The sequence below is a fragment of the Lepidochelys kempii genome, chromosome 14 (assembly GCF_965140285.1).
Source record: "Lepidochelys kempii isolate rLepKem1 chromosome 14, rLepKem1.hap1, whole genome shotgun sequence".
Classification (NCBI taxonomy): Eukaryota; Metazoa; Chordata; order Testudines; family Cheloniidae; genus Lepidochelys; species Lepidochelys kempii.
Window position 1 is genome coordinate 20,805,435 of NC_136393.1, and position 144,179 is coordinate 20,949,613.

The 144,179-nt window shown below is 46.1% G+C and overlaps 1 protein-coding gene across 1 annotated transcript; it reads right to left on the reverse strand.

Moving 5' to 3' along the window:
* Positions 1 to 16,166: 16,166 nt before the first annotated feature.
* LOC140897657 (heparan sulfate glucosamine 3-O-sulfotransferase 3A1) lies at positions 16,167 to 98,851 on the reverse strand. Its single transcript, XM_073310555.2, has 2 exons — positions 97,864 to 98,851; positions 16,167 to 17,162 (listed from the first exon to the last, which is right to left on the reverse strand). Exons 1-2 carry the CDS (start codon positions 98,388 to 98,390, stop codon positions 16,544 to 16,546), a joined length of 1,146 nt encoding a protein of 381 aa, XP_073166656.1. The 5' UTR covers positions 98,391 to 98,851; the 3' UTR covers positions 16,167 to 16,543.
* Positions 98,852 to 144,179: the final 45,328 nt, after the last annotated feature.

The following is a 144,179-nucleotide window of genomic DNA, read 5'->3' on the forward strand; positions in this document are numbered from 1 at the left end:
AAAATCCAGACCCACATGTATTTTCATGAATAAAAATTCTGCAAATACTTTAATTGAAAAAACGTGAACAACTGCCGAGAACGTGAGTGAATCCCTGAAGGCGGATGAATTCTAGCATCGACATTTATTCATCTGAAAGTCCACATTGGAGAATACATTATTCGCTTCTTACTTTACTTCTGTTTAAAAGGTGCTGGGGACCAGAAGCAATACCATGTGACTTGGCTGACCAGTCGCTACCGATAATGCATTGTTGGAATGAATAGTTCCCAAACAACACATACACTGCAAATGGTTTGTCCAAACTTTTTGGCATGTAGCAGCAGATGGTGTAGGCATTTGCAGGAGTCAGGATTAGTTCAGGAGCAAATTGCAAATGGAAACCAAGGCTAATGTCAGTGCTTAAAACAGGTTGGTCTCCATACCTTTGAATGAAAACATGAGAGGTAAAAAAACCCGAGTGCATAGCCACTGCAGAAATGTAAAGACAGGTGTTTTTTCAATGCGGGGGGTGGCCCTGGATCGCTGCTAGTGAACTCTGAGAAGCAGAGGAAATGAAGGGACTTGTTTTCCACTGTGGCTGGTTCCTAGGCATCCGTTTTGGTAACTACCGTGGGGGGGGGGGCGTGCCAGAGATGAACATTTGAGTGCCCGCTGCCAATCAAAGGAGGAGACTGGAGAGGCGAGGTTCGGCTTGTGACAAACAACGGCTACGAGCAGGTCAGCGCTTAGAAGAGTAGAGCTGTGCAGTAGCTCAGCTCAGGAGCTGACGGTTTCTTTTTGGGTGTGTCTACATTTGCAGTCTGGGATGTGATGGCAGCTTGGGCAGAAATACCCGTGGTGCCTTTACTCGCACCAGCATGGCTAAAAACACCGGTGTCCGTGAGGTGGCGTGGCCATCAGCACAAGCTAGCAAGGTGAGTAGGCACCCAGAATCCCTGAAGTACTCACACTGCGGTTTTTGAGCACAGGTACATCTACCCACGTTGCAATCACACCTCTGACTTTTATTAGAGCTGGGCAAAAAATGTGAGCCAAAAGCAGGACCAATCCCACTGAGCAATTGTTCTGGTTGAACACTGGGGGAGGTGTCATAACCTCTTTGGTAGCATTACTCACCAGGGATCAAATAAATGCAATTTAAAATAGCAGTATCAGTCCAGCGTTCGCCTTATCAGCTTTCAGTGTCAACAAGTACTGAGAATGTGCTGTCTTAGAGGGGGTTAGGATGCTGAAGTGTGAAACGTGTGCTGTGGGTAGATATTCACATGCTTCTTCTGGCCTGTAGCTAAAACGAGACATTGCTTCAGTTAAATAGCTAACGCTCTCTCGGTCAGGGGATTGGAGGGGTGCAATCGCTCTCTGACTGCTGTGCGCCTACCCACAGGGCTTGCCCTTGTGCCTTTCTGGTGGCATTGCCGCATTGGGTTCTTATTGCTGGAGAGCTCCGTGGCGCTGTATACCAGCCAGGCTAACAAGCCCCTCACACTCTTCCCTCAAAGGATGAAAGGTAGGCAGAGCCATAACCTGTGACCCTGGTCAGATAGTAAACTGGGTTATAGATACGTCACTCGGGCGGACCAATCACATTAATGCCATAGCAACAGAGATAGCTCCTTTAAGTGGCTTTTGCTCCAGAGTGACGCCTCCAAACAGTTACAGAAGAACTGGTGACAGGCTCTGCAGAAAATCTCGGACTAGCGCAATCCCACAGGGTGTTATCAAGGAATCTCTCATCTGGCCAGTGGTTTCGTCCAGTGGGGACTATTCTATTACCCACCTCCCGGCTCACTTGTGATGCCCTCAGTGCATGGATAACTCATAGCACTAGGTCCTTTTCACTAAGAACCCAGGCCATGCAGTGTCTTTGCTTTCCCAGTGCCTGCCCAGACTGGGGCTTGGGTAAAGGCAAACCGGCTGAAGCTCAATCCAAACAAAGCAGAGCGGGGCTGGTAAACTCTAACAGAAATCTGGGACGGCCGGGGGGCAGCGCCCTGTAGCCCACTGATTGGCTCATGCTGGCCTATAAACCAGGGAACCATCATGGGGAACTGTGAATAATGACACAGGCCGCCTCTTTGCTTCCGCTCCAGACTCTGCTGTGCTGTGGCCCTTGGACTCCAGCTTCTGATTCATCCCTGACTCCGCTACTTGTCTCCCACCTGCACCTTAGTGCCTGACCCTGACTTCCTGATCCAGCTCAACACAGACCGCTCCGCCTCCTCTCCTGACCGCAGCTTGGTAACAGATCGGTGCACATGGGCATGCCCATAGCCTGGCCCTGACACCATGTGTCCACCTACACAGGATGATCATACAGGACAGTCCCTTTTTTAAGCTCTGTCCTGGACATCCCAACTTTTTTGGCAAAACTGGGCATTTGTTCCGTTTGCTCTTGCCAACTGATCATCAACTGGTGAGCCAGCCCCAGCCCTGTGCGTGGCTGGGGGAGAGGGAGTGGAAGGGGAGGGGAAGGCGGGCGGATGGGCGCTTAGACTGTCAGCCCTGTACGCGCGGGGCGGGGGGCGGTGCAGCCCTGCTTGCGGGGGGAGGGGTGGCCAAGTTTCACTTTGGGAAATATCGTCACCCTACAGCTACATCTTGTGAAGGTCTGTGGACCAGGCTACTGTTACCTGTGGCTCCGTGACCTCCAGGTTGTTGACCACCATGGGCGCTGCATGGAAGCCATTCAGGAGCTGTAGCCAGGCCAGGATGCAGTGCCCACCTGCTCGGTGAGGTGCGCGACAGGGAGCATATTACACGTCTCCCAGCGTGCAACGACCCCTTTTCTTGTGCTTCCAGGTAAAATTCAAGACTTTGATTCTGGGCTGCAAAGCCGCAGGTGGTTTCAGTGCTGGCTCCTGGAGGGACCGTCTAGCTCTCTCTCTCTCTCTCTCTCTCTCCATGGCAGCTAGTATTAGCTGGGGTGCTTGAGATAGCAGTGTGGATTTCAGTGGCAGGAGGCCAAAGCATTCTCAATGGAGAACCCTCAGTGCTGGAACCCAGTTCCCCGTTGGATGACCGAAGTCAGTGTCTGAGCTATGGCTTTGTCAGACCTTCGCCTGCGGGAGCACTGCATACACAAATGGTTGAGGAGAGCTGTCCACTGCTGATGCTGGTTGAGTAACCTGCAGGTTTTTTCAGTATTGTTCAGTGGTCAGAGATTACATGATTGGTCCTTTTTTCCGTCAACAAATGAAGCAATCAGTGCTGTGCACCTTAGCCGGGAGGATGATGTCTGTGATAATGGCTTGAGGATGAAAAGGGGAAAAAAGCTAGATCCTCCTGGGGAAACAAACATAGCACTAATAATTACATCTGACATTTATAGAGTGCCTCTCCTGCCAAAGGAGCCCAAAGCAATTTACAAACTTTACCCACCTCAGAAATGCAGCCACCTCTGGGGAGGAAGACAGCAGCTGTTTAACATTGCAGTGGAGTTTATGGAGGTCAGATGTCGTCATCGTCGTCTTTTTTCTTGTCACTTCCCTGTTCGGGGTCAACAACTTTTATAGCCTTCTTCCAGAATGTACAGATGTAATTAGCTCAATTAAAATCTGGCCAGGAGACAAAGGAATTACAGCCTTGCTCCTGCAAAAATGCTGCAGGGTCTCTAAAGACTCACTAGAGATTAGGGTGTTGCCGTGAAGTCTCTTTCCAAAGTTGGTATCTTCATAGCACAATGGTACGAGCATCGTGCTGGGGCATCTAGTCATCACTGACTAGGAGGAGAATGGCAATAAACCAGTGTTTTCATTTTAGGTCTCCATTATTAGTGCTAAACAAGCCTTGTCTTGCTTAGCGTGTGAAATCGAGCAGAACAGCACGCGTGGTAGGCCTACACCTACCAAAACTAATGATACATCTGCATATCCTATGCAGTATTTCCTATACTATCCATATTAAATGTGACTGTCTTTTCACCCTCTGTTTTTACAGTACCTAGCACAATGGGGTCCTGGTCCATCACTAGGACTTCTAGGCACTATAGTGGTCAGGGCCGGATTAACCTTTTGTGTGCCCCCATGGAGGCAATGGAGCATGGCGTGGGGAGCAAGGGGTCAGCCAGGGGCAACGGGGCATGGCATGGCAGGGGCGGCCCCCCACTCCGCCTAGCCCAGTACGAGGGCACTATTTACAAACCGGCAGTCGCCAGACACACAGTGGCCCACTCGGCCTTGTGCTGCCAGCATACCCCTTCCCCTTTGGGGGGCAGGCCCATGCTGCACCAAACAGCCCCGCCACGCAACATCCTCCCAACTCCCTATGGCCAGAGCGCCCCCCCCGACCCATTGTGCCCAGCGCCCCCCAGCCCCTCCACACAAATGCATAGTGACCTGCTCAACACCACCCCTGCCCAGCGCCCCCCCCGCCCACAACCCCACCACAACCCCCCCAGCACCCCACCACAGAACCCCCACTCTCTAGTGCCCCAACACATACATCTTCACTGCCACCTCACAGCCCAGCGCCCCCTCCCCCATGCCCTGCCTCCCGGCTGCACTCACAGGCTGGGAGGTGACTGTGTCTGCCAGGCTGAGCGGCCAGTGCAGCCAGAGCTGGTCCCGGGGCGGGGAATCGCTCCGGTCCCTTGGGAGTGGTGTGATCAGTCAGGCCAGGACCTGCCCCAACCAGGCTCCCTCAAGACGCACGTCCCCTGGAGGGGCCCAGCCAAGCTCCCTGCCCTCTGCCCCCTCAACCCTGGCTGAGACTGGCCAGGCTTCTGCACCACTCCAAGGCAGCTCAACTCTGGGGAGACAGGTAGGGCCCCACAGGTGGGAAGCAGAGACTGCCCGGAGCCAGAGGTGCACTGGGGTCCGGGCAGGGGGCAGAGAGGAGCAGGGGGCGTGGGGCGAAGGAGGCAGCAGGCGGGCAGGCCAAGAGGAGCAAGTGGTGGGCAGGGGGAGCCAGAGGGGTCTCAGGGTGCAGTGCAAGCGGAGCAGGCTGGGGCCCCTTGTGTGCATGGGCCCGGCTCCATGGAGCCACTGGCGCCATTGTAAACCCGCGACTGATGGTAGTGCAAATAACTCAATAAACCCTCCCTATTAGGAGAAAAAAACAGAAGCCAGCTGTAGTGTGCAGAATGGTTAGTAATTAGATTAGTGACTTATTTTGCACATCCTTCTTATGAGACTATTTTTCCCCATTGCCTTCAATTATGCACCCCACTCGAGGGGATGGCTAGCAATGAGCAGTATGGGATGTCTGTTGATTTTATTCCATAAGCCCTGAATGAGAGGAGATAATATTTCCCAGCCAGTACCTTTCAGTCATTTCCTTTGGCTGTTGCTTGCATTCCCCAACCCATAGGCCTTGGTGAGAGAACAAAAGAAATTATCTGGAGAAAATACAGGAAACTGAGCCAGCTCCCCAACTGGTGTAAATCAGCATCGCCCCACTGAACTTACTGGCGCTACGCTGATTTACGCCAGCAGGCACTCCGGCCTACTATGTGTCTGTCAAAGGACTTCTAGATGTCAGGCCTGATTCCGATTGCATGTCAATTTCACATCTGTAGACAAGGGCAAATATTGCAACTAATGTTTAAAAAAAAAAGTAGAAAAAAAAAGATAATGGTTTCTTCATGCATGTTTCCTTTGCAGGTTGTCTTTATGACAGGGGAGAGCCCCTTAGAAAGTAGTCATGCGGCAGTCCTATGACGCACTCTGTAAGTCTCAGATAATTTGTTTCCTTCTCTCAACAAGGCCCATGAGTTGGGGCCCACAAACATCCAGGGGAAGCAGTTGAAAGGTTGTGGCTAGGGAATACTTACAAAGATCATTGTTATTCATAGACAGGCTGCATTTAAAGAACACTAATGTCCAGTGTTACCAATCCCAAGTGTTCAAAAATCCTGAGTCAGGCCAGTGAAAATCATGAAATTGGCTCGATAATCGTGAGATTTTTAAAAATAATAAATTTTGGGCTCTGTTTGCCTTCTGGTTTTTTGAGCCTTTTGGGTACCTTGAGTCAAGATTTCAAGCATTTCTCCACAACCATGAGGACTAGAAACTTGCTTTTTAAAATTGAAAGTTGAGATTCTTATGTATTCACATGACTCCAGAAGCTGAAGTCAGGAGAATCACAATAAAATCCTAAGCGTTGGTCACATGGAAAAGCTTTGGGGAATATTTTAGTTAGACAGCTGGTTTGATGTCATGTCAGTAAAGTGGGTTGAAAATTTTCTTCAAAAAAAGCTTTGACAGAAAATTGGATTCTTGATTAAATGAAAATGTTCATGGAAAGTATCTGATTTAATAAAAACAAATGCATATTTTTTTACCAAAAATAAAAACCTCAAAACCCTCAAATTTTTCAGTGCGTGGCTGAAAATATTTTGTTTTTGTTTTGGGGGGTGGGGTTTGCCATTTTCTGACCAGTGCTAAGTGTTACAAAGATTTCCTAAAGTTAGGCTCCTAAGACCATATTTAGGTAACAAAAGCCTAGATTCACAAAGGTATTTAGGCTCCTAAGACCTGGTCTACACTAAAAAGTTAGGTCGACCCAGCTACGTCACTCAGGGGTGTGAAAAATCCACACCCTTGAGCGACATAGTTAAGCCAACTTCACTCCTGATGCAGGCAGCGCTATGTCAGCGGAAGAATTTGTCTGTTGACCTAGCTACTGCCTCTCTGGCAGGTGGATTACCTATGCTGCCCAGAGAACCCCTCCAGAGAGCCCACAGTTAGTGTCTACTTTGAAACACTACAGTGGCACAGCTGAAGCACTGTAGCATTTCAAGTATAGCAGCAAGTGGCTTGATTTTTCAAATGTGACGAGCACCCAGCGGCTCTCGTTGCTTTCACAGGACTTTAGATCAGATCCTTGGAAATTTGAGTGCTCAGCACGTGAAAAATCAGGCCCAAAATAAGTAAGGAAGTCCCGAGTCTTGGATCCATGTCCCTTGCACTAACCGTGAGATGGCATCACCTCTCATTTGCAGTGTCTCACACACACATTAATAACTGCTATGAAGTCAAATCTGTCTGCATGCAAATAGCTTGGCTAATAAAACATATAAAGCGAGGTAGGCTGATTATTACTTCATGTCTTAGCAGAACTATGTCTTTATATTGTGCTTGCCATGCGGCACCAGAGCCTTCCAAACCCCACACAATTATTTCTTTATTTAAACTAAACTCCCCAGTTACAATCTGGGTAGTCTTTTTTGGGTGGAGTGCAGAACCCACATTGTTAACTCCGGATAACAATAATTAAAAGAAAATAAAATCAAAGCAGCTCAGGAAATAAACGGAACATTTTTCTATGAAAGCCAAATGATTCTATTAAACGTCTGTGGTTTAATAAACTATTATGAAGTTTGGGAGCATATTTTTCCTGGGACTTAATCTGTTTACATATCTAAAAAAGTAAATAGAATATCACTTTACTTGACCACACAGAGAACCTGATACATCATGGCAGTGCTGCCACATATGTTTCTTGGTTAAATGTTTCCACCTTGGATTTCACTTAATGGAAATGTTAAACTTCTTATGCCGTGTGTGAAATCCTGGCTCCACTGAAGTGGACTTCAACAGGGCCAGCATTCCACCCTTTGTGTCTTCAGTGGTGCTGCACTGATTTACACCCACTAGGCCCTGACCTCAGGCAGGTCTCTACATCTCTGTGTGCTGCAGTTCCCTCACTTCTAGGACTTCCTGAAATCACAGAAGTCTGGGGTGGACCAATTAATAGTTGTAAGGCATTCAGAGCCAGATTTTTTTCAAGGCATTTAGTTGCCTAAGGAGGTAAGTGGGTGCCTATTGCCAGAGCTGGGTGAAATTTTTCGTTTGAGTTGACTGAAACAATTTGTGAATTGGGGTCGGTTTGGGCGAATTGTTTTGGCTGTAAAAGAGCTATAGTTTTAGCGGAGATGTCTAATCGGTTCATTTCAGAACATCCAAAACAAAGCGTTTTCACTTTTTGATTTGGAAAGACATTTTGTTTCAGAATTGCCTCTGTTTTATTTTTTTTTTAAAAAACCCAACAACCTCAAAATCACAACAAAAGATTTTATTTCAGACCGACCAATGCATTTTGGTCGCCTTTGCTCATCATTTAATTTTGCCAAAATTGTTTGTTTCGGGATGAGCTGAAACAATCCCCATCCGCGCCCACCTCCCATGCCATCCCCAAGTCTTTTGTTTTGGCCACCAAATTAATCATGCAGCTCTACGTAGTGGGATTGATTTCAATGGGATTTAGGCATCCAGACACTTTTCAAAACCCAGTTTAGGTGCCTCTCTGCCTCTTTCAGTGCCTAAATGCCTTAAAAAATCTGGCCAACAGATAATGAGGGCCACAGTAATGCCTGTTTGGTAAATAGGAGGTACACCAAATTTACGCCAGCGTGCGAGAAGAATTCGCCCCTTGTTTCAAACCATTTTATACATCTGCACGTACATGTGATCATTGCTCCTAAAAGGATTATTTTAAAGTGAAGAAAACACATACAATGAATATTTTTCCATTTTAGTATGTATCATATACCTTCCCCCTCCTTTGCATCTAAGCCATCAGCAAAAAGACAGCAGAGCCTCTCAATACCCGTAAACTTTATTAAATGTGTGCTTCTTCAGTCTTAAATTAAATTAATCTGGGCCATACAGAAATAGCACCAAAGGGAGGAAATGAGAAGATCACAAAGCAAAGGAAAACCAGAAAACATTATGTACAAACAAGAGGGGTTTTTTTTTCTATGTTTAAAAATACATGGACAAGTCCCCTGCCCTGGAGATCTAACTGAATATATGCTAAGTTATGTGGGGCACAAAAAAGGAGGCTGAATATCAGTTATTTAAAATAAATAAATTAAATTCAGGATATAAATTTCCATATACCAAGCACATCATTGCTTGAAATATAACTTAAGGTTATAGCCCTCCCCCCTGGAATAGCAGTGGCATTAAATACAGGAGCCTCATTCCTTGGAATCCCACGACATATTGGTGTTTAGGTTCATTTCTAGTGTTTGAAATATTTGGATAAGACAATTCCTTGTGAGGTTATTATATACCTGATGGCACAGAATGTTCATACAGCCACTTTTTCCCTGGGACTCACAACAAGAAAAATCCTTTTAACACATCAGTGGAAAGGTCACAAGCTACCCTGCAAAGTAAGCCCGGTTAGTCTGATCTTTTCAGATCCAGGCAGCTAGATCTCAGTTCAATAGTCTACCCTGATTCAGCAAAGCATGTGCTTAAATTTAAGCATGTGCCTAGGGCCCGCTTCTCAAAGGTATTTCGGTGCTTAATTCTCTTAGAAATCAATGGGAACTAGGTGCCTAAATGCCTTTGAGAATCTGGGCTTAAATGCTTTGCTGAACTGGGGCTTCTGAGTCTGATCCAAAACCTACTGAAGTCAATGGAAAGATGCCTGTTGACTTTGCATCTGACCATTAGAGTGTCTAGAGAAGGAAAATGCACTGGTTGGTTTTGTACCATTTCACCAAAAGCCAGGCCTGATTTTGAACCGTGAGAGCACCTGTGTATCGCACTGAAGCCAGTTGAAGGGAGTTACAAGTGCGCGTGCGTCTGATGACAAGGCTGTCAGTTATTTAAAATCACGGGGGGGTGAGGGGGGGGGTCCAATTGTGTACTCATGCTGTGCAATTTCTCTCTGGCCTGATTCCAACATCACACCCATTTTACACCAGTGTATCGTTATTATGATTCATAATACAATAACGCCTTGGAGCCTGTCATGAGCCTGGACCCCTTTGTGTAAGGCATGTACAGACATAAAGCAATGTCAGCTGAGACTGATTTACAGTGGTGTAAATGCGATCAGATGGAGGCTAAGTGGGAGATGCCGCTGTGGAACTGAGAGAAGGCTATGACCCTCCATACAGATACAGCGCTTTAAAGAAACACTGTGGAAGTCTAAAAGTTGCATATGACACAAAACCAACCCTTATCTGGGCCCAAGACCACCTTAGCTTATTAAAAACGGAAAGATTTTTAAACATCTTATTTGCTTTTCATCACCAATCCCCTTCCTCCCCTTCCCGCCCCCTCCCCCAGCCCACTTTACTCCATTGGGAAAAATCAAACTCTTTAAGTCAATTTCACTTTCCATGTTCTGCTATACTTGCTCAGTAATATTGAGCTGAGGGTTTCCCTACACAGGGGACTAGTTAAATCCATCCCACACCCTTGTTTAGGATTTTCAAATCAGACTAAGGGCTTAGGTAATTTGGTCCCAGATCCTCAAAGGTATTTTTTTTTGAATTCACTTAAATACCTTTTAGGATCTGAGGCTTAAATCATATTAGATTTCAATGGGATTTGCGGGCCTAACTTTTCTTAGGCTACTAGGAAAACGGCAAGCTTTATTCAGTCAGTAGGATTTTCAAAAACACCTAAGTGATTTAGGAGCTTTGAAAGTCAATGGGCAGGAAAGCATTTCAATGGTACAGATGACAGGTGCTAAGGGTTTGTCTATACACCAAAGCTGCACCACAATTGGTATAGTTAAAGCAGTATAACCCGCATAATGCGGACACAGTTATATTAGTATAGAGATGCTTTATAGCAGTATAGCTATTCCTGTACGGGAAGGGGACTAATCTATATTGGGATCAGCCACTGTTATACCAGTCTCCATCCACATGAGCTGTACTGCTCTAAAATTATTGGTTAAAAAAACCCCACACCCCTAACCAACACTTATACTGGTACAAAACCTGTGTATAGAGCAGGCCTACCTTTTACCTACTGAAAAACAATGGGCGTTAGGTGCCTATAGGTCATTGTGCCTGTGAAACTTGCTCCCTGTTGTGCCTAAGGCATTTAGATGCTTTTACAAATCCTACCTCTTAGTTTTGTGAAACTTTTTTGTTTTGTAACAAAGCCTACATTTTGGCCCTAAACTCAACTGTGTCCCTTTTAAATGATGCCAGTCGCTCAGTAACTAAGCAGGTGGTCTAGTTCCCCCAACTGGTGTCATAAGGCCATTTGATTTTGACGCCCATTTGCTTTCACAAGGGTTAGGGGGAGAACCTTGCACCGAGATTAATGATACATCCTTGTACCTCTATCTTTGCAAGACAATTTGTTCCAAAGGCATCCCACGACATGCTTTTGTTGCAGAGCCAGTCATACTCAATCTGACAGCAGCAGACAGTGATTACAGGCAATGAACACTTTATGAAACATACTGGTCCTTAAAGACTAACAGATTTATTTGGGCATACGCTTTTGTGGTAAAACAACAGTTCTTCAGCTGTTTTTTTACCCACGAAAGCTTATGCCCAATAAATCTGTTAGTTGTTAAGATGCCACCAGACTCCTCGCTGTTTTTGTGGATACAGACTAACACGGCTACCACCGATACTTGATACTGGTCCTTGACTCTGTTAACAAATGATTCAAGATGGGATTGTCAATGTCCGCAAATGGAGATGATGGCTTATAAGAGATCCAAGCCATTGAGTCTGGGAAGCGATTGGAAGGTCATGACTGATTTCTTCACAGTGCAGGGGGGAATTGCAGCGAGGCTGCTTCACTGGAGCTCTTAGGAAGTCACAATGCCTGGTCCAATGGCCACTACAGGGTGACACGGTACAAGCACATGGGCTAAATTCAGCAGTGGATATAAGTTTAGAAGGACTTTTAGTGAACTTTATACCTCCTTCTGAACCCCCACGCTGTCACCCTGCAGGACTGTTAGACTCTCTCCGGGTATGTCTACACTGCCATCAGAGGTCTGAATGCAGCACGTGTAGTGAGACCTGAACTAGCTTTAATCTAGCTAACCTGAGTGCTAAGAGCAGGGAATCCACAGCAGCACGTGGACTGTCCAAAACGGGCAGCTAGCTCGTGTGGTCACGGCTTCATTGTGGTTGGTACCTGAGCTAGCCAGAATCAAGCTAGCTTGTGTATAGCGGCATGTGGAGCAGGCTCACCTCCACTGCAGTGCAGACGTACCTCAGACGTTGCCAAGTGGGGCTGAGAAAATTTAAATGAGATTTCAGAGCCACCTCGGTGGTTTAGAAGCACAAACCCTATTGGCTTTCAAAGCAACTTGTCTTCCTGTGTCACTAGGTATGTCTCAAAATCCCATGCGGGAAGGCTAAATTAGCCTATAGGAGAGTAATTTACACTTCCATACAAATCACGTCTGGCACTGGTTGCATGTATAAGCCAGGCTGAAAAAATGACACCGAGGTTTATCTGCAGCCCAGGGGATTCTTGCCATAGGAATCACAAATATTGAATACAATGTTCAGCCATTATAAATATTTTAAAATGAGTCTATATTCCACCGCCAGGAAGTTCAAAGTTCAATAGATTCCCTGTTGCAGAGTAATGCAGCTTTGGGGGAGGGGAAAGTATTATGTCATATAAATATACGAGTGAGCGTCTTACATGAGTCAGAGCTGTCTGGAAACACGATCTAATAGGCCACATTTCACAGAGAGGGCTTTCATTTCCCTTCAATGTGTCCTGTGTGTGTTGGGAATGCATAAGGACCATAAATACTGTAGCCCTCTCTTAAAAACAAGGGGAATTGTCAGCAGACCTCAAGAGCGCCTTTTCAAAGTGCTAGGTATGGGGAGTGGGATTTTCAGATGCTGGGTTCCAATTCATGTGAATGGATGTGGTATGGCCAAAACCAAAAAGCCACATCTTGAAAACTTCCACGGATGGTTTGGATGAAACACATTGGGCCTTTTTAGTTATTTTCATCTAGGGTTCTGATCTGAGGCCCACTGAAATCAATAGGAACCTTTCCACTGACTGCAGTGGCTTTTGGATCAGATTTTAAACACTTGACTGGGGCCAGCTCTTCACCCACAAGCTGAAAGAAGCTTTGGGTAACAGAATCAGGTCACTCAGACAGCTTCAGCCTTTGGTGAACTTCAAAATGCATTGGTCCCTCAACCCTCCAAGGAACCAGCCACTGCCTTGCTGTTAGGCTTAACCATTTGGTACCTAAGGAGGCAATATCATTGCTCAACAACAGCTGAGTTTTGGAACTAGAGGTGTAAAATGGCACGCTCACACGGGAAGCAGAATATATGGAGATGCCTGTTCAAAGAGCAATGCCAGCAGGACAGCTGTAACCAAGCCATAGATTCAATTTTCAGGTGAAGCGATGATAGCAAAACAAGTAAAGAAGGGCCAGGTTTGATGGTTCTCCCATCACCCCCACCAGCTGAGCATGATCATCAGAAACTATAGCGCTGGTCAAAGCATTTTACATTCTGAAATTTCATTGAAATAGTCTAGTAAACTGTCAAATTTCAGGGGAAAGGAAACACACTTTGTCATTGATTTTTGCTAAAAACATTTACCAATCTGCTCTGATTTTGGCACTTGGGGCTAGAAAATGGAAGTCCAGAGGAGGTGGATAGGGAAATATAACAAGGGGGGAAAGTTAACAGCTTTACTGCTGCCCCAAAAGAAATCTTCTGGTTTGAGTTTTGGATGAAAGTTCAGGGTGGCGATGAAAATTCTTGCACTGTCCAAATTCATCTGCAAGTTCTGTTTTACTCAGCTGAGAAAGTCTGACTGTTGCCACAGCCCATTTGGCTGTTGTGACCACAGCTGGCCAGGATCTTAACAACAGGTGAGCACTGTAGCCGCCCATGACTCCACCCTTCGACAGACCTCTCCGAGGATTAAGACACAAAGGGAGGCACTATGTGCTCGAGCGAGGGCTGTGGCTTTGCTTTGTTCTGGGTTGCATTTGGCTGATCTGATCGCTACTTTTTGTTCTTTGTTTGGTTAAGACGATTATAAAATGTTTACCCAGATGTTTTGTGCCACGGGATGCTGCCAAAAAAAGGGCTTAAAGCTGGAGCCGGAACATTCTGAATCAAGAACTGAGACAGAGGATGACCATATTGGCTGAAGGTAGTGGGGTTGCTGTGGCCTCTTGTGCTGAGGATGGGAGGGTGTACTGCAGAGAAAATGACTTACCAGTTTTCTAGCACCCTACTGTTAGCTTGCCAGCCAGCTGTTACTGGACTCTGGGTAAGGAAAACTGAGCTCATATAAGGCTTTATGGGGGCAACAAGTGGGAGACAGTCTTGGGGCCAAGGCCTTCAGAAAGCCCTGCCAACATTAACACAAAGTGATTTTAAATAGATCGGGAAGTGGGTCCTGTTTGTGAATCCACCCAGGTTTGGTTCTGCAGCAGTGAGGGGGAAATTACTTTCTGAGCCCCTATAGCCTCAGCAATGTGCAGGATCATATCTTAAGCTGGTTAGGAGAAAAGCTGGGAAGTGGATTCAGGAGAGCCAGGAGTGGGTGGAAGGCCCGGCTCTATCCTCTTTCTCTTTACACGAATGTGATATTGGTGGCAGATGGTGCCCTGAAAGCCCTGGACCCTGACCTGCTTTCTTTACCTTTGGAACAGGTAGGCAGGAACTGGAGGGACCACCTGCAGAGCTAGAGGGTAATTTCACACACATCATCTTGACCTCTTCGATTATCGACTCATTTTCCTCCTGAACTCTCTTCTCTGCTTTGATGCCTAAAAAAAATCCTGACAACGGTTATGCAGCCGGTATGCTGGAACCACTGCTTTTCACGCTGACCAGTATTGTCTCATTGTTACCTAGTGCTCCCCGGGCTGTCTCCATCTTGTCCTAGACCGTAAGCTCCTCATGGCACGGACTGTCTTTTGGTTCTGTTCAATGGAATCCTGATCCATGAAGTGCCTAAGCACTACTGTAATACACCTAATAAACAGCAATCGTAATGCACAGAACCTAGCACAATGGGGTCCTGGTTCATGACTGAGGCTTCCAGGCGCTAATATAAATAATAATCATCTAATGAAACTATGGACAAAAGGGCCAAATTGTGTGATTTGGGCACCTGCCTAATTAATGGATAGCTACCACCAACTCACTTTATAGAAGCCACAAAACAGCTGTCAAGAATCAGGGCAAAGAATTGAGATCTCCAGGTATCGTAACAGGGAGGATTATTTTAACGAACATATTGAAGAAACCCGACAAACCCAATCTGCTCTTTCCTGTTTTCTCCCCGATGTTCCTCAGAAGAGTGCTGCCATTTTGTTCTCAGCAGGGCAGCCATTAGGTTCTCACCACACTCTTGTGAACAACTGGCTGGTTTTTTGGTTTTTTTTTCAAATGAACCTTTGCTCCAACATTTTCTCTTCTAAGATTTTTCTGAAGCCTAGAGGGCCTTGTCCAACATATTTCTGAACGTGGCTTAGCAGGATACCTCACATGCCACCTCTCCCACAACGCTGGCTCTTACCCTGTTATTCCGTATTCAAGAATATAAGGACATGGAGTCCCCCCACACCCCACAATGACTCCCCTCTTAGTATGAAACCCCATGAGGGCCACACCCTCAAACTCTATGGATGACATCCAATGGGACGCATGTTGGCTTGGTGAAGTTTCTGAATGGGAATCTTGAAAGAGGTGGGTGAGCTCTGAAATAGCGACCCGGAGAGAGTACAAGTGATGGGGGAAGCTGCTTGTGAGCTGGTGGGCTGGAAAACAGCCTTTTGACTACACTGAGATTTTCATGTCAAAAGATCACTTTTTGTCAAAACCTATTTCCTCCCCTCCCCCGCTTTCTACAACCAAAACCCAAATTATTTCAATTTTATATGTAAAAAACCCTCCCGTTTTTCACCAGTTGCTGAAAAAAAGCTTGGTTTTTGGTTGCAGAATTTTTTTTCCACTTTTTGGATCAAACTCCCCAAAATTTCAAAGAAAAATTGATAAAAAAGTGAAAAAAAATTGATAAAAAATTTTCCACAGGAAAAAGAATGTCCTGACCAGCTTTGGGATCTTCAAAAGTGAATTAGGTATTTAGGACCCTAAGTCCTATTTTCAAAAGTGACTAAGGGATACATTTTTAAAGGCATTTGGACACCTCCCATGGGAGTTAGGCACCTAACTAGATTTAAAAATCCAGCCATTAGTCATCAAGGCCCAGATCTGTAAAGGTATTTAGATGTTGCTGCGCTCATTGTTGCAATATCTAACTGATTTAGGAGCCTAAGTCCCATTTTCAAAAGTGATTTATGCATTTAGGAGCCTCAATCTTCATGATGAGATTTAGGTGCCTAAATCTATTAGGCATTGCAAGGCTGAGCACAGCAACGCCTAAATACCTTTTAAAATCTGGGCCTTAGAAGACTAAATCATTGACTTTCAATGACAGTTGGGCTTCTCTAAGTGCCTATGTCGCTTTTGAAAATGGAACTTAGGTAAATTTGAAAATGATGCTCCCAGACTTTTCTGTAGACACAGTGTCAAATCCTGAAACCACTGACATAAATGGCCAGAGCCCTGTTGACTTCAACAGCACCAAGCTTTGGCCCACAGCCACCTTGCCTTATCCGTGGAAGGAGACACCAACCCGCTGCTAATAGAAGAAAGGAAACAAACCAAGCAGTGACATTGTGCCAAAAAGAACAAACAGAACGGAGAGTGTTTTCAGCACAACGCTTACATTTTTGTTTTTCCCTCTCTACTGATATGTAAAAAAAATATATATTATATTATATTTTTTCTTTTCTTAAATTATTCTTTTTTTCAGCCTCAGTCCCAGCCGAAGTCGTGCCCAGTCATCTGGTAGAACTTCATGTTGAAAGGCCTGTAGAACTCCCGCAGCCTCTGCAGCACCTCTCGGTCTATATTGGGGTGGGTCCTGCCTTTCGTTTTCCCCAGGCAGTGGGGTTTGCTGCTGCCTTCAGCCTTCTTCAGGCAAGGGAAGCCCTTGGTTTTGTTGAAGTAGAAGTGTTTGTCCGTAATGATCCTCTTAAGGCCCAGAAAGTCCTGGACCCTGCCCAGCTCCCCGGCGGGGTCACTGATCAGCCTCTCCCCGCTGACAAAGAGGATCTGCCCAATGGGGAAGTAGAGGAGCCAGTTCTCCAGGTGCTTGGCGTAAATGCCGATCTGGATGGCGCTCCACGAGGTGTCGATCAGGCCTGTAGTCCTGTTTTTGAAAGTCAGGCTCTCAAAGGTGGGGATATCGGGCTTCTTTGAGAGAGTCTGTGTGTAATCGGAGATGGCTCGGGTCACAGGGTCCCGCACCACCACGATGAGCTTGGTGCCCTTCGACATGGCAGAGATTCGAGCAGGTGCTTCCTTGGTGACGAAGTAGCTGGGAGTTTTCTCCATGGTGATCTGCCCATCCAGGGTTCTGGGCATCAGGTCCCTAACCGGAAGAGAGAGAGAAAACACATTAATGCAGAACATCATTGGGACTGGGGCACGCGAGTCCAGGGCACAGCATGGCCCAGACGATGATCACCTGGGAGTGAGCATCAGGGTGCAAGGACACTATCTGTGTCCTGGTGACCAAGGGGTTAACTCCATCTTCTCCTGCACAGGTGGTGAAGGGGAAGAGCTGTGATGCCCTGGTACTTAAGTACTTAAGCACAGGCCAAATTTCAAGCCCATGAGTGGCCCCATTGACTGCACTGGGACTGAACGTTTTTTCAAGTGAGGCACGTCCTGAGAACTTTGCTGAATTGTGGCCTATGGGTGGCTCTTCGGGAAACAGAAGGGAAAGCTTGGCTCCACACCAAGGGTCATGGGATAGGGCTGAAACCCAAGTAAGGGAGTTTCCCATTTCCTTTCTATTGCTTAACTTGATTGGTTGCTGTGACCTTACTGACTGTAGCTGCATTCCTCCACCTGCATGTTCTTCCCTATTCCTTAATTGGATATGTCCATTAACAAACAGTTCCACCTTTGCATGGTACCTCTGAGTTGTGTCAATAACAGAAATGCGGTGGGCATATGGATTGCCCCTCTCCAGCCAGACACATTTGAGTGTTTCAATGGCTCAGAGAAGGGCAGTACTACAGAAAGCATGATGCTACTCAGGGAGCTAGGGCGGAGAGACTGTCAATGTGGAAAAATAACAGACAAGAACGCAATATCATACATATTGAAGTTAATGCAACAGGAAAGGTAACAATACCTGATGATCCCTTTCCACTGGAGTCACCACAAATACCCCCATGGACTTTGGTGGGAGCTGGATCAGGCTCTTGGGGCTTGTCTACACAGAAAAAGCCTGGAATAGCTATTCCGTACTAGCTCCCCATGTGGACACTTTTAGCTTAATCTGTTTTGGAACTGGATTGAGCTAATCCACCCAAATACGCTCTCAGTGCAGAAAGCGGACTGAAAACTGATCAACAGCACTGATGTGAAGAGTGGGTTAATAAGGATGTCAATTATGATACTGCCCATTTATGTTCAATGAGACTAAATGGTAAAAAAACAAGGTCCAGGAGTTACTGGGGTTCTGGTTTCTGTGAGGACACTATAGTGCCCCAGTGCCTCCAGGATCACTTGCAATAACTTCTTATAATAACATTGTACAAGCAACACGCTTGGTTGATCATAGGATGACTATTAGCTGCCAATGTGATATGGCTGTGAAAAAATCTAATGCGGTCTTGGGATGCATCAGGAGAGGTATTTCCAGTAGGGATAAGGAGGTTTTAGTACAGTTATACAAGGCACCGGTGAGACCTCACCTGGAATACTGTGTGCAGTTCTGGTCTCCCATGTTTAAGAAGGATGAATTCAAACTGGAACAGGTACAGAGAAGGGCTACTAGGATGATCCGAGGAATGGAAAACTTGTCTTATGAAAGGAGACTCAAGGAGCTTGGCTTGTTTAGCCTAACTAAAAGAAGGTTGAGGGGAGATATGATTGCTCTCTATAAATATATCAGAGGGATAAATACCGGAGAGGGAGAGGAATTATTTAAGCTCAGTACCAATGTGGACACAAGAACAAATGGATATAAACTGGGCATTCGGAAGTTTAATCTTGAAATTAGATGAAGGTTTCTAACCATCAGAGGAATGAAGTTTTGGAATAGCCTTCCAAGGGAGGCAGTGGGGGCAAAAAATCTATCTGGCTTTAAGATTAAACTCGATAAGTTTATGGAGGAGATGGTATGATGGGATAACCTGATTTTGGTAATTAATTGATCTTTAAATATTCATGGTAAATAGGCCTAATGGCCTGTGATGGGATGTTAGATGGGGTGGGATCTGAGTTACCTAGGAAAGAATTTTCTGTAGTATCTGGCTGGTGAATCTTGCCCATATGCTCAGGGTTTAGCTGATTGCCATATTTGGGGTCGGGAAGGAATTTTCCTCCAGGGCAGATTGGAAGAGGCCCTGGAGGTTTTTCGCTTTCCTCTGTAGCATGGGGCACGGGTCACTTGCTGGAGGATTCTCTGCTCCTTGAAGTCTTTAAACCATGATTTGAGGACTTCAATAGCTCAGACATAGGTGAGGTTTCTCACAGGAGTGGGTGGGTGAGATTCTGTGGCCTGCGTTGTGCAGGAGGTCAGACTAGATGATCATAATGGTTCCTTCTGACCTTAGTATCTATGAATCTATCAAGGCAATTACTGTACAGAGCAGTTTCATACTCTCTAATTACGTAGAGAGTATGTCTTCACTGCAAAAAAAAGGTATGTTCTTAACTCGGATTAATAAAGCAGCGTGACAAGGAACTCAGGTTTTAACTCAGCTTAGCAGCTCAAGTTAAATTCTGTAGGGGAACGTGGGCTGAACTCGAATTGCTAACCTGAGTTAAAAGCTGAGTTGCCTTTTCTTTTAACCTGAGTTAGCTAACCCGAGTGAAGAACACACCCTTCATGTGCAGTGGACACATACCCTTAGGGAGATGTGGCAATGCACTTGATGGGCCTGTCTCACAATAACTGATTTTTACACTGGTATCAGCATGTACAGCGGAGGATGGAGCAGGATCTGAGTCAGGAGGAGATGGTATAAAAACATAACAGGGAACTTCCAGAAAAAACTCAAACCATTGCTTGCAACTGCACAGTAAGAACCAATTTAATCTATAAATTATCAGAGTCCTGTCCCTTTAAATTCCTGCTTGCCCACATTGGGATTTCCTGCCTCCTGGCTTGAATTTCATTCAATAACACTGAGTTCCTGTAAGAAAGACACTCCCTTCCTGTAGGGTATGAGGAATTTTAAAGGGCCAGGACTGTCAGTCACAATCTTTTGGGGTTATCCAGGAGACAGCACAATGGTTTCACCTAAAAATGTGCAGTACTCGCCCCCTGCCCTCAATGCTTTCCTCCTTCCCCTCAGCCCCAAGGAATTCTGCACTCCACATTTCCGTCCTGTCCATTCGTGAAACTCCCATCGTCTTCGGTGTGAAGTGGTGAGGAAAAGCAAAGGCAGCCTTTGCCTCTAAGAATTCAATGCAATGCGCAAAAGGCCTGGGAATTCAGGGTTACGATTACCCACCCTCATAGGTGCAATGCACTTTGCTGGGCCTAAACTCTGTGAGGTCCAAAAACAAATTACATATGCTGGGTTTCTTATGCAGGCCAAGCTTCCACTGATGCTAGTGTGCGTTTTGCCTGAGAAAAGACTGCAGGAGCTGGTCCTATGTTCGCTGCAGTGCTTAGACAAAGAGGAACGAACTCACGGTGCCACCCTGAACTATGAGCTCCTTTGCATGAATCTGGTTAAGACAGACACATACAAGTTGAGGCAGAGCAAGGATGGGGCTTTGGGGGAAGGGGCGGAGTGGGGGAAGGGGCTTCGGGGCTGAGCTGGGTTGGAGCACCCCCGGGGAAAGCTGAAAGTTAGCGCCTGTAGCATAGGAAGAATAAGTGACCCACCCAGGGTCACACCGAGCATCTGTGGCCTAACAGGGAATTGAATCAAAAGCCTCCTGAGTCCCAGTCTAGTATATTGATCACAAACTCATTCTTCCTGCTGTCACTGAAGTTGAGAGGCCACAGGGCACCATGTTCGATCCCCTTAGGCTCATGCCAGCTTTCAGGACACCTCTGAATGAGCCCAACGGCTGCAAAATGCCAGTCATTCAAATGAAGCTGTCCTGGGCCAAGTGAGAAGCCACCTCAGATCTACTGTTTGTTGATTCTCACTGCAAACAGCTGCTATCTGCTGTAAATGAGCCTGTTCTTCCCAGAGGACACTGAAAATAAGCAGGACGCCAGCTGCTGCACTGGTAGCAGGTTTCCCCTCAGCGCAAAGAAGGGCTCTCAAAGAAACCACACCCTTTGCCCCTGAAAAACAGGGCCTGTAATCAAATCAGCAACTGACCCCTAGCCTTTGACCTCCCCTTGGCACGACAACCAGAGTGCCATGATGAACTGCCCCTGGCCCATATTGCAGTTACCGTCTGGCAGTGGCAACATCTGGATTGGAAACCTGTGCAAAACACCAGCAAAATTAAAGCCATCGATCAAAAAGGCCCCAACAAAAACCTAGGCTGAGTTGTTAGGTTACAAATGAGATAGAAACGACTGATTGTTTCTAGAGGAATGCTTTTTATTGCGTGCCATGTGTCACAGATGCTTGTGCAAAGAGCAGGCCCTTCACAAGTCTGAGGATTAGCTGTCGCCGGCTGGACAAGGCAGTTTTTGTGAATAGCTTTCCTTGCACAGCAGCACCAGTTGCAACAATGCCCATTTTGCAGGTACTCTCTTGTCTCCCTTCCATTTGGAAGCTTTGAACTGTAAGTCGGGAAGCATTCAACTTCTTTAAGGGGAATGAGACGTGTTAAGGTAGCTGGAGCGCATGCATGCGATCTTGGGAGAGTAGGTGTGCTGCCATCTAATGGCACTCTCTCCCTTCTGGGGCTCATGTTGCAGTTAGGGTCTGCAGGTAGAGTTGCTACCTGACCAGGTTTTCCCAGGATCCTCCCTTTTTTGAGGTAGCAGTCCTGAGAAACCGGTAAGGACATTCAGTATATGATGCCAGCTGTCCAGTTTTATGGGCTCAGTATCATCCTGGCTGTTCTGAGTTTTTGTATCTCAGAGGTGGCAACCCTATCTCTGCAGGTGGGAACCTAAACGTACAGTGCAACAGAGAACAACGGGAGCTTGCAATTTAGTGGTTACAACTTATTATTAGCATGTATTATTTGCATTGCCGTAACTCCTAGGAGCCCCAGTCGTGGAACAAGACCCTGTTGTGCTTGGCACTGTGCAAACACAAAGCAGAGACAGCCCCTGTCCCAAAGACCTTAGGACCTAGAACTGTGCTACACGAAAGAAACAGCCCAGTTCACTTTCAAACCACGAGCCGTTCATTCCAGCCTCATGATGTACTGTCATTAACACGCGGTAAGAAAGTGTGAGAGTAGGTGCAGACAACTGAAAAAGCAGCATGACTGGCTGCTGCTAGCAAGATCTTGATAATACTTAGCTGCTTGTAGGCAGCAGAGAAGAGAGTGGAGTTTTGAGAATCATTTCAATAGAGACATGAAATCAGTGAGACAGAGTGAGTTCCACCATTCTTCCAAGGTCCTTATACTATTACAAGGACTTACATGGTAACATTACCAGAGTATCTGTAAGGCAGAGAAGTACTGTTATCCCCTTTGTATAGATGGGGACCTGGAGCCCAGAGAGACTAAGGGTAACATTTTCAAATTCACCTGAATTAGGAGCCTTAATCCCATTTTCAAAAGTGACTCGGGCACTTAGAGACAGATTGACAAAGGTATTTAGGCACCTAACAGTGCAGATAGGTGGTTGGTGGGATGTGCAAAAGCACTTAAGCAGGCTATGCAACTAACTCCCATTGGTTTCAAGTGCCTAGAGTCCAAGGATTATGTGAGGATCTCAGCTTGCTTTCTTCTTTTGATTAAGATAGAGGGTGTTTCTAGCCCCCCACTATTATAGAGAGAAGCCTGAAGACTTCACCTGGCTGCTACCTGAATGGGTAAAAAAACAGAAGGAAAAAAAAATCTGACATTTATCACTTTTACAAAAAATCTCATAATTTTCTGGGGCCTGGTTCATGATTTTTGAGCGCTGGGGTTGGCAATACTGCAAGCTGCCTGTCTCCTGCTACCCAAAAAGGAACAAGACTGACTGACAGGTTACACACTCTTTGGCATTTCTAGGACTTTGTCTTGAATACACTACAACACAGGAATTGCCAGAGGGGCTAAAAGCAGTGGTCCACCCAGTCCAGTACCTTGCCTCTGACAGGGGCCTGTTTGAAGCATTTCAGAGGAAAGTGCAATAAACCCTACAGTAGGGGGTTATAACCAAGCCCATGGGGGAAGCTCCTTCCTGACCCTCATCAACCGGACGCGACTTGATGCCCTGAAGCATGGAGGTTTGCTCTGAGGCAGGGGGAGCCGAGTTACATGGGTTTGTCACCCACCCCATACCACAAAACTGATTTAAATGAGATTCCCAACTGAATGCTGCAGAGGGTGCTGAGACTTTGTGGCAGAGGCTTTCAGCCTGAAACACAAGTTTTATGACCAAAGCAAACTATAAACTTCTAGAGGGTGTGAGTGGGATGGAGGAGATGGGGGTTGATAATGGAAATGCTGATTCACCCCGAGCTGTGAAGATGCAGAGGGCCCAGGTCTAACAAAGTAAAGTGAGAGTTCCCACCAAAGCAGCTGTGATAATTACCAGCATTTGCTAATACTTTAATTAGCCTGATAGTTACAGTGTTCCCAGGGGATTCTAGGGGAGCACACATTTACGCCTACGTTCATAAGTTTCATATAAGTCTGGATAATGAATATATCCATAGGTTTCAGAGTAGCAGCCATGTTAGTCTGTATCCGCAAAAAGAAAAGGAGGACTTGTGGCACCTCAGAGATTAACAAATTTATTTGAGCGTGAGCTTTTGTGAGCTACAGCTCACTTCATCGGATGAAGTGAGCTGTAGCTCACGAAAGCTTACGCTCAAATAAATTTGTTAGTCTCTAAGGTACCACAAGTCCTCCTTTTCTTTTTGAGAACATATCCATGTGCATACGCATGACAAAACACCACTGAGTGCTGTTCACGGTGCAGGGGTGGAAGGTAGCCCCTACACGCAGCTCCAGTACCCCATGCTAATGCAAACCCTTTGTCACATCCTTAGAGGGAGAGAGAACTTCTGAAGGCAGCTTAGCTCCCTGTCACAACAGCCTGACCTGCCTCTCGCTACCAGCTAGGCCCAGCCCTTCAGGGTCGCCCAGCTCCATGGTGAGGCGGACAGCCCCTCGTAGGGCCAGGGGGAGAGAGCAGGAGGACTCACAGAACATTTTAAACCCTGAGTGTAACCCCACTAAAGTCAATAGCTTCACTCAGGCCAATTGATTCCACTGGGACAGGACATAGCACAGCCAGTCAGTAAATCAACAGGACTATCTGTGATCAGCAAAGGAAGGGGCTCTGGAAATGGCAGCCCAGCCAGGCAAATTAAAAGCTTGCTTACTTCTGTTTGTGTTTTGATAACTCCTGCAATCCCAGCTGCCTCTTCCCAGTTAGGAGCTTAACCCTTTTGGTGAGCTCCTTCCAGCACAAAGGCTTTCTTCAGCGCTCAGAAATGAATACGTTCCTTTTCTGCCGGGGTCGGCAAAAAGAAACGAGCTGGGAACCACTGGGAATGCATCACCACAGCATTGGGGAGATTAATTAATTACAAAGGGCATCTTTCATGGACATCACCAGTTGCCTGGAGGGCTCTGCGGACCGATGGCATCTGGATTTTATTGCAAAGGAGCCACTTGAAAAGACCAGCACCACAAAAATGTTTTGGCAAAGGTGCTCACAAATGGTCGCTGCCAGAATAAATGGATTTTGTTATTTTAATTTTAGTGGGGCTCTGGGTCCTATTTAATTGCTTAAGAGAAGAGGAAGATTTCCCTGAAAGGGAGCCTTTGGGATGTTTGTACTTATTCAGCCTTTTGCAGTTCACCAGCTCCTTCCGCCCATCTCTGCCTGCCGGGTCCTGTTCCAAGCTTGAGCCTAGGAACTCTTCAAGAATGCACTGGCTGAAGGAATCCCTCTGTTGTGCTTACTCTACTGAGGCCAGGAGAGTGCCCCAAGCCCAAGGCTGAGCCTGCTGCCTACAGACAAGGAAGGTCTCCATTTGGGCAATCGAAGAGGAACACAGCCACTGTGGCAAATCAATCCCTGGTGCAACTCCATGGACTTTGACAGACTTACCCCAAAGATGAATTTGGCTCAGGCAGGGCATGGGTTCTCAACCTGGAGATTGCAGCCTAGCAGGGCCAGGTGGAGGAGGTGTGTCACAACACTCTCCCAAACCTTTTCCTGCTGCACCAGGGAGGTCACAGCATGGAAAAAGCAAGAACCACGGGCTTAGAGAGTCCAGCTATCGGACTGGGGACTTCTAACCGGCTACGCCTGTTATAGTGTCCAGTCAATACAGAGCTAGCAGTCATTATATGCCCTAATGTTGTGGAAATGAGATGCAGCAAAGACATCAGAGCAGAGGTACAGTGCTTGTCTCCCAGATGCATGGCATGAACATATGAAGACAGGCCTCCTTTGCCTGGCAGACAGCAGGTGATCAATAATGCCAAGCAGCGCCCTTTTCCCATCCCATCCCAATCCGAAGGGGTGTCAGTTACCCAAAGAGACAGAAGAGGTTTCAGTGCAGCTGTTGACCAATAGAAGCAAAGCCTTTGTTTGACTGCATCTCTCCTCCCCAGCCCAGATTCGCAAAGTTAAGGCATTTATTCATTCCGCTGGTGAGCCAGACCAACTACACAGCCAGGCACTTGATGACACAAGGCACACCTGGAATGAGCACAGTGCAGAGGAGCAAGAGAAGAGAAAGCCTGGGGTACAGCAAAACTTAAAGAAGTGTAACATCCTCTCTCCTCTATCATACTAACACAGGCTGCCCTTGTCCTACATGCATCACTGAAGCGTCTGTAGGCTTGCAGCACAGAGTCCACTCATTCTTCTTCCAAAACTCACCGGCTACATTACAAGGCTTCTGAAGGGCGCAGAGCTCCCCCACGGTGAAGCGCCAGGCTCAGCTGTTACAAAGACAGACTCCTTAGGGAACTCAGGAGTTAATAGCCAGGGATGTGGTGAGCTCAGAGACTGGGGCTGTTAGGATAGGTACAGCATGTGCATTTTTGTATTCCAATGCTTTGTATTTCTTCAGCTGCTGGTCTCTGAGCATCTCAAAGCAATTTACAAACATGCACTTTCAAGCCCCTCGGGCAAGCGGACAAAGAGAGGTTAAAGCCCAAAAGTGTTCCACTGATTTTGAGTGTCCAACTTGAGACGAGGGCCTGATTTTCATAAGGACTTAGGGCCACATTTTTAAAGGCTTTGAGGCCCCTAAAGATGTAGACAGGCACCTAGTGAGAATTTTCAGAAGTGCCTAGATGCCTGACTCCTACTGAGTCCAATAAGAGTGAGGTGCCTAGATGCTTTTGATAATCTCACTAGGTGCCTCCCTACATCTTTAGATGTCTTTAAAAATTTGTCCCTAAAACCTTCTAGGTCTTCCCAGCCAAGCTGTAAATAAGCTCAACCCCCGCTCGATCTGATGAGACCACAGTCTGAGATGGCACAGCTCCTCCTTTCTATCGTTATTATTTGTCGAAGTCTCATGTGAGATCACTTTTGTGGTCACAAACAAAGCTAGAATACTGGGCCAGATATTCAAAATTGCTCAGCACCTACATGTTGCCACTGAGAACAATGCAAGCTGCTGGGTGCTGAGGACTTCTGGAAATCTAGGTGCTAACATGGGAGCAGCTGGGTGCCGAGCACTTTTGAAACTGGGACTCACTGTATTTTTCAATGGGGCCGTAGGCAAGAATTCGCACGTGTGTGTCTTCAGCCCTTTCCGCTGTATTCATTTTAGCATGTACCGATGTATGTTTTACACAGTTTCAGAACCAGTCATTTACAGCAGAAGGTAAATTTCCTCCCTCCCCAGCAAGCGTCTGCCATCAAATCCCGGCACTGCAACTGTCTCCGCATTGTCAGGGCTGGAAGGCGGGATGAAAACAGCTGCTATCGCCTCCAGTTTGTTTGTGTCCTTTTACTCTAAGCGTGAAAAGCGGGGAGTGATTAGCAATAAAACCAACAGCAGCAGCGCTGTCCTGGAGACCAGCTCCCGTATGGCGGTGGCTCATTTCTGGTGTCTGTGAGTCTCTCACAGATGTGACAGCCAGTACCTGCTGCCTGTCTGGGAAAATGAAGGAGAATTTCCTTCCATGATCAGCCACTTTTCTCTCAATTGCAGCACTCAACTTCCTGCCTCAAGACCTTCTTGGGCTCCTTTAGAGCTTGGGAAGGATTTAATGCATCAGTGGATAGGGTGCAGTGAGTGGTCATGGTCCCAATCTAAATTTATCCAGGCCCGCAGTGCCTTGGGAAAGCTGAAGTGGATCCTGTTGCAAATCAGGCAGCTCCACTCCAGGCTCAGCGCCTTAAGCATTGAGAATTCAAACGCAGGCAGCAGGGACAAACAAAGCTGTTTAACCACAGCCATCGGAGTCAATGGACACTGATCCCTACTGGGATCCACGCTCATCAGGGATCTGGGTCTGGCGAATAAAACCCAGACTTTTCCTAGAACGCCTAGTGGCACCTGTTTGTCCCAGCTGGCCTAGGCCAGGCTCAGTGTTCAGGTGTCTGTGCTGGATCTACGCTGGAACAGTCACTTATGACAACGCTGCATTGTCGGGCTGTCCTATGACATGATGGCGCCAACGCTGTGTTGTTGGGGCGCAGTGGAATGATCCCAACTGACCATGTGATAATCTATGAATCACAGTGAACTGCCTCTGTGTGTGGCGTTCCTTCGAGAGGATTAGCTAAAGGCCAAGACTATAACAGGGTTCAAAAAAGAACTAGATAAGTTCATGGAGGATAGGTCCATCAATGGCTACTAGCCAGGATGGGCAGGGATGGTGTCCCTAGCCTCTGTGTGCCAGAAGCTGGGAATGAGCGACAGGGGATGGGTCACTTGATGATTACCTGTTCTGTTCATTCCCTCTGGGGCACCTGGCATTGGCCACTCTTGGAAGACAGGATACTGGGCTATATGGACCTTTGGTCTGACCCAGTGCGACCGTTCTTATGTTCTTATAGAACTGGACCCCAAAGGACTAACTAACTCTCCTTTATCTGAATGCAGTTATTAGAATCATTTCTGCTACACTGCTCACTCACTGTGCTGCCTCACCTTAGAACCCCTGAACAGTTCCCAGTCACATGCTGCCTAGTGTCCATCTGAGGAATTGCAACTTATTCAAGAACATAAAGGATGGCTCAAAGAACTGGTTTCAGCCCAGATACACAGCTTACATTTCTATATGTTATTCGAGTCTAGCTCCGGCGGGTAAGACTGAAAGTCAGCACCTTCCATGATCTATATGCAGTGAAGTGACTGTGACATAAATTGGCAGTTTCGTCACAGTTCCAAATGGACAAAAAGAAAAAAAAAACATCATAACTGGCACCATTGCTGGAAGTCATCTTCTTCATACGGCTGATGTAAGTGTAGAGCAACAACTAGAATTTTACATCCAGATGGTTAAGCCAGATAATTGCATCTGGAGTAGCAGAGTGTATTGCTGTGAATCCTCCTTCGTATCTGTGAATCGTTCAGAGTTGTTATATGGTCCATAGTCTGTTCTGCGTGACCACAGGTGCACACTGCAGGGTCTTTAATTTTCCATTTGTGCAGCAAGTATCTTCATCTGCCATGGTTTGTGCAGATGCGCTTTAGGATTGCCCATGAGCTTTGTGGGAGATCGAAGCCAGGGATCTTCTGCATCGTGTCTTTCACGAGGTGTTTATTTGTGGCTTTTGGGAACTCCATTCGGCTTTCCAAGCCTCAACAGGATTGAAGTTGCATTGATGAAGGTTAAACGCATGGGTCCAAAAGGGCTTACGCGACTTCACGTGGTGGTGAGGGACATTGTTAAGGTCCTGGTGGATGGGAAGACATTTCTTTTCGATGATCCTCTGGAATTCCCGAAAACTCTTTGGGCATTGCTGGAAGTGATAGGGATTAACTGGGTCATGAGAACTAAGCTACCCTCTCAGGCCTAGATGTGAACTATGGAAGTACACTGGTGTATGAACTCTAGCTAGCACAATAGGGCCCAGGTCATATGCACCAAGGTATTTACATGGCCTCTATTTCCATGTAGTTGACTGCTTTACAGTATTTCATGTAATTACCCACAACACTCTATGAGATAGGGTAGCACCACAATCCCATTTTACAGACAGGGAATTGAGGCTGACCTGCCCAAGGTCACACAGGAAGTCTGTGGTGGAGGAAGGACCTGAACCCAGGTCTCCCAAGTCCACTGGACCACTGGACCATCCAGCCTCACTACCAGAACACTAAAACTAGAAAGGGACAGAAAGCTACCCAGTTTTGATGTGCGTCACAACTCTTCCAGGACATGGTGGATGGCAGCTGTATCCACAGCTGCAGACAAGAGAGCTGCCCTCCACATTCTAATCCTCTCTTTGCAACGTCCCGGTTGGTTGCTGCAAGGGCTGATTGTGCTATCAGGTGCAGAGGCCTGGGATGCCAAGGGAGGAGGAATCAACAGGGCAAGATGAGCTCCTAAGCAGTGAGGATCCTATTTCCACACAGATGCCCTTGGGCGCTGTGAACAAAGGACAACATAGGCCAGAGGCCACAAAACTTATCGGCAGCTTGACGGCTCGGCAGAACACAGTGTCATGCACTGAAGCTGATGTTTATGCTTATAGTTGGCTTTGTTCCCGCTGACTTGGCCATGGCCCCTAAAGGGCACACAGGCCATTAAGTATCTGCCAGAAAAACGATGGGAATGAAACGGAAGCGGATGCCGAAGCTCCATGACAAATTGTTTACACAAAGCTAGGTTTTCTAGAAGGCACAAAGTCATTAAGAGACAAGGGATTTAAAGTGCTGCGGTCCCAGGACCGTATGGCCTGGAGAGTCTTATTGATGTTATGACATGGTGCTTATAGCGAAATATAAAGGCAGCGTTCAGCCTCCCTCCCTCTTGGCTCTACAACACATTCACTGGGCAGCACAGGCCTAGATGGGACTTCACTGACAACCAGTGGGAATGCACCACTCCCATCCAGCCTGCAGACACCATTGCAGGCTATGCAACAGGAATATTCAGCCCAGCAGCTGGGCCAGGCACTAGGGATTCGTGCAAGGGGAAAGAGGGGAAAGGAAAGCTCCCTGCCCAGGGAGCAGAGCAGCTGGGGAGCCACCACAGGCCACTGCTGCAGGCCTGAGGTTTCAGCACCCCCCACAGCCCTGAAGCATCCCTCTGCAGAGGAGGACTGGGCAAGGGGATCCATGTATGAGCTTCTCCCTGTGTCCCATCTCTGCACTAGTATGCAGGGGAGCCAGCACAGAGCTGAGTCCCTGCTGCAGAAGGGGGACACTGACACCTCCAAACCCTGCCAATTGTTGCACAGTGTAGCCATACCATGGGGGATTTGTCTGGCCCCTGGGACAAGATTGGCCCCCTAGAGAAGAGGCAGGTTCTTATTTACTGAAACTGATGATAAATCGCTTACAGTGACACTCAGAGAAGATGCAGGAACATTTTTGCTACAGGGCAAGGTTTTTCATTACAGTGGTGAAACCTGGTCCTTCCTCCCCCTAACCTCTCATCTTATAAACAATGCCCAACATTGCTGAAATGTAGACACCTCTGGGGTGGAACCTGGTAGCTGTTTAACAACTGCACAGCATGGCATTGTTAAACAGGAAGTGGAAGTGAAGCAACAAATACCTTCCACACTTGAAACACTTCCACTTATATCCAAACTGCCAATTCAGAAATTAGCGGTTAGACTTTCAGTCCCTCACTTGAGTAAATAGTCCCAGTGAAGGAAACAGGGCTACTCACTTGAGTAAGACCAACTCACAGGAGTAGAGGTGAGCATGATCAGCCTGTTTGTTTGATTAGTGCATATCTCCTGTACTCCTATGCTACCAACGCACCATTCAGGCCCATTCTCTGAGAGTAGGGGTGAGGCTGGTGAGTTGGTGTCTGTCCAAAGATGGAATCTATTTGTCACACAAGCAGGAGAAGCCCTCCTGTAACCTAAGGATTCTGCAAGATCATAACACCAGAAGGGATGATCCTTACCTGTGTTTACACACATACAGGACTCACCTACTCACTCGCTAACACGCACATTGAGCCTGTGGTTGTACTGGTTTTAGGGCATATTGTATGTGTGTATACACATGTGAGCTGTTCAAGGAGCCAACTGTGACCAAGTGGGATGCTGCCCCTTTAAGATAATAGTCTGAATCTGTTTTGCAGCAACCTTGGCCACTGAAGGACATACCCTGAGTCCTTCATCAGTTTTCACTGCTCAGGCGTCTTCCATTCAAATTAATAATAATCAGTAGTATACCTAGTACTTTTCAACCATAGAAAGCACTTTACAAAGGAGGTCAATAGCATTACCCCCATTTTACACATGGGAAACTGAGGCACACAGCAATGAAGTGACTTGCCCAAGGGGACTAAGCAAACATGTAGAAGAGCCAGGACTAGAACCCAGGTTGCTAGAGTTCCAGTCCAGTGAGTTTTGGGTGAGTAAAGGCTTGAGCCCTGGGTGCATTTAGAATTCAGAAAATTCAGGAAATAGAGATTTCTTATACCTAGATGAACTCAACCAATAAAAAGTTGTTCCCCTTGTAGGATAAGGCTCCCCATACCTAACTCTTTGTGTGTGGAGAACTGGCTGATGCGGTCCTATACTGTGAAAGAATGACTCCCAGGAATAAAGGTGGTTTTTTTTCAAGGGGCGGGAACTGGCTATTCGTGTTGCGTGGTTCATTCCTCTAGGCTTCAGGAAGGTGGATAGTAACTTTACTGGCTCCCAAACCCACAGTGGCTTTTTTTTTCCTTATTAAAGAAAAATCCCATCAAATATGACAATTCCCAATGGAATTCCCAACTCTGATCCCAAAGGGATAACACAAGGCAAGCCTCTGATTGCCAGGTGCTGGGACTGGACAACAGGGGATGGATCACTTGGTAATTGCTCTGTTCTGTTCACTCCCTTTGAAACAGCTGACACAGACTACTGGCAGAAGACAGGATACGGGGCTAGATAGACCATTGGTCTGACCTAGTATGGCCGCTTTTATGTTCTTCAGTGTTTGTACAACATGGGATGGGACTGAATGCCCAACAGCATCAAACCACATGTGCCAATTTGATTTCTCCGTGCTATCAGCAGGGAAATGCATGGTGCATATATCCTCTGTTGAGAGCACATCTCTGTCAGTGACATCAGTGTTACAAATGATTTAATCAGGTGCTACTTCTGTGGGAGCAGCAGTGATGTGTCGTTGCTCTGCTGGGTGACAGCATGGTTAAAAATGAAGCCTGCTTGTTAATGCAGAATTATCAGGGCTTTGCATATGTGGCAGGAGGAGATAAAATAAAACATATTTCCTCTGGTGCTGAGAGTCAACAACATACACGGCTTTAAAAAAAAACAAAACAGCCCAATAACCTAACCAGTATTCGAGATGAAGTAATTGCATTCTGAGATCCTTTGTCCCTGTTTCACAGTTTTTTCTGCCTTGGTTTCTTGTTTGCTGTTTTTCTATCAACATTTCAAATATTACCCAGCTGGGTAAATATGTTAGTGGTCTATTTATGGGAGAGATCCGAGTGGGAAAATCAGACATCTTTCACCCAAAAGCATAGCAATGCTGCTATCTCCAAAAAGCCAGGTGATTTCCCTGTTCCTCATGGGTGGAGGTGAGTACACAGCTGGGCAGAAATTTTGCGAGACTATGGTTTTTGGTCAGAAAATGCCAATTCATTGAAATGAAAACTTTTCATGTGACAGGGTCAGTTTCAACAAAACTTTCTTCTGAAAGGTTCCTCATGTCCAGGATGGAATTAGAGCCCTAATCACTGGGTGATGGAGTCTCTCTCTCTCTCTGTCCCAATGAATATTTAATTATTTATACACAATAGAACAGCTCCAACATGAAAGACTAAGCAGGACCGACCCCAGAAGAGCCTGCTGATTGGAACACTCAGCTGGGATATGGGAGAGTCTTTCCTCTGTCTAATTTGGAGTAGAGGCTTGAACCTGTCTCTCCCAGCTGAGTGCTCTAAGCACCAGGCACTGGCTGTCCTAGGGTTTGGATCTCTCTCTCTTGTTTAAAAAAGTATATTGAAAGATCTCAGTTCTCCCCCTCTCACACACACACATTTTTCACAAAAAAACATCAGAAGATCTCACTTTCGTCCCAGTACAGAACAGGACATTTTTTGAAATCTCAATTTTTCCCCCCAGAATGGGACAAACGTTCACTGGCCAGATCTAAGTGGGAAAAAACAACTAAGTTTCCAGCCACGTGTGGTCTTCACTGAGAACAAGGCACTTTAGACAACATTAGGATGGTCTAGCCTTTGGGGTGCTTCTCTGAACAGAATTTCTAAATCAGTGATGGTTACAGATCCTAGAGAGATCAGTGTCCACAGAAGAACTTAGGTAGATAGATAGATGTGCCCACCATTACTTCTCTCGTTCCCAAAACTATCTTCTCCAATCACTCAGTTTGGCCAGAAGATTTAAATCTCCCTGCATCCATCCCCCAGATGCAGCTTGTCTTCAGTGCAAGCTGAGGTGGCAGCACTGTGAAGCAGTGTGGAAATATGGAACCTTCCCCAGAGAGAATGGAACAAATGGGCCATAGACACTTAGGCTGCCTTCTTAGCATGCCTTCCAGGTCAGGGCTGGTGGGAAGAACTGGCAGGGCGTCTGTCCAGAGAGATGACTTGGACTTCCAAGTCATTTCTCCCTATCACATCACTAAGTTCTCTTTCAGGAAAAAAAACAGTTGATCCTCCTCTTCTTTCAAACAGTTTTTAAGAGATGACCTTTCAGTGCTACTTCCTTAAAAACAAAACCCACTATCACCAGAGATTTGCTTTCCTCCACAGCTCCCAAAAGCTGGACTAAAATTTGCGCAAGATCAGACAACGAAAGGGAAGCTGTTCTCTTGTGACCGATAACTTATCATGCCTGTGTGGTTTGCGTACGTACACAAACTAAAGCCAAAGTCTGCCCAAAGGTATTAACCTGTCCCTATCATTAGGCTGGTATGGGTAATATTTCCAATCAGCTTCTCTCTCTTGGCCTGAACCATCCAGCCAGGCTATAAATTTTCTTTGATTAACTACTAGGGCACATCTGACTGACTTGAACCTACTTCTTTCCCTTCCCTTGGAAGTCAGATGAAATCAATCAATAGAAAGAGGCAGTCTAGCTTCTAAGAAAGAGTCTGTGGGAATGAAAAAGCCCAAATGATTGTGGGAAACGTTCAGAGAAATCTAGAAGGAAAAAAGAATGAGATGTTTTATGCATTAAAAGGAGTTAAGAACCAATCCAACTCCCATTAATGTCAACAGAGAGTCTGTCCATTGGTTTTAATTGAAGTTGGATTGGGCCACAAATGAAGGTCTTGGGCATACATCTGTGTAGAGGGAGAGGAAGAGAATGCAAGTGAGATAGAGAGACAGGTAGAGTGGGTAGCTAGGAGCTTAATCCAAGGTGGCAGAATCTGTCTTTTTGTTCTGTGTTTGTAGAGAACCTACCACAATGGTCCATGGTCCATGACAGGCTCCTAAGTTGAGGCAAGACATCCGGTCTGATGGATTTGACAGATTGGTGATACTAAAGAGACAACTGCTACTGGTGCTAGGATTTTCTGTTCAATTTCAATACAGAAACATCCATTGGAGCGAGAAGTTATATTTCAGACAATCAGTTACAGAAGTGAAGCAGAACCTTCCATGATATCAGGACAAAAGTGCAGTACTATTGGCTTATAGGAATAACTGATATTAGGGCTTCCCTCTGCACAGGGGGAAGGGTGTCTTCTAGGAGTGACTCATTAGACATTTTAAGCATCTTATGAGGCAGGAGGTCAAGGAAGCATGCACAGAATTTGGCAAGGAGGCCATCCGGCCTGGGGGCTTTCCCCACTTCCATATTCTTAATCACCTCAATTGACTCATCCTCAGTTAGGAGCACCTCACGATTTCTATGTTGGGCTGCAGTAATTTGAGGTAATTTAATATTTTTTGAAAATTGATCCAAAGATCTGTGGCAGGGTTTGTGTCCAATTTGTACAGATTTTTATGGAAATTATAGAACTCTTTATTAATATATTTAGGTGATGCACATAATTTACCACATTCATCATGGATGGCCATGATTCTACATGACTTTTATCTTAGGTGGTCTGCCAGCAATTTGTCATTTTCTTCACCCCATTCCCAGAAGTCCTGCCCGAATCAAGAGAGAGTGAATTCTGCCTGTGCTTAGTGCATCTGATTGAGTTCATATCTACAGTTCATCAGGGATTATAGCAAATCTGGATATGGGATGGTGGCAGAAGACAAGTCAAACTCTTCTACCTTTTTCTAAAGGCCTATCATACTTTCTCCATCTTCCCTCTTATTGAAAGATGTAAAACTTATAATTCTACCCCTCAAACAGGGCTTGAGCGATTCCCCCAATAGCCTGCTAGAAGATGTTGAGGGTTCATTTGTCCCCAGGAACAGGCCAATTTCTTTTTCCAATTTTTTTTAAAGTGGGGAATCCAATAAAAGTGAAGAATAAAATCTCCCTCTACATGGCTGTTTCTCACCCAGCACTGCTGCTATTTGAAGAGTTACAGGGGCATGATCAGAGACAGCATGCGTATTAATGGAGGAGTGAATTACAAAATTAATCAAGTCACTGGAGATCAAAAAGACATCTATTCGGGAATTGGACCCATGCGCCAGAGAAAATATGAATAGTTCCTACCCACTGGATGTATTAGCCACCAGACAGTTCCAGATTTTTAATGTGAAACTCCAGACCCATTCTAGTTTTGGTTGTCTTATGACCCTGAGGCCAAGCTTTGCCCACAAAAGGTTCAAGCACCTCATTAAAATCCCCAGCAATCAGAGTTGGGAGATGGGGTTCTCTATATAGTTCAGTGGAAGGTTACAGTTTCATCAAAGTTAGGCCCCTACATACTAGCAATGATTAGTTCAGATTCATTTATGGTGAATTTAAAGATCAAAAATCTGCACTGCGTGTCTGAAATTGACTCAGTGACTGTTACATTATGGAACAGGATGGCTACCTCTCTCAATTTGGTTGAGAAGCAAAAAGACACCGCTTTTCCTACCCAGTCATGATCTCAGCCATGGTCAAGTGTTTGTCCTGAAAAAGCATTACATCTGCCTTTGCTTTCGTTAACAATGACGACACTCTTGGAGTGTTGACCCGCTTTACATTCCAGGAAATACAATTAAGATTCAGGGCCATTTGGCTGTGTTAAGAATGATTTTTTGGATGTCTAGTCTTACAAATGAAGGTAATGGAATGTTTGTATTACTTGTGCTATTATATTCCATCCTGCTCCAATACAGAAATCCTTGGGAGGTAGAAAGTCTATAGATGACATGACAGACACTTATTGCACCAATTTTGGATTACCTTGCCACTTGCCAGGGAACAGGGAAGAGAGAGCTCTGGAATGGGAGAGGGAAGAACACAAAAAAACCCAAGTGCAAGCAAAACCGTACAAACACATAACATATATGTAACTATCTAACTTATTACCAAGCATAGCAGATCACAATGAAAAGGCAACAATTATCAAACACATAAACACTGCAAATAAAACTAAACCAATCATAAGTTGTGGAGGGGGCAGGCTGGAGAGACACACCAGTCAGGCCAGGCGCTCCACCACTATCCATTTAATATGATTAATTAATTAATTAATTAATTACCAGGCACCCTATTTTTCTCATACTCGACATTGTAAGGAGATAGAAAGGGAGCACACACTCCACAAACGTAATATTTATTAACCTGGTATATCAAGGATACACCTGCGTATGATCCCCTATTTGGCATCAGTTTGCCAAACCAAACACCAGAATATTGGCAATTCAGCTTGGTGCACTGAGAGAGACATACGTTGTGCAGATTACTTTCCCAGGGCCACTTGCCACCTCCCACTTCTAGTTCACAACCAAACATCCGGTTTCCCTTCTCTGTATTAAATAAACATATGTCAAACAGGGGAGAAATCTGACTGCTCCCTCCAATCATCAGTTACTATGCTGAAGAACAGAACAAACAATTCAACTGGATGATTAACGATTCTTCATTACTTCATGCTCATGTTCTCGGGGTTTGAGCTTATACAGTGGTAGGGTGGGGAAAGGGGGTTGAAGAAGTTGGAAGGGGGGTTCAGGGTGAGGGGGATGGGGCAACAAGGGGAAAGGGACTGGGGAAGTAAGGGGGAAAAGGGAAGGGGCACACAGGATCAGGGTGAGAGGGAGCAAGTATGAGGTGAAAGGGAGGGTAGAAATCACTGTGCATGTAGCTCAGCATTGATCCTCTCCACTGGTCCACAGGGTTTACAACTACATTGCTCAGCTCCTGTGCGGCTTTCCATGACATCTCTTGCACTTCCAGCACATGGACTGTCAAGCTGCTAGGTTTTGAGGACCCCAGCAGTCAGGCATGGAGACACAGCAAGGTCTCCCACTGGCACCAATTTTAAAAAGAGGAGCTGGAGCCCTCAAATTTCTACAGAACAACAGGGGTGCTGCACCACCCACCGGTGATCAATTTGGTGTCCATTAGTGCCAAGCTGCCGCACAGGCCTGGTATATTCACAAACAAATGGTTCGTGTTGATTACGGTTGTTGTCAACTGTTTCATTAGTTCCACAGCACAACCACAGGAGCAGAGGCACTTACTATTGCTAGCTCCCAATTTAAACAAATCCTTTCTGTTGATTTTCGCCCATGAGATCAATTTGGGATGAGTTGTTCCCTTACATCCCCTATGGGGTACTTCACATTCAGCCATTTGATGAGAATTGATAGTCATGTTCCAAAAGTTAATAAAGTATCAGCTTGGGGCAGAAGAAACACCCCAAATCAGTAAGTAAGTTCGTCACAGTAACTGGATAAACTCATAAGTGCAGGCAGAACAGACATAACAATTGGGAAGCAAACTTAGTATAAAACAGAACAGCTACTCAATTCATTACGGGCTATTTTTAAGAAAGGTTCTGCTTCTGGTGGCTTTTGGAATAGATACAGTTCCTCACCAACCTTGACATGAAACTGAGCTGGAAACTTTATAAAATATTTGAGCCCTCGCTGCCTGGCAAGTTCTCTTGCTCAACTATCTCTGTTCAACCACATCTTTTGAAAAATCACAAAAAATCTGTCTTTTTTGGAATCCCCCAAGATAGTTCTTTCTTTCCATGAGCTAGCTGCATTATTTCTCCTTTTACAGTAAATCTGACAATCAGTGCACGAGGTTTGGCATTTGAGGCTAGCTTAGGAGCCAGACACATAAGTGCTCTTTCTAAATCAAATTTAAAATCATCAGGCAGACTAAGCACTTCAGAAAGGAGCCAGGGAACAAATTCTAGGGGGTTTCCTTCCTCTGTTCCTTCAGGTACTCCTGTAATTCTCAAAGTAAAGCAGTGAGACTTTCACTTGAGGTCTGCAACGTTAGGTTTAAGAGAAGACAAGTCTGTGAGGCATCTCAGCACCTGGGCAGAGAGCTCCTGATCTTCCACTGATGATATTCTTCCTTCTACTTTGTTCAGCTGTCGTCAGCCCTTATAGAGAGGAGTTAATTGAGATAACTGTCAGTTGCAAATCTGTGGCCTTGATACATATTCTGTCCACAGCAACTTTCTCCAGCATGGCTATCATAAACCCAGTGACCTCAGCAGCCGCATCATGTTCAGGGGACGCGGGGCCTCTGTTCTCCTTATCTTGGGGTTACTTGTAGAGCTCCTGGTAGACAGTTGCCTGCTGACATTCCAGAGATTTTGGGTTACTTTTGTTCCTTTATGGGAGGAGTTGGTCAGGGGCCTGGACTCTGGATGGAAATGGGTATTAGTAGATGGCTCTAGAGCTCAAGGGGTCTGCTCATCCAGCGCCCCCTGGAGTCCCTCAGTGTTTACTTTCCTTCTATATTTTCACTAACATGGTGGTGTGTGTTCAAAGACATCTAGCATGTGAGCTGTCATCTTACAAAAGAAGACAGGGCGATCCAATAGAAAGATCGGCAGACTGGGAGTCAGGAGTTCTATTCTTGACTCTGCTGTTGGTGTGTCCACTGAGTACTTACCATCCTTCACGAAGCTCTGAGATGCATGGATGAAAAGTGCAGAGTATATTTATCTCTTTTCAGGATTTCTGTGGCATCTCTCAACTTAGCTGAAGATGACACTACATTCCTACCATATCAATGGGGCTGTTTCAGCTCTATATACACCGCAAGATCTCCATTTCACTCACTCACTCACTCACTCACAGGGATTGTCTTTAGAGCCCACTGCCAGATCAGTACAGGCATTAGAGCAGGGATCGGCAACCTCTGGCACACGGCATGCCAGGGTAAGCCCCCTGGCGGGCTGGGCCGGTTTGTTTACCTGCCGCGTCCGTAGGTTCGGCCGATCGCAGCTCCCACTGGCTGCGGTTTGCTGCTCCAGGCCAATGGGGGCTGTGGGAAGCGGCGCGGGCCTAGGGATGTGCTGGCTGCAGCTTCCCGCAGCCCCCATCGGCCTGGAGCGGCGAACCGCAGCCAGTGGGAGCCGCGATCAGCCGAACCTGCGGATGCGGCAGGTAAACAAACCGTCCCAGCCAGCCAAGGGGCTTACCCTGACAGGCCGCATGCCAAAGGTTGCCAGTCCCTGTATTAGAGCCACATCAATGATAATTTTCCCCACAATTTTTTTTAAATACCTCCAAAAATCAGGAAGAAATTTAAAAACAAAAAATATTTACAGACCAGTTCAGATTTACCGTAACTTGACAAAACAGTAAATAAACGTAGAAAAGCTATTGTGTTCTACCCATGTCTTGTGCTCAAGACATAATTGCATTTTCGCTACTGAATGTTTTAAAATGTGTCTATTGTCAAAGAAAACCTCTACATAAAAGTGACACCTTATTCCATTTATCTGCTCCCCATGTGTTTTTGAGTCAGATCAGACTTTTCCTCCACTGACGCAAAACAAAGCTTTTGATCCCATCAGCACTACTGACTCAGTGCAGCTAGGGAAGAGCAAACTAGATTCTATCCTGCATCATCAATCAATCAACTAACACCATCAGCTAAATTCCAACTGCAGAATCTTTCTCCCTGATCCTGTGGGGTGCTGAGCATCCTACACGCTATCTATCTAAGGGGAGGAGGGATAGCTCAGTGGTTTGCGCACTGGCCTGCTAACTCCAGGGTTGTGAGCTCAATCCTTGAGGGAGCCATTTAGGGCTCTGGGGCAAAGATTGGGGATTGGTTCTGCTTTGAGCAGGGGGTTGGACTAGATGACCTCCTGAGGTCCAGTCCAACCCTGATATTCTATGATTTCAAGGTACTATTATTACCGTAGTATCTGAACACCTCGCAACCTTTCATGTATTTATCCTGATAATACTCCTCTGAGGTAGAGAAGTGTTACTATCCCCATTGTATAATTGAGAAACTGAGCCAGAAAGCAACTAAGGGTCAGATTTTTAAAGGGATTAAGGCAGCTAAAATGCAGATAGGCATCTAGTTGGATTTTCAAAAGTGCCTAATTACCAAAATCCCACTAGGTGCCTATTTGCATCTTTAGGTTCCTAAATTCTTTTATAAATTTGATCCTAAGTGATTTACCTAAGGTCACTCTGTGATGGATCAGGGACTGGAATCCTAGTCTCCCAAGTCCCAGGCTAACCCTCTAACCACTGGATAATCCTGCCTCTCTAGATTGGTAGAGCCCTGGCTGAGTCTGAGGTGCTGGCAGTTAGAAAAACCACCTTTGACTCTTACATGGAGCAAAGCAGATCCAGAAATCACTGAGCGGGAATAAGTATGGGATCCCATGCTTTCATTTTTAAAGAGTCAATTTGCCTGATTCCTCTCACGCTTCAGAAAGCAATATATGCTGTGTAAATCTGCCTTGCTGCTGATTACTATTCACTTTCAGAGTAAGGCCCTTCCTTCTCTTTCCCCCTCTGAAATTAAACTGATCTGTGGGCCGGTGCTGAAACACACAGGTACTGATGTCAGGCGCTCCCAGAGACATCTTTATGGAGGATGATGCCTTCATTTATTCAAGCAAGCCTCGGTATTTATGTATCTCATTACATCGGCAGCCTGTAGCATCTGTTTCCACGCTATATCTGTCAAGCAACATCTTATCAGTGGAGCTCCTTCTATTCACTCTGCTCCCTCCTCTCCTTTCACCTCACTGATAAGTAACCCGATGCTTATTCTAACCTCTTTTTAAATAACAGAAGGGAGACAGGACTAAGCAGACAGCCTGAAAGAGAGCAATGCAAGGGCTTGGTGTACTCTGCACATATCAGAGCAGCAGTGCTCGACAGATGCTGGGGGTGAAGTCAGCCCCATATCTAGTTAAATTATGACAATAGTAACACAGCTGTCTTATACTGACATAGTTCCTTTCATGTATAAGGATCTCAAAGGCCTTTACAAGCTTAGCAGACATACACAGTATATACAATGGATCCCACATACAGGGATACACGTTCCTGCGCTCAGTTATACCAATGGAAAACTGGAGAAACCCCACGGACTTCAGTGGAGCTACTCAAGTTCTTACAAAGAATCTCTAGTCCAATGCACTGGCCCTAGGAACCCCTGTGAGGGAGGGTTACTAAGCCCATGTCGTTGCTAGTCTGCTCTTGATCATTTTCCACATGAGAGGAAGAAGCGTGATCTAATGGTCTTAGTATAAAACAGGGAGCCTGGAACTCCTGCGTTCTGACCCTCATTCTCTCAACTACTTTTTTATTCAAGTCACTTAACCGTCTTTGTTCTAGTTTTCTAATCTGTAAACTGCAAATAGTACCTACGGGGCTTCACTGGCGAGGATTGAGTAGTCATACAGTATTTTGAAATTGAAGAGCACTCTGTAAGTGCAATGTATTAGAATTCTCCCAACACTGAAATGCAGCCACCTCTTATAGACACAGACTCTAAGGCCAGAAGGGACCATCAGGATCATCTAGTCTGACCTCCTGCACATCGCAGGCCACAGAACATCACCCACCCACTCCTGTAACAGACCCCTAGTGCCTGGCTGAGTTACTGAAATCCTCAAATCATGGTTTGAAAGACTGCAAGTTACAGAAAATCCAGCATTTACACTAGTTTAAACCAGCAAGTGACCCTTGCTCCCTGCTGCAGAGGAAGGCAAAAAACTCCCAGAGTCTCTGTGTGGAACATGGCAGCAACACACCATAGATTAGGAAGCATACCAGGTGGTGCAAATAAAATCCCCCCTAAAGTTTTCAAATGGAAGACTTTGAATCCCCAAAGTGAAATCTGGCTAGACCTTTGTGGTATAAACACCCCTACTCCTACATCCAGTGCCATGACATCTGCAGAGAGCACAAGTGGTCAGAAACTTGGCTATACATCCAAGCTGAAACCCTTGGCAGTAGGCCACCCCCTACCAACTTACTAGGGTGCTGGTTCAATAATCACTGAGGAAAGAAGGCCACCAATGCCACTCTTTTAGCATCTGCATTTCTATTGAAGGTCTGAGAGAACACAGCAATGACGGGCACAGACAGATCGACTGCACAGACTGAGTGATAGACCTTCTGCCACTCTACGATCAGTGGTTGTTGGAGGGTCCCTGTGATGAGAGTGATATGCTGATTGGCAGGTGACTACCTGGGAAGTGATTTCATTGGCAGCGTGGTTATTAGAGAAGTCAAAATCCTTTCACTTCCTTGTTAAGCTGTAGCACTGCAGTGGGAGGTGAATGTTTCCTTTCCATTTAATGAACAGCCGTTTTGGGGCTGTTTGTCTGTTTGTTTCCCTTTGTATCCCAGGCAATGGCAGCTGTTGTGACCCTGCGTCTGTGTTTGTGCAGTGGGAGCCAAGACACTTCCAGAGACTAAACAGTCCCAAACTACACAAAATATAAACCTCCACGACCCTTCGTTTCTGAGTAAAAGGTTCTGTCCTCAATGCCAGTGTAGGAGAGATGATGGTTCTCAAAGCACAGAGGCAGACAGGACCTGACAATGGATCCAAGCCGTCAGGCTGGAACCTCCTGGACCAGGCTCCAAACTGATACAACCCCTCTTAGACACTGAGGAGATGTGAATCCCGATCCTCACCCAATGGAAGCAGGGATGGACAAAACATTTGGTGGCCCTGCCCATCTCGGCAGATTGGGAGAGAACGGTTTGGTCTCTGTGACTCTTCAGTCCTTAGTCTCATTACAGACCCTGCCAACCAGGATGCCAATTGTATCATGGACACCGGCCTGCTCGAATCTGCTCTGAGACCAACAACTCATTCAACAAAGGCCACCAAGATGGCGGGAGATGGAAACATTTTGATGGCTCCTGATCCGGGTTGGCTCTGAAATGGTGACTGAGCTCCTCTGTAGCTTGTAACTAATCCCATCAGCGATCAAGGTAACAATTTCCTTAGGCCTTTGAGCTAGAGAAATAACCGGGCTGCTTCCTCCACCACAGTGCTGTTCGCCAGCTAACCAGAGGTGCATTAAGGCAGACTCGCTTTAAGAATTCCAGTGTTCTAGACATTGATTGGCAGAATAGGAGCCTTATTCCAGGGTGGGAAGAACACTCCTTTTATTCCTAGCTTTCCCCCATGCCATTAAACAATGAAACGGCCTTTCTTCTCTTCCAGGCCTCGTCATCAGTGCACCCCTTAACACGGCTGAGTAAATAGCCACATATTAAAAGAAAACATTCCCCTAGCTGTCTTACTAATGACATGAGCTCGATGCAGTTAAAAGACTTGACCTGGTACAGCCTGATCCAAAGTCTGTTGAAGCCCATTGACTTCAGCAGGCTTTAGCTCAGGCCCTTCGTTTCTCAGGTCTTGTGGTTAAGACACAGCAGTGGGAGCCAGGAGACTGGGGCTTTGCTTTCTCTCTGACCCTGCACAGGTTGCTTAAAGCTAGATGGCAGCACTCGGCCAGTGCCTGCAATGGAGGTCGCTCCACCATACTAGGAGGACCAGGTGGTGCTGTGCACCAGGGAGGGGTGTGCCTCCCAGAGTTCAAGGGGAATAGGACTGCTACGCCACCTAAAAGAGGGAGTAGCATGTGCTTTCCTCCATGGCTGCCCAAGTCTGGATCTGCAAATGATACTGGTCCCTGAAAGGGGCAGAGGGGAGGTTACAAAGGGGGCAGGTCCTTTGCCCGTCCGTGATAGGGACAAGCAAACCCTGGCTCCAACTCTCTCTGTTTCCCCAGCTGTCAAATCTTACCTCCCTTACAGGGGGTTGTAAGGCTAAGTTAGAACGGTGAGGGACTCTGGCCTAGTGGCTAGCAATTGGACTAGGACTCAGGACTGCTGGGTTCTATTCCTAGCTCTGCTGCTGGATGACCCTGAGCATGTCACTTCCCCCCTCTCTGTGCCTCAATTTCTCAAACAGTAAAATGGGGACAATAGTACTTAACTCCCTTTGCAAAGCACTTTGATTTCTGCTGATGAAAAGTGCAAGATGAGAGCTAGGTATTACCATTTTCAGGTTAAAGGTACAATGCACCTCCCAACGAATTAGTATTTGGCCAAGATTTTTAAAAACAGGTGCCTAAAGTTAGGTATGGATTTAAGAGCTCAGATGCCTATGGAAGTGGCTGGATTTTGGAAGTGCTGAGCACCCATAAGTCCCTGTTGCTTTCAGTGGGAGCTGTTGAGATCTCATAACTTTTGAAAAATCACTTTTGGAATTTTTCCCCCAATTATTTTACTTAAAAAATTCAAACTTCAAAATTCAGAAATTCTGGACCAGATCTAGACTTGGTCAAAAAACAGGACAGGGCAGATAGATTGAGTGTGTGTGTGGGGTGGGGGGAGAGAATATAATTTTGACCAGCTCTACAAATAATGTCAGTCTTGGCTAAGAACTAACCATGAGAGAATGTGGGAAAAGATGAGAAACATCTGAAGGATATAAATCGTATGGAGTGAGAGGAATCATGTAGCGTGGCATATTGGAGTATAACTGGGGGTGAGGGGAGGGAACCAAAACAAGCAAAGGACCTAGGGGTGACAGTGGACGAGAAGCTGGATATGAGTCAGCAGTGTGCCCTTGTTGCCAAGAAGGCCAATGGCATTTTGGGATGTATAAGTAGGGGCATAGCGAGCAGATCGAGGGACGTGATCGTTCCCCTCTATTCGACATTGGTGAGGCCTCATCTGGAGTACTGTGTCCAGTTTTGGGCCCCACACTACAAGAAGGATGTGGATAAATTGGAGAGAGCCCAGCAAAGGGCAACAAAAATGATTAGGGGTCTGGAACACATGACTTATGAGGAGAGGCTGAGGGAGCTGGGATTGTTTAGCCTGCAGAAGAGAAGAATGAGGGGGGATTTGATAGCTGCTTTCAACTACCTGAAAGGGGGTTCCAAAGAGGATGGCTCTAGACTGTTCTCAATGGTAGCAGATGACAGAACGAGGAGTAATGGTCTCAAGTTGCAGTGGGGGAGGTTTAGATTGGATATTAGGAAAAACTTTTTCACTAAGAGGGTGGTGAAACACTGGAATGCGTTACCTAGGGAGGTGGTAGAATCTCCTTCCTTAGAGGTTTTTAAGGTCAGGCTTGACAAAGCCCTGGCTGGGATGATTTAACTGGGAATTGGTCCTGCTTCGAGCAGGGGGTTGGACTAGATGACCTTCTGGGGTCCCTTCCAACCCTGATATTCTATGATTCTATAAGCAGCATTTAGTCTACCAGGAAAAGTTTCCTTATAGTGAGCTCAGTGAGGCCATGGAAGGAATCCCAGTGTTGCCAACCACAAGTGTTCAAAATACATGAGTCAGGCCCCCCAAAAATCTTGTGACTGGCTTAAAAATCCTGAGTTTCTTTTACAACAATATTGCTGGGTTCTGTTTATTTTTCTTGTTGAATTTTTAAAAGTGGTCCCTTTTCAAGTTTTTCTCTGCTACGCCAAGGGCTAGAAACTTCCTCAAAAAAGTGGGGGGGAAAGAGAGGAAAAAAAGGCTAAGATTCTCATGTAATCAAGTGACTTCAGGAGCTGAGTCCTTAAGAAAAACACCAACTATCACAAGACTCCTGCTAAAATCACAAGAATTAGCAACATGGTGAGAAGCGCTGGAAGTCCCATTGACTAAAGCACAAGGGAATCTCCTGGAACGATCAATCCTGTATTGGCCAGGAAACAGTCTGGATGATCTAATAGAGCTTTCCCATCCCAGGTTCCCACAATGCTCTGATTAATCAGATATGTGGTTTTCAGTCGCTTCCCCCCACACCTCCCCCCTCCCCTCCCCACAGCCAGCTCCATGGATTGTGCAATCTCTCCCAGGCTCATGCTCTCAGACGTTTTGCTAACAACAAGATCCTTTCACTAGCCTAAAGCAGCTTTATCCTGCTCCCCCTCCCAGTACCCCAACAGGCAGAACATTCAGCTCTAGAACATGTGGTGTCCCCTCCTCCCCAAGAGCAAAAACAAAACACTCACAGGCTTGGGCTTGGGAAAAGCGGTAATTAGTTTGACGGGAAATAAACTGCTGCTTCAGCACTTTGCTCACCACTGGTCCAACAACAATGACAACACCTCCGCCCAGGAGAAAGGAACTCGGCCTCAATGCACCGAGGCGCTCGCAGGGCTCACTGCTGGCATGCAGGGCTCATTAGTTCACACCAGTGTGATAATCCCGAGCCCTGGACAAGCCGCGAATGTTTAAAGGGGCCTTGTCCAATGGGTCAGCCTCAAAATGTGCTTCGGTCTTAAAACTACTATAATCCCACATACCGACGAGTGGGGAGGCGGTGTTAAAGGAAGAAAAGTGTCAGCCCTTTGTCACAGGGGATTTAGAATTGGAAGTAATGGTGGCTCTTGTGGAAACTCCCCGCGCCTTGCACGTTTGTGTGAGTGCAACCCACTGGCGAGTGTGTTACAGATACCTTCTCTGCCCGATCCACAGAGAAGATGAGCTCCAGCCCTACTTAAAAAGCTGTGGCTCAGGCTGTTGCAGATCATGCTTTTAGCTCTCCAGGTCCCCAGTTCAATGCCTACTGTGTCAGGATCCAAGATACTGGCCATCACACAATGGAAACCAGAATCCTCATATTAGTGCTCTGTAAACTGGGGAGGTGGAAAGCTAACTGTGATGCCAACCCCTTCTGCACCAGCTATCAGACCAGGCATTGCATGCCGCATGCACTGAAAGAACATCTCTGCTGACGATCCTTCACAGGTTCCCCTGACAGCACGCATCTCTCCCCTGCAGGCAGAATGCCTCCAGAGACAGCCAGCCACTGGTATGGAACTTATCGATATTCCCCACAGCAGCAACAGGCCCTGGGGTTGTATAACATCATCCTGTTCCGTGCTTGGACAGCACCTAGCACAATGGGCTCCTGGCCCATGACTAGGCACCTAGACTCTATAGTTATACAATAGTCACGTACTGTGCGCTTCCACAGCTTCTTTTATGGAGGATCACAAAGCATTTGACAAACACTGATTGACTAATTAAGCCTCATGGCATATACAGTCCCCTCCCCTCATATAGGTAACTATTATTACAACTGTTTTACCAAGGGGGAAACTGAGGCACACAGAGGGTAAGTGACTTGCTTAAGATCACAGAGCAGGTCAGTGGTAGAGTTGGAAACAGACCCCAGAGCCCCACTGTCTCTTCCAGAGTTATCAGATTCACTTCCTTTAAATGCCTTCTCTAAGGAGACATTTTTCTCCATTCAACCCATCTCCCTGCAGCATGGCGGGGCTAGTTTCGTTATCATGATAGCATCCCAGCAGCTGGGACCCAAGCCCAGCAGTTACCTCTGTTTATTGTGCTCCTGGTGGCTTTAAACACCCTCACAATTAAGACAATAACCCTGAGAGATTTTGCATCAACCCCAGTTTTTAAAATAGGGATATGAACACAGACCTTTAGCCACTGAGATGCCCAGGAGTATTAACCCATTGAGCCCCAGCTTCTGAGCTAACAGACAGGAAGGGTTGCTTTTTATTTCCTAATGATATGTGAAATGGATCAGCGGTTTGTACAGGTGAATTGTCAGAAGAACACAGAGAATATAAGTGCTTATCTACAGAGCTCTTCCTGAATAACTCCATGTGCAGACAAAGCCCTATGGTCAGTTGCACTTTGCTGTGAATCCAGGGCTCAGAGAGGCAGAAATGATCAGAGGTGTGATACTATATTTGTATGCTTCTCAAGATGAGAGGTTTACTCTGATGACCGATAGCTAAGCATTAGGTGTATGACTAATCACAGTGAGGGCTTCTGGGCCAGACCCTTCGCTGGTGTAAATCAGCACAGGCAACAGAGCTAGACCAATTTACACGAGCTGGGGATCTGGCTTTCTGTCTGCATGTGGCCTTGGGAGCCTTATGTTAAAAACATCCCTCCCCCCCATGTTCTGAAGGGTAAAGGCAATACCTGAATGTATAGTGGGGCTGTACTGTACTGTCTCCCTACTATGTTTTCAATATTATAATTAACTGGATTGTTAAACAGAAATATCCTTTGCCTGAGTCTCTCAAGCGGTCTTCCTTCCCTCCACACTCGCCACTATTTTGGTCGCTCCCAGGGACACCAGTATAAAGCACTCACTTTTCTTAATGATTCAATCAGGCCCAACATCTTACATTCCCAAGGGGCTCCAGGCACTTTAAAAACTTTGGGCCCAATTCCAAGAGGCAACGAGCAGCCTGAAATCCCCTCCACTTCCATGGAAGTTGAGAGCATTCAATGCCTGGCAGGAAAGACTCCTTAGTCTCTACATGTTTCACCAACACCATTTGCTGCAGCACCTGGCTGTTCCTTAGAGCTCTCCTCTCTAGCTACAGATCAAGTTGACCCAGTGTGGCTTTTGAGGCCTTATGAGAAGCACAGGGCAGGGCAGCACAGCTGTTTCTTACTATTTCTTTATTATTGGACCTGATACATCAGTGAATCATTGCTGACTGGCATGCCAAAGATGGGAACAGAACCCTAAGGGGCTAGGCAGGGGGAAGGAGGAAGGCACCAAGGAGGAGGGTGGGGAGGGAAAACAGCACTGATCACAGCTAATTACAGATTACAATCCCCTCCCTAATTGCTATGGTTAATTATTGATGAGCAACGCTTTTCCTTTCAGGTTGTCAGGTAACTCGAGAGCCCCATGCTCTGAGCAGGCTCACAACAGTCTTTTTTCTCCTAAGGAAGGTAGCAGTGGCCACGGGAGGAAAAGCCGGGGTCCCGCCGTCCTCTGATTGGCCTGGAAAACAGAAACATACCAAGAAGATCCCAAAAGGAGGTTATTTCAGGAAGTGCATCTGTGCATCTCCCAGAGACTGTCAGCTCCTAAGTGCTATTGACAAGCAGAAACCCTTTGATGCCATTAGCTGGGCAGGCCATTGATTTTCTTTTCTTTAACAAGAAAATCATTTGAGTTTATACAATCTGAACACTCGATGCAGTCTCTTTCATCTTCCTGACTGGCTGGTTTTTTGCAGTTGTTTTTCTGTGTCCTCGTTTGCAAAAGCAAACAATTAAAATCGCCCTGGTATTTTTTATTGTTTGCTGAAGCAGCTGGGTCCTGCCTGGGTACTCTGCTGGCAATTTCCCTGTCCTGTTTGGGAGCTGTCCACTTACAAAGCCTGGACTAATGCAAGACAGGACCCTTGGAAATCCCATACATGGAGGGCTTCCCACAGCTCTGCCTCTTGCACCACAGTTCCCTCTCTGCTTGGGGTGGGTGATGGTGGCAGTAGGAATCATTCACACAAGTGCCATCCACTGGGCTGATGAGGGACTCACCACCGCTTCTCTTTGGGCAAGCTGGTGTCCCCATCACCAGCATACTACCAGCAGGGTGATCAATAGATTGGAGCGGCCCCATGTGATCCTGGAGTTCAAGGCCTTAGAACATACTGGGTCAGACCAAAGGTTCATCTAGCCCAGTATCCTGTCTTCCAACAGTGACCAATGCCAGGTGCTTCAGAGGAAACGAACAGAACAGGTCATCATCAAGTGATCCATCCCCTGTTGCCCAGAGGGTTAATCTGTTGATTACGCCATCCCCGCCACCTACACTATATACTAAATAAGCAATATGTGGGCTCTGCTCAGGCTGCTCTCCCCACCATTGGTTTGCTGACCTGCTGATCTATCTTTCCCTTCCCCAAGGGGATATGGGAAACGAGGAAATGGTCTGTCTTTGAAAGAATGCCCCTCTTCCCCAAGACCTGACATTCCTGACAAAAACACAGGTCCATCAACTATCCTGCCTCTGGCAGTGGCCAACAATTAACAACATTCTAACAGTAACAATTCTTTGCACTTTTTGTCAGCTGACCTTAAAGCCCTTTAAAATGTGGGTGAACGCTGTCCTCCCAGTGCTCGAAGGGGGGACTCTGCAACAGAGTGAGCTTAAGGCACATATTTCCATCAGTGGCCATTCAAGTTTTGGGGACTTAATGTCAGAATCTTCCATTCAGGTGCCAGGCATGCACCTTTGAACATTTTAGCTTGTTTTTACTGACCATGCTGCCAACAGCCACAGGAAGGGGAAGGGACCTTGCCTCCCCACCCTTAAGCCCTGTACCAGGCTCGGCACTGGAGCAGGGATGAATCGGAGCCACTTTCTCCCACATCAGACCCCAATCCCACAACAGTTCAATGGCCCAGGCAGGCCCTAGGACATCAGTCATTTGATAAATCTTTAGAGCAATAGCTAATTCTAACAATCAAAGCAAATCAGCCCTGCTACAATCTCCTAACGTCACCAATGCAGCTCCCAAATTAGAAGTGATTTCTCATTTCCCCGACAGACCCGCCTGGATACATTCAAGTTGTGGGTTGGTTTTGTTGTTTGCTTCTTAATAAAAACTGATGCCAGGACAGCGTTCTTATACAGACGCCTGCGTCATTCCCTGACCTGCTTATCCCCCTTGTGCTTTATTGCATTAAAGGAAGGGTGCCCCATAGTTTCTCTCATTGCCTCGTAACCTCATGGGGGGTGCAAAGTGAAAGCTTTGTGATACCAAATTAGGACGGAAGCGTTTTACACTCATTCTGCACAGGTGTAAATGACGACTCAAGATACAAGAAGCTGGGAAATCAGGCTTTTCTTTTTTAAAACAAATCTTTTTTTTTTAAATTCCTCTGAATGTAGTGCTGGTTAAAGAGACCAGACTGGCAGCTTTGGAGATGTGAACACAGAACTCTGGGATCCTCTGCTTAGCCACTGAATGGTGGCTAAATGGGACAGAATATTGTGAGCTTCTGCCAGGGTGGGCTGGTTGGCAAGGGAGAAGGTCACAATCAGATTTTTGGGCCTGAACTAATCCCCTAGGTCTGAACCCTGCCTAAATCTCGTGGGGGTGTCTGATTTCCTGTCTGGGACTGGAATTTTGCAGCTGGCCCATCTCTTTATTGAAGTAGTCTGTGGAGGCACCAGCTAAAATCGAAACTCAACTGTGGTGTACATAAAAGCAGCAAGAGACAATGGCCACCCTGAAGACCTTGCAATCTACATAAATGACAGACACATCATGGGAGGAAGGAATGATTACTATCCCCACTTTTCAGATGAGAAACTGAGGCACACAGCAATGAAGGCCCAGGTTTTTAAAGGTGTGTAGGCATTGCTGTGCTCAGTGTGTCAATGCCTAAGTGTTTTAGGCACCTAAATCTCTTTTTCCCAAAAGAGATTTAGGCACTCAGGAGACTAAATGGGACTTGGTCTTCTATGTGCCTAAATCCCTTTTGGAAATGAAAATCAGGCTCCTAAATTAGTTAGGTATTGCACTGCTGATCACACTGATGTCTACATATCTTTATAAATCTGGGCTTAAGTGAGTTACCCAAGGTCATAGTGGGAGTCTATGGCAGGGCTTAGATCAGACCCTAGGTCTCCTGAGTGCCACGGGAATGCCTTAACCTCAAGACCATCCTTCCTCTCGGAAGGGCAAAATTTCCAGATCAAAACTCACCCAAACTTTAGGGCATCAGAAATCCCGATCCAAATTTTGTCGTTTGAGTTCATCTCAGTTTGTGTGGACCAGGTCCTAGCTCTGCCCTCTAAACAAGGCAGAAATAACTCCTTGGGGGAGACCGTCCACTAGAGCTGGTCCCGCTGGATACTATGGCAGATGGACTGGAACTTTATACTTGGGAAATATTCCTTTTCACCCCCACATGGGGGAAAACGAGAAACACAACAAAAATAAAATCCCACTGTGCCTTGATTTGGGAAGCTTAAAAAAGGGGGGGGGGAGGGTACGTCCAAGCCCTGACTAAGCAAGTCACCTTAAAAAGGAAGGTTGAAGAACTGTTTATTATTTGAATGTCTCTCTCTAGGCCTCATTTTTTGATAAATTAGCTTCAGCTTCATTACTTCATGATATATCTCCCCTGACATTTAATTATACTTACCCTAAACACATTAAGCCAATCAGTCTGAACAGCTTCTTATTAATATGCAAATTTCTCCTTTGAAAACCCATGAATCTGTGAAAAATCTCTTTAGGCTTCAATTAGGTCCACTCAGGAAGTTGTGTACCTCACACAGACACTCATTCCATTCATTCAATCGATGAGTCAGCATTCACTAATTGTTTGAGCTAACTACTCTGGCAGCGGCTTGTGGCCGAGGGAGGCGGAGATGTGGGGTAAGGGGCAGGGAAGTGGGAAAGGACCGAATGGAACACAGATGCCGAAATACTTAAAACATGAATGATCATACAGCGGGGCTGCTATTAGCAACTGATAATTGGGAATCACAGGCTTTTCTGAAAGCACGACTGTCATGTGTGTCTGAACGGCCCATGGCGAGCACACTGTAGACAAATGGCTTTCTTTGGTTTGACAATTTTGGAAGAAAAAATTTCAATTTTTCATTTCAAAATGACACTTCGAAACAAAAATCACTGTTGTATATACCAGTGGTTCTCAAAGCCAGTCCGCCGCTTGTTCAGGGAAAGCCCCTGGCAGGCCGGGCTGGTTTGTTTACCTGCCGCGTCCGCAGGTTCGGCCGATCGCAGCTCTCACTGGCTGCGGTTCGCCGCTCCAGGCCAATGGGGGCTGCGGGAAGCGGCGCAGGCCGAGGGACATGTTTTTTAATATATATATATACACACACACACACACACACAACTGGTATATATAACAAATTTTAAATGTTTTAAAAGGTCAAAATTTGAACAAAATGTTTTGATTTTATTGAAACAGAACATTGCTATTAACCCAAAACCATTTTTTTGTAAATTTTGTTTTACTGGAAATTTCAATTTTTTTGATGTTTTTGTTCCATTTTGTAAATTTTCTTTGAACTAAACAGAATTTCCTGCAAAATAAAAAAAAATCTGATTCTTGCCTAGCTCTATTCATGACCCAACAGGTCTAGCCACTAGAGGGGGACAAAGAGCCATATTGTGTTAGCGGGGGCTTCACCTGGACACTCTGATTGCTGACAAAAGTCAACTGAGGTCATCAGGAACTGAATTGAAATCATCATACTCATTTCACGCAGGCCACTGAACTGATAAGACAGCAAGAACTAGTCACTAATGGATGCACTGAAATTAGCAATCTAGTTAAAGAAGGTGCAGTATTACATTACCAGTCCCCTCACAATTCAAATTATCTTGGAGATGGTTTTTCCAATGCTTTTATCCAAGCTAATTCTACTGGAACTACAGTGGGACCACAAGCTCCTGTGTGTAAATAAATATTACCATGCATAAGGCCTCAAACTTGAGCCCACTTCCCATCAGAGTTCAGGGCCTCCTGTGCTGGTCCTCCCACTAGATGTGTGAGAGAGAGAGAAAGAAAGAGAGACAGGCAAAGAGAATATGAAGGCAAGAGAGCTTTGAGGCAAAGATTTCTGTCCCTTCAGTCCTGCTGCAGAGGGAAGGGGACCAGAAAGAATGAATGATGGGCTGAGGTAGAATGGCCAGATAGCAAGTGTGAAAAATTGGGACAGGGAGTGTGGGGTAATAGGCGCCTGTATAAGACAAATCCCCAAATACTGGGACAGTACCTATACAATTGGGCCAACTGGTCACCGTAGGCTGAGGTGACAGAGCTGGCTAATAAATTGCAGAGCTCGGCTGAACTAAAAAGCCCTGAGCAACTGCCTACTTTCTCTCCACTTGGGCCTAAAGCCTACATTCAATTAGGCCTGACCAGTGGCTGAGCGCTACACAGTTGGAAGAGACAGCCATCCTGAGACCTGCATGCTGCCTCTCCAAGGTGGCATGGCCCAAGAGCGCTGCAGGGGAGCCCACCTGCTCAGCCCATGGCAGGGCCGGAAGCACCCTCCATCTTGAATCAGCGGGGACTATGCCAATTTGTTACAGAGAAACAGCAGAGGTGTGACAAGCAAAACTCGAAAGGTGCCCTCCAGATAAGCAGCAGACTGGGCAGAAGATCTCATCAGAAGAGGCTTTGCTGCTGGGTTTCAGAGACTTCCAGCCAAGCCAAAAAAGCCACAAGAACAATTTTGCCCATGGTATTGGGGGATGTATACATCTAGTCCCAGCTGCTGCCCACAAGTGCAGAGACGTATAGCGTGGGGTGAAAAACATTGGAGGAAGAGCTGCTTGTAAAATGAGTCAAACCTGTAGTGAAAATTGTCCTTTTTTCCCATCAAAATTTGAACTTTCAACCGAAATAATATTAGATAATACTAATAATCAGAATTCTGGATTTTTCCAACCAGCTTTAATCAAAAGTATCTTTGAACATTTTTCATTGAGAGCTGTGACTTAATATTTGAAGATAGGATTTTTCTTTTATCTAACCAGTTCATTAGTCCTTCAATCCATCCCTACCAGCGTTTCCAAATGCCAACTGCGCTGCCATATCTAGGCACTGCGCATGCATTGTAGCGACACATCACTCCACCCAAATAATAATTCCCCCGGGTCTCACTGCGGGGGGTGATTATTTAACTCAGTATATGAGTGAAATGACCCTTCCAAAAATACCAGAGTGCTTTTCTCTAGGCTGGAGATGGTGCTCTCAGTAGCGGCTCTCTGTGGGGCAGGCCTGCAAGCAGAAAGAGGCCAGCTGTGCCTGTGTTAGCAAAATTTCTCCGCAAAACGCAGGGCTGTTAAGCAAGAAAAGGCAAGAGTTTGTCTGCCACACTGTCTGAAGGTGACAGCCACACATTTATTCACTCCCAAGGCCATGAGCCAGACAGAAATGCCATCCTTCAAATCTCCCAGTCCGCAGAGCACAGCTGTGGTGTGTTTATTAAACTCCTCTGCCTCCTGACTGTTCCAAGTTACACTTTTGTCTTTAAAGAACTCACTGTGGCATGGGGGCTAGAAGGAGGGAAAGGTAAAGAACTTGATGTCTTACATCCACAGGGTAAGAACACTAGCAGATGCCAATACAGTGGCAGCAAATATAGGTCTTTTGGCTTTTGACTGCATAGGTCCAGTTAGCAAAGGAGTTTCTGCTTGGGAGCTATAGAAAGGCGCAGTGAAGTCTCACATCAGTTCTTAGCAAAAAAAACCAACAACCCCAGGCACCTGGTTTCCATGCAGAAACGGTTGATAGGAATGCACTTTGCATTAGTCAAACAAAGTGACTGTGGATTTTGGGCCGTCTGAGCTGGGAAGGATCCAGAGCTCACTTTGTAAGATGCCACTTTCAATTTCTCTCTGTACTTATAAAAAGAAAAGGAGGACTTGTGGCACCTTAGAGACTAACCAATTTATTTGAGCATAAGCTTTCGTGAGCTACAGCTCGCTTCATAATTGGTTAGTCTCTAAGGTGCCACAAGTACTCCTTTTCTTTTTGCGAATACAGACTAACACGGCTGCTACTCTGAAACCTCTCTGTACTTATATTGCACACATCCAAGGAGTACTTTCTGCTGTTGTTCAGACACCAAGACAGCATAGGCATCCATTGAAATTATTCCAAGTAGCATCAGGATTCCAACCTAACTCATTGGAAGGGCATATCAGAATATATCCCATAGCTCCACCACAGTATTTTTGACTCCAGAACACACTTTGTACAGTCCAGGCCTGCCTGAAAGGGGGCTGGATAGAACTGGTTGAAAAAAAACTGATGGAATAGTTTTCCATCAAAAAATTTAGTTTAATCAAAATCAAAATGTTTTGTGGGAACATGGGAAAAATTCAAAATGAATTGTTTAGTTCTGATGAGGTAAAAAGTTTCATTTTGACTTTATCATTTTGATTCATTTTGTTGAGACTTTATATATGATATTAAAATATAAATCTTAACATTATATTTCCATTTGAAACTATATTATATTTAAGGAGATGATTTTGTCATGGAGGTTGCGGAAGTCACAGAATCTTTGACTTTACCCCAACGGCTGGGAGCTGTAGGGTCCCGCCGCCTCCTGCAGCGGCAGGAAGCTGTAAGGTACCCCCACTGCCTGAGGCAGTGGGCCCCAAGCTCCCATCAGCCATGGGCAGTGGGGGTACCCCACATCTCTCAGTCACCGCAGGCAGGGGGGTACCCTGCAGCTCCCTGCTGCGGCCGTGGGGCAGGGGGACCCTGGCAACTCCCCTGTCACCACTGCGGGACAGGGAGCCCGGCAGCTTCCCTGCCACCGCCGCGGGGCAGGGGGAACCTGGCAGCTCCCCTCCGCCGCAGGGGGGAAGGAGGGACCCCTCAGCCCACAGCCTCCACAGGAGGCAGGGGGACCCCCACATCGCCCCGATGTGGTGGCGGCAGGGGGATTCCCACAGCTCCCCGTCACTGGGGAGGGGGCAGGAGGACCCTGCAGCTCTAAGTCCCCACGGGTGGTGGGGGCCCCAGAGCTCCCAGCCACCCCGCAGCTGCTCAGTCCCTTCCCATTTTATCATGGATATTTTTAGTAAAAGTCAGGGACAGGTCATGGGCTTCCGTGAGTTTTTCTTTATTGTCCATGATTTTTACTAAAAATATTCATGACAAAATCTTATATTAAAATATGAAATATAATTAAGGCTATCAGTCAGACCAAAATGAATCAAAATGATAAAAATCAAAACAAAGCGTTTTTACCTCATCAAAAATAAAACAATTCAACATGATCAAAGCAAAATGTTTGGACAGTTTTCATTTTGCAGGAAATTTTGGCTTTTCGATCTGATTTGTACTGTGAAAAAAATTCAAAATGTCGGAATGTCCCCTGGACTGGAAATTCCAGTTCCCAATCAGCCCCAGTGCTAGACTGGTTTCCCTCAAGACCAGGTCTTCAGTTTATCCCAAGAGCAGGCACAGCAGAGGGAAGAGGGGCACGAGTCACACGTCCCTAGCAATGTGCCTCAAACCTAAACTGGGTTTAGGGCTGAGAAGAGAGTACATTCCTCATGAGCTGCTCAGAGAGTACATTGCTCATGAGCTATCTCAAGACTATCAACAGGAGCGCCAATTCCTTTCTGTGAGACAAGCGCCTGTCCACTAGGAACTGGGCTGAATCCACTGTCTAGTGTTTGTCTTCTGACAGTGACAACACTCAACCCCTATCAACCTGAGCTGGCTTTGAACCCCGAGATTCAGCTGGGGCAGAGAGATGAATGAAAGGCTCAGTGTGTCTATTCCCAGTGAGCCAGCCATTCCTTCTCAGGGCACACACCTTGCTATCTGGCGCCGCAGCTATGTCCCCATCACCATTGTCCCCAGACAGGGAAGGAAAAGGCAGCTCAATATGAGCAGTAGCCGAGGTCTGGAATTTTGTCTTTCTTCCAGCAGGAGCCGAGTCTCAGCACTTCTCATTGGAATAATAAACCAATTAAGCTCCTACTGTTTCATTTCAATGGGAAGAAATGATGCTGAGGCTGAAACGTTTATACAGAAAGTTCAAGGGAGGGAAAAAAAAAAAAGAACAAGAGGGATGAAAGATGGAGGGGAGAGCAGTTAACAGAAGGGTCTGACTAATACTCACTCACTCATACTTTACTGCAGTAGATCATTGCTCCCGCTGCCCTGCTCCCCAGCAGGCCTGTACTCTGTGCCAAGCAAATCCCCCTTGGTTTTTTGTTTTTTTTTTACTTTCTTTCCACCACGTGCAGGGCCTCAGCTCCCTTCCGCCTCCCTTTTGCTCTCTCTTGACATGCGTATCTTGCATTGACCCAGGGCACATTTTTCACAAAGCATAACACTGACGGGCATCCTTTTCCAATTCCCATGTGCCAGTTTACCCCATCTCTTGGATTTCTATGACCCATCCCCAGAGGGACGGATTGCCAGCTATTTGAAATTATTATGTGTATTGCTGTAATGCCTGGGAGGCCCCGTTTTGCCAGGCATGGTACAGACACATAGTCAGAGACAGTCCCTGCCCCAAAGAGCTTCAGTTCTAAATAGCCAAGTCAGAGCTATTAGCATATTTTGCAGCTGGGGAAATGAGACCCAGAGAGACTAAGTGACTTGAGCAAGGTCACAGGAGTGTGCAGCAGTGCCAGGAATTAATCCCAGCTCTCCCAAGTCCCAGGCCAACGTCTTTTCCCACAGAGCCACCTTTCCTCTCAGCTGGCCTGACAATTTCTCCATCACATTAGTGCATGACTCGGTTTGTCTTTGAGGCTGACTTACCAGCAGTTTCTCCTCTGAAAACAATCACAAGGTCTTTTTGGTTTCTAGTGAACTTAGGGTGGGTGGAAAGAGCCAAGTTAATAGATCTGTATGCTAATTCAGCTCCCATCCAGAGAATCTTCCCCTGCCCCATGAGGCTTAATCTTGACCCAGGAGGGGATTCAACTCTAGAGAGGAAAAAGGAATTCAGTTTCCAGCTCTTGAGCTCTCTGATACGGTGATCTGTCCAAGAACTGATCCAACGCCACCAAACCATTTCACACAGGCCAAACTATAGTAAGAACTTTCAAGTACCCCTGATCTCAACCAGATTTGAATCAGCAACTTGAAGGTCAAGGCCAGTAGCTGACACACAAATCACTGAGCCCTCCAGCCCTGCAAACCCACATTGTAATTTCGACTGTGAAATGGACGCCTCCAGGCTGAGCAAACAGGGTGTCAAAAGAATCCGATATCCCTCCCTGCAATCAGCCAGGGGATGGGGAGGGACTTCTCCGACCCTATATAAATATATGCAAGATCAAATCTGTTAAAATTATATCCACCCCTTTGTTTTCTAAAGGTCCCAGTTTATCCTTGGTCATAAGAATAAGGATAGCAAAGAGGCAGGCTAGGAACACAATCCCTTCCTGTATAAACAATGTAGCCTTCGCTGACTCTAAGTGCATCATGTGACATATATTTTATGTATGTTTATATATATATTTTTCAAACCAGCTAGAGAGACAGAGTGATCTTATATCATCTAAAAACAACAATCTTATTTGGACTTCTGGCAGCTTTCCCTGCAATCTTCCCTGTCACAGCTGCCCCCCATCTCCCTTGCGGGCTCTGGTGTATTCTGGGCTCTGCCCCCATTATTTTTCACAAAGGCATATAAATCACTGTGGAAACTCTTATTATCTTATTTTCCCTCTGCTTCCCTCTTGTCTGTTTTGAGAAAAATTAATGCATTTGTCTCTGGCAAAATGTGCAGTCTCTATAATTCAGTTTTAAAACAAGCACAACTAGTAAATGGAAAAGCCCTGGGCAGGCAACTCATTTTTCATGCGAGTAATTGAACCCTTCCCTTCAATTTTCCCTTTGGGTGTTAAAGACAACTGATGTCTTCCTGGAATTTTCTGAGATCTTGCAAAAGAAAGGGAAAAAAGCCTGGCAGGTCACACAAACCCAGCTGCACGTTTCAAGGGAACTTTTTGGCTTCTCTCTGGAAAAGAGGCTGAGATTTTTCAATGACTAGTGATTTTGGGTGCCCAACTTGCGACATCTCATAGCGGACTGATTTTCAGTAAGCGGATGCTCAGCACTTCTGTAAAACAACCCCCCCCCAAGGCACCCCAAAACAGCAGCGCCCAAAATCATTCGTAACCTCGGAAAATCTTGAGCCTCTGTATACATCCAGTTTCCCAAACATTGGGTGTGTGGAAACACCTATCGGTGGATGTGATGCGAATCAAGCTATTTAATCTTGATCTCTCTTTCTCCACTGATGCTAATGGGAGTTATGATCTGTGTATCAAACTGGAGCACCAACCCACAAAATGGTGATGTGAATTCATTTAATTATTTTGACAACGTCTCTCACTGAGTACACTGTGTTCTTCCAAACTTGGAAAAATACAGCCAGTTGTAGACTAATCCACATAAATTTAAACTGCTGGACTCATGTATAGATCACAGACATTCATTCCATCTCTAATAACAGCAAAAGTTATGGAAATAGCTAACATGGGGGTGAAGCTCATCGGGGTGGGGGTTCGAGTGGGGGGGGCTCAGCGGGAGGTGGTCTGGGTGCAGGGGTGGGGGTCCAGATGCAGGGGGTGGGGCTAGGCAAGGAGGTTTCATATGCAGGGTGGTGAGGCTCGGCAGGGTGGAGGTTTGGGTTGGGGGGCTCAGCGGGGCGGTCTGGGTATGGGGGGGGTCCAGCTGCACAGGGAGATGGACAGATGGGGGAGGGTCTGACCCAGCCCTGGCCAGGGCATTCACAGCCCTGTGCCCACGCAGTGATTTACTTCTCCGTTGGCGGCTTTGGGTGCCTGAAATGATGTGTCCGCGCTGCTGGGGAGGGGCACATGACCACTCTTGTGGCTTCCCTTTGCTTCCCCGTCAGAAAGTCATTTTTCTGCAGGGAAGCAAAGAAATGTGCATGGGACATGAATTCTGCACGTGCACAGTGGCGAAGAATTCCCCCAGGAGTAGATTGGGAGAAACACATTCCTGTTTCCTGCCTCCAGGGGAAGAGAATGCACACCACCAGATTTCAAAGGGTAGGAATCAGAAGTTAGGGAGAGCACATCGTAGGAACAGCCATTCGTCAAAACATAAGGAGATGAGCTTTTGGCAGAGGAGCCCTTGAGACAGTGTGTGACACTGGTAGCGTTTAGAGGAGACAGCAGGCTTTAGAGCCACTTGAGTTCGAATGCTATCTGAAGGTATTTCAAAGACTCCAGTTTCTTTTGTTTAATACACACAAGTACTTGAGTATATCAAGAGATGGGTGGAAGGGTTCCCTCCCCACCTCTGTATGTGATCTTTGCAAAGGAAAACACAAAGTTTGGTGGGTATTTGGCCAAGTGGGGCAGGGGTGGGAACCTATTCTAGCTCCGATAACATATAATCTTAAATTGGAGCTAAAAGACTGTACTTTGACTCTTCTCTAGTGTACTCACCTGCAGTGCTTTTGTTCAGTCTCATTTCAAACGTCCCAGGCAATGGAGTTTCTCTCCATGTCTTCCCTTGGGAGACAGTTGTATACACCACACCATACGGTCATTTCCCCAGATATTTGCCCTCTCACCTTCTCTCCTCCCCGATAGACTTGCTTGGACCACCCTGAGCAACTCCATGTCAATTTTCAGCCTTCAGAAAATACTATGACATGCCATTTACTGCCAGATAGTCTTTATATACACATCTGGGCTCATCAATGACAGTTTTATGATAGAGCTAGATATCTAAAAGGAATCCCCTTAGAGAATATATATTGTTTCTTACATTATGCTGAGAATTGTCTTCTTTATATATCACTATATAGTCCGTTCTACTGCTCCCAGGCAAAAAAAAAACCCCATCTATTTGTATTATAAAAAGAGTTACTGACCTCAAGCTATGATCTAAAGTATATGGAGTCACACGAGTTTACCCATGAAGTCATTCTTCATAGTTCCAGTGCCAATTCTTTGTCCTTTTGTTAAAAGGAACTTAAATGGCTAGCAAAGGGCTCCCTGTTTTCACTGCTCAAGTGGAAAAGCTGAGTGACAAAGAAGGAAAGGCCTCTGGGGGGAGTGGGCGTGAACCTTAACAGAGTCTCCACAGCCTGATTTGCAAATTCAGGGTAAGGAAAGGGACAGTGCAGCAGAGAATGTGCTGAGCAGTCACACCCCGGCCTCCACAAGCCCTGCTGTCTATTAATGGATTTTAGCCACAGCTCAAAGGTCACGAATTAAGAGTCGTTCACCCAAGTCTCTCTACTCAGTTATTCCAGCCTCATACAAGGAATGCATCACTGTCTAACCTTATATCAGAGAGAGAGTCATAGATATACAAAGAGAGGGAGAGAGAGATGTGTATGTGTGTGTGTGTACGTGTGTGTACAAAAAGGCAAAGTCATTGCCCACAATTAGAGAACAGTTCTGTCTATCCATTTATACCATGTTCATCACCACAGCATCTGAGCGCTTGAGTTACAGGCAGCTTCAGGGCTGTTGTGTTGGAGTCAGTGACACCCCAGGATTTCTAAGAACCAACCCAGCCAGTTACAAAATAAGCAGCCAAACTCCAAAAAGATGAATGAACAAAAAGGCAACCAATCAGTGCCTTTACTGTTACGAGTCAGCTTGAGCCACTTGGGCCCAGATCAATAAACCCTCATGCCCTTAGCTAACTGCAGTGTTTAGAGGCTCAGTTCTTGGCCCTTAATAAGTGCCCCTGGTTTTAGACACATTCCTGTATTCTGCTAGTTCCCACTGGATTCTCCCATCTAACAGCTCACTGTGTTGGGTGCTACTTAGAAGTAGCAAACAAAACAAACCTTTCCTAGATTCCTGATCTCAACTGGAACTTCGGTTCCCACATGGAGGAGAAAAGCCAAACAGAGGACTTCAGTAGCAGGGGCTACCTCTGCATACCGCCATGGGCAGGTTACAGCTATTGCAGAAAGAGGCGAGCCCCTGCTTCCTACCTGCGCTGTACATGAATTCCCCATTATCTCATCCCAGACTGGGTTCTGCTCACCAGCACAGACCCTGCACAGTACAGTTACAGGGATTCCCCATTGTTTCATTTACAAGAGCCAGCATTCCCCGCCCCCACCCGCCACACCATCTGGCAAAAGTCCATATATGACCCCAGTTACTGCACCTTGCAATCTTTTACATATCAATCCCCATACCTCCCCGCCGATGGGGAACTGAGATGGGGAACTGAGAGACAAAGCCCAGATATTTAAAGGTATTTAAGTGCCTAACTCCTATTGATTTCAATGGGAGTTAGGTGCCCAGAGATCTTTAAATATCTGGCTCCACGTGACTTGCTCAGGGTCATGCAGGAAGTCGGTGGCAAGGAACTGAATGCAGATTCCATGAAATCACAAGCTAGTGCCATAAATACATCTTCATCTCCAGATCACTTTTGAACAGTGTTAGCAGACACAATGAGTTAAAATGTCAGTGGCCCCCAATGCCATGCCTGTGATTGCTACCGCCAGTGGGAAAATTTAGGGATGAAAAGCTAAAACAGACATGGTCCAAGCCTGAAACATTCCGCAACAGTAGAAATTCCAAAGACATGCTTTTTGTCACATAACACATGTTTACTCTCTTCCTATCAGTGTTTAGCATGGCATTTCATCACGCAGAGTGATAAGTGTCTGCATTTAGTTCTATCCTGCACCATTAAAGCCAAAGGAAGTTTTGTCATTGACTGGAATGGAAGCAAAATCGGCCCCATACCAAGAAAGGTGGGTGGGATTTTCCAAAGCATGTAAATTACTTAGGAGCACAAATCTCATTGGAAGTCAAGAGGATTTCTGCTCTTAAATCAATGTTAATGAAGAGGACACTGAGGTCACTGATTCAGAGCAATCTGGATCGCTTGGTAAACTGGGAGTAAGCAAACAATATATCTTAATATGACTAAATGTAAATGTATGCATCTAGGAACAAAGAATAGAGGCCATACTTACAGGATGAGGGGACTCTATCCTGGGAAGTGGAGACTCTTGAAAAAGATTTGGGGTTCGTAGTGGATAATCAGCTGAACAGCTGTGGCTAAAAGGACTAATGCGATCCTGGGATGCACAAACAGGGAAATCTCAAGTAGGAGGAAAAAGGTTATTTTACCTCTGTATTTAGCACTGGTGCGACAGCTACTGGAATACTTTGTCCAATTTAGTTCCAGAAGGGTGTTGATAAATTGGAGACAGTTCAGAGAGAGCTATGAGAATGATTAAAGGATTAGAAAACCTGCCTTATAGTGATAGGCTTAAGGAGCTTGATCTTTTTAGCTTAACAAAGAGAAGGTTAAGGGGTGACTTGATTATAGTCTAGAAGTATCTACATGGGGAACAAATATTTAAGAATCGGCTCTTCTTTTAACAGTGATGGTAATTAACCACTGGAACAATTTACCAAGGGTCATGGTGGAGTCTCCATCACTGGCAATTTTTAAATCAAGACTGGATGTTTTTCTAAAAGCTCTGCTTTAGGAATTATTTGGGGGAAGTTTTCTGGCCTGTGCTATACAGGAGGTCAGACCACATGATCACAATAGTCCCTTTTGCCTGGGAATCTGTGAATCACACTGATACTTTGGAAAATTCCACCAAGCACCTGCAGCCTTTGGGAGGTGAAGATTTTGGAGGTGTGATCAGAAATTCCTGAAGATAATGCTGTGGGTTGGGTTAAACCTCACTGGAGTGGGTGAGTGTAACTGGTGCCTTTCCTTCAAGATAAATGCAATTGAGCTTCTTTGTGGAACCAGACAGCTGAAACAAGGCTCATGAGCACTACCCAAAACACAGGCCTAAAGCAAGGCTTGAGTAGAAGCTAAACCACCTGGTCCAAAGGATTTCCCCGGAGACTGGCACAGAAAATACAGGGACTGAGGCACTGACTGGTGGAGCGCTGTGTGTGTATGTTTGAGAGAGAAGCAGCAAGAAATGCCAGACAGAGAAGGAGCAAAAAGCCAAGGAGACAGCCAGAACAAGCACTGGGACTGTGGCCCTGGGAAAAAGCCTAGAGAGACAGTTTTGCAGCACAGTGCAAGCTGAGAAGAGACTTGGAACTGTGAGCAAAGAATCTATCTCCTGTTGTTTGACTCCTGTCACATTCAGGGAAACAGGATGGTATGTAAAAATATTTTGTAAATAAACAGGAATTCCTCAAAGAAAAACCTGACTCCATCATCAATTTCTCTTCCTAATGGAAGCAAGTTGCTAGACCCTGAATTTTGGATAACCTCTCGGAGTAGCAATAGCAAGAATGATTAGCACTGTTATGCCATAACATCTCCAATGGTCAAGGTACTGCAAAAGCCCCTTAGTTGTTTAAGCTCTAGGCTTTTCAAAAGGAGCCTAAGGAAGTTAGGCACCCCAATCCCACCTAACTCCTATAGACAGCTTTGAAAATCCCAGACACAGCAGCTCCACCAAGTATTATTTGCCATGAGCATTTGCTTGAGCAAGAAACTGAACTGGCCATGGATGTGCCTTTGCGCTATTGTAGTGGCTCCCTGTGGATATCCTATTGAGTGAGTTTTCTAGCAGGAACGTTTGAGGGTACAGTGAATTTAAAGGAATAAATATGGAACCAAAACCACGTGGTCCACGGATTCAGGGCAAACTGACCAAGTGCACTCAAATGCTGAGCCCTCCCAATGAGCTCCTATTATTTATGTCTATTTTAAAAATGGGCAAACTAAGGCAGAGAAGGGAAGTGATACAGCCAGTCAGTGTAGGACAAGGATTAGTTCTCAGGAGATTCTAGTTGCTAAACCTCTGCTCAGCCCTCTAGATAAAACTGCCTCTGCAGATCACTAATGGCTTTAGGGACTGTCTATGGACTGGAACAGCTATCATCCAATGGCATCAGCAACACGCCAAGGGGCAACACTTTCTGGAAGGCTTGGTCTATACCTAAACCTTAGGTCAACCTTGCTACGTCGTTCAGGGCTGTAAAAATTTTCATGCCCTGGGCACTCTAATTAGGTCGACCCAGCCTCTTGGAGGTGGACTACCTACATCGACAGAAAACTCCCTTCCACCCATGTAGGAAGTGTCTACACTACAGCGCCACGGCAGCACAGCTGCAGCGTCATAGCTGTCGCTGTAACCGCGGTAGTGTAGACGTAATCTCAGTCTGGCTTCTTTGAGGTGTCTCAAATTTGGCAACCAAAATCACTAGTCCCTTTTGAAAACCCTGGCCCTGATGTTTCAAAACCATCTTCAGAAAGCCTGTTGGTACCATCTAGGTTCTTTTTTATTATTATTATTCCCTTGGCTTTTCATCAGCAGAGACTTCGATTTGAAAAGAAGGGTCTTTTTTGTTTTCCAGAAGCCTGCATGTTCACGACAACGCAATCGTTCCCACGGCCACCAGTTGTGCGGTCGCACAGAATTTCAACTCTGGAAGAGCAATAAGAGGAAGCCAGGGAACTGGCAAAAAAATAACAAACCTGTTTTCATGCAAATGATCCTCATGACAATAGTAATAATACAAAAGGAAAAGGGAAGATGAGCAATGCAGGAAACACATCAGCAACGATGACTCTAAAGAGAATGCTTTTCAAGGATTCCACCTGGAATCTCCAGGCTTTATTTTACCCTCCCAAATCAAAGCAACCTGGACACAGATCCCCATCAGCTAAGCCACCAGTACAATGGAACCTGGTTTGGTATTGTTGAGAAACACAGCACACATGTGATGCGCTATTGTCTCTCATTTGATTAATGAAACTATCACACAAACAGGGCAGTCCATGCACAGCACCTTGTTACTGACCCTAGCCAGGAAATTCCCCTTAGAGCATTAATTCTCCCAGCCCTCCCGTTTCCCAACCCTGTCAGGTGATTGTTTATGAAAAGACGAATGCACACAATAATAAGGGGTGAAGGGCGCTGATGTATGTGGTGTTAATGAATGAAATAATCAGTTTGGTAATAACCAGCCTGTATATTTGTCAAGAGGGAACTAGCAGGACATTAGCATGCTATAGCCACAAAACCTTTATCTCCTGGGCTTGTGTTTGACAACCACCCCGAGATAGTCCATGAATAAAATACGGAGTAGTACACAGACATAATTAAACTGCCAGTGTGGATGTACCTAAATGAACTTGATATCTTAATGACACTAGATAGCATGCGAGCAATGATGGCAGTAGGAAAGGGATGTGCATAATGAACACAGACATCAAGGCTGTCACATGTAAGCATGTACCCTTAGGGGAACATGCTTATGAACAGCAGCTCCCAGAGCCCCCTTGTTATCACTGCAGGACTTGCCTTCTCTTTTTCATTGGTTTGCATTTGCAAGCATAGAGCTGCGTTTTATCTGAGCCGGGGGTGGCTTGTTCTTCTTGCACCCGTGTCTGAGGCTTTCATTTCAGACGGGATTGAGAAAAGGCTGCTTTCAGCACATGGCCACTCTGTTTAGGCTAGGTTGGTCCCCTGGCCATCCCAGTTGTATTGACTCGAATGAGAGGCAGCGCGCTACAGTGCATAGGACCTGGCCTGGGAGCCAGGGATCCTAGTCTCTGCTCTACCAGCGATCTGCTATGAATCTTTAGGCAAGTCATTTTACACCACCACCCCGTTTCCCCTCTCCTCCTTCCTTGGTCTTGACTATTCAGGCTGTAGGCTCCTTGGGACAGAGACGATCTCACAGTGTATGTCTGTAGCACACTGGGGCTCTTGATGGTGCCATCATATTAATTAATAACTGAATGCAGCTGAGCACTGCAGATCTATCTATAGATCTGCTGAATGGACCTGATCGCTCCAGTTCTGCTGCTGAGACCAGAAAATCTACTACGTCCCCAGTCCCACAATGAAGGCTGAAGCTACATTCCTTTTCCTGTTTCAGATTACCAGGTTTCAGATGACTAATCATTTTCATCTCTGCACTGACAGTCCAAACATGGCTCACGAGCTTCCAAACCCTCAAGCCCCCATTTGAGCTACAGAAGAATCTTTATTAGCAGTTGTTGGTAGTAAGGCCTTTACCTTCGGCGAACCAGCCACTGGAAAGCAGGGGAGGAGAGGCACAGTGGTGTGTATATATACACACACAAAAACCTGCAAATTACTTTCTTGCCACCCGAGGTGATCCCTCAACGATGCAGAGTCAGCGTGCACTGGCAAAGAAGGGCAAGAGATGCTTTGACTTTCACTGTCCATTCTTCATGAAAATAAAAGACCCGAGTCTCCAGGACGAGCAAGCTGTCTATTTTTGAAAGCCCTCAAAATTATTTAACTTTTGAGATGAATAATAAATAGACTCCACGCCAGAAATGTGCGTATAAAGGCCAAGTGGAGAACTCTATGGCGTACAATTATTCATCCTCAGCTCACTGTGCATGTGACCTCTATTAAGAGGGACTCTACCTATGCCTTTAGTGTATGAGGATATCAGAAATCAGGCTGAGTGCGTCTCTATTGATCCATCACACTCAGATTAGCAAGGGTTAAAAAATAATCTTCCTAGATCTGAGCCGTATGTGTAAGACTAAGTACACAGGCTAGGGAACATAGGCCAGCTTCTCTTTCCACCTACCTGGAGTCAGAAACGTTTGCCCCACTTCCCTTCCACCAGCAAAGCCTAAAGCAAGAAATTTCCCTAACTCAGAAAGTTCCTTGCACTGTGGAATTTGCTGTCCCGTTTATACTCCAGGCTCTTGTTTTGTCAGCGAGCAGCCACCTGAATTAGAGGCTTACTTGCTATCTGGGGCTTCATTTAGCTAAGCCTCATTATAACTTATTTAGGGCATTGAGTCGACAATGAGAGTGGGATTTGCTCCGCCTCAGTAGGTGCGCACTACTGCAATAGACCAGCCTAATGAACAGTCAGGCGCTTTGTGGGGATAAAGCGCCGCTCCCTGATCAAAGCAGGACAAGAGCCTCTGCTCAGTAAGGGGAGGAAGCCACCAAACAAAACTACTTCGGCTTCATTTTTGCTCTTTGTGGCAGATTGTTTTTAACACCGTGGAAAGTTTCTGAGGGACAAACGAGAAGAGGTGCCTCGTGCAGTCTCAGCCCCACACTGCTTCCTTGCAAATTGTCCAGATACACTTGCTGCTTGTGTGTCAGCGTGGTCCAGTGGATAGGTCACTATCCACTAACACTCAGTGGCAAAACCAGGATTAGAACCTAGGTCTCCTGACTCCCCACCCAGTACTGTATCCGCACTGCCTCTCCAGGTGTAAGTGCAAAGTGTTACTTTAGCATTGTAACACATTAGAGATGGGGCCCTAGCTGAACATCTAACTTAGGAGTGCTCCAGATCCAGATCTCTGTCTGTAAACAGAAACACGCCAAGACTATCCCTAAATATACACTGGAGTCTTATATTGCAGCCCGCAGACACCTACTATTAAAAGCCACGCTTCCATACTCCCCCCTTTGGAGAAGCAATGTAGATATTCACATGGTGCGCTACTCAGGAGGTAATTGCCAGTTATTGCTCTAACGGTTCCAATTTTAGCAGCAAATGAGCAATGTACAGTAAGTATCAGTCTTATTAAAGAAATAATCATGGGAAATTAAAGTGCACACCACAGAGAAGGAATATTTGCCCGGTTTTGCTAGATATAGTCATGCCAACTCTGACATTTGACAGCAGCAGAGTCCCTGCCTGCTGCTGATATCACTGCAATATATTTAAGCACAAAAAGTTCAGAGTATATGTAACTAACCAGCACAATATGGATCAGCTTTCTCTGTGATGAGTGGATTGACCGGGTGACTAAGAAAACATTACAAAGCCAGCAAGGGAAATCCAGATGGGAACACATCCTATTTCCCTCTGAAAGGTGATAAGGAAAACTGCGTAATGAAAAAGAAAAAAAAAGGTACAGCCAGTTTTTTTGGGGAAAAAATAAGAATCAACAGATGCAATGGCCCCCATTGCCTTAGGGGAAGTCAACTTGGAACGCGGCTCGTTGGAATTAATGTAGTAAATTCCAAAGCAAAAATGAGCTATTAAGAAGGGCTAAAAATAAATAACTACCGTCTGGGCCAGAAAAGGAAAGAGATGGTTCAGAAGAGCTCAAATCTAAATAAACAGACTCAAAAATGAAGAAGAGGTTGCTTACCAAGTAATTATTTCCACCTTTGCATAAGGGATAATGGAAATGTAGAGCAAAACCAAATGCAGACAGCGATGGAGCACAGAAAGAAAAATCAGGGGTGTTTGGTTGGCTTTATACATGCACGGAGCAACCTAACAGATGAGATTACGGACGAAGGGAATCTGTGTTTGGTCAGGAGCAAACTGTGTGCAATCCCAGGGAAACGGCATTCAAAGCAGAACACCACCACTTCACATTTGCAAACTCTTTAAAGATATTAACAACTGGCTCCTAACAACCCCTCTGTGGGGAAGGGAAGCATTATTATCCTCATGCTGAAACACTGGGGAAGTGATTTGCCCAAGGCCAAACGGCAAATGGGTTGCAGAATAGGGAATAGAATTCTATCACAGCCCGATATTTACCATTAACATTTGACAACTGACAATTATTTACCCTCTGGTATTGACTGAAAAGATGTTGTAGGGATGCAAATAAATTCTAGGGCGGATTCTCAGCTGGTAAAATCCATTGACTTCAATGAACCTAGATGGATTTACACCAGCTGAGGATTTGGCCCTCACTTCCAATTATTTAACCACTGCAATTTTCAGTGAAAAACCCATCCCTGTGCAGCACCTTTATGAGACAGTAATGGTGATTCATTAGATTAAATAACTCCGTCAACCCCCAGAGATTAAATGCACTTTAAATATGGAGCCTCAGATTTAGAATTGTTATTTAATACTGATTAGATTACAAGGCAAATCCACTTTTTAAAGAATATTCTGGTTTTGATGGGCCTTGTGAGAGACGTTAAGTACTGCGCGTCTGGAAATCTACTTTCACTGAGCTTCAGCTGGTGGGATTCTAATGGACTCAGAAACATTGGGCTAGTAAGATAATGAAACACCCATCCTCACATACCAAATCTGTTCCCCTCCATCCACCCTCCAAACCAAACCAAGCCTCTTGACAAGACTTTTTTCCCCCCTTTATAATGTTTTATTTATTAAAATGTCCCGGATCAAGGTGAACTTTCTGCGCATTGTCTCATCTGCCTTGCTGGAGGAGCTGGGAGCTCTCTGATGAATGGATTAGTCAGGCTGTCTAGTTTTACTTGAGCAGCGCCTCCATCTCCCACTGCTATATCAGTTTTATGGCTTCCCCTAGCAATACTTTTAACGTGAGTCATAGCAGGCAGAGCAAAAGGCACTTTGGTCCAGCAGACTGGGCACAGGCCTGGGACTCAAGAGACCTGGGGTCTCACTCCGCCACTGACGGGCTTCACTGCTGCAATTCAATCTTCCACAGTCCTTCCTGCTCTCCAAATGTCTCAGAATCCCAAATGCTGAGACCAGCCGGCAACTCCCATCCCATGGCATGGGAACAACTCTGTCAACCCTCCCCATCGCCCACCCAGCTGAGAGGCCAAATCTGCCATGCTGATTTCCAGCGCTTTCCAGAGACGTGCTTTACCTGACCTCTCTGAGCAGCTCTGCTCCTCCAGACTTGGCCTTCTCTCTCTCTCTCCTCTGTGGGCACTCACAAGCTGGGGGTCATGCTTGGTGCAAACCCCTCCATTAAGAACTTCATGTCCCTCTCCTCCCAGGCCACTCAGTCCCTTTCCTCTTTAAGCTCTTCTTGACTCCCCAGCTCATGGCCACCTCTCTTTGCCACAGGTTCTGTGACCCTAAATATTAAGGGCCGGTGCAAATCAGGAGTAACTCCACTGAAGTCAATGAGCGACAGCCATGTAAAATAGGCAGACAGGAGAGGAGAGTCAGGCCCAAAAGGGACTGAGTACTGGTACCTAGGAAACAGGATCTGAACTCAAGAGAAATGCACTGGCAACGTGCGAAGAGCTTCATCTAAAGCCCATGGAAGTCAATGGAAACCCTTCCCTTGTTTTCCATGGGCTTCGACTCCAGCTGGAAACGTGCTGTTCAGATCCAAGCAATAGTGGGGAGGAAAAAAGGGTATGTCCTGTAAAATAAAGGACAGGTGGTCAGCCCTGGAGGGGAATTCCTGCATGGTTCCCAGCATCTAAGTGTACAGCACTGTAGGTGCCTCCCAAGAGAAAAACAGAAGCTGGAGCTCTCTCACTGCACGGGCTTCTTTTCTTCTAACAAAGCACTCTAATAGGATAAGTCAAGCGTTTAGCCCCTGGGCTTAGGAGATCAGATAGGGCTCTGCTTCCCCTCCACCCCTTTACTGATAATTTCCTTGGAAGCATTTATCCAAGGAGACTAATTGGCTTGAGCAATTCTTAAATGCTTTCACCATCTTTTGCAGATCCCCCTGCAGATCCGGAGAGGCAAGGTAATTTGAGCAGCAGATGGAGAGAAGAGACTCTACTCCATCCAAGATAGAAAGCAAAAACCAACAAAAAAAATCTGTATCTTATCCCACTCCGAACAGTTGCTATTATAGGCAGGGGAGGAGAGAGGAGATGAGCAATCTAGGAGGAGCTGTGTATCAAATGGCAAGAAAAATACTGTATTCTGTTTCAAAAGCCCTGCTATAGCTCACAGCAGTAACTGGACTTAGACATGAAGATTAGTTCCAGGCAAAACCTAGATCTCACAGTGACTGGATGAGGCGGGGGGGAGGACAAGTACTTGGTCCACCGCTGATGTGAAATTCACCACCAACTCTACAGGACGGAATTGAAAAGAAAAAAAAACCTATGAATTGTTTTGGGGACCTATAAAGGGGGAAAAAATTGTGAAGCTGAAATTTCCCCAAATGCAGGAGTTAACACATCCAGGGGGACATTAGCAAAGCCCGACATGTCGCAGCATCAATCTTGGCCTGACCAAAGGAAACTCAGAAAAAACCTCCCTGTGGAAGGAGGAAAGACGTATCAGTGTCTCCATCCATTTTGAAATGCACAGCAGGGCTCAGATAGGTCTGTCCACTAGGCCAGCTGAGCAGACGCAGCAATTCCTGTCACAAGTGTGACCATAGAGGCAACCCCAGAGGAAGGGGAGAATGAAACCCAATCCAATTCCTGACATTACAGTCCCTCCACACCTCCTCTGATCTCCCTTACATCCTGGGATTTAATGGACCTATAAACATGCCCAGTGCGAAAGACAGATTAAAAAACTGAAGAAACACAATCCTGATGCAAAAACTTTGGGTACTCAAACCTCTCTGTCTTCATCTCCCTCTTCCTGCCCCCCTCAGCTCCCCAACGGCCGAACTCCTGGATTTATGGGCTGTAAGCTTTGGTATTCTGCACTGATGGAAAAACACTGGAAAGATTTCCAGTGGGCCAAACCTGAGCCAAAGAATCAAATATCAAGGCACAAAACACAAGGCACCAGAGTTTCTACAGCCCACAGATGGGCCCCGTAACTGTAAAAATTCTTATATTTACTGTGACAGTATTTATTTTAGTCTTAAAAAAAAAAAAAAAAAAAAGAGCGAGAGATACTTTCGGCAAACTTGAGTTAACTGAATGGCCTGTATTATTTTTACAGGGGGATTGTATATCATAAAAGGGTCATGAGCATCGAAAACTAAAGCCAGCCAGCTGTCCGCTAGTTCCGCTAGGGTAAAAAGAGTTGCCCCCAGCTCTAATGAGCCCCTTGGTCAGATCCTTTGTTGTCCTTTTGGGGCGGGGTACCCCTGCCCCATCATTACACATGCTTCAGACAGCCCCATGCTGGAGAGGGACTGTACTGGAACATATTCAGAGGTGATGATTAATGGGATTTAAGCTCCACTGCTGGGGTAGCTGCCTGTAATAGAGTCTGTGGTGGGGTAAGTAACACAGAGAGGAGCTGGAAAAGAATAAAGCAGGAAAAGCAGCTGAGCAGAGGGTGTAAGAAGGTTCAGGTTAAAGGAGGCCACCCTTCCATTCTAATGTGCATCTTCTTCTAGAAGATGTAGCACTGCCCCCCCAGCCTGCCCCGCCTCGCCAGTGAATCCCAGTGAGGCCTCTCCACCAGCCAAAGCACTGGGTCTGCTTTGTCCCTGCAGACACCCACAGAGTGGGAATATTGGGGCATTCCAAGGTGGGCCAGGAATGCAGGGAAGTGTGGGTTTCTCTACACCCCAGCTAGCGCTTGCTGCCAGGATTCCTACAGGGGTTATGGCAACAGGAGGCAAATCACAGCTGCAGCCCACTCCATCGTTCCAGCAGCCCAAGCACCAGCACGGGGTCGAACGAGGTTGGCAGCACGTAAGTTACACAAGCTTAGACTCTTCGCACCAGCCTATACGTCCGTGTGGTAGGACGAGATTTTTATCGATAAACGTCAATTTCACCGAACACACAGAGACAAATATTTCCATCAACAATAATCAAAATGCACAGAGAACAAAGTAAGAAAAATGATGCTTGAGAACTTATTAGAGTTTGATTTAAGGATATTTACTTTGTATGTTTTGATATGTGATGTTGACAGTGTGTGTTTTAATGGTTATAAAGCTTTAAGTTTTTGAATCTCAGCATCTATTGTCATTAAATAATTATTGTCTGACACCCCCCAATAATTTCCCATAACTGTGAAAATTTAAATTGATAAAAGTAGGAAAAAATGCTTACAACCTAGAATTTTGCACAATGGTGAAAATTTAAATCAATACCAATTAAAATATACTTAAAAATGAACATCGATATTGTCCATCAAACTTATAAAAAATAAAAATCAAATTCTGCCAAGACTACCTATAAATCACTGCTGAATTTGGCCCACCGAAACAAATCCTGTTTTCAGATGCACTAGTCTAAATCCAGAGTCACTCTTCATGTTAACACAGATTTACCCAGTGCAGCCATGACCAAAGTCTTCCCCAGTGTGTCTAAATCTCTCACCCCCCTCAGGTTATATGTGCTCCCTTAACCACTTACAATGAAAGGGAGTGAATGCACACTATCACAAGCACAGGTACAGGTACTTGCTGCGGAATGAGATGTGGCTGTGTGCTGAAATTGACCGAGGCACACTCAGAAATTACAAGAAGGATCGGAGCTGGGTGAAAGCTGGTCTCCACAGAATAGTCTTTGGTTGGGAGAGAAGGATGGCTGTATAGTTTTAAAAACAAAAAAACCAACTACAACATAAGAGGATGGAACTCATGTATTGAAGAACCTCGAGGACAACTTGAAAACCAGCAGCCTTCTGTCTAGCCCAGGAGGGCTGGCATGTCCCAACTGCTAAATCAAGCAAATGGCTTTCACTTTCAACAGCAGCAGGAAACCATCTGTTAGTGATCTCTCTGCCTTGCACAGACAGCCTGGAGTGGGGGAATTTTTACACCTCAGCAGGGTAAGATCCCTCTTTGGGCTGTACCTGTTGCTGATGGGGGTGGGTTAGGAGAAGGGTGGGTTTTATTAACCAGAGATTTCCCTCTTGCAGCCTTGATTTTGGTGTGTGTGTTGGGGGCGTATGTGTGGATGAGTTGGAGAAAGAGGAGTGTTAATTTTTAAACAGTTTGTTTTTTGATGAAGCCAAAGTCACTTGAATGTCAGCATTGCACAGATGGGTGAATCAGAAATGGAGACATCCATGCATAAGCTGGGATCTGAAAGTTAGCTGTCACTTCGCCAAATGGCCTCCTAATCATCTGTAATTAGGAAATGATGAACAGATGATGCCTATAAAACACACACACACACCCCTGAAATCGGCAAATACAGCCTCGGTGTTCGGCTGGAGCTCAGGAATTTCTCCAAGCCCTAATATGCAATTCCAGCCACAGCCATCCAGCGCTGAATGTGGCATCACTAGACCGTGGATTGTAAGGCACACTGCATTCGACAAGTGTCCTGTTACCTCAATGCAGGCAGGGCTGAGTGGAGTAGGCACAAGTGGCCAAATGATGTGACTTCAATGGAGCTCCATCAGCTAATGGTGAGGCTGAATCACACTTAAGGTGGTTGACACCATCTAATTCAATTAAATACTTGTGCAGTGTATTTGGGTCAGAGTGTGAAGCGCATCCCCCATCTTGGCCCCTTCAGAGACTGCAGCCAGCTGCTTGCATTTCCTGCTATTCTTTATTCCTGAAAGTATGCAAGTGAATTTATTGCCCCTGAAAGTGAGGGGCCCTCAGCACAGACTGCAGACAGGCGCTACAGAAGTGAGCATGGGACAAGATCCACCCATTGGCCTTTGCTAATGCACCTCCCTCCTTACCTGAATCATCTGGAGGTGCCGGGGAGGTGCCGGGCCTCTCTTGACCAGCGGCTGGCCCTCAGAGAATCATAGAATATCAGGGTTGGAAGGGACCTCAGGAGGTCATCTAGTCCAACCCCCAGCTCAAAGCAGGGCCAATCCCCAATTTTTGCCCCAGATCCCTAAATGGCCCCCTGAAGAATTGAACTTACAACCCTGGGTTTAGCAGGCCAATGCTCAAACCACTGAGCTATCCCTCCCCCCGCCCCCCCCAAAAGGCAAAGGCCACACCCCTGTCAGGAGGGATGCTCTCCCCAAGCAAGGTGCACCAGGACAAAGGCACAACATGCAAAGCTGCATGGTGATTTTAGTACGTGCACACGTGAAGACGACGATGAAATGCATTTTCTGCTTGGTGACTTAAATGGGCATTTGAACCCAGAGAAACTGTTCACCCCACCCTTCCCTGTTTCCCATTCTACCACTCCCTGCTGTTGAGCTAATGTAACAGAGATATCTAAGCAGTGGAGTATTCATTATACCCAGGGAATCAAAGCTCCCTGAACGATACATGCAGAGACTGATATAGATTCTATAACAGGGATATTAGATTCTGTGATAATACCTAGCTCTCATATAGTGCTTCTCATCAGTAGGTCTCATAGCAATTTACAAAGGAGGTCAGTATCATTATCCCCATTTTACAGCTGGAGAAACTGAGGCACAAGGTGGTAAAATTACTTGCCCAAGGTCACCCAGATGGCCAATAAGAACCCTGGTCTCTTGAATCCCAAGCCAGGGTTCTATCTATCCATTAGGCCACACTGCTTCTATGGATAGCATGTATCTATGTATAATATATAATTATTTATTATTTGTATTGCTGTAGCACCTAGAGAGCCCCAATTATGCTAGGTACTGTACTGGGTTTTGGACACAAAGACATTCCCTGCCCCAAGGAACTTACCATCTAAGTATAAGACAAGAGACAACAGATGCATACAGACAGACAGACAGGGGAGCAGTAGATAGCAATGAGACGATAGTGGACCCAGCACTTAATGGCTTAACCATTGTTATATTTTGTAGGCTTCACAGCAGAGGAGAGCTGTGTGTCTGTGCATGCGTACACACACACACACACAAGTGTATATACATATATTAGAGCTAGTTGGGAAATGGGGGAGGGAAAGTCTACAGACAATTTTGACTTTTCAGCAAAAAATAAAAAAACAAAATATTTTAATTCAGAAATGCTGCCCTGGTGCCTCTTGGGAATTCTTGTTTGGGTGTCTCAGGCTCCCATAATCCTCTACAGGCTGGGCTCCCTGGTCAGACTATGTCTCCCATGATGCACCATGGTCTCCCCTCTTGGTGAGGGCAGGAGGTGCATCATGGGAATCCTATGGTCGTGGTGTATCAGAGGGGATGACATCCCAGGAGGCAACTGAAATATATCTCCGAAAAGGTACTCTAGCAGCCAATCAGAATCAAAATATTTTGATTTTCACACAAAATAAAACTTTTTTCAGGCATTCAGCTTTTCTGTGGAAAGAGGATACTTTGAGGAACAATTTTAATTTAGTCAAAAACCCAATTTTTCATCAAAAAACAGTTTTGACCAAGTTTTCCCCCATCCCTAAAATGTATCTATGTGCACAAACACCCAGCCCTTCTATTAAGAATAACGCTTCTCTTTTTTCTAGGAGACCTCTTTCCACAACGTCTTGCAGTGCAGATTTCCTTGTTGCTTTGCTGGATCAGGCAGATGCCCCAAAGCTTAGCCTGGGACCCATATTGCTTTTCAGCCATCCCTAACAGACAGAAATAGAGGGAACTAGCAGACCATCTCGGCCTTGGAACAGGTATAATGTACCTTATTTACACTAAAAGACACCATGAATGAGGCCTACGCTTATCGGGCTTATTCTTCTTTGTAAATTAATACAGTCCTAGCAGATCTACAAAGCAATGGCAAGTTGGAACACCTGTATGTTACCTGTGTACAGATCATCAGTGTCCATGATTTGAAGAGTGAAAGCCAAATCTGACATCACATTTTAAGTTTGGGGGAAAACAAATCTAGAAGGAACTGACACAAGCAGAGACTGGGAGTTTTTCCAAAGAGCCTCAGGAAGCTAAGTGTCCAACTCCCATTAAATTTCAGTGGGATTTGGGCAACTAACTACTATGGTCTCCTTTGAAATCTGCTGTGCCCAGGGATATTCCTGTCAATCTGCTGAAATCTTCCTGGAAAGCGGACATGGAAGGGGCACGGACACAAAGCAAATTCAAGTAACTAAAAAAATCCCAGACCCTGAAATGACATTTGCTGAAAGTTATTCTCCAGTATTTATCCAGCAATAATTAAGTCTAATGTAATAAGGGACCCTTTTCTTAGGGCACATCTACACGGCAAAAAAACCCACAGCAGCGAGCTTCAGAGTCCAGGGGGGCAACTGACTCAGGCTTGCAGGGCTCTCGCTACAGGGCTAAAAAGAGCAGTGTAGACACTTGGACTCCGGTTGGAGCCCTGTGAAGGGAGAGTGTCGTGGAACCTGGTCCCCAACTCAAGCCTCAACATCTACACAGCTAATTTTAGCCCCACAGCATGAGCCTAAATCAGTTGACCTGGGCTCTGAGGGTGTGTCTACACTGTAATTAGACACCCATGGCTGGCCCGTGCTCGAGGGGCTGTTTAATAGCAGTGTAGATGTTCAGGCTCAAACTGCAGCCTGAGCTCTGGGACCCTCCCACCTCGCAGGGTCCTGAAGCCCAGGCTCCAGCCCAAGCCTGACTGTCTACACCACAATTAAACAGCCCCTTAGCCCAAGCCCTGCGAGCCTGAGTCAGCTGGCATGGGCCAGCCGTGGGTTTTTAATGTGTAGACATACCTTGAAACTCACTGCTGCGGGCCTTTTTCTGCTGTGTAGGCATACCCTTAGTGTCTATCGTGATTGAGTTCAGGATCCTGACGCAGGGAACAAAGGTAAGCAGCAGGATACGGACCCTGGACTTCAGGAAAGCAGACTTCGACTCCCTCAGGGAACGGATGGCCAGGATCCCCTGGGGGACTAACTTGAAGGGGAAAGGAGTCCAGGAGAGCTGGCTGTATTTCAAGGAATCCCTGTTGAGGTTACAGGGACAAACCATCCCGATGAGTCGAAAGAATAGTAAATATGGCAGGCGACCAGCTTGGCTTAATGGTGAAATCCTAGCGGATCTTAAACATAAAAAAGAAGCTTACAAGAAGTGGAAGGTTGGACATATGACCAGGGAAGAGTATAAAAATATTGCTCGGGCATGTAGGAATGTTATCAGGAGGGCCAAATCGCACCTGGAGCTGCAGCTAGCCAGAGATGTCAAGAGTAACAAGAAGGGTTTCTTCAGGTATGTTGGCAACAAGAAGAAAGCCAAGGAATGTGTGGGCCCCTTACTGAATGAGGGAGGCAACCTAATGACAGAGGATGTGGAAAAAGCTAATGTACTCAATGCTTTTTTTGCCTCTGTTTTCACTAACAAGGTCAGCTCCCAGACTGCTGCGCTGGGCATCACAAAATGCGGAAGAGATGGCCAGCCCTCTGTGGAGATAGAGGCGGTTAGGGACTATTTAGAAAAGCTGGACGTGCACAAGTCCATGGGGCCGGACGAGTTGCATCCGAGAGTGCTGAAGGAATTGGCGGCTGTGATTGCAGAGCCACTGGCCATTATCTTTGAAAACTCGTGGCGAACCGGGGAAGTCCCGGATGACTGGAAAAAGGCTAATGTGGTGCCAATCTTTAAAAAAGGGAAGAAGGAAGATCCTGGGAACTACAGGCCAGTCAGCCTCACCTCAGTCCCTGGAAAAATCATGGAGCAGGTCCTCAAAGAATCAATCCTGAAGCACTTGCATGAGAGGAAAGTGATCAGGAACAGCCAGCATGGATTCACCAAGGGAAGGTCATGCCTGACTAATCTAATCGCCTTTTATGATGAGATTACTGGTTCTGTGGATGAAGGGAAAGCAGTGGATGTATTGTTTCTTGACTTTAGCAAAGCTTTTGACACGGTCTCCCATAGTATTCTTGTCAGCAAGTTAAGGAAGTATGGGCTAGATGAATGCACTATAAGGTGGGTAGAAAGCTGGCTAAATTGTCGGGCTCAACGGGTAGTGATCAATGGCTCCATGTCTAGTTGGCAGCCGGTATCAAGTGGAGTGCCCCAAGGGTCGGTCCTGGGGCCGGTTTTATTCAATATCTTCATAAATGATCTGGAGGATGGTGTGGATTGCACTCTCAGCAAATTTGCGGATGATACTAAACTGGGAGGAGTGGTAGATACGCTGGAGGGGAGGGATAGGATACAGAAGGACCTAGACCAATTGGAAGATTGGGCCAAAAGGAATCTGATGAGGTTCAATGGGGATAAGTGCAGGGTCCTGCACTTAGGACGGAAGAACCCAATGCACAGCTACAGACTAGGGACCGAATGGCTAGGCAGCAGTTCTGCGGAAAAAGACCTAGGGGTGACAGTGGACGAGAAGCTGGATATGAGTCAGCAGTGTGCCCTTGTTGCCAAGAAGGCCAATGGCATTTTGGGATGTATAAGTAGGGGCATAGCGAGCAGATCGAGGGACGTGATCGTTCCCCTCTATTCGACATTGGTGAGGCCTCATCTGGAGTACTGTGTCCAGTTTTGGGCCCCACACTTCAAGAAGGATGTGGATAAATTGGAGAGAGTCCAGCGAAGGGCAACAAAAATGATTAGGGGACTGGAACACATGAGTTATGAGGAGAGGCTGAGGGAGCTGGGATTGTTTAGCCTGCAGAAGAGAAGAATGAGGGGGGATTTGATAGCTGCTTTCAACTACCTGAAAGGGGGTTCCAAAGAGGATGGCTCTAGACTGTTCTCAATGGTAGCAGATGACAGAACGAGGAGTAATGGTCTCAAGTTGCAGTGGGGGAGGTTTAGATTGGATATTAGGAAAAACTTTTTCACTAAGAGGGTGGTGAAACACTGGAATGCGTTACCTAGGGAGGTGGTAGAATCTCCTTCCTTAGAGGTTTTTAAGGTCAGGCTTGACAAAGCCCTGGCTGGGATGATTTAACTGGGAATTGGTCCTGCTTTGAGCAGGGGGTTGGACTAGATGACCTTCTGGGGTCCCTTCCAACCCTGATATTCTATGATTCTATGATTCTATGATTACTTATCTGGCTGGTGCCCTGGCTTTCACCTCACTAAGATGAGAGCTACATGACATTTGTTTCCAGTGTTCTCTGACTTTGGCCTGATAACTAGAACCGAGTGAGTAATTCACAATGAATAATTTGTTATTTAGGTCATTTCACCTCGCTTCCTGTTCCCTTCCAGATCACAGAATTTGAAGATCTATATTGTTATTCAGTTTCTCCGATTGGGAAACAGCGGTCCTGACTCAGACCTTGTCTATATTAAGAAAGCGTGCCTTGAGGTAACTGAACGGCTTTATTTACACCAGTGCAAATATACTGCACTAGGGTAAAACGGGGCTGAAACCAGTTTAGTTTAATTAGTTTAACCTCTCCATTAGCAGTTTAATTCAGGGTAACTAAACTGATGTAGTTACACCCGTGGACAGGTTCTTAACAGGCAAATCCTTAGGCCCAACCCCAACAAGATTTATCAGGAATTATGACTGAGTAAGGACTGCAGAACACTGCCTCTTGAGAGTACTGGAGGAGGAAGCTATTCGGTGTGAGGTTTTCATTAATACTAGCGTGACCCTGGAACATGGGTGCAGTGCACAGTTCTCTCCTTCCCCCTAAAACCTTCAAATGTCTCATATGCCTACTGAAAAATTCACCCCCTTGCAGGAAATTATTTGCAATTTAATAGCGGCGATTGAGGGCCCAATTCTGTTTCCACTGACAACTGTTGTGTTGAAAGCAATGGGAGCAAGAGCTGGGCCTGCATAGCTTTGCATTCCCTCTTTAAATCTACTGCAGCGGCACTCCCTGGCTAATTGCATGTCTCTCACTCTCTCAGGCCTTTTCAAAAACACAATCCAGCTTTTTTCCCCTCTCTCAATGGCTCCTGTGCAATGGAGACTCCTTGACACCCTGACACCATTATTACAAGGATTAAAGAAGATAATGGCCAGTTACTTGAGTACACAAAGAGCAAGAGGGAGGCATTTGTCTAATGACAAACACTGGCAGACTCTCTGTTGTCAAAGGGCACAGGAGAACACTCATGCTTTCCTTACTGATCCCCTACAGAGCCCCAGATAATGCACTTTCCTCTACCTACATGTGTCAGGCACAGCAATAATTAACTCAGTAGGGATGAGCTGTGGGGAATAGTGCTGAGATACTTGGGCTCTCAGCGTAATGGCACAAGCAGATCGTGAACACACGGATCGCTAGGTGGATCAGTGGGAAATGCTGCCCCATGGTATTTTACTGCACAAATAGACCTGGTGCAGAGTGAAATGGGAATGAGTCTCAACGTCTTCCTCTGAAACAGCCTGTGCAGGGTGCTGTAGAAGAGAGGACATTGGACTAGGTGGGCCACTGATGCACTGCAACATGAAGTCCCACCTCACTGAGATCTTTTGCAAATACTTCTTAGCTTCGATCCGCTGCTCCTCTTGCTCCAACCATGCACTCACTGGCAGCTCTGCAGCAGTGTTTAATTTGTAATGGAAGAGGTGCTGGGGCTCAAGCAATTATTTTACTTTCATAACTGACATGGCAAGTGCTGGGGCTATGAACTGCCAAGTGTAGAGGTGCTGGGGCGCCTTGTCTCACAGTGGCTTTAACACTGCAAGGCCATGTGATAATGTCACCTGGTACGGAGTACCACTTGGGACACTGCTGGTACTTTTCCACTGGAAACAAAGGATTCCCACCTTGTGTAAATCCTATTTAAGGCTGGGAAGTGAGTCAATCAGGGCTCTTCTCCATTGTCTCCCCGCCCAAGAAGGAAGACTGCTGAAAGCACCTGAAGAAACAAAGGAACTAAGCTGGAGAAAGGCAAGGGCTGAATCCAGGCTGAGACAGGGGTCTAGCCTGTGAAGAGAAATAAATAGAACTCTAAGCTGTAGAAACTCTGCTACCTGCCCGAAAACAACATTTAGGGTGAGAAATTACTATTTGTAACCTGTTCCTTTAGTGAATTAAGTTTAGGTTGTGTTTTTTATTTTATTTGCTCAGTAATCTGCTTTGTTCTGTTTGCTATCTCTTATAATCACTTAAAATTTACCTTCTGTAGTTAATAAACTTGTTTTTGTTTATTCCGTAACCCAGTTTGTGCAATTCATATTGAGTGGGGAGGGGGGACAAAAAGCCGTGCATACCTCCCTCCACATTGAGGAAGGGGGTGATTTTTATGAGCTTGCGTGGTACAGATCTCTCTACACAGCGCAAGACAATATTATTTTGGGTTTACACCCCACAGGAGGTGTGCACGTAAGTGCTGGGTAAATCCCAAGAGCTGATTTCAGTCTGTGTCCGGAGCTCGGTGTGGCCTTATCTGTGTGTGTGTGCCAGAGAAGGCTTGAGGGCCTGGCACAGCAAGGACAGGTGAGGAATCCTGGGCTGGTGGAACGGGTGGGCTCAGTGGGACCCCAGCACATCAGGTGGCACCCTAGACGTGGGGGGGGGGGTCCGACCCATCACAGCAAGCACAGGGCATTTGTGATGAAGAACGTGATGTGTGTGGCTAGGATTTTGTTTTCTTTGCTCTGGCCTTTTCCAAGCAAGGGGTCTGGCTGCCTTTCTCATCTGGCATGGCCAGGAGGGGATGCCAGAGAGACGCTCTCTCCAGGTGAGGGAAACGCTCCTCTCTCTTGCTCCAGAAGGTTCTGGATTTGTCCTTTCCCTAATCCCCACCCCAGTCACCCGGGCTGGAAGTGTCCGCTTCACACTCTGCGTCTGGACATGTGGGCTCCCAAATTCCCTGTTTCGAGGCCTGTCTGAAAACACAGCAGCCTTCAGGAGCCTGCCAGCAGCAGGCCATGGAAATCCCCAGACTCCCAGAGCGCCTTTCCCAAGCAGCTAGCAACAGCAAGGGCATGGAGCCCTTCTGTACCACCCTCACCCACAAACCCATAGCACCAGGCTCAGTGGCCTCCTCTCCACATGGGGTGCAGGGGCCAGGAGGAGCTCTCACCGCCCCCTGCCAGCCCTGCCCCTCAGCTCGTAAAATCAAGACTCTGGATTTCCACCCCCTCCTTTTCTGTATCGCCATTGGCTGTTGGCTCCCCTTTACCCCGCCCCCCTCCTCATTGCCCTCCTCCTCCCATTCCCCTTGCCCTCTCTCACTCCCTTTCCTGTCCCCCGCATCCAACCCGACCAGCCTTCCCCACCCAGCGTCTTTCTATATGTCTACACAGCACCCAGCACAATCGGGCCCTGATCTCACCTGCGGCCTTCTAGTGCTAATGCAATATATATACATAAAATCAGTGACCCAGCGGCTGCAGCTTGACAAAGAGATTCAGATGTGCCCTAGGTGGCCAGCTGAAGCCATAAGACATGTTGTCCCCAGCTGTACAAGTGGCACACATAGCCAATGCCCATTCACCGTGTGATCAGAGTTGAAAGACCAACCTGCTTTTGTGGCCCAGTACAACGACAGATGCAGTGGGGATAGCACTGAGCACTCAGCATGCGACAGCTGGCTTTAGTTCTTTCTTCTGGAGGAGGTAAACTGTCCTGATTGTTTAACAGTCATAGGCATTCAGATGCTATACTGAGAAAAGCCATGGAAATGGCTGTAAATAAATATTAATATTCACGCCGTATGAGAGGCCAGGGCTCGGCTAGAACATTATCAACATCCCTTGCCACTGCATAGTGCTTTTCATACGCAAGGATCCCACGTTGTTTTTCAGATTATAGGCAAAGGATCACTTCCCCACCACTGAAATTCAACCAGTTCTGGGCTGGAATCCAGCAATCAGTCGATGCCAATAACACACTGCCCATCAGTTTGTGAAAGGGGAATAAGGGACATCATAGCCAATTGAAACCGCCAGGTCAATTTTTAGGGATGAAGACTAGAATTACCTGAGTTGGCACTCAGCCAGGATGACAGGAGTGACACCGTGTAAAAAGAGTCAGGAGAACTTTGAACGACCTCAAGCATAAGGACCACAATTTCATGTGTAGAATGAAAGGTGGCACCTCTGACAACACACTGGGAGCACCATGCTGGAAATTCCTGGCCCAACAGAACCCCACCACCACTTCTTGTACCTGGATTTTCCTTGGTGCTCTCCTAACCCATCATAATGACAAGAGAACCACAAGTGGCAAAACGGAACTGGGCATCAAGAGGTCCTGAATTGCAATCCCGGCTCTGCTACTGACTCACTGGGTGACTGTGGGCAAGTCAAGTTACATTTCTGCCTCAGTGTGCCCATCTGTAAAATGGGGATGATGATAATCCAGCTACCTGATGGGTGCTGTGAGGATTCATTAGTCAATGTCCATGTGGTACTTTGAACATCTAAAGGACAAAGTATTATCTGCAATGGGAAACTCATTATCGTTGTTAAAGGAGGGTGGAAACAGATTTCCAGGTTCCTGCACAAAGTTTAACATGCCACTATAGTTATTACTTATTTTTTCTATTATGGTAGCTCCCAGGAGCCCCAGTTGTGGATCAGGACTCTATTGGGTTACGTGTTATACAAACACAGAACAAAAAGAACTCCACACAGCACCATCCTCCGGGAAAACTCCTTTCTAGGAGTTAATGCTGTCCCTTTCCAGCTCTGTGCCACCTGCCCACTGCAGAGGGGTTAGGAACAGGTCGGGAAAGCAATGTAGACAGTGGGGAACAGCACATAGGAGTCAGTCCTCACCCTGGATGTCCCCGCAGTCTGAAGGTTTTCCAAGTGGATCTCAGTTCATCTTGTGATGGCGGGGCACAGGCTCCAGGGACCTAAACACCACTGCTCCCAGAGGAGACGATACTCAGACTCCAGCCCAACCCAACAACCACCAAAGTCAACAGGATTCTTTCCATTAACTTCACTGGCAGTTGGGGTGGGCCCTTTGTGACCAGAAACTGCCCCTTGTATCCAGTGGGACAGTCTGCAGACTGGGAGAATTTGTCCCCATATAGAAGAAAAACAATGCCCTACCTGACCCCAGGGTACTGCAGTTCATTAAATCTGAAAGGGCTTTAAAACATCCCATTCACTAGTATATGTGGGTTTGTTGACATTCAACATTTTGCACTGATTGGAGAGTAAAGCCAAACTGGTTGGCATTGCTCTTTTTCCTCAATTTCATGTCCTGGTCTTCCTTCGCAACCACGGTATTACAGCTCGTCGGAAACCGGAATTTCTGTCCTGCGGGAAAGTCCAACAGTTCAAAATTTATATTTGTTCAAAATTGGAACAAAAAAGTCAACATTTCTCACGGAACAGAAACACCAAAAAACTGCAGTCTGGGCCCAATCAAATCAGTTCAGTTTGGTAATGTTGAAACATTATGGTACGAAACAGTATATTATAGCATATTCAATAAAACTGAAATTAAGATATTATCAAAGTTGAAATGAAATAAAATGGAATGATACAGCTGAAACAAAATGTTTTTTATATTATCAAAACACAAACGTCAAAATGATTTGTTTCAACACTTTTCCATCAATAATGTCATTGAAAATCAATCAACATGTTCCCACAAAATCGTTCAATGTCAATGAAGCTGCCTTTTCCAATGAACAACTGTTCTGCTGAACGGTTTTCCACTAGCTCTCCCCAGTGATGTGGGGTTTGACTGTCCCACACTGCAGAGGAATATCTTTAAACATTACAAACAAAATCCTTCTTATTGAAATGAAGGAAAAAAACAAACCGTATCACAAAGAGCCAAACTGAAATCCCAGCGTAAGCAAAACTCTCATTGAAATCAAACCCTTCGGCCCACCAGACCCTTTCCCACGTACTTGCCCCAACAAAGCCTTTGATGAACGGTGTCTGCATGGAGGAACTCCCCTGAGCTTGAAATCAATGGATGTTTTGATTGACTGGAAAGACTGGACAATTTGGTCCAGGTACTTTTCTGTTCATTATTAGATTAGTGTAACAACCATTAAAAAACCTCAAACCAGCTAACCTTGGAATCCAAACCACGCGACGGTGCCTCTTTACAACCAACAGACTTTCAATGTGGTAAAAGTTTTAGCTAGCCTTGGTGTTTATTCATCAATAATACTCCTCCTGGGGGAATTAATCCATCGAAAACCTTTGTCGTTCCCTTTAAGTCTAAAATGGAGTAAGTAGCATTATGAGTTAGCCCAGAATGAAGCTCTGTGGCTCTTGTTATGGAGGACCTGAGACACAGCCCCGCTGAAGCTCTTCAGCCAGAATTCCAGCTGGACATTTTCCACCATGCAGTTTCCTGCCTGGTTTTGTGTGGTGCACACAGCCAGCCCAAATATGGCCTTTCAGATTTGGGTTCTATCCAAGCAAAGCCCCATTTTACTTCAATAGGTGAACAGCATGTGGGTCAAGCTAGAACGCATGCCACTTCCTTAAACCAGACAGAACCTCTCCTGCTTCCTAGAGACCATTATAGGAACTTAACGATTCAGGAAGAAAATAAACCAAAAACACTGAAGCTATGAAATAATGAAATACCACAAGCTTTTGCTACAATTAGAAGAGGAGGAACTTGGATTTTAAGCACCTGAATTTTAACATTGCAAATAGGCTTTATAAAATGTTTCCCCCCACCGATTAGGAAGATCAAAAGATCTAAGAAAGCAAGAAACCCTTGAATCCTACACAGTGTAAATCTCATTTAAATATCCCTGCTGCAGTGAACTGGTCTATATATAAAGAGACTGGGGCAGAGGTTAGAAACAAAACACATTGTGTTTGAAGAAACATTGGAAGAATGTGTTTGTATTAATGATGAAATTAGAAAAACCCTTTAAAAACTGAAATCCTTTATTACCAGGTGTTATACTTAACTGAAATTGCTGCTGGAGGCAAGTATTTAAAAGGCATATGCCGTGGAGGGAGTTAAAGCAAGTAGTTCTTCAGCATGTTTTTTTTTAAGGTTTTAAAGAGCAGATTAGACAAACACCTGTCACGGATGGTCTAGCTAATTCTTAGTCCTGCCTCAGTGCAGGGGACTGGACTAGATGACCTCTCACGGTCCTTTCCAGTCCTACAATTCTATGATTTCTATGATTCTGTGGGCCCTGATTCATGAAATTTCCATCAAAATCAATGGGAAGATTCCCCCCAGACTTCAGTGGGAGTTAGATCAGGCCCATCACACTGAAAATTCAGCCTGATCATTCAGATCCTGAGTTACAGTCTAGAGCTGGGCACATAAAGATGCAGATAATAGGCCGCATAAGATCTGCAGAGTTCTACAATGCTGCCAGCAGTTTCCCCTTTCCCTACTTTCACGTGGATGTGCGGACCTTCACATCTCAGTACAGCATCAAAAACACCTAAACAACAAATCAATGCCGAATGAATTCAGCCTCTCTCCGGCTTCCAAAGCATCCCACAGGGTGAAGTGGGGAATTTTCTTTTTGCAGTGTCCTAGGCTGTATTACTAAACCAGTAACAAGATTTGTAGAATGCGGGAGATTGGGGGAACTTTAGATGGTATCATTGCAACAGATGGTGCTGCACAGGAACATTATTTTATGAACTTCTCCACAAAGAAAAGAAAGCAATGACCTCGGCAGGAACAAAAATATGTATCTTTCTTCTTGCAGAATCACACAGGTGATGAAACAGAAACACTAAGAATAATTAAGACCCCAGATCCTGCAGAGCTTACTTGCATGAGGAGACCCCACTGAAGCCAATAGACTTACTCATAAGAATAAGGACTCCTCACAAGAGTCAGGCTTGCAGGATCAGGTCCCTCAGTTTACACACTGTATGAAATCTCTGCATAGCTACTGAATTTCCCTGAAGGCAGATTAGCACCAAGAGGGCTGGAAACAACTGGGATATCTGGGGTAAGGAAGCTAGTGAACATAGCAGTAAACTGCAAGAGCCGAATCCTGCAGCCCTTACTCTCATAAATAGTCTCACTGATTTACTTTGGGCTCCTTATATGAGAAAGTGCTACAGGGTTGGCCCCAGGAATGTAACTACAGCTGCAACCTAATCCACTTCCCCTTCCATAATAAAGGTACTTAATGAGAATTTGCAAAGATTTATGACCATAACAATCACCCCTTCTCCTCTTACCCCCTTTCAGCATGCAAACAGTTTGGGTTACTCCGATATTCTCAAGGGAAAGAAAAGTGTAATTAGTAGCTAAGAAGTGTTAATGTGTACATGAGAGAGAGACTGGAGAACATTTTTATTCTCAGGTTTTCTCATCGCTTGTTCCCTCTTCTGAGCACTTTGGAAAGAAACTAACTACTCCCATATGCCTGATTTCTTATTATGCTTCAAAAGATATGGGGATGAAATCCTGGCTCTAGTGAAGTAAATAGGAGTTTTGTCGCTGTCTCAATGGAGCCAGGTTTCTAACCAGGGACCAAAGACTCAATACAATTACTCACAAAAGTCCCCCCAAAGGCAGCAGCACTACTGATACTACTATGTATGGGATATCTGTGTAAGTAAGAGTTTGCAAGATCAAAGATAGCACCAGCTACTTATTAAAAATGGAGGCAAGTGTATCACTGTTATGCTGGCTTCGTGCATGCCTTTAAAATGTGCCACTCAGGGTATGTCTATGCAGCAGCTGGGAATTGACCAATGCAGCGATGTGGACACAGCCTCCAGAGTATACGCAGCTATCTCCATAGTGAAGACATACCCTCAGGCTAGCTGTCTGAATACAATCCTGCCCAGCCCCCAAGGTACATTCTCGGGTGGTTAGCTCAAGCTGCCACCCATGTCATTGCGACCACACTGCTATTTTTAAGGCACTAGCTTCAGCAGAGCTAGCGTGTGCACGTCTACCCAAGTTGGAAATTACACGGCCCTGCTGCTGTGTAGATGTACCCTCAGTCTTTTCTGCAGGAAAATGGGCTTAATCCTCTCCCATGACAGCCACATGGCGTTTCAGCACTGATTTCCATGAGTCTGGGCCTTGGGAGTTTTGCCTAGGAAGTCTTTGATGTACAGAGCCAGATTCTCAATACTGCTCTGAACCCACAAACAGGGTTGATTCTTCAAGAGAGGTCCACTCCAATTTAGGCAGCCAGACGTGAGGCCACGCTTCTGAAAGAGCTCCCAGCCCCGCACCGAAAGCCTGGTTGTAAGGGTCACGGTGGGAGTTATTGGCTGCAGGGCACTTAAAAACATCTGACTGCTTATTCTGGTGCCTAAATGGGAACTGGGCCCTTTTGAAAACCTGGCCCTGTCACAGACCTCCTCCTGCTCAAAACGATGAGTTATCCTAAATGCCTAGAAATTAAAGGAACCCCGTATATTTTCAGCCTCCCCACAGGCAAGAAATCAAAGACGATATTTATTTGAAAATAGCAGAACAAAACAGAACAAAACCCCTTTGGTTTATCCCTAAAAAATTATCCACCAAAATAAGTTTGGGTCCCACTGGGTGCTGGGTATGTGGAATCGATGTTGCTTTTTTAATCTTCCCCATGTGTACACACTAGATGGCGCTCTACATCATGTAGTGAAGAGAGGTGAAAAAAGCTAGCTCCCAAGCAATCTCAGATTGTGCAGACATAAGAAACAAGGCTATGGAGCGGATTGTGATAGAAGGGACTTGTCTCTTTCAGCTTTCTCTGAGGACTTGTCTATTCATTCTCTTAACTAATCAGCCTTTGCCCTGATCAAGACATTCCACGCAGATAACATTGTGAACAGGGGCCAAGGTCACCAGCCTACTCCGGTGATGCAAAGCAGCCACAAATCTGGTTTAACTGGACAGTCAGAGCGGGTTTATGGCTGCTTTGTATCTTAAGAGTGGCGCAAAGCAGCTGGAACATACAGGTGAATCTGGCCCTGTAAAGGACATGGAGCCCTGCACCATGTGCGAGGTAATCCCTTTTGCACAGCTCTCCTGCCCCAACCCCGTGCCCGCAGGCCCACTGCCAGAGGACGCGCCACAGGTACAGCAGCACGTGTAGGGTTTACCTCACAGTGAAGGTGTTTTGCCCACAGATAAATATCACGCTAACCTGATGGTCAGTTTGTAACAGGAACTCCAATTACCAGATTACCTATTTTAGGTATGTCTATGACCTGCCCCCATTACCACAGTATCTGAGCACCTCACAATCTTTAGGTGTTTATCCTCATAATACCCCTGTGAGACAAGGCAGGCCTATTATCCCCACGGTACAGGTGGGAAACTGAGGCACGGAACAGCTAAGCGACTTGCCCAAGGTCAAACAGGAAGTCTGTGGTAGAGCAGGGAACTGAACCTGGTCCCCTGAGACCAGGCAAGCACCTGAAGCACTGAACAACATTTCCCCTCTCTGACTCCATTCATCATCTTATGCTGCATTTGATGATGCCAGCTTCCATCACCCACTAGTAAAATTTTCAAACAAGCTCCTTTGTGCTGTCCCCCAGGCTGCCCCCCAGGGCTAGGGAGGAGCTCCCTTTAAATAGCCGCAAAGCAACCTTACTAACCTCCTTCAGACGTCTCCTCAAAACTCTCCTTTGCCACGAGGCCTACACAAATCTCTACAAGTTAGGCAGCTGGTGTGCTTGGACCACTGCCCATCATACTGGCCAACACTGTCTCACTGCACTCCCCCGTCTGTCTGAGTAGTTGTCTCTTGTCTTGTATTGTAAGCTCTTTGGGGCAGGGACCGTTTTTTTGTTCTGTTTATATGATGGGTCTATGACTGGGGTTTGTAGGCCCTACTGCAATACAAATACATAATTCAGGACTCCCATTCTCTCCCATGGTCTTCCTTACACAGCCTAAGCTCACTATAAGCAGGTTGCAAAGTCACTATAAGCAGGATGCAACACTGTTATCAATTCAAGTGTGTTTGGGAGAAGCAGAGTTCATAGAACAAGGCGCCTCCCGCAAAAACATTTAAAGCTCTGGCTTCATGTAAACGAGCTTTCCTGAACTCCAGCCTCCCCAACACAAACCGTCTCTTGGAATAGAAAAACCAGCCAAAAAATAATGACTCCGTCCTTGAACACAAGGATTGGGAAGCTTAAATCTGCTTTAACGGCAAAACTTCCGACAACGAGCACACACTGGGGGGGTATATAAACCAGGAATTAAAAAACCAAAAGAATTAAGATCAAGCGAATGCCTGAATATAATTATCTGCCCGCAGAGAATACAAACAATATAAAGGCTCACAGTTCCAGTATTGTGGGGGCCACATCAACATCTAGAAACCAAAGACTCTCTCAACCAAGCTGCATGACGGAGGGGAAAAAAATCTCACTTACCCTGAGGAAATTTGTACGGTACATAAAGTCTCCCCTACCAGGCACAGAGTTATGACTGAGGACAGTTGTGGCTCACAATTGCTAAAGCATCTCCCCTTAGAGAGAAGAGGGTTTTTGGTGTTTACATCAAGTAGTTTGCTCTGCAGTACTTTACTCATGATGGTTGGGCCATCTGGGCTGCTTGCAGTTCTCATTCATTGCGCTAGTTCTTTTTAAAACATTCCCCCCTGTGCACGCATAACCCTACCCAAAATGCATGCTCTCTTCTGGTCTCTCACCGAGTGGCAAATGACTCCCACTCCGCTCCTCTGAACTATGCTGTCCAGATGAGCTCTGGCCATACGACCTCGCAATAGTGGCTGACCTCCAGAGTCCCGGAGGCTCTGATTTCATTTCAGGCTCTTTGTGTGAATCGAGGCTTGAGGCACAGGGGCTGGGAAACTCACTGCACAAGAAGGTCCTTTACAGCTGCTCCCAGCTGCTACGAACTTGCTTTTCCTGCCATTCTTTTCAGGAACTGAACAACTCCCAGCTCACTTTGACCCTCATGCATTACTGGTTGCCTTGAAAAAAACCAAGAGGATATTCATACAAGGACACGGAACTTCCTAGGTCTAGAGGCATCAGGGAGGAAACTCCCAGCCTGACAGAGAAACCTTGAATAATCTTTCATCTCTTGCAGAATGCTGTAGCCTAATGACATTAGCTCAGCTTTTCTCTAGTGCAACTGGCAGCAGCATTACAAAGGCAGGGAGATTAAAACATATGAAATAAACGTTCCTTGTGTGACTGACAGCATAATGACATTCCAGCGGGCGACTGAATCGGTGCACGGCTAACAAAGGATCAGAGAGAAACAGTGAGGCTCACAATACCATCAACAAACACGTATTTTTCTTTCAGACATTTCTTACTCGATTGAATTAACCCCATAGACTTGAAGTTTTCCCCAGGCTGCATACAGTCATGTGCCGGGTAGAGGGGATGGTAGCTCAGCTCTATTAAAACACAGGCTCACCTGCTATTGAACTCTGTCAACTCAATAGACTTGTTCAGGACCAGAGCAGAGATTTCTGTGTTTTAAAGTCAATGAGACCATTGTGGGCTGTTTCCCCTCCTTCCTTCCCTTATGAACTAAGTACTCGCAAAACTGAAATGGAGAAAGCTGTTGTAAGCACTGAACTTCCCTTGATATTCAAACCTCATGCAAATGCCCATGTAAGTGTCACACCTCCCAAATAAAATCACCAAGATTGTTTTTAAATAAACCTCACTGTAGGTGAGCTGCCTTTTAAACAGATGCAACGCAGTCTAAGAGGAGAGGTGATTATTCCACTTGATTTAACATACAGCATTTTAGATCAGTCTCACTTATTGTCTGGAACCACAGTAGGTGTTGAGACTTTCACTTATTAGCACAGAGCTTTGCTACAAGTTCTTTGCCGTAGGAGTCTGCTATCCTACAGGTATTATAATTTAATTCATCGGTTAAAAAAAAGAGTCTGATCTTGCTGTACTTCTGTTATCGGCCTCTCCAAACACTTATGTCCCGATTAAAAGGATCTCATGATAGCATGCACCAGCTACTAAAGCTCATCTTTTATTCCAAATAGATATTCTCCCTTTATCTCCTCTGTGATCAACATTGCTTCTCTCTTCTCAGCCTGTGAGGGGCACTGTGGTGACAATATACAGTCCAATTTGAATGATCTCTTAAGAATCCAAACACATCAACTTCATGAAACATGTAAAATCCACTGATCCCCTCTATCTTCCCTTAAGTCTGCTATTTAGCTGCTGCTGTTAATAAACATCTATGAATATTAGTATCTAAAGGCTTTTCCATTTCAGTGTAAAGATCCTGGCCCTTTTTGTTACTTTTTAGATAAAGCATTCAGGGCCCATGGAGGTTCCCTAAGGCCACAGAAAGTGAACTAAAATGTTTATATCCTGTAATGATGCTGTTTAGTCTGCCTGCTCGAAAATAAAAATAAATCTGAAACCTAAGATGGTGATTCCAAAGACAAGCAATCAAGAGATACTAGCAAACATATGGTGATATTCCCAGTATTCTGTTCTACTCAAAGATCATGACAAATGCACGTAAAGATTTTTTTAAATAATGTTTTAAAACAGAGCCATTTAAGTGATTACCAACTTTCTGATCCTGCAGCTCTGAGATTCCTGGAACTACATGTTAGTAAGGATTACTCACATGAATAACGGTTGCAGGATTGGGTCCCTAGTCATGAATAGCCCCATACAAAGAACTCACTGTACTTCAATCTCCACAGAGCTAATAGCAAACCAGTGAAACTCAACACATCAAACAGCAAACAAACTGAAGCAATTAATGTAAACGCTCCAGTATCAAATGGTAAAACACGGTGATTACATGAAGAGCCTGAAGGGGAACTACTCACATGAGCAAGAGCTACCAGATCAAGCCCAAACTCTTTGAAAATTAAACCCCCGACGCTAAGAAATCTATTGTGCAATAATGTATGTCACTGGCATATGGTCAGATTCTGTATTCCTTGCTCAGGCAAGATTTCCAGGATTAGGCCAACCCACAGTGCCATCTCCTCTGCAATGAATCAAGGAACCCATTGTCAAAGAAACAGATTTCCTGAATTACCAACCATAAATAATGGCAGACCCTCTCCCAAAGCCATGTGTTTATTTTTCAAAGTCAAGAGTTGATTAAAGTTCTTGAGGTTTTCAGATTTGTTTTTAATATTTCCTTTCTGATAGAGGGTCAGTCCATGGAAAATTGGATAAGCGCACACTAAAAATATCATTCTGTAGACAGCTTCAGCCCTCACAAGAGGAAATCTTTAGTCTCAGAAAAAACACACCCTGCAATCTGAGAAAATAAGGTGCATTCTATCCTGTGCAATATATGGAAGTACAGTGGTCTCTTCCCTTTGCAAAAAATACATTGCACAAACGCTTGGGCTAGACTCTGACTTTCCGTATGATGATACTGCTGATTTCAGTATAGTCATCACAATTTTAACCAAATACCACCTTCCACTAAAATATTAGTAAGAGTTAAATGACAATTAGATACAAGTTTTAGAGTGACTTCAAGTCCCTTCTTTTTTGCTTGTTTGCCGGATGCAAAACCCCAATATTTCTATTGTGCAAAAGAAGGACAACCTATTCTTAGATCCAACAAGTCATTTTCATATGAACTTGCCAGAGGACACAACTTTATTAACTTTAAATTACTACGACACATCAGAAAAAAAATCTAACTAATAACATGAGGAGTATTGCCCTATGGCTTTAATTTCTGTTTTCACATTGTCAAGGGCTCCCACTTACTTTCTTTTCCAGCAAATGAAAAATTAATTACTTTAACAGAAAGCTAAAACAAAGACACTTTAACAACATTTGCTTTCTTTCCTGACTTTGTTCATGGCTATTTATGGATAATTACTACCACTGACATTTTTATTATTATCAGACTGCCCAAAATTATGAGTGAAACTTATAACTTTCCTCATACTTAAATGGAGGAAATATATTTTAAAGACTAGATGCTTAGGGGTTGTTTATTTGCTTGATTTTGTAATACCTGATAACATATGTATTTCTACACTGTCAGTTGCTCACTTTAAAATACAGTCTTATCTCATTTTCACAGGGATTACTACCTGATTTTACAAATACAACAGCAAATTTAAGGGAACTCTGAGGCTTTCCTCTGCATGACATTTTTCTTTCTTAAAAAGAAAGATGAGCCAGGCAGTTTACAAAAAATAAAAATCGAACAAAGACAGGGCTCTGGAGCATATTGCTAAGTTTTCATCTACTTTCATCCACAAGCAGTTTATTTTTCCTACAATGAGACTTCTTTAAAAAACAAAAAGTTCAGTTTTCTTGCAACAAGTCTTTTTTTAAAGATCATCTAAAGCAATGTTCGTATCAGGATGGTGTCTAAAATTATCAGCCAAATTTCCACTGAAAATAGTGATTTAGGCCCTGATCCTGCAAACTTGTTCAATTTTACACACTTGAGTGATCCCATGGTGTGTGTGATGTTAAGTACATGGAAGTTGCAAACACACACAAAAAAATCAAGTGAAATGCTGAGTTAAGTCTTTTAGATCATCACAGCAGAAAAACACAACTGATAGTACCTTGAGCCAGACTTTCAAAATATAGTTTGCTATCAACTTATGCCTGGTCTACACTACAGAGCTAGGTTGACATCAACCTAACCCTGTAAGCATCTACACTAAAATGTAGCTCTCTCCGACGGAACTCACCCACTATACCGACTTAATAACTCCATCTTTGCGAGCGGCGTAGCATTTACGTTAATGTAATTAGGTCAACGCAGTGTCAGTGTAGACACTGACTGCACTGCTTACATTGACTGCTGCTGCCTTTCAGAAACTGTCCCACAATGCCCCACTCCGGCAGTTAAATCGATGCAAGAGCTCCTGGTGAAGACGCACACTGAGGGCACAGGGAGAGTAGTGTGTACATGTAAAACTGATTCAATTACTGCAGTGGCTGTACCTGGTCGTAACTTAGGTCAGCTTAGTTTTGTAGTGTAGACTGCCCTTAGCCTTCAAAATATACCTTAAAAACACCCAACAATTTCCTAAACATCCTGACATGGTACTTCCCTTCCTTAATGAGGAGGAGGAGGGGGTATGAATACCTATTGCTTTTTTGTTTGTTTTAATCACTAAAGAAGCCTTACAAAGAAAATGAGCCAGTCACTAAATAAATCACATGCTATAGGTGGTTGAAAACTTTGGAGCCCAGTTCAAGAGCTGATTGTCCCTGAGAGGAACCCTCCTTATAAAATGACTTTTGCTATGGACTCCCCACACTGGGCTCCCCCTGCACTGATGGGGTTAGGATGAGTCCTGTTCCCCTCTTCTCTCCCCCACCCCGTTTCCCCTTCACTGATGCAACTGTGGACAAATGAGACATTGCTGATCATGTTGCATGACCTGATCCTGGCAGGCATTTGGGAAGGGATGTGGGGAAAGCTATGGAGGTTGGAGAGGCAGAAGAAACTTTGAGGATCAGGGCTGGGAAGGGCTTTGGGAATCAGGGCTGGAGGGAGCACTATCAGCTGAGGAGTGTCTTTGTGGATCAGGGTTGGACTGGGGATTATAGGGTGTCTTCAGGGATCAGGGCTGGTGGGCTGGAGGGGTGAGGGAGCCATAGGGATCAGGGGCAAGGGGGTGTCTGGGGATCAGGGCTATGGGGAGTATGAGGATCAGGGCTATGGGGATCAAGGGCTGGGAGGGCCTATGGGGTTCGGGGCTGTGAGGGCCTTTGAGAGTCAGGGCTGAGGTGTGTTCGGGGCTAGGAGCTATGGGGATCAGGGCTACGGGGTGTCTTTGGGGATCAGGGCTAGGGGCTATGAGGATCAGGGTTATGGGGGGTCTTTGGGGATCAAGGCTGGGGGCTCTCAGGGGTCTTTGGGGATCAGGGCTGAGGTGTGTTTGGGGCTAGGGGCTATGGGGATCGGGGCTGGGAGCTATGGAGATCAGGGCTATGGGGTATCTTTGGGCATCAGGGCTGGGGGCTCTGAGGGGTCTTTGGGGATCAGGGCTATGGGGTTTCTTTGGGGATCAGGGCTGGAGCAGGGAACCTCTCTAACTCCCCCGCCCAGCCCCGGACGAAGCGCGAGGGCAGCGGCTCCCGCCCCAGTCCCGTACCTGTACCAGGCGAAGCCCCGCTCGTAGCCGCGGTCGAAGAAGTGGGGCTCGGCCCCCGCTGCCCGCACGTCGGGGTGCACCCGCAGGAACTCCAGCAGCGCCCGCGTGCCGCCCTTCTTGACGCCCACGATGATGGCCTGCGGCAGCCGCTTGCTGCCCTCGCCCAGCAGCAGGGCCAGCGTGCCCGGGGGCTCCCCGCCGCCGCCCGACCCCGCGCCCCGGCCGGGCGCGTCGGGCCGCCGGCGCTGCTGCTTCGGCCGCTTCCTCCGGGCCGCCGGCGGCCAGCTGGCCAGCGAGGGGGACCCCGGCTCCAGCGGCCCGCCGCCGCCCGCCGCCTGCTCCGGGGCGGCCGCCAGCAGGGGCCCGGGCAGGCTGGGGCAGCGCTCGGCCAGGCAGTAGAAGACGTAGAGGGACATGAGCAGGGACATGAGCATCAGCAGGAACTTCTTGAAGACGCTGCGGGGCAGAGGCTCGGGGCAGGCGGCGGGGGCAGGCGGCCCGTTCCCTGCCATGCTAGCCCGAGGCATCTGCCCGGCCCCCCGGCCATGCTAGGCAGGTGCCATGCCCCCCGCCCCCGGAGTCAGCAGCCAGCGGGGGGGCGCAGGGCTGCCCCGGGCCGCATGGTCACTGAGCTGGAGCTGGGAGGGGGCTCGCGTTGTGTCCCCCGTTTCCCGCCCACCCCCGGTCTCTTAAGGGCGACGCTTCAGGGGGGCATCATCGGCAGGCGGCTCCTGCCAACCTCCCCGCAGGAGGGGAAGCCCCGACGCGAACAGATCCCGTCTCCCAGGGGAGGGCGAGTCGCTAACGGAGTCCCTGAGCGCAGGTCCCGGTCCCACCTATCGCCGGCCCCCGCCCGGCCAGTCCCCTGGCAGTGGGGTGGGGATGTCACAGTCTGCACGACTGAAGCAGCGGCTCGCCACAGCCCCACCACCCGCTGCGCACCCCCGGCAGGGGAGAATCGCTGCGAGCCAACGGGACAGAGCCGCTCCCGGCTTCGCCTCCCTCCTCCGGCTGCAGCCTCTGGCTCCGCTCTGTTGCCACCTGGGCTGACGAGACCTGCCCGGGGGGGGGGGAGCGCTCCGGGGCCTGCTGTCACCGCCCCTCTAGCCTCCAGCTGCTGCCACACGTGGAGCCGGAGCAAAACTTCTCCGAAGGCAGCGAGCGGGGCGCGCCCCTGAGCGAGGGGAATGCGGCGCGCAGAGCCGGGGCTGGACTCTGGAGCGGGCCGCGTGTCGAGCAGCCCTTGCTGGTGACCCAATGGAGTGAGAGGGGCGTGGGCGGCTCTGAATACCCCACCCCCCTTCCCCGAGTCGCGGGAGCCACTGGTACATTGCACGCTGTGTTTATATCAGCCTCCAGCTAGAGGTGGATTTGGTAGCCAAAGGTTCATCTAATTCTCTATTGTCATAAGCTCAGGCAGATTTAGGGGAAAACCAGCTTGTAATTCACCCTAAGCGTTTGATAGCTGCTTCTTCTTCACCAAACACGTTTTAAACAGAGCAAGCACAGAAGTCGCTTCTTTTTATGGCGGAAGCCCTATTAGGATTCTTACTAGGGATGAAAGGAAGTAGGGTTCTAGAGAAATGTACTAGGGGGTCTGTCGAAATTATTCTAAAACCCTATGGAATTTCATAATGAATGATCTACTTTCCGTTGAATGTTTAAGGCATCCTATAGGATTTATTAATAGAGAATTGTATCCCTGCTCCAGCATTCTATAGGATCCTTTAAACATTCTATAGAAAGGATCTCATCCTATAGGATTTGGGGTGATTTCTATAGAACCCTATTTTAAATCATCTTCTAGAATTTCATAGAGAATTATAAAATTCTATATATTAAAAATTCTCTATTAAATTAGATAGGACTTTTCCATAAGGGCTTTGTATCAGGACAAACATGGAGTTTAGACCTATCCAGTACTGTATCTGGCTGTGTAACCATCCATCCACCTAGGTTTTCATACTATATCCATCACCATGGTATTGGAGCACAAATTTCTGATTTAGGCCCTGATCCTGCAAACACTCAAGCACATGAGTAATTTTACACATAGGAGTAATTCCACTGAAGTCAATGAGACTACTTAGATATATACAATTAGGTACCTGCATAAATCTTTGTAGAATTGTGGTCATAGACTGGTAGGAGGCAATTTATAAAGTACATGAAGTCCTGAAACCAGATCCAGCCCCAATGATTTCAGTGGAACACACTTATGCTTTCAGGATCAAGTTGCATGATTGGGCCCTCAGTTTGTCATAAATATACACATATTGCTTTCAGAATTTATTATTCTCCATTGAGAGTAAATAAAATATTGAAATAGCTATCATCTTCATGCCTGGAATGCCTGATACTAAGGGCTTCATTATTTCATTGCCTGTGGGAATGTCCTTTTAATATGAAATGTTTGTCATAGATTATAGAGTTTTTAAACACACGTGCACATGAAACACTTGACTTGGATTTTTTCTTCTGTTTATTTGGTGTGAATCTAGCTAAGCAATTAGACTTCAGCTACTTGGAAGAAGAACTTGTGTATTTTCAAATTATTCAGTGAAGATTAAAAAATGGCAATGAATACTGTTTAGCCATCTGCAGCGTGGGTTGAGTTATACAAATGTGTTTGTAAATAGAAAACAGACTATAATTCATAAACATTTACAATGAATTATTCTACTAGGTCTGCTTAGAAATTTGATAACACTTTTTTTCTCTTTCAGCAAATAAACATCCTCCGGAGGGAGGGGGAGAGGGATAAAATAGGACAGGAATGGGATCCTGGCTGGGAGGGGATTGGAATTTGACCTCCCCAAGAAACATTTGAATTGGCACCACTTCAGGTGTGCATGCACAAATCCCGTTCACTTCACTTAGGGTAAAAGGTATGGATCTGGAGGCAGAGTTTGGCACTAATTGGGGTTAAAGATGAAGTCTTGCTGATATTTCTATTCTAGATTTATGCATTTTGGTGTAAACACTGTTGCAGAATACTGTACTTCCAATGTTAGAAATATTAGGTGAGTACAGTTTTATTTATCTATATTTGTGAGTGTACGCACCTCACCTGTTTCAGCTTTAATACAAACCATTTTTCAGGGTAATATTCATGATTTTTCAGGAAGTTTGCACTTCAGAACAAGGGGTGTTTCACATTGTAGTTGCACTGAACATAGCAATATTGATACACATTTTGCCATCATGACGGATTCATTTATATTTTTGTTCTGTCCTTTTCTCCTTTCTTTTATAGTTTTAGCTAATCTATCTAGCTATCTTAAGGTTTTGTATTGCCAGCCATCATCAGCTGAGTACCTTCCACAATTAGCAAATCCCTAATTCCCTAGTAGACTTCATGGAATCTCTGGCTATTCTCTTCGGAAGCCCTGTCTGGGGTAGGTTTCTTTAAAGGAAGCACAAAAGGGTGTCCAATGCTGTGAATCTTATTTCAGTTATTGGGGGAAAGCTTTCTCATGTTTGGCAGGATTTCTGAAGATTGGGACAGGCCCAACAAAGAAAGTAATAGAACGCCACTAGCCACAGCCCCCAACTAAAACCTATCCAGAGTATCATCAAGGATCTACAACCTATTCTGAAGGATGATCCCTCACTCTCACAGACCTTGGGAGACAGGCTAGTCCTCGCTTACAGACAGCCCCCCAACCTGAAGCAAATACTCACCAGCAACTATACACTACACAACAAAAACACTCACCCAGGAACCTATCCCTGCAATAAACCCCATTGCCAACTTTGTCCGCATATCTATTCAAGAGACACCATCATAGGACCTAACCACATCAGCCACACCATCAGGGGCTCATTCACCTGCACATCTACCAATGTGATCTATGCCATCATGTGCCAGCAATGCCCCTCTGCCATATACATTGGCCAAACTGGACAGTCTCTACGCAAAAGAATAAATGAACACAAATCAGACATCAAGAATTGTAACATTCAAAAACCAGTCGGAGAGCACTTCAATCTCCCTGGACATTCAATAACAGACTTAAAAGTGGCCATTCTTCAACAAAAAACCTTCAAAAACAGACTTCAATGAGAAACTGCAGAACTGGAACTAATTTGCAAACTGGACACCATCAAATTAGGCCTGAATAAAGATTGGGAGTGGCTGGGTCACTACGAAAAGTATTTTTCCCTCTGTTGATACTCACACCTTCATGTTAACTATTGGGAATGGCCACATCCACCCTCGTTAGCACTACAAAAAGTAATTTTCCCTTTGTTGATGTTCACCCCTTCTTGTCAACTGTTGGAAATAGACTACGTCCACCCTGTTTGAATTGGCCTCATTAGCACTGACCCACCACTTGGTAAGGTAACTCCCATCTTTTCATGTGCTGTAATATATATACCTGCCTACTGTATTTTTCACTCCATGCATCTGATGAAGTGGGTTTTAGCCCACGAAAGCTTATGCCCAAATAAATTTGTTTTAGTCTTTAAGGTGCCACAAGGACTCCTTGTTGTTTCTGAAAGATTGTAAAGACTCTGGATTCATCTAATCTTCCCTGGAAGTTCATTCTATAGCCAGATCCCCTTCGTTGATTGCTAGTGTATTCTTTAAAAAGAAAAGGAGTACTTGTGGCACCTTAGAGACTAACCAATTTATTCGATGAAGTGAGCTGTAGCTCACGAAAGCTTATGCTCAAATAAATTGGTTAGTCTCTAAGGTGCCACAAGTCCTCCTTTTCTTTTTGCAAATACAGACTAACACGGCTGTTACTTTGAAACCAGTGTATTCTTTGTTTCACTTTCTTCTTCTCATCATTTAAATTGCTCATCAATTTTTAAAGATGTGATAAATTAATGAAAAAGAAATATAAAATCCTGCAGGTGCTTGTGGGATGGTTCCTGAACTGATCACAGTATTTCCTCAAAGAGATTCCTTGTTTTCAGCTGACTCTCAGAAAACAATTTTTTCTTAAATCTTACAGGCAACCTTTTTTTGGAGGGAAAAGGAGAGAAATGGAGGAAGTTTATCATAAAAATTATTTTAGCCTTTAGGATTTACAAGGCTTGATCTACAGCCCATTGATATCAATGGGTCTTAAGCACATGCTTAAAGTTAACTCTGTGTTAAGAGTCTTGCTGAATCAGGGCTATGTTGCGTTTCATCAGTAAATCTCAGAGCTCTTTTTAAGGGTGGTTGAGCACCATTTTCCCCCTTTTTACCAATGGGAATTGAGGCACTGGGAGGTTAAATCAGTCCTCCAAGCTAGTCCGGCAAGTCAGAGGCACAGCTGGGAATAGATCCCAATACTAGTTAGTTTCAGGCTTTTGTCGTTAGCACTGGATCATGCTGCCTTGCCTGAAGAAGCAGATATTAGCGCTAACGTTACTTACAGACTTTCATCAGACAGCCCTGTTTGCACTCGCTCACTAGAGGGATTGAACCATCCCATACGTGGCCCCAGCCCAACTATACGATACAACTGTAAATGGTTTTTTTGGTTATATTTCTGGCAGTGAGCACAGTTCTCCCATTGAAATTAATGGCAAGACACTCGCTGACTTCAATGAGAGGAGGATCTGGCCTATTATCTGAAGTGGCTAGTGATTTGGGGCGGGGGGGAGTTTAATTCTGGAGGGATGTCACAAATTATGAGGCACCTTAAAGGGGCTTGATTTGCAAGAAGTGCTGAGCAGAGGCCTTCTGAGAATTGGGTCCCAGTGGAGGGGCGTTGGGTGCCCAGAAGCAGGAGTCCCTTTTGCACATGTCAGCCTGTGCCATTCTTTAGGTTAGGAAGGTTTTTTCCATACTATTTAGGAGCCTCTGGGACTGCGAGTTACAGCACATGACACCTTGGATGCATCATTAATGGGTGACCAGTTATAGCCTCTATTGGAATTTAATTGATTGATTTTTTTTTTTTACACTAGCGACTCCCATAATGTAGATAGGACCAGGAATTAAACTGGGAATTTGGGGATGAGGGGACGTGGATGCCTGGGGCTCGCACATCCTGACATCTCATTACAAGGTTGGAAGCCAAAGGGAGCCACTTGGTGTCAGGAAGCTGCTCCAGAAGAAAACATCCCATTGTACCAGGGGAGGTGGGGTAATGAACAGAGGAGAGAGAGCCAGATTGATAACCAAGGGGCAGGCTGACCCCGAACGGGTTTGTGTGACAAAAGCCCCTTCATTTAGAATGAATAGGAACAATAGTTAATGGGGCTGGGCCAGCAGCAGCCTGAGGATTTGAGAGCCCAGAGGAGAAGAGTCAATGGAGGGTCCTGTTTTACCCAAATCCTCTATTGATCTCAGTAATCTCCTGGGCTTTCCCCTCCTTGAAATTGCTCTGAAAGTTCAAGGACTTTTTGCCTCTGAATTGTGTGGACGTACACATTGTCCGCTAGGAATTCCACTGAGGCCATCTAACTCATAGCATGTGTGATCCAGCCTGAGACAGATTTAAAGCTGGCCCTTGCAAGGCAAATGCTGTTGCACGGATCACCGGGAGGAAGAGCTCTCTCTTGAACTCTGGGTTTGTCCTAGTGGATTTTTCATCTGTGGTTGGAGGCTCAGGGGCTCCGTGCTCTGCAGATGCCTCCCTTTGCCTTCAACTCAGGGATAAAAAACACTTAAGGGAGTATTGTAGCATTAATGGGCACTGCTGCAGCATGGGGAGGGGGCATAAAAAGGGGGAGCATGCATGGGAATGACACTGCTACACCCTGTCCTAGGCTGCAATATATGCTCCCTCCAGTCGTCCCACACCAGCTGACATGGAAGGGGTGTGTGGCCACAACCTAACTCCTGCCCCTCACCTGCAGGATGTCTCACTCTATCACTCCCATGTTGTGTTCAGGCACTGACATCCTGTCTGCTGGGAAAGGATCCTTTGTCCCTCCCCCACACCCCTGAGCATCTGCCAGAGGCTGCTGGAATCTCCCCCCTCCCTCGTTAACGTTCGAAGGAATCCCACAACTAAAGATAAATTGAGGTTTTACCCAGAGGAACGTTCTGATGGGAGCTGCACAGAGCTGAATGAGGAAACGGTCCAGGATTGTTCATGGTTATTAATTTTTTTTATTATTTCTACCATTAAATGAGGCAGGGCACGTCCATACTGGGGATATTTTGACAGAATAGGGCCAGTTCCTCACCTGGTAGAGATGAGAGTGGTTCAATTATATTGACTCCAGTACAGCTGCGCTGGTTCATACTAGCTGAGGATCTGGCCCATCGTGTAAATCTCATCTACATACCCAGAAGCTCATTTCTTTCTCTGTGTTTTATCATCTTGTGTGCTCAGAGTGCGAGTGCTTGAGGGCTGGGATCCTTTCCCCCGCCCTCCACCACCACCATATGTGAGTGCAGGGCCTGGCACCATGGGGCCCTGATTCCAGCTTGGGCACTACTGCTGAAATACAGCGCTTCAGTGTCTGTCCATCCTTGGGCACATGCAACAACAAAGGATAAAGCCCCCAGCTAAGCCAGGAGAGTGAGGGAGGGTCAGGGGGGCTCTATGCACCCCTTGTGGGAGTGAAAGAGGTCAGAGAGGGGGCATGGAAGATGGAGAGCAGAACTGGTGTTCCAAGCTACCCTTTTCCTTCACCTCCACTCTTCAGGGTTGGCACTCTGCAGAGTGTGGGCGGGGGGAGCATCAGGCGCCTCTCTTTTTGGGCAGACTCCTGCAAATATATGGGCTGCCATCTGTGCTGTAGTTAATGCTGCTGATGGGAGCTGCACCCAAGCAACAGAGGGAAGAATCAGGCGCTTCTTTACCAGTTGATAAGAGGGATGTACAGGCGCTGGTCAGTGTCTGTGCAGCCCCCTGGAGATGCAGAATGCTTGAAGGTAGATCAATGGATATCAATTGGCCATGACCAAATTCAGGCTGGAAATTAGAAGACAGTTTCTAACCACTGGAGTGTGTGAGGTTCTGGCACAGCCTCCCAGTAGGAGTTGTGGGGGCAAACAGTTTTAAGAGAGACAAATATATGACTATGATTGTATGCTGGGGATGCTTGGGATGGAAGAGGGACGGGTTTAGCAGCCCTGGGGATCACTTATGGTTTATGGCTTATGTTCCTAAAGCTCGTGCTTCAGGGCTTCAGTTGGCTACCAGCAAGGGTCAGGAAGGGATATTTCCCCCAATGTATTCTGGGTGGTTTTTTGATCTCCTTCCCCTGAAGCATCAGAGCTGGAGATGGGAAACTGGGTGGAGTGGGCCAGGGCACTGAGCAGGGACAGAACATTCTCTCTCTCAGGTGCTTGGCTGGCTGCTTCTTGTTCCTGTGCTCAGGATCTAACTGATCACCATACGTGGGATCAGGAAGGAATTTTTCCCCAGTTCAAATTGGCAGTGACCTGGGGGTTCTCTCACCTTCCTCTGCAGTATGTGGGTGTGGGTCACTTGCTAGGAATGTCTGGGTATATCTCACTTACTCTTTTTCCTGCCATTGCAGGGTACCTGAGCACTGGTGCACCTCCCTCCCTCCTGTGGCACACAATAGTCTGGTCTCTTGTGGGTCTCATTTTGGTTGTTAGGGGGTGCTGCTGGCCTGTGACATACACAGGAGGTCAGACTAGAGATGATCTAGTGGTCCCTTTTGGAGCTTGTCAGAAAATGGGTGTTTTTTCTCATGGAACATTTTGATTTGTAGGTTTTCTGATGTCAAATGGATCATGTAAGGAAAGCAGATGCTCTCCCCAACTCCCACACCCCAAATCAGTATAGTCAACAACCCAATTCTCTGTCCAAAAATTGTGATGGGAAATTTTCAAGCAGCCCTAGTAGGCAGGCGATCACACAGGTAATTTACCCAGGCAGTACTGCCTATGCCCAGGGAAGCAGGCAACAATTCTCTGAGCAGAGTATAGTGCAGTTGAAATCTTACCCAGTCTTGCTTTAGCTGCTGCAAGAGGCAGTGTGTTCTTACACCTGTTGTCTGTATCCAGTGCTGAAAATCAGCTCCATCCACCTTGTATCTGATATCCTGTCCCAGGAAGGGAATAAAGATAGACCAGCATGACTGGTAAGCTGGCATGAGAATAGGGGACATCTGGGAGATGTTTAGGCAGGCAATCCAGCCCATGAATTAATAAGAGCTGGTAAGACGAGGAGACTGAAAAGGATTCAAAACCTTTCCAGCTCCTTGATAGAAAAACTTTGTACTTGGTGGTGCCAGGCACAATACTGATTTCTGTAGAGCCAAAGAGCTGGATTCTGCCCTACCTGAGACCCCATGTGATCCCACTGAATTCATGGTGCAGCCCTATGCATAAAGGAGGAGAGAATGTGGCCCTGAATTCTGCATTATTCATACAGAATATAACCCCTGGGGGAAATGGATCAAAAGCTCAAATGAGCCTGTAAACAAGACTGATTCACATAGCTTTCCCCATCATATGGGGGTCGGTGATTTCTTGGGTGGGATTCCGTAGCCTTTTCATAGATCAGATGTTCTGTGAAATCAGTTCTCTCAACATTTCCCAAAGTATACAGGACTAGCCAGAGAAAGGGGAGCCCAGCCAGATATTTCCATCTTTCTCCACGGTCTGAGTTTCCATTTCTAATTTTAAAAAAATAAGTCTCCAGCTATTCTGTTTGCCAAGACACCTTGAAAGCATGACCCGAGTGTAACCAGTGCAGCAATGTCTGCCTGAGTTTGCAGAGAACCTGAAACAAAAGCTTTATAGTGTGAACTGCCCCCTTTCATTTCAATGCTACCTCAGATGCCAAATTATGACACTTTAAACAGCAACATTGTTAACTATGTCACTGCTCATCGAAGCTTGTGACAAAGGAGAGGAAGGATCATATGAAGAGCTACACCTTAGCAACCCCTGGTGGGATTGGAAGGGGCATGAGTGGGCTCATTTTTCTGAAGGGGGAGAGGTTCATCTTTCACACATCTGGGAAACATGGAGTAAAATGCTAAAAGCCCCACCCTGCCAAGCATAAGTCAGGCTGCTCAGTCTTTAGCGCCAAAGTTTATGCTGCATAGCAATGGCTGCTGTATGTACAGCATTGCATTGGGCAGGGTCTGCTCTCCCCTAGTCACTCCCCAGGGAGATGAGTTAGAGGTGCTGAATGCCACGTACACCATGTGCTCTTGAACTTGTTGCTAGGCGCTTCACTCACGCAGCTGCAGTAAGTGCCCTTCCCTAGTTTCTGACTATGGGGATTGTGGCACACTGCACAAATGTACCAGGAAGCACAGAGGCAAGAGGAAGCAGGCTGGAGAGAGACATACAGAGTTTAGGGGTTCTCTAAATCCAGTTTACTTTCTGATGTAAGTTACACAAAAACATGTAGCTGAAACCAGTGCTGTTCTGCTCCTTTGACAACGTAGCAGAGATCTGGAGCTGTGGAGTGCTGCGCGTGGGTGGTTTACATTCAGCACAGCCTCCCAGATCAGGGTGATGGCACATGCAGCTTTGGGGCTCTCATCTCATCCATTTCAGCACCTCTGAAAATTAGGCCCTGTGTTAGATCCCAAAATACACATTCAAGTCCTCATTCTGCACGATACTTTAGCATGTGCCTTACTCTAAGCCCATGAGCAGCCCACTGGCTGCAAGGGGACCATTCACATGCTTGACATCACGCCTGTTCTTTAGTACCCTACTGAATAATAGCTTAAGAGCTCCACTTACTTCTTATCTTCTGACACAATCCTCTCCAGAGTGCAGCCAGAATGTAGGATGTTATTAAAGGAATGTCTCCGACAAGACAATCACTCCCTCGGACACACAACTCGTCTGAGTTACAGTCCAATATCATGTATGTTACTAATGTCATTCAAAGATCGAATATTAAATTCTGTACATAACAGCATGCTCCTCTATGGGACAGGGACCTCCTCTTCACTCCTGTCTGCTAAGCACCTAGCACGCTGCTGCCGTACAGTCATCGATTCATTCAGACACAAACCACACTGACTGGCAAGAGGGATTGTCATGTACATGCGCCGTTGTAATGCTCCTAAACACCCATGTCCATGTTAGTTCACAGAGGCCCGCTTTTTCCTGGCCCTTCACTGGTATCTAGAGGGCCAGGTCCAAGAATCTCCCTCCACCCCTCTCTTTGTGTGGCCTGCATAGAACCAGGCACAGCTGCAATCCTTGTCCTTCCTACTGCCCCAAATGTACACAGCAGCAGAGCCAAGGAGGGGGAGAGAGACGGTGGGAGTTTGACTCCACTCCTGCCAGCACGCCCCAGCCTGTGAAGTGGAACCGACAGAGCAGAGGGAAGGTCAATGAACCACTCTGTGCCTGGCAAAAGCATTGTGCGAGCTGATTCATGTGCTCAAAGCACCTGGAGATCCTTGGATGAAAGGCGCTTTATATATAAACATATATAAAATATGTCCTACTATTATTTATACAAATCAAGTGTTTCACATCTGAATCTAGCTGTGACATATACACAGACTTCACATGCACAGTCTGTATGTTTCATGGACAAGCCAGTGTCCCAATAAGCCAGTGTCTTCTACATCTCGACAAAAGCCACAGGACAACCCATGTCGGTGTGTTAGTACAAGCCCCTGTTCAAGAACGCTTGATCCACTGAGCAGTGGGTTACTTAAGATTGTCTGGCAAACTGAATGATCAGCACATCACTAGCATTAATAACAGCTCTTAACTATCGCAGGTAAATATTTACCAGAGCTCTGCAAAGGAAACCCACAAATTGCTCACTGGTATAGTTTTGTGTGGATCACTTGAGACAGCTATATTAGCTGGAATGGGAAATAGATGCATTCCTGCTGCCAGCCAAGTGCTTTGGAAACAGGTACTTATCTGGTTTATTACCATTGTTTATGTGTTGCTTTATTCGTGCCCAGCAGCCCCTTGTGCTTGGCTTGGTACAATCACGATTCAGTACAATCTGGAATGACAGTAAATACCATGGGGGGAGGGGATTGTTTTTATAATATTCTCAATTGAAAAAAAGTCCAAACCAAACCACACAAGGAAAATTAAACTCTACATCTGCATTCACATTCTGTATTAAAATACCGTATATCTTTCCACTGCCAAAGTAAGGTGAAATTGCAGCATGTTCTGGAGGACAGGATACAGAACTGGGAGCCACAGCACCTGGTTCCTCTGTCTCCATCTCTGCCCCAGGCTTCCTATTGGACCCTGAGCAAGTGACATCACCACTCTTTGCCTCAGTTTCACCATCTGTAAAATAGGGCTAACAATGCTTAACCACCTAAGTAAAGTGCTTTGAGACTTACAGGTGAGAAGCCTTAGATAACTGCAGATGGAGAGAGACTATAAAAGAAAGCCAGATACGCTGTCATCACAACAGGCCTGAGCCAAAGCCCACTGCAGTGAATGGGACTCTGAGAGTATGAACCAAAACCCCAGACTGAAAGACTCCTGAAATGAACTGGGGCTGAGGTGGGTAGTAAAATCCAGGTGTGAAATCCTGGCAAATCTCTCATGAACAATGTTCAGATCCAGGCTTTGAGATCGTCCCTTACTAACAAGGGGTCATTTTCCATGTTTTTATTAGAAATTTGGTGGGGATTACTCTTATTTGTATTATGATAGCATCCTGAGGCCCCAACTAAGCTCAGGGCCTAATTGTGCTAGGTGATATACATATCCATTGAAAGAGTCCCTGTCCCTTGCAGTCTTACCAGAAAGGGGAAGTGACTTGCCCAGGGCCACCCAGCAAGGCAGTGGCAGAGCCAGGAAGTGAAACCAGGTGTGGCTGTTGACTCCCAGTGCAGTGCTCCTTTCACTGGGCCATGCTGCCTCACCGTGCTGTTTCCTCTGAGATGTCCCCTTCTCCTTGAAAGGTTTTGCATCAGGGTTCCTGTTCAATTCAGGGAAATTTGCCCTCCCTAAATCTTCTTGTCTATTTTGGTTGGATACAACATCCTTCAATTCTCGTCCCAAACTACTATGCAGTATTGCTGTGCACTGTTAAAAAAAGCTGCAACATTGCCTCCCAGAGGTGGCTGCATATCAGTAGTGGGTGCAGTGATCTCTGTATATATCTGTGACCCTTTGAGATCCTCCTGGATGAAAGGCATCATGGAAATGAGAAGGAAACAAAGAAAACCAAAGGCAACTAAAATTGCAAGGGACATTTATGAGGAAATGACTGTCCTATCATCCATTTATCAATCTGTCCATTATACGCCTGCCTGCCCATCTGCCTGCTTAAGCATTTATACTATGTCATTCACCATAGTGCCTATGCACTACACAGAAATTACCATCCGTTAGTGGGGAATCTGTCTGGGAGTGGAAAGTTTATGCAGAAATGGTTTATGAGGATTTTCTTTTCTCCTCTAAGGAATTAGCTGGTGCCTTTTTGCAGCAACCTGAAACTCCAGGGTCTCCAATGGCAATAATGTATATGCATTGGGTGAGCCAGGAAGCAGAATAGAAAGGGAGGCAAGGCTGGGAACACTTTAAGTTCTAAAGCATTTTGGGGGGAAATGTAGGGCTGGGTTTTCAACAACTTTGGAGCACAAAATGCAGGTGTAATTTCACGCCCAATTTGCATGGGCAATTATCAGGACTGTGTGGGTCATTACCTGATTTGCGCAGGCAATTTGTCCACTGGAATGTTTTGAAAATCTGGTTCTTATTGTTTCACAGAACAGAATCACCACTTCTGCAGTAGAAGATTTTACTGATCACACTTACACTGGCATATAGCTGCCAACACTGCAGGGTTGCTAGAGTGTGTGCACACTCAGCTGCCTTTGCTGATGTTGTGTACCCGCACTGCGACGTACTGTATTGTCAAAAGACGCACTCCGTTGTGGGCAGGCATTCCAGGGTGGCCTGTGGCACTGTCTGGCACTGACAGGATTGAGCATCAAGTGTGGACACATGCAAAGATACGCCAAAGTAAGGCAAGTTCTCCCAGTAAAACTTTGTAGCACAGACCAGGCTGTTGTGTACATGCATCTATGGGTATGTCTAGACTAGACAACATGGTTGAGTTTAGGTCAAGGTTAGCTAACCCCTAGGGTACACCTCAACCAGCTAAATAAAGAGACAAGGTGTTACCATGCATATAGATTAGGAAGAAGGTTGAGGTTAGATTGAGGCTAGCTAACCTCAACCCACTTAACTGCAATCGCTTTTCCTTGTCTAGACTTAGCCTATATGTATAAACTGGGTCTTTAGCTATTTTCCCAAGTCACCCCCTCTCTGTTCCCTCCATTCTCCCCCTTCCCTCCTGGGTCCCACATCTTACAAACCCCACTTCTCTCAGTGAATCTAGCCCTCACAGAGCTCATGATTTGTAAGCCACATCCTTTGGAATATGCTTAGAGGGCACATCCACCCCCAAAGCTAAGCCAGAGTCAATCTTGAGGATTTTCCTAATTGCTCTTGCCTGCTTCCCAATGCAGAGGGCTCTCTTAGCAAACAAACAGATGAAAAAGTGGAGCAAAGGAAATCGGAACAAAAAGGAGGTAGTTGTGTAGGTAATGGCCTCTCCAGGTGTATTGCAGTGCAGTGGGCATGGCTGGGAAAGGGAGATACACAGGACTAACAGGGCCTGTGAGCCCTGTACACTGTCATTTAGCTTTGGTTAAGATTGAGTGGTTGGTCCCCGGAAAGCAGTTCTTTGTGTTGATTTGATCAGAGTGGGTTGTGTGTTCTTGTACATATAGTGATGTGTATGGGTGTACAGTGCGGTTCTGGTCCAGGAATGGGGCTCCTAGATTCTTCTGCAGTAGGAATAAATAATAATATGGATGTGCATATGTATATATGCATATATAAGAATGCTTGTTTGCATGTGTGTTTGTTGCATGTGTGTGTATTCATATGTGTGTGCATGCATACACATGGATGTTTTATGTCTATGCATACCTGTATGCATGTGTTTGTAGATATGCAAGTGTGTATACCTACATGCATATGTTAATAGGAAGGTGTGTAATGCGTGCATGGATTTGTCTGCCTACAAAGATGTGCTCGTGCACATGTGTCTTTGAATATGGATTTATGTGCATGTATGTGGATTATGCACCATGCGAATGTGGAAGAGAACACTTGTATGCTGAGGATGCCAATATGAACAACGCCCGAGAAAACTCCAGCCGCTTTGCTGAATCACTTGTGTCACTAGAGGATTTATTATTTGCGCAGTAATGTTTGCACATACAGTGAGCCGAATGAAGCTCGGGGGGATTCGGCTGGAAAATGACTGACATGCTGTGCTCATTTCAGGCCGGGAAGGGGTCATCCGTAGCATATATCGTTTTTTCTACTTGCCTGTTCCTTTGAGCTTGCAGTTCCTCCCCCAGCTTTTTGGTCCGTTAAAATCAACAAAACCTGCCAGTGCAGCTCATCACCAGAGCTCTGCCACAGCAAACGCAACATACTCAAAACATGCAGTCAGCTTTTCCAGCCAGTCCACGCTGCCTGAGTAAACAGCTGAAGTACTGTCAGAAACCACTTTATAAACTGAGGCTGAGGAGGAAATGATGGATGCTCCCAAACTGGACATGCCACAGCTTCCACACTTCCCTATATTTATAATATTGGTGCATTGCCTCTACCTCCAATTTGACAAGACTATTCCCATTCACCTAGTGATATGAATTTGGCACAGCCTGACATAAACTTCATTACTTTGGGCCACCAAGGGAGAAAGTCATTGTTGTAAACTTTCTCTCCTCACCCCCCTACCACCACCCGCCCCTTCCCTCCCCCCCCTTCAGTTGTATTATTTCTTTACAAGCCAACAAGAACAGAACCAAATGTTTCACATCTGCTCTCACCGTTCAGCCATTTGCATGAGAATCCATGGTCAGTGTTTCAATGATGCACAGCTCACTGGCTGAGAATGGGGGCTGGAGCCAGCTATCAGAGACCCTTCTTGCTTCTGCCAGATGTCCTGGGTTAAGATACAAAAGAGACACACCCACAGCTTTAACAAATCACCTTCTTTTGGGTACTAATCTCTCAAGAGCTGGAGGGGGTTTTGGGTGCCAGAGAATATCATGGAACTGATCCCCAACTTCAGGTCAACCCTTTTTAACCTCAGCATTTAAGGCCTTTATTGTAAGCATTCTTACTTTCTTGCATCAGATCTTTGAAGCAAAGACTGTGCACCAGTGAATTTTGAGGCTAAAAAGGGTAGCTTTTGTTTAATTAATCAATAATGGTAATTCTTTTGGCAGATCATCCTGTCTTCCATAGGAAAGGTGGATTTGGCATCAGATAGAAAGAAATAGATTTAAAGAAAGAAAAAAAAAAACAGCTCCCAGAAGCTGCCTAAAGACAACACAACCAAACCTCAATAAATCTTCTCCCCACACAGCTTGCCAAAAAAATGTCTTCTTCCACCTCTGCCCCACTCTAAAATGCAGCCACTTGTTTGCTGAAGAATGTACTGGACCGCACGCCATCCTTTAAATCATTGCCAAGGGTTCAGATGTTTGAGTGTGCAGAGCTCCGACGAGACGATGGGCTGGGATTTTTTGGAAGACATTTGATCTTTTTCCCTGCTGGCCAGTCGTTATGAGCTGTTATTTGACTGCCCCAGCAGCCGATGAAAGGGTTGGTATTGACTAGAGCTGGTAAACATGCTTTGAAAATTGTATCTGGGAAAATAACACTCTGATGCCACACTCTGCTTCATTTCTAATAGTCTATCTAGCCAGCATCCCTATTAACCCTTCAAGTCCTGGCATTCTATAGCCAAGTGAATGCTTAAGGAGGATGCGTATACACTGTACAGGTCTGCAGGCTCATCGGGTTAACTGCTCTGAATTTTACTTCTAATCAGCAATACCGTTATTTTTTGGCATGAAAAAGCAGTGCAGGCTTTACCATCAGTGATGCTGGGTGGCTAAAACCCCATGTTCTCTCTGGGCACAACTGAACTGAGGTCATAGCCCACCTGGTGGTCCCCAGAGTGATTCCAATACTGTCGGTTCACACGCAAGGCTGTGCTTTTCGAGGGACAGGCTGCATCCAGAAATGGCTTTGTCAGCAGGAGCTGGCTTGCTGCTTCTGGGCCTGCCTGGGAACTGGTGTGTTCTTCAAACTGTGAGGAGAGAGGGGAAACCCACTCCATAAGCCAGGTGAAAATTACCCAGGGAGCTAGTTGATATCTATCTGATTCCAGCCCCCACATCTGGGTTCAGGACTTTATGAATCTGTCTTGTCCTAGGTTTTTAGACTAGGTTGGTGGGGTATAAGCTTGATCTCATTGGCTCTCAGCCTCTTCCATATCAGGATCCCTTCTCACCAGGACCACCCCCCTTCCCCGCCCATTGAGTAACATGGGAAGGGCAGGATAGTCCCAAGCCCCTGGCACCTGTTGGGGTCCTGACCCTCTGCTCTATCCTTTCCAAGTGTTGTTTAGCTACATTGTATTACCAGAGCCAGCTGGGACTGATCCCATGTGCTAAGAAAATAAGACTTTGCACCTAACGAGCACCTCCAAACATCTATCCGTATGAGGAAGGGAAGCATTACTAGCCAGTCCAGCCCCGGTTTAGAGATGGCTGGAATGGGGAATAGCTAGGGTCAGGGCTGGCTCCAAAGCCCACTGAGGTCAGCAAGAATCTTTCCATTGACTTCAGTGGGTTGACGCCAGAGCTAGGGATTCAGAGCCAGCCAGTGAACCTCAGCCCCTATTCGGTCTCTAGGCCTCTCTCCCTCTATCGCTAACTGAAATGCGGTGGATGAGCTATCGCTTTCGCCATCAGCTGGGGAGACAAGAAACAACATCACAAAGGCAGATGTAATTGAACAGGACAGACCGAATGGCCAGTGGGACCATAGGGAAGATGATCCTTTGGTTAGATTCAGGTCCACTGACTACCCATATGACTGTGGGCAAGTCACTTAGGCACCTAACTCCCACTGAAATCAATTGGAGATAGGCACCTAAATATCTTTGTGAACCCTCCCCTCCCCCCATGTCTTATTTTGGATATAGCATTGCCCTACCTCACAGGGGAATTGTGAGAATAAATACATTAACAATTGTGAGGGACTGAAATAGTACGGTAATGGGACCGTATAAGTACCTAAGACCTAGACCTAATTTAAACAAATGGCATTCAGACTCTGTTTATAATACATTGGAAGTTCCCTATTAATACAGGGCATTGTAACGCACCAGGTCTAGTTTGGATTAGAGTGACTCTTTGCTTACAGTGAATTTGTTCTGTGACCCCCGCCCCCAATCCACTCTTATAGACAGCTCTGTACCATGCCTACTTGATCATACAATCTACTTGATTGGAGAGGCAGTCTGAAGACAATTCAGCCCTGATCAACTAAATGGACTAAGGACAAAGGTTTTTCGTTTGTTTTTTAAATGCTCTCCAGTTTTGTGCATGCCAAGCTGAGGACATTTGGGGTCAGAATTTCAAAGCTGCCTAAGGGATCTGCATGCCTTACATGTCCAGATGGCCAGGGATTGACAATCTTTTCCATCTTGGGATGCCCTCTAGCTGGGAACCCTCTCCCACGCAGCACTATGGGAAGGGCAGGTAATCATGAGACCCTGATACCTGTTTGCAGCTCACCTGGGAGTCATGACCCCCAGGTTAAGAACCCCTGATCTAGGTGGCTTCAAAATTTCAGCCTTAGGTCATTTAGATAACCAGGCCTAGATCCTCAACAGTATTTAGGATTCTAACTTCCACTGATTTCAAGTTTAATTTCATTGCTCGAAGTTAGGAGCCTAACTAGCATCTGAGGATCTGGGCCCTAAGTTCTTAGCTGTGCTTGTAAATCCAATTCCTCAGCTTTCAAATGACCTAGACAGCACCTACAAGTAATTGCTGGCACAAAATGGCACTTACAACTATTTGTCAGGTGCAAAGCTCAAGGCCTCGTTAAAGCCAGACCAAAACTCAAGCCCTGTGCCCTAAATTTTTAAACCTCCACTCAGTTTTGGTTGTACGTGAGTTGCATGCAGTAAAACACCTATAGAGTGCCTGTAGGCCAGGGATTTACACCCACACCCACCTATCCCACTGGCTCACACAGGCCCTGATCACATATGTCACTTTAAGTATGCTAGTCATCCCACTGAAAGGCACAAGTGGGAGTTAAGGGTGCCTTGGACTTGTGCTGGCGCCCTGCATCAGAGTGCATTTCATTCCACCAGTGAACTTTGCAAAAGGCTGCATGCATTTTAGTTCTTTATTCGCTGTGAAACTACCGGAAATAAAGAACCCAAACTATAAATAGTTTTAAAATAAAAACTGGCTCAAGAAATAAAATTACTGCAATCCCAGGCAATTTGTGAACCTCTTCATGTCTGAATCCTTGACCAGATTTAGGGCGTTGCTTCAATGGCTGTTCACTTGTTGACTTTGGGAGAGTGCAAAGCAGGAGAAAATACAGTCCGAGCTGGGTTTTGTTTGTTTGTTTTATTTTTTAAGAGCAGGTGCACCTGCTAGCTCAGGAAACAGTTGGCCACACCAAGACAGGTGTCGCTTGACCCCCTTGGAATGCCTGCCAGGCCACCCCTGTAGAATCAACCCTCTGGAAGAGCCAGGATTGGCTGGCTTTGAGGCATGATGTTTTTACTATCACCGTTTAAATGATGCTTTCACCATATGTCTGACATCACAGTTAATCCAGACTTATAGCAAACATGCATTGCCAGGATCCCAGCTCCGAAATCCTCCTCGCTCCTGCCAAATGCAGGGAGATGGGAGATCCACGCATGTAAGAGCAGCATTTCACAGTCAAGACAGGCTAAGTGGATCTGTCAGCAGAGTTCTCTCTCTTGGCTTCAGGGCAGTCTCTCCATCGCCTGAGCATCACAAATAAGAGACCTGCAAAGGGCTATCGCAAATTAGCTCACACCCTTTGTCCATAAGAGGTGCTGCTCACAATCACCACTCCTCTGTTATAAATCACTCCCTTTTCATCCCGGAATAACAGTAACTCTCTGCAGTCTAGGTTGGTTTGTAAACTGGTTGCATCAGGAGAGAGGAACCCCCGGCAGATCTGTGCAAAGTGTACGTCTCCACAGCCTCCTCAGCCCGCTGGGAATCCCAGTTGCCAGGAACACTGCACAGTACAGACAAGTAAAGGCATGTCAGAAGGCCAGCCAGTGACAGAGGCTGCTGTGGAAGGGGGTCTTGGTGTATAATAGTCAGCTATCTCATTATCCAAAAGCCTTGGCATTCAGACTTCACAGCAGGCCAGGGCGGGCACCGGCCACCCACTAAGGCAATGGAAAGGCTCCCATTGACTTCAGTGGACTCGGCCCTAGCAGAGCAAGACTGGACGGTGCCATGCTGGGGGTGTACAAAGAGAAAACCAATTCTTCCCCCTGTTAGATCCCCCATGTGGGGGTCAGCCACCACTGCAGCCCATGAGCCCATCTGTGCATGAGGACTTTGCCAGGGTCACTGGAGGACTTGGCTGCCTCCTGGCAGGTGGGGAGAAGCAGGGAGGAGGTGGGTGGAACACAGGGGGGAAAGGGGCAGGGTAAGAGAAGAGAGGAGAGGATGTCTCTGTAGTGACCGCACAATGTGGGCAGAGATGAAGAGCTGGACTGGCCAGCACAAGCACATTTGTATGTCCTGGCCCAGATTCTGATCTCGCACTGGTGTCAATCTGGCGCAACCGCAGCCAGTCAGATTGTGAGGAAAGGATACTAGGCTTGTCACAACAGAGGTTCCCGCAATTGGAGGAGCACAGGGGCTGTCCCTAGGATGGGGTCCCCAGGGTGCACAGCACTCCGGGGGGCAGGGAAGAGGCAAGGCTATGACCCTGCAAACTCTGCACACTCTCCCTCAGAGCGGGCTGACTGCAGAGCTGGTGGAGATCCTTCCTGCCTGTGGGGAGGGAGCAATTCCCCCAGCAGAGACAGTGGTGTCACTGAGTTCAGAGCAGCCCCACATCTCAAGTGCTTTGACATCTGTGAAAAGTGCCAGAGGAAGCTGCCTGCAGGACAGTGGAATTCCACAGCCAGCCTTCCTCAGCTGCTGGCCCTGCCTGGTCTCAGCACAGAGGTGTGTGTGTGTGTGGGGGGGGGGGTCATGTTTTCCTGTAGAGAAGCTGGCTGTGAAGTTTCTCCAAAGTAACAGGCACAGTCTGTGGGGTGGGCAGGGACCGGCTGATGAGCAGAGACACAGTCCAGGCTTTCCTTCCGCATCCTGCCTCGCAGAGCAGATCTTCCCACTGCCTGGAAATGAGCTCACACCAGAATACAGGCTCCAGCCCCTTCACACATTGCATGAGTTTAGATCGGATTCTAAACTTCATGGCTTGGACCCATCACTGTAGCTCAGAACGAGAGCAGAGGATCTGAACAAGCCCCTGCATGCACATGTGTATACACAGACATACAAACACAACGACAGATACCCTTCAAAGCTGGCTTGATTACTACATCACAGGCCTGCTCGCTGCATTGTAGGGCTGCTGGCTATTGCTGTAACCAGGGGGAAAAAAGGCACCGTGCACAAGGGCACTGTGGTGCAAGAGCACGTGAGGAGGCAGCCAAAGGAAACTAGCTGAAGGGCCCTAAGACAATCAGACCTCTGCAGCTGTTCTGTGTGCTTAGCTTGTGAGATGTGAGACACTAACGATGAAAACTGCTTTGCATTGTTGTTCTAAGAGTTGGCCTCAGGGACTGGGGACATATCCCTGAAGGGCAAAGGTACATGAGGCCGGATTCCACACAGGCCCATGTTATGCCCAGCTAGAAAGCCTTGTATTATTAAGCAGCAGAAGTCTTCTTCTCTGATGCCCCCATCACATTGATAGGACCTCCACCCCGTTGAGGTGAATCCTATCTGGTTAAGACACCAAGAACTGGTATTAAAATCAGTCTATGACTGTCTCACAAGGTTCCTAGGCCCAGAGCCTGAAAGGTAGTTAGGAGCTGAACGTCCAGGCCCTAGTTCCGACTGCAAGAACAGCCCCTCTCTCGTTGCATTCAGTAGTCAGCACTTCAGGTCCAATCCTGCAAAACACTGAGCACGAGCGCTACTCAGAACATTTTTGCCTAAATGAAATTTCAGCAAAGCGTACTGCTTCAGTGAAGCCACATGTTTCACGTTACGTTTTGGTTACGCCTGAGCCTTCACCGAAAAGATTGGTTGAGTCAGAGTGAGCGGCCATGAAAAGGTCTGCTCTAAATCAAGCAGAGTAGGGAGGTGAACCTGGCTCCCCCACACCCCAGGCCGGTGCGCACACATGTACATTTGCAGAGCCTTGTTCTCGTTCCAACGGTTAATGAAAATAAATATAGACCAAAACCCACTGAATAGAGCCAGGGGTGCTGATGGGCACCCTTCCCCATCTCTCCCCTATTGTGCACTTCCCCCTGAATTCCCCTCCCCATAAGCAGCCCCCTACCCCACTCCCTCCTTCTCCAAGAGGTTATGGTTTTTCACATTGAAAATCTGATCACCCTAAAAATGCCAGTAGCAGCAGCAGCATCGGTTTCATATTCATATGGTCTTTGACAGGATGGACGGCCCAGTGGTTAGGGTGCTCGCTGGGACATCCAGGTTCAAGTCCCCCCCCCCCCGCCATGGCCTTCCTATGTGACCTTTGGCAAGCCGCTTAGTCTCTGTGGGCCTCTGTGCCCTATCTGTACAAGGTGATAACAGCACCTGGGGAGGACCAACACATTAGAGACTGGGAGGAGCTCAGATACTTATATAGCCCTCCTCACTCAGACAGGTAGATTTATTGTACCTAATGCTCCCTAGACCGAGCACGTGCAAGACCTATTTGTGAACACTAGGTGGACCGGAGGGAAGGGGTCAGAACCAGAGACAACAAACAAGCAGGGATGTTCCGTGTTTGTAAAGGAGAGGATGATGATTACAGGATCAGCTGGAGGGCCCACTGGAGGGCTGGGGCCCCATTGTATTAAGCACTGTACATACAGCAGAAAGACAGTCCCTGCCTGAAAGCACTTACAGACCAAGGCTCTGATCCTGCATAGTTTTATGCACATACTTAACTTTACACCCACCAGGAGCAGGGGGCAGGAACAATTAGTATAGTGGGGGTGCTGAGAGCCATAGAACCAAACTCTAAACCCTGTTGTATGATGGAAACCACTTCAAGACAGGGGGTGCAGGAGCACCCCTAGTTCCAGCACCTACAGCCAGGAGTCCCATTTTCACCTGCATAAACCTACCCCCCTGTATGAGGCTTTGCAGAATCTGGGGGTGGTTGATTAAATAAAGAATCCAGTTTAATCCTGCTTACTACAGTCAAGACAACAGTCTTATCTGGAAAAAAAGTGGCTAGTATACTGCCTAGTGTGATTTTACTGTCTTATATTTTATCTGTTTTATTTTACGAGTAACTCTTACTACTTTATGTGAGCAGATGGGAACATGTTCGCTCTGACTGTTTAGCAGAGCCAACAAAATAGATATCAAACAGATACCAAAGTGGATGCTGTGGTTGGCATTTTCCAAGCCAGTTTGGAGTTTGCTCCCTGTACATGAGGTGCTTAGAAGTAACTGAGCAGAAAACCTCTTAAGTATCCCTATAAAATGTAGAGTTATAGCACAAATACCATTTTCATCTGCCAATAATCTGAGCAAAATATGTGACTGCAAACAAAGGGCTGGCACTGGCAGAACAAACCCTGTTAAAAGTGCAGCCCCATGGCAGAATTTGACAGGCAGTGCAAGGCCGTGGAGTCTGATGCGGGGGATTTGAGAGCTATTTAGCAACACTGCACTGGGACTTGAAGCAGAATTAATTGCACTTAAATTGCATCCTTCCAGCAATCTGTTAATCTGCTCTAGCAGGAAGGTAATGATGACCGGCAAGCCCTCTTCTCCTACCCCCCCCCAAAAACCCAACAAGCTGCAAAAATTGAAGCTCATAAAGGAGCTCTTTAAAAAAAATCCTTAAAAAACACCTCAACAATTCTTCCCTTTGTTTTGATGAAGATTCTTTTATCTCTAAATGTAACAGGTGTCTCCGAGATTCGTAAACACGTACATGCAGGCGTGCACACACAACCAGCTGTCATCTTGCCCCCAAATTACATCTCTCCAACTTTCTGTTTATTAGTTTTAGGCAGCTCTTAGCATGGAGACGCTTTACTAAAAGCTCCTTTCAGCCAAAGACCTCAGCATGCTTTACAAACATTAATGAATCAAGTCTCACATCATCCATGGAATACATTATAGAGACATATAGCTGCAGTACTGTACCTGTGTGAGACGGCTTACATACAGCAAACCAGTGGCAGAGCTATGAATGGAAACCAGGAGTCTTTCTTGAGTCCCACTGCCCTTACCCTACATAGCATCATTCCTTCCCCCCCTCCACCCCCCTCCATCTATGGCGAGCTACATAACTGAAGTATGTTAGGTAAAAAGGGATTTCTCCTTGAATTGGGACTGCAGAATTTGGCTTATCATTTTACTTATAAAAAACCGTCTCCTCTTTCCACATGGTACAAACAGTGCAGCAGGAATTTTCAAAAGGGACTGAGGGGAATTGGCATCTATTGACTTTCCCCAATTCCCAAAGGCTCCTTTAAAAAAATTCCAGTTTAAAGCAACTGGACTTAATTCATGGAGAATTTTCTTTCAACCTTATAACCATTTGACTCAAGTTTGGGTGGGGCTAGTAGAAAGGCATTGTGCCTTATTCTATTCTGAGATACGCCTGTGTAAACCTGGAGTAACTCTCATTATTCTTCAGGTTTACACTGGCATATCTCAGAGCAGAATTTGTCCCCATATGCATAACTTATTACTTAATAGCTGCCTATTTACTTATATTGATACCTTGGTCTAACAAGAGGAGACAGGAAACCCTCCACAAAACCGTATCTGTCACCCTCAAATTACATATTAAAAATGTAGGCCCTACATTTTCACCCACAGCAAAGCAAATCAACCATAGCCATTAATCCTCTATCACTGGCAATATTATCATTGCCACCAATGCAATTAACAGCATTTGTCAGTCTTCAATAATAAGCTCTGAACTAGCGCTGAGGTCTCTGTCTTTCACTGGGGGGCTCACAGTACATTATGAAATATTTATGAACTACCAAACAGATGTCATTTAAAGTATTTTGCTTATGATGTTCACAGCGGATATATGGCCCGAAGAGCACACACAGTTCCTGGCAGTGTCACTGTCAGGTCCAGATACTCCCCGCTCCGGATGAGAAGAGAACAAACAAACAAAACCAGGGCTTAAATATTCCAGCAGAAAGCAACTACTGCCGAGGTTAGGGCTTATCCAGTCCTAGCAGAGCCACATACTACCTGCAAAGCCTTCGAGATTACACATTCGCCTCTCACCAAACCAAAAATAAAAAAAGGTGAGATGAGGGCTGGTCAGAAAAGTTCCGTCAAAACTGGCCCATGAAAAACTGGGTCTGTGACTAAGTGCTTTTTTTTTTTTTTTTTTCAAAAAGTGTGTTTTCTATGGAAAGTTTTGATTTTTTACATCAAAAAGCCAAATGCTTGAAGACTGAAATATTTTGGGTTTTTGACTGAAAACTAGTTTCAGCCAAACACAAAATTTTTAGACCAAAAAATTACGATTTGGAAATGGTGCCATGGTGTCTACTGGATATTGTAGTCTGATAGCCTCATGCTCGAATTCTCTATGGGCTGAGCTCTCCAGCAAGACTACATCTCCCATGATGCAAGGTAGCCATGGTTCTCAACCAATTTAGCATTGTGGGCCGCATATGCTCAGGGGAAGGAGTGTACTCCATATATTTGGACATAGAAATAAAAGACAGGAAGGACAGAGGTCCTTTCCCCCCTGCAAGTGCAGGAAGTTTGTCATTTGGGCTATGCTCAGATGATTCCAGCTCAAGGCCTTCCCAGCATCTCTTAATGGGAAACTTTTCCACCCCAAAGTTAGCAAGCAAGTCATCCCTTTGCAAGTGGACTTAGTTTTTTCAGCTTGGTTTAATAATCATAATCCCAGTTGCCTAATGGGTAAGGCAGGAGTGGGTGGTGCGAGTCTCACGAGGGGCTGATGGTCTATTATGTTATGTAGGAGGTCAAATGGTTACCAAAGGGGTCCACTTCTGCCCTTAAATCTGTGAATGAAGGATTACTTTACAGGGTGCTGATTTCCCATAAAACCTAGGTATCTGAGACCACAAATGAGTCTTGCTTTGATGATGTTGCTTGTTTTCTGACTGCACTGTCCCAGACTCCCCATTGCTGGTGCAGTTCAGTACAATGGGCACCCTTTGCTCCAAGACAACTGGACCTGAGAAGACAAGTGTTGCAGAGGCCACTTTGCAAATATATATATTCCTTATGCTTGAGGATCCTTGGAAGGTCCGTCTTCCAGCTGTGTGTCCCCAAAACACATTTTCTCCATCTAAAATGCAGACAAGGGCTGGATGGCTAGAGCTCAAGGAAACGGAAACACTGTCCTACCCACCCACCTGGAAAGACTACTGTGGGGGCTGTACATGAAGCTCTTGCATACTGAAGTAAGCATTGGGATCTGCCCCATAAAGACCACTCGATCTTCCTCCCTAGCTTGAATGATGAAGCCACAAATGTGAATATTTATGTATTATCTGCAAACTCTCTCTCAACCTTTCACACCACCATTTTGCTCTTCTTGCTGCACTCTTCAAAGTGCAGACAGGGAGAGAGGGAATGAGGGCAATTTGTCTTCTGGCTGAAGAGGCTGGATCAATATACTGCAACAGGGGAGCTATTCGTAGCAGAGTAAATGTCTTCCCGCTGGCAGGTATTGCTGTGCAGACCAGCACCAAGAAACAAAGTGCACATGACGGGCAAAAGCCTAGCAAGGGAAGGGTATCAGGCTAGGCAAAAGCCTAGCAAATCCTGCAATATCCTTCCCTCTCCAAGTAGAAGGCAGAGACTGGGCCAAAACCAGGATTTGCACATGGACATTGTATGTATGTCACATCATATGTCTGAGTTCAGTTTATTCTCCAAGGCTCCACATGCCGTCTACCACCTCCTGTCTGAAAAGGACAAAGTCTACTGAGTATTCCAATCCCATAGGACACCCTGGTGAAGTTAGCCACATGAACTCATGTCTCAGCGTGAAAAGCAAACAAGATCTGAGTCTGAAGCATGGGTGATGACTGCAGGGTCAGGCGTATGGCATTATCTGAGCACTGGTATCACCCTGAGCATATAAACAGCCCCTTCTGCACAAGGCTCTCAGTGCTTTGCAACCCCTGCCCCCCCCAACCCCCCTGAGTGAGAGTTACCTGTGGTAACACTTTGTTCATGAGGAAATGGAGGCTCTGAAGATACACAAAGTGACTTGCTAAAGGCCACAGAGTGAGTCACGGTCAGAGCCAGGATTGGAACCCAGTTCTCCTGACTCTCAGTCACCAGAGGCCACTGCTGCCTCAAAGCAAATATCATTCTCTAATACAAGGACTTTGCAGCTCTTTTCCTCCTGCAGCCTAAACAGCAGTGACTTTTCTTTCCTGGCTGTCCCATATCCCAGAGTCACTGGCACCAGGTCTTGAGTGAATTTGGTATGGAAGACACTGACAAATTAGGGACGGATGAATTGATTTGGGTGAAGAGGCCAGTCTCTCAAATTTTTGCCTATCCCTCCAACTGAACCAAATGCAAACCTTCTTCAAGATCCAGGAGAGCTCTTGATGAAGTATTGTGATCATGGCAAACATTCAGAGAAGTTGGATAAAAAGATAAAATAACTCTTTTTGAAAGGCTGCAATGTGACATTACTTTATTTCTTGGAAGCCAGAATGATAACACACAGTAACCAAAACCAGAGACAGACAAAACAGACTGCTCACTAAGACAGCAAGCACAACTCACCCCATCTTGCTCTAGGCTGTCTTTTTGCAGATGGACTGCAAAAGACCTAGATCCCATGCTTCCATACAGAGCCCCCTAGCCTGCAAGTTAGACAAGGAAATCCCTTTCTTTTAAAGGGATAGTATGTCATTTTAACAGTTTTTAGTACACCACATTGAAGATGTCTCCATTCCTCTTCCTATGAGGAGAGATGGAGGAAGTCCCAACATTGCCCCTGCACCTTTTAACCTCATCCCTGGTTCTTGCTTGTTGTGCTGCCCAAATAGTTATTGGGAGACCTGAGAGCCAGCTTCTCTCCTGCAGCATCACAGTTATCTTTGGAACATGAGCCCACAGTCAGTGTGATGGAACAGACTGCCAGGCCACTCCCGAAGAAGATCACAATTCAAGAGGGGTCATTAGGTTGCTAGATTGCCACCTCCCACTCGTCCCCAGCCTGCTGACCTGCAAGAAGGCAAACAGCAAGTGTGTGAGTGTGTGTGTTCTCTACAGAGGCTTGTGGGACCTACTGGGTGAAGGGGGTTATGGGTAGACAGGAAAGGCTGGAAGCCACAGCTTGGACTAAGATCACTATTTGGATGTTAATCTAAGCCTGAACTCCAAAGACCCTTTGGAGTGTCCCCCCATTAAGCCACGATTTTATAGTCACTTCTCTGGACATAACCAAGCTGTGGAAAAGATTTATTCCCCCCCTTGCACGTCCACATTTTTCCATGCAAGTCACCAGACTGGCTTTTGATCTGTCCCCAAACTTGCCTGAATCCAACTGACTTGCTTGGAGAATCAGGGTTGCTTTACATTGGAAATGCCTTTGGCATTAGCTGCAGCAGGACTGGAGGCACCAGGTTAAGCTGCTGAAAGCTCTTAGCATATCAGTCCAAAATCTCTCCAGAGAAGTCACTCTTGGGCATTTTCCAGGCTCAGCGTGGGGGACCCAGCACTTCCCATCTCCCCCCCAAAAGTTCTGAAAACTATTTTAATTAAAATCCACACCAACACCTTTTTATATCCCACTTTGCAGCCAGGCTGTTATTGCTGGAGATGGCTCTTAACAGAGCAGGTGCTGTTAACACTTTGTAGCACCCACAGCACAGGAGACTGGGAGAGAAGTGGAAATCATTTTCCTCTGAAGGACATCAGTAAAATGTATGAACACTGCCTGTCTCCGGACCATCTGGCTGCTGATAATACAATATTAATAACCACACTCAATTAAACCAGGCTTCCCTGGGGGAGCCAGGTTTCAATTGGGCAATGTCAAAAGAATTGATGTAATCCAAGTTCTGATGCCATTGATAGCAGCTGGCCTGGGAGGAGGGGTTCGGATGGGATGGTTTCCATTCGCAATTACATGGCTTCTAATATGGTTCCTGCGATGATCAAATGTTTCAGGGGTGGACTTTGGAAGATGCAGGGTTAAAAAGAGGTTGGCTGCAGTGCAATTCAAAGTCTGGCCACAGATAGCCACATGTCTGAAGAAATCCCACAGAGTGTGTCAGAGCACTGTGCCGTGAGGATGAGCACTCTATAAATTCCAATGTGAGAGGCAGCTAGGTGGCTAAATGGACAGACCGATTAATATGCCGATAAGGAGCTTTGTCTCCCATATGAGGATAAATGAGCTTAAAAAGGCAACCCATTGTGTAGATCTCTTATTATAATGAGCACTAATGTGTTGAATGGTGGAATCACGGTCACTTTGTATTGGAGATGTTCCCTCCCGCCCAATATCTGGTTTTTCCTCACACACTCAAGGCTTCACCAGCACCAGCTGATAAAGCACAATAGGGATGGAGACATGGACCCTGGAAGGATTTGCTTCTACATAAATCCTCATGATCTCTCCTCCTTTGTGAGCTAGCAGGCTCCCAGAGCTCCTCACATACTAACTCATCTGTTCCTGGGCTCAGATCCCACTCCCTTCCCTCGCAGCCTGAGTACCATAGACTCACCTAGCTCCCCTGCTGCAAAATGCTTTTTGTGCTTCTGTGGCATATATGCCCTGAGGAAGCGAGAGGCTGACAGAAGTGGATGGGGACATCTGGATTAACTGGGAAGGTATCTGTGAGATGGATGGGAAGGAGGGAGATGGATTGGCCTGGGGCAGTTATTTTTGAATCAAAGAACAACAGGCAGGGGGCATCTGGCTGGGTGGGATAGGGATTAGCGTGCATCTCTTCTATGTTGAGAAGGGGATTACACACAGGGGCAGCTGCTATTACAAGAATTTGGGTCATGTCATATCATGCTTAGGGATGGATAGGGAATAGGATATGTTTCCCATTATGATAGCTCGAGATACCCAACAAACATCTAGGTGGGCTGGATAATACCCCAGTCCCTGAACTTAAACAATGTCACTGCAATAATCACCGCGCACAGCAGCAGTTCTTTGGCTGGTGAGGATTGGTTGATAGATGTTTCTCTGTGAAGGTACCATTTTCAGGGGGGGTTATTCCCAATCACAGCATCCTTCAAGATATTCCAAGGGCAGGTTATTAGAACCAGAAGATCTGCTTTATCCACTTATAACCCATGGCGTGAAATATTTGCAGTGAAAAGTGGAACAATTTTAAATTCTGATAGATGATTTTATGGTTGTTTAAAACCAACACTCATTTCATGATTAACTTGAATCTGGAACCATTTGGCTGGAAATTCCATTCAGCACAGGACAAATTCTGACTTGAAAAGGAGCACCTTTTCCAGCAGGAGTGGCTCTTTTTGATGGATAGGGGTTACTGCATGTCAGCATTCAAACTTTGAAATCCAAATTTTCATGCTTTTTGACCCATCTGCATAAAATTCTGCAGAAATGCAAAACCTGAAGGGCTGGGGGTGGGGGGGCAGGGAAGAGAGAGTTTTAAAGTAAATCACTGACCTAGAGTTTCTGAACAAGTTTTCTGAACAATTTGGCAGAAAGCATAGTCATTTTCATACAACTCTCTCTCTCTCTGTGCGTGTGTGTGCGGTGGGCCTCACCCAGAATTACAAAGCCAGAACCCCCTGAAATCATGAAGAGACTAGCGTGGCAAGTTACTAGGTTAACTACCTATCTGTTAAGCAATTTAGTTCAGCTCTGTCTGAAGCTGAGGCAGGATGGTCCAGTGCACTGGGATAGAATAGAGGAAATCTGGACCCAAGCCCTAGCACAGCTGCTGACCTAGGGCTAAGCACTTAACCTGTTTCCTCTCTTGTTTATTAAGGCTGTCATTGCACTCTCCAGAGCAGGGTCGTGTTTGTACAGCACCTAGGACCATGAATCAGTGGCAGAGTGTGATAGCTACACCCAACTGACAGGAGTTTAAACAAAAAATACCAAGATTTATTCCAAATTCTGCCTCCCCCGCAACATCCACCCCCACTCCCCAAAAAACCCCAAATAAACAAACACCCTAAAGGAGTACTTTCACGAACAAAGCCCCAGCACACCCAGGTTCCTCTAGGTGACCCTTCCTCCTGTAACCCTGACTCCTAACTGGAAGCCAGGGAGTTTTATAGAGGGCTTCCTTACCCATAGTCCTTTGCAGGGAAGGGAGGTCCCTCCCTTGTCTCTCTGGGTGATTGACAGCCCATCTGGCCATCTCTTTTCCTCATTCCTGGCTCTAGAAGAGCTTTACCCCATCACCCCATCCCTGAGCCTGGTTGGGTTCCCTAGGTGCTAGTGGAACATAAATAATTGTAATAATAAACAACACAAGAAAATTAAAATGCAAAAGTGAATCGTCAAGAAACCCTGCCCCCCAGTTCTCTCAGTACATCGACAGACAGTTTGAGTCCCCTACTGAAGTCAGGCCAACAGAGCTGTTGTACGGAAAGTTTGCTTATGCTGAAACTATATTGTATGCTCCATTTGACAATGGTTCAAGCAATTGCAAAACACCCATAGGATCACACTGTAGGATTTGCCCAGAATGATCGGACAAATAGGCCATGAAGTCAGATATCTACCTTCAGAGAGGACAAATATTTGATGCTTTTACATGAGAGGAACCCCTCATTCTCCTACAAAGTGCCTGGATGATTATTGCAGAGCAGTACATAGGAGGAAAAATTCTTTCCTGACCACCTGAGGCCATCTGCTTCGCTCTAAATCATACAATTGGACTAGCCATTTCTTAGCATGCCTCACTGTAAACATAGTGTTGCCAACTCTTGCTATTTTATAGAAAAGCTCGTGATATTTGGAATTTTTCTTAAGCCCCGGCTACTGGAATACAAAGATTACGTGAGAATCTCGCCTTTCATTTTTTTAAAAAAGTAAGTTTCTAGCTAAAACTGTTTTGAAAGTCTCCTGCCTTCTCCATTCATTCAAATGGGAGCTGCAGACCCTGAGCCTTAATCTTAGACCATCCTCACACTGGGATACATCAGTGCTAGATACAGCTGGGTCAAAACCACCTCTTTCCAGGGCGTTAGGCATTAGTCACAGCCTATTGTAAGAGTTTAAATGGTGCACCGAATTTTGTGTTGACCTACTGCATCGTGGGTGAAAATCAGCCAGGCACGAAGAGAATCAATCAGTGAGCTGTCCTGTATTTCTGAAAACCCAATTTTAAAGTTTCATTTTACTCACCCACCCTCCCCCCCTGCATACACATGCTAAATTTAGTAGCTGCTTATTTAGTCATCTAAAGTGTTCTAACTAATCACTGCCGTTTTCCTTTATAGACTCCGCCATTTGGGTCTTGAGGCAAGCTGGAACTGAGCAACCGGACAATGGTGAACATGGAGCCACATTCAAAGAGGGGGCTTGTTATTTCTGTACCAATTACAAGTTTATGGATCAGGCTGAAAGGTGTTTAATATGTTGTAATATTTAGACACGCTTGGCTCCAACATTTATAGGGGCTGTTTGCAGCAACAAGGAACATGCGCTCACTCTGTAAGTATGCGGCACTCACATAAAAACTGCACAGATGTGCCGGGGAAAAGAAAAGAAACCCAAATCAACCTGAGAAATGGGGAACAAGTGTTTCTGGTTGCATTGCGGGCACTAAGAGGGAAGGGGGAGGAGGTAAACGATACCTGTCATGCGTTCTCCATCAGCTGCTGCCTACGTTTATAGGGTGTTTTCTTTTCAGGTCCCAAACCCCATTGCACAATATTGTAAAAATGCTATAAAATATTTTATAGCATCATACAACTGTATTTCTGCCAGGGTGTTTAACCCCTGAGTTGCTTGTCTCCTCCAGCAGATGCCTGACATGTGTCCAGGTGACTCAGACAATTCTGTGGATGCACTTTGTAGTCTAGGGTCTCCTTAAGTGCATGTGAAAGGAGCCAGACGGACAGTCTGAAGCAGATAACCTGTGGAATTGGCAGCAGTTAGTTCAGTGCCCCCACACTCCTCTGCCATGGGGACCAATCTGATCTATTGGAGAGAGTGGAGATCAGTGTCCTTGGACTATTCAGTCTTCATCCTCTGCTGAGGCCTCCTCATAGTGCCAGATGTGGTGATGGATTCGGTGATGTGGACACTTCTCGGCTAAAAACCCGATTGAGACCCACCAAACTCATCACACAGAGAGGCCACCCGACAGCCCGCAAATGGGTACAACTTTTGGAACCTACTGACTCCATGGTGGATTTCTTTCCAGCCACCTCAGACAGGAAAAACATCCAGATCCCATCAGTAGACCCATGTGGAGAAAGGTAACTGTTTCACAGAGGATTTTGAAATACTGCGGTTTGGTTTCAGTCTGATTTGAAATGAAAACAAACATGTTGAAATCCTCAGCGAAAAGGAATGGTGACCCAGCCTTGGGGCAGTCTGCCATGCAGCCCTGCTGGCGCTAATAGTGGGCGAGGAGCTTGGAAGCCCTGGGAGCCCTGCTCCCTGACAGCCCACCAAGTGGGTACATCAGAAATCTGCCTAGGGTCCATTGCAACTTCACCAAACTTGAACCATGTCTGCAAAACGTTTCAAGTGAGACGAATCAGCATTTGTCGATGAAATATTTTATTTTCCATCAGAGAATTTCCAACCAGTTCTACTCATTTGCACTTATTTGAGTGCAGCCTAGGGGCTGGCGCACTGGACTGGGGCACAGGAGATGTGGGTTCTAGTCTCAGCTCTGCCACTGGCCTGCAAGGTGATCTTGGACAAGTCACTTCTCTCCTCTTTTCCCCTTCTGTTCAATGGGGATAATGATAGCAGCCTCCTTTGTAAAGCGCTTTGAGATCTACTGATGAAAAGTGCTAGATAAGAGGTGGCCAGCTATTAACCAGTTCCCCCAGCTGGGGCTTCTGGTTCAATGGGTGATGTGGGAAAGTCACTGTGCTGTTTCCAAACACTGGATCCAACACATTCAGTGAAGCAAATAGATAAGTGAAAATGGACAGAGTGGGAGACCCCACCCCTGTTCCTCAGACCAGCTACCCCTTCAGATTGAAGGTGAGAAATTGAGTTCTTTGAAACCTACTCTGTCTAGGGCTGACTGATTTATCCTGTCAAATCCTTATGCTGGGCACTCCTGGAACATAAGGATGGAAGCAGGGACACATCTCAGGGTGGGGCAGGACAATCCAGCTGCCCCACCCTCCCCTCAATAAATATTGCAGTCAGCTTGGGAATTTTTTTACATGGGTTGGAAAATTCCAATAAATTCCAGAGGCCAGAGGCTCTCCGTTTGCAGATGTTGGCTTTGATGCCTGCCAGCAGTGAGCCTTTGGCCTATCGTTTGTTGTAAAGAAAGTGCGAAAATTAGCCAGCTGTACTTAGGGGAGATTTTCATCTTTTCCCCACCTTTAATCAGAAAAATAATAACTCAGTAAAAGGGTCAGACAGGATTTATTCTAGCCTGGTGAAAATTTACCCTTGCTCATTGGCCTTGATGCCATTTAAAACTCATTTAAACCCTACCTTGAGGAATTAAGTGAGATTAAGTGGTGTTTTAGCTGGCCCACTCCATGGAGGTGAATTTTCACCCCACACCACAGAGCCAGTTATAGCTCTGGGAGGCAGAAATTGAGGTACCTCCTGTTTACAGCTCATGAGAACACACTACAAGTGGTACCTCGGTTTCTGCTTCCCGGGGCTATGATTTGGTGTGTGGTGTTGAGTTTCAGGATAGAGTAGCCTAGAGGAGAAGCAGTTCCTTGCTGTACTGACTCTGAAGATGCTATTTTATTTCCAGCCTGAGTTATCAGTTGCCTTCCCTCCCTCCCTCTCTCTTTTAAACCCTAAAGCAACCTGTGGTGCCCAATGTCACCAGAGACGCTGCCAATACTTTAACAAGGGACTTGTGCCAACATTTCCCCTAAATCCCACTGCCCAGAGGGCTTGCAGGGAAGGGCTGTGAGAAAATGGGGGCTCTATTCAGTTGTTTTCCTGTTTAAACAAAGTGTGTTCCATAAACTTAACAGAGAAAACCGTACTTGGCGGGTGCACTTACAGTACTTAAGTTTATACTTTGTTTCTGGAACCTAAACGAAATCAAACAGAAACCTATAATGGAAGCCATTCGGCACGGCTTTACTAGGCGAACACAGGGGCCAGCTGGCACAACTTGAAATGTGGGCAAGGGCGAGCACCTTTGGGGAGCTCTTGGTCTTCTTCCCCCCAGGATGTCTTTCACAATCCCTGCTGTCGGGTGCCATCCGCTCTGTTGCACAAGCAAAGCGTTTTCTCTTCAGAACGGTGACATTCACCCCAACCATAGGGTCAACATAAAGGCCTACGTACCCATGAGCCAGTTATGACAGTAGCATCCAGGGGCCCCCATTGTTCTGGGCACTGTACAGACACACCACTCTGTCTCCTGCTCTGGAGAGCTTACCAGCTACCTGCATGAGACAGAAGGGGAACCAGTGATGACGTAGCTTGCCCAAGGTCACAGAAGCTCAGGAGCTGAGCCAGGGACAGAACCCAGGTCTCTTGACACCGGTGTAGTGCTCTGTTCACTAGGCTGGTGGTTTTCAAACTGCAGGTCGTGACCCAGAATTGGGTTGCGGAAAGGAAGGCACTGGCTCACGGCGGTTCTGGTCAGGACCACCGTCCGGGCCGATAAAAGTCCCGTTGGTGATGCTGCCCGGCTAAGGCAGTCTAGTCCCTACCTGTTCGGACACTGTGCTGCACCCTGGAAGCGGCCATCAGCAGGTCCGGCTCCTGGGCCTGGGGGCTATGGGGATCCACGCGCTGCCCCCACCCCGAGCATCGGCTCTGCACTCCCATTGGCCAGTTCCTGGCCAAAGGGAGCTGGTGGGGGGCGATGTGTCTGTGGGCCAGAGCTGCACGGAGCCTCTTGTGCGCCTCCCCCTTAGAAGCCGTTTAGTTCTAAACAATAGTTTAGTTGCTTTAATGAAGTCTGTAAATTTGGTGGGGTGGGGTCTGCTGGAGCTTTATTGCATATATACATTTAGTGTATTAATATTTTGTCCGGAGAATTTTTTTGAGGTAGGAAGACAATGGGGCCACCAGCTCCAAAACTCGCCTGCCTGTTCAGTCTCTCCCCGGGAAACATTACCCTGCTCACAGGGCAGCATCCGCCCAGGGGTGCTGCTGAGGGAAGAACATGTAGTTGTTTCCATTATGTACCCAGTCCAGGAGGACGTTGCAATGTCGCCTGTCGGACTCATAAGAGTTGGCTGGCAGGTTTGCAGGCTGCTCTTTTCGAAGGCACAATGGGAGTTAGGTGCCCACATCTCATTGCCTGTCAGTGGGAGTTGGGTGCACGACTGTTTCTTGTGCCTTCGGAAAACTCACTATAAATTAGCGTGGGTGGTTGCAGGCCTAGGCTTCTGGCTTTTGGTATGAGAGCTCGTGGGTTCCAATATCTGAAAAGCCCTTGCAGTGGTTGTTCAAATCGTGGTACCTTTAAATAGTTTCTACTGATTCCTCGGGCATAAGTTACACATGCTTGCTCTCGTTCAGCCACAGATTACTGGGCTCATTGAAGGAATCACTAGATGCAGTTCTCTGACCTGTGTTATTATGAAGATCGTGGTGCCTTGTGGCCTGCTTGGGCTGGTGGGGGTAGTAATTTGCCACCTTCCTACTCCAGGTGCCTTACTCTTCATTGCTAATCACCAGTTCCGTTGGGAGGAAAGTAAGGAATGGAGCTATTGCTTCACCCACTGTCTGCTCCCCTGAAAGCTGCTCATGCCATGCAGGTAGCTCTACCATGCTGTGCAGATGGGTAAAAAACCCTCATTCCCCCACACGACTGCCCTAGGGTTAGACATAGTCTAGGCCTTTCCCAGCAATGCCGTCCAGATGGATGTTACAGGGAAGCAGCAGAGGTACACAGATGGGGCATGCAATGGTTGCTAGCTCTAGGACTGACTCACAGTGTGACCTTGGGCAAGTGAATTCACTTTTCTGGTGCTTCAGTTTCCCCACCTGTAAAATGGAGATGCTTGACCCTTTAGAACTGCTTTGGCCAGAGAGTGCCATGTAAGTGGATTGTATATTTATTACACTCAAAAGAAAAGCCCTTGAGGATTATTTGAATTAAGGATGCACCAGACAAAACCTGAAAATCCCTAAGGCTCCAGGAGCCCCAGGCGATTCCCTCTCACAGACCCACTGAGCTAATAAGCCTTTCCTTAGTGATAACACATTTCCAATTACATCCCCCCTGATAATAGGGCTTTTTTTCATCTATAGTATATGGGATGGGAAGAAACAGCTGTAAAGTGCTCAGCAAACTCATTTCTCTGCTATCCCTCAGAAATCTGAACTTGCCAGAGTCATCCCAGCCACCTGGAGAGCTTGAAGGGCCCAGTGCTGTCCATGCCCAGACTTTGCTGGGGGTCACGCTTTGGGAAGATGACATGTTACAGTAGTGTGGGTGACAATGGTGATGCACCATGATCATTGCATTGACGGGGAATTACAGTGACACTGATTCATGACACTGTGTCAGGGCTTCAATTGTGTCTCTTTGCCAACATGTCACTGACTGAAACCAACCACTGGCACCCAAGGATACAGAAAAGAAAGACTCTTCTCTGCCAGCTCAAAGGTTAATAGTATTTTGGGGGTGCAAAGTGTGAGGCTCATTCTATGTATGTGCCTGATCTCAGCAAATAATAGAGACCACTGAGCCAGATTGCCCTGGTTTTGTCAGTGCGTTCTGACTCATATTCATAGATTCATAGATTCATAGATATTAAGGTCAGAAGGGACCATTATGATCATCTAGTCCGACCTCCTGCACAACGCAGGCCACAGAATCTCACCCACCCACTCCTGCGAAAAACCTCTCACCTATGTCTGAGCTACTGAAGTCCTCAAATCATGTTTAAAGACTTCAAGGAGCAGAGAATCCTCCAGCAAGTGACCCGTGCCCCATGCTACAGAGGAAGGCGAAAAACCTCCAGGGCCTCTTCCAGTCTGCTCTGGAGGAAAATTCCTTGCCGACCCCAAATATAGTGATCAGCTAAACCCTGAGCATATGGACAAGATTCACCAGCTAGATACCTAGAGAAGAATTTTCTGTAGTAACTCAGATCCCGCCCCATCACATACTGGTTCTGACCAGGTTCAAGAGGCACCGTAGGGAAAGAATGGGGTTTTGGAAACAAGGGGCAGCCTGAACTGACTCAGGGTCCCTCATTTGATCCTTGAACTCAGATGAGACTATAACCAGGAGGTCAAAACACTGTTGAAAGAGTCTGAAGGACTGGAAACCTACCAGTGTCTCCACGTGGTAGGCTTAGCATGAGTGTAGAATATACTGGTTTGTATGTTTTTTCATGTAATGCTTTTGTCCTAAATAAATGTACTATACTCTTAAAGCTGGGTGGTCACTCTCATAGCCCTTGCACAGGGGGTTCCAAAACTGCACCTTCAAAATTTGTGATTACACCCATTTGCACCACAACCACTCCAATTTGCACAGATGCACCCCCACTCCCACTCACTAGCAACTTCTTGTATATGCACTTTTCTCCAACGACACCCCTAAGAAGGAAAATCAGAATATGGGCTAAGATTTGTGAAGATGTCTATGGGACATGTGGCTAGCCAGTTCCCATTGAAATTTAGGTATCTAGAAATTGGGTATCTAGATTCCTAAGGCAGTTTAGAAAATTCCACCTGCAATGCTTAGACCATGGCAAAATAGCTGAGGTGGAGTTGAAGGTCTTTTGTCATGGCAAATTCATGCTCCAGTGTTACGTTGGTTGCATAAAACTGAGTCTTCTTCAGAGCAGATGGAGCACTTGGCCTTCCCTGTGGAGAGAAGAAGGGCAGACAGCCCACCTTCTCGTTTTAGCTGAGCAGGACACCGCATCCTGAATACAGACTCCCATCTGAAAAAAAAAAAAAAGTTAAATGGTCAAATCCCGACCCTCTGAAGTAAATGGGAAATCTCCCCTTGACATCAGTGGGACCCAAAGCGATCCCCAAGCCAGAAGCACGTTGTGAACATTATGGGACTGCACACACTGCAATTGAATCAGTAGCTAAATCATCATGCTACGTGGTCTTCACTTCATTGCACCATGCTGCCTTCAAAAAACGGGACAATGGTGAGGCAGTTGGTGTGCTTCGACCACTGCCCATCATGCTGATCAGTATTGTCTCGTTCTTTCCTTCTCTCCACCTGTTGTTTCTTATTGTGCGCTGTTTGGGGCAGGGCCATCCTTTTGTTCTGTGTTTGTACAGCACCTAGCACAATGGGTACTGGTCCATGATTGGGACTCCTAGATGCTACTATAATACACCTAATAAACAGCAATAATAATGTCCAGCATCTCCCACCATAAGATCCTGGTTCGTGACTGGGACTCCTAGCCACTACCATTACTACAAATGATGATGATGATTATAAACAAAGATCAGCCAATGCCCTCTTACAAAGGCTGAATATATGTAGCGACCAGCAGTGCTCTGGGAATTTATCCAAAGATCTTTTCCACAGACTTGCGCTCTGGTGCAGGTCTTTCACTCTGATTGATGCTCCGTGCAGTTTGTAAAAACATGGCCATTTTCTAATTGTCCTTTGTAATCCAGGCATTGCTTTGCCCCCCCATAAAATGCAGGGGTTTTTCACCATTTTTTTGGTCATCGGCGTAAAACAAATGTTATTGCTCCTTTGCTCATCCTTTTTGATTTGCTAGGGCCCCTGTATCCTGAACACACAGATTTATACATACATGCAAAATAACATGGTATGTGTTTGCTCAGATCTAAATACGGCACAAGCATACATCTACACAAAACCAGAGCCAGTTCTAGGCAATTGCTTAGGGCCCCGAGCAGCTCACAGGGCCCCCCATTTGCTTTTTATTATAAAAACTTGCCTGTTTTAGGATTGTGTGTGTGTGGGGGGGAATATTCCTGCTTAAGACACCCAATGGGCTAGCATCGGCTGTGCATCAAACACACACATACAAACATATGCTTTAACATTTATTGACATTCTCAAAAGAATCATAGAAATGTAGGGCGGGAAGGGACCTCAACGGTTCCTCCGCTGAGGCAGGATTAAATGTACTTAGCTCATTCCAGACAGGTGTTTGACTAACCTGTTTTTAAAAACCTCCAGTGACAGGGATTCCAAGACCCCCTGTTACAGGGATAGAGAATGCAAACTTTCATTCAGGAGAAGAGGCTTTACATACATGCAAGCAGTCCCTATTGAAGTCAATGGGTTTATTCATGTGTACAAGGACTATTAGCCTGAATAAGGTCTTGCAGAATTAGGATTGTAAACTCTGGGGCAAGGTCTGTCATTTGCTGGGAGGGAGATTTTCAAACGAGCCTAAAGGATTTGGAGGCGATCTCCCACTGAAAGACAACGAGCTTGTGCTCCTAAATTCATCCAGGGTTTTTGAAAATTATCACCTGTGTTTGGACAGCGCCTAGCCCAAGGGAGCCCCAATCTTCTTGATGTCTCTAGGAGCTAGGGCAGTATAAGGATTAAATAATACCATTAATAAAAGCAATAATAGTAACAATGTATTGGAATTGTACTATTATTGCTGTACACCATGTAGGTTAAGTTCTATGCCCGCTACTATTCTACACAAACACACACAGAAGTGCAGATGCTTACAGAGGCCAACACCCACGCACTAAATGAATCGCACACAAACATTCACATGTACACAATACCACTGTATGCAAACACACACCAAAGCTCACAAATCCAGGCACAGAGACGCAAGCTCAGATATAATACATATTATTAAGCCTCAAACAAATACATGTATATACTACATACAAACATATTGTTAGGGATGTATTGTTAGGGATACTTCACAAGAGCACTTAAACATTAAGGGACAGATCCTCAGCTAGTTCAAACGGATGTAACTCTATTGGTCCCATGGAGCTGATCCCAGTGGAGTTATACTGATTTATGTATCTCTGAAGATCTGGCCCATTTTTTTAATTTTATATCCAAACATGCTACCCCATGAAAGTGAAGCTAAACACCAGTCATTCTGATTCTGTGAATTTAAAAATGCTCTGTGATCGAAATAAATCATAGTGCATTGTGCTCCTTCTTTCTCTGCCTGTACCTATACTGATATGGAGCATGGCTGCACTGAGACAAAGGACGTGCTAGTCCTTTCATTAAAGAAGTGCGTCTTTTCTTCAGCCTAGCACTACTTTACTGGTGAGTGGTTTCCATCTTTCATCATGCAAAGTGAAATGATTAAAAGAGAATTACTGGAATTCCTAACATCTCCATCAGAGATCAGGCCTGGTCAGTTGGAAAATAAGTAATGAACATCATTTGTTAATGTCACCATTAAGTGATGAATTTTTTATGCTTAACAAACCAGACATATTTCCTCTTTATTTCTAAGTTTGTTTTTAGATCTGCTAATTTAATTAAATCTCTACTGTTGAAGCTCTGTTCAAAGTGACCAACTGTGAAAGATACCTGGCTTGCACTAGATAATTAAAGCATAGGGCTGGGAGTGGGTCTATTTCCTAGCAAAAACTGACATATCTGGTAGAACATGGCCACTTCAGAATGATGCCTGATCTCAGTGAAGACCAGTTTCCGTGCCATTGTCTATCTCACTAGCTGCCATTTTATTGATATTTTTCAGAATAACAGCCGTGTTAGTCTGTATTCGCAAAAAGAAAAGGAGTACTTGTGGCACCTTAGAGACTGACCAATTTATTTGAGCATGAGCTTTCGTGATCTACAGCTCACTTCTTCGGATGCATACCGTGGAAACTGCAGCAGACTTTATATATACACAGAGAATATGAAACAATACCTCCTCCCACCCCACTGTCCTGCTGGTAATAGCTTATCTAAAGTGATCATCAGGTTGGGCCATTTCCAGCACAAATCCAGGTTTTCTCACCCTCCACCCCCCCACACAAATTCACTCTCCTGCTGGTGATAGCCCATCCAAAGTGACAACTCTTTACACTATGTGCATGATAATCAAGTTGGGCCATTTCCTGCACAAATCCAGGTTCTCTCACCCCCTCACCCCCCTCCCAAAAACCACACACACAAACTCACTATCCTGCTGGTAATAGCTCATCCAAAGTGACCATTCTCCCTACAATGTGCATGATAATTAAGGTGGGCCATTTCCAGCACAAATCCAGGTTTTCTCACATCCCCCCACCCCCATACACACACAAACTCACTCTCCTGCTGGTAATAGCTCATCTAAACTGACCACTCTCCAAGTTTAAATCCAAGTTAAACCAGAACATCTGGGGGGGGGGGGGGCGTAGGAAAAAACAAGAGGAAATAGGCTACCTTGCATAATGACTTAGCCACTCCCAGTCTCTATTTAAGCCTAAATTAATAGTATCCAATTTGCAAATGAATTCCAATTCAGCAGTTTCTCGCTGGAGTCTGGATTTGAAGTTTTTTTGTTTTAAGATAGCGACCTTCATGTCTGTGATTGCGTGACCAGAGAGATTGAAGTGTTCTCCGACTGGTTTATGAATGTTATAATTCTTGACATCTGATTTGTGTCCATTTATTCTTTTACGTAGAGACTGTCCAGTTTGACCAATGTACATGGCAGAGGGGCATTGCTGGCACATGATGGCATATATCACATTGGTGGATGTGCAGGTGAACGAGCCTCTGATAGTGTGGCTGATGTGATTAGGCCCTGTGATGGTGTCTCCTGAATAGATATGTGGGCACAATTGGCAACGGGCTTTGTTGCAAGGATAAGTTCCTGGGTTAGTGGTTCTGTTGTGTGGTATGTGGTTGTTGGTGAGTATTTGCTTCAGGTTGCGGGGCTGTCTGTAGGCAAGGACTGGTCTGTCTCCCAAGATTTGTGAGAGTGTTGGGTCATCCTTTAGGATAGGTTGTAGATCCTTAATAATGCGTTGGAGGGGTTTTAGTTGGGGGCTGAAGGTGACGGCTAGTGGCGTTCTGTTATTTTCTTTGTTAGGCCTGTCCTGTAGTAGGTAACTTCTGGGAACTCTTCTGGCTCTATCAATCTGTTTCTTTACTTCTGCAGGTGGGTATTGTAGTTGTAAGAAAGCTTGACAGAGATCTTGTAGGTGTTTGTCTCTGTCTGAGGGGTTGGAGCAAATGCGGTTGTATCGCAGAGCTTGGCTGTAGACGATGGATCGTGTGGTGTGGTCAGGGTGAAAGCTGGAGGCATGTAGGTAGGAATAGCGGTCAGTAGGTTTCCGGTATAGGGTGGTGTTTATGTGACCATTGTTTATTAGCACTGTAGTGTCCAGGAAGTGGATCTCTTGTGTGGACTGGACCAGGCTGAGGTTGGTGGTGGGATGGAAATTGTTGAAATCATGGTGGAATTCCTCAAGGGCTTCTTTTCCATGGGTCCAGATGATGAAGATGTCATCAATATAGTGCAAGTAGAGTAGGGGCTTTAGGGGACGAGAGCTGAGGAAGCGTTGTTCTAAACCAGCCATAAAAATGTTGGCATACTGTGGGGCCATGCGGGTACCCATAGCAGTGCCACTGATCTGAAGGTATACATTGTCCCCAAATGTGAAATAGTTATGGGTAAGGACAAAGTCACAAAGTTCAGCCACCAGGTTAGCCGTGACATTATCGGGGATAGTGTTCCTGACGGCTTGTAGTCCATCTTTGTGTGGAATGTTGGTGTAGAGGGCTTCTACATCCATAGTGGCCAGGATGGTGTTATCAGGAAGATCACCGATGGATTGAAGTTTCCTCAGGAAGTCAGTGGTCTCTCGAAGGTAGCTGGGAGTGCTGGTAGCGTAGGGCCTGAGGAGGGAGTCTACATAGCCAGACAATCCTGCTGTCAGGGTGCCAATGCCTGAGATGATGGGGCGCCCAGGATTTCCAGGTTTATGGATCTTGGGTAGTAGATAGAATATCCCAGGTCGGGGTTCCAGGGGTGTGTCTGTGCGGATTTGATCTTGTGCTTTTTCAGGAAGTTTCTTGAGCAAATGCTGTAGTTGCTTTTGGTAACTCTCAGTGGGATCATAGGGTAATGGCTTGTAGAAACTCGTGTTGGAGAGCTGCCGAGCAGCCTCTTGTTCATATTCCGACCTATTCATGATGACAACAGCACCTCCTTTGTCAGCCTTTTTGATTATGATGTCAGAGTTGTTTCTGAGGCTGTGGATGGCATTGTGTTCCGCATGGCTGTGGTTATGGGGCAAGTGATGCTGCTTTTCCACAATTTCAGCCCATGCACGTCGGCGGAAGCACTCTATGTAGAAGTCCAGTCTGCTGTTTCGACCTTCAGGAGGAGTCCACCTAGAATCCCTCTTTCTGTAGTGTTGGTAGGGAGACCTCTGTGGATTAGTATGTTGTTCAGAGGTGTGTTGGAAATATTCCTTGAGTCGGAGACGTCGAAAATAGGATTCTAGGTCACCACAGAACTGTATCATGTTCGTGGGGGTGGAGGGGCAGAAGGAGAGGCCCCGAGATAGAACAGTTGCTTCTGCTGGGCTGAGAGTATAGTTGGATAGGTTAACAATATTGCTAGGTGGGTTGAGGGAACCATTGCTGTGGCCCCTTGTAGCATGTAGTAGTTTAGAAAGTTTAGTGTCCTTTTTCTTTTGTAGAGAAGCAAAGTGTGCGTTGTAAATGGCTTGTCTAGTTTTAGTAAAATCCAGCCACGAGGAAGCTTGTGTGGAAGGTTGGTTTTTTATGAGAGTATCCATGTTTGAGAGCTCATTCTTTATCTTTCCCTGTTTGCTGTAGAGGATGTGGATCAGGTGATTCCGCAGTTTCTTTGAGAGCGAGTGGCACAAGCTGTCAGCATAGTCTGTGTGGTGTGTAGATTGTAATGGATTTTTTACCTTCAGTCCTTTTGGTATGATGTCCATCTGTTTGCATTTGGAAAGGAAGATGATGTCTGTCTGTATCTGTACAAGTTTTTTCATGCAGTTGATAGATTTCCACTCCATACGGCTAAATGCAGTGCCTTGCATAATGACAGGTTTCAGAGTAACAGCCGTGTTAGTCTGTATTCGCAAAAAGAAAAGGAGGACTTGTGGCACCTTAGAGACTAACCAATTTATTTGAGCATGAGCTTTCGTGAGCTAAAGCTCACTTCATCGGATGCATACCGTGGAAAGAAAATAACAGAACGCCACTAGCCGTCACCTTCAGCCCCCAACTAAAACCCCTCCAACGCATTATTAAGGATCTACAACCTATCCTAAAGGATGACCCAACGCTCTCACAAATCTTGGGAGACAGGCCAGTCCTTGCCTACAGACAGTCCCGCAACCTGAAGCAAATACTCACCAACAACCGCATACCACACAACAGAACCACTAACCCAGGAACCTATCCTTGCAACAAAGCCCGTTGCCAATTGTGCCCACATATCTATTCAGGGGACACCATCACAGGGCCTAATAACATCAGCCACACTATCAGAGGCTCGTTCACCTGCACATCCACCAATGTGATATATGCCATCATGTGCCAGCAATGCCCCTCTGCCATGTACATTGGTCAAACTGGACAGTCTCTACGTAAAAGAATAAATGGACACAAATCAGATGTCAAGAATTATAACATTCATAAACCAGTCGGAGAACACTTCAATCTCTCTGGTCACGCAATCACAGACATGAAGGTCGCTATCTTAAAACAAAAAAACTTCAAATCCAGACTCCAGCGAGAAACTGCTGAATTGGAATTCATTTGCAAATTGGATACTATTAATTTAGGCTTAAATAGAGACTGGGAGTGGCTAAGTCATTATGCAAGGTAGCCTATTTCCTCTTGTTTTTTCCTACGCCCCCCCCCCCCAGCTGTTCTGGTTTAACTTGGATTTAAACTTGGAGAGTGGTCAGTTTGGATGAGCTATTACCAGCAGGAGAGTGAGTTTGTGTGTGTATGGGGGTGGGGGGATGTGAGAAAACCTGGATTTGTGCTGGAAATGGCCCACCTTAATTATCATGCACATTGTAGGGAGAATGGTCACTTTGGATGAGCTATTACCAGCAGGATAGTGAGTTTGTGTGTGTGGTTTTTGGGAGGGGGGTGAGGGGGTGAGAGAACCTGGATTTGTGCAGGAAATGGCCCAACTTGATTATCATGCACATTGTGTAAAGAGTTGTCACTTTGGATGGGCTATCACCAGCAGGAGAGTGAATTTGTGTGGGGGGGTGGAGGGTGAGAAAACCTGGATTTGTGCTG

Excerpts from the sequence above, each read along its gene's own strand:
- LOC140897657 (XM_073310555.2), bottom strand. The coding sequence starts at position 98,390 with ATGCCTCGGGCTAGCATGGCAGGGAACGGGCCGCCTGCCCCCGCCGCC. Across the intron at positions 17,163-97,863 it reads CGGGGCTTCGCCTGGTACAG|GGACCTGATGCCCAGAACCC; the intron begins GTACGGGACTGG and ends TCTTCCGGTTAG.